Source organism: Mytilus galloprovincialis, chromosome 2 (genome assembly GCF_965363235.1).
Source record: "Mytilus galloprovincialis chromosome 2, xbMytGall1.hap1.1, whole genome shotgun sequence".
Classification (NCBI taxonomy): Eukaryota; Metazoa; Mollusca; class Bivalvia; order Mytilida; family Mytilidae; genus Mytilus; species Mytilus galloprovincialis.
In genome coordinates this window covers 55,953,530-56,097,708 of record NC_134839.1, presented here as the reverse complement: position 1 = coordinate 56,097,708, position 144,179 = coordinate 55,953,530, and the positions used below count along the sequence as shown (strand labels likewise).

The following is a 144,179-nucleotide window of genomic DNA, read 5'->3' as shown; positions in this document are numbered from 1 at the left end:
GTGAAAATCGTGAGTATACAACCTCGGATCTAAATAACATTTCAAGTTCAATTTACACGCATACCCCTTACAAAAAAAAAACAAAAAAACAACACACGACGAAAACAGTTCGCAGGAATGTCTTGAATATTTCAATGAATGAGAACTAAAAGGAAATAATGTAAAGGTTGTTTAAAGGAAAAAAACAATAGAAAACAAACGTTAAACAGTTAATTGATGATGAATGCTTAGGCCATTCCTTTGTGTAACCATACGATCGCATAGCCATGTTTCTTGTAGAATTAAAAAAACACATTGCCTTCACTATAGCTTTCAAGTTCTGGTATGTGTGTTTTCTTGTCGAGAGGTTTTCTTTCTTGTTTCGATTATTTTGTCCAGTAATAAGTAAACGTGTTTTGTATATATTTAATCCTTTTTCAGCTATTTTATCTAAACGCATCAAATTATGGTTGAAGCCAAGACCGTCAACAATGCACAACTTGCTGACTAATTATGAATGGTTATGGGATATTGTTAACAATATACCTTTCTTGAGAAATTTTATAATGAAGAATATTATCCTAAGTGAGTATTACTTTACAAAAATCTAGAAGGTATGTCTATCTTGCTATTCGCACTAAAACTGTTGGCGAATACGTATTTTTATAACCGTTTTTTTTTATAACAAGGGCGTGTGGCAGAGAGAGAAAAAATAGTTTCAATAATTTTAGCAGCACTAGTTTTTCCCTATGTTAGGATCGTAATGATGCCGGCTTATGAGTTTATTTATCGGTTTTGAAGGTCTAAATAGACCGCGCGTCATAAGCTTTTAATTTAAAATTAAAAAAATAAGTATTTTTTTCTATACAAACACTCGTTTAAATGTACATGTTTGTCAAAATATATTACCTACTTTTTTATAGTGAGAGCTGGCTTGATTGATAGTCCTCCACAATACGACAACGAACACACTTACATTACTCTTGATGCAAACTTCAATCATTCCTTCTACACGAGGACACTACCACCTGTTCCACTGGACTGTCCAACGCCAATGGGTGTTGCTGGAAGAAAAGATTTACCAGATTTAGATGTTTTGGCAAAAAAACTGCTTTTACGAGAAAAGTTCAAACCAGATCAAAGAGGAACCAGTCTTCTATTTCCTTTTATGGCGCAACACTTTACCCATATGTTTATAAAAACGGACATGAAGCGAGGACCACAGTTTCAATGGGGAGGACATGGAGTAAGTTGGTTAACATTTGTGATACCTCAATTGCAAAAATGAACTAGCATAGTTATTTGCCTTAAGCTCAATGTTTCATTCTTTCGACACCAATAACAAAACACACAGACGGGTATTAGGCCGTTAGTTTTCTCGTTTGAATTTGCATTGTCATTTCGGGCCTTTTATAGCTGACTATGCGGTATGGGCTTTGCTCATTGTTGAAGGCCGTACAGAGACCTATAGTTGTTAATTTCTGTGTCATTTTGGTCACTTGTGGAGAGTTGCTTCATTGGCAATCATACCACATCTTTCTTTTTTTTTTATATATGCATACAACACAAAATTTAAATCAAAATCACCTTTAAAAATTGACAACATGTATTTTTTAAATAATCATGAGGACTTTAGATTTGTTTGCACCAATGGCTGATTACAACTGATAAGAATGTACAATATTACCAAGAGCATGATCTGCTTACTCTTTCAAAGCACCTGATATCAATCAAACTTTAGATGTGGTTGGTGTTGCTGTACTGTTGTGTGTCAGTGTGTTTTCGACTTATGAGTTTGAATGCCCCTATTGTATCTCTCGCCTCTCTTTCGCTCTTAATAAAAAATGTATTTTGTAATTTTTACATACTTATGTTTTTTTTAAAAAAATATATTGTTTATTTGAATTTTGATTAATTTTCACTTGTTTTTTTAAGTTTTCATTATTTCGAATGTGAATGATTAAAGCGGTGTTTTTGCTTGAAAATTATAGTGATGAACTAGAAGAAAATATTTAAAAAAGAAGTAAAAATGTACATGCTAAATTTCAATACGTGAATTACCCCCCAAAAAGCATTTAAAAAACACCGACTCGGTATTCATATTTGCTTATTTTCACAGCTAGATGTGTCGCATATATATGGAAAGGACAAACATGATGAAGATTTGTTGAGATCGTTTGTAGATGGCAAGTTTAAACTTCAGGTTAGTTTATATAGAGTTATAGTCCAAATTTTGCGAACGACATGATGTGTAAAAACCAACGAATTTCCATAGACTGAAAAAAAGCTAAAAACATTTGTCTTCGTTCGTTTTTGAGTTTTTGAATTGTGTCTATAATCGGCCGACTCACTTAAATTACTACACAGAATCCAGAAGACTTAATGTAGATTCTTTGAGTGTATGTGCTTCTTTCGGCCGACTCACTCATGAACTAAATGTAGTCCAAAGTAATTAGTTTGTGACTGAGAGACCGAGCTTACACTAATATAATCTGTGAAAAGCCATTATAAGTAATTTTGATTTTCTTTCAGACTATCAACAATGAAGAGTGGCCTCTTTACAACACGGATGTAAATATGACGCTGAACTTCTTTGGATTTGTACCTGCTATGGAAAATAATAGTTTTGCCCTTGGTCACTCTTTCTTTAACAACTTTCCTGGGCTTTTTATGTTTTCTACTATATGGATGAGAGAACATAATCGTATCTGTGATATAATGAAAAAGGAACATCCAGAATGGATCGACGAACGTCTCTATCAGACAGGGAAACTTATTGTCTTAGGCAAGTATTCTGAAAATGCTAAATGCGAGAGATTACCCAAATGAAACTTTCGAATTCTATTCACTTTTCTTACTTGAAGCAACGAAAGATTTCGTTCAAGTTATTACTGGATTTATCAGATTTCTTCACACACCAATAAAAATTGAAACCCCCAATGTACTGCTATGAAATTTTTCAATTGAGTCAACAGAGATTTGTTTTAAGTACGAATGAAACAATAAATGAATTTAACTGTGAAACACATCTAAGGAGCAACATGGTATTACTTCAACAATACATACGTGTCTATACTAAACGTCATGTTATATGGCTTTCGTTTCCTATCATTTCTTGTTAGAATGTTGCTGCTTACGAGTAAGCTGTTGACAGAATGGTTAAACATGGTAAGGTAGAAGTCATTTGAATCTTTCCTTCTTTTCCTCCAAATCGTTGCGAGATCAAACAAAGGTGTATTAATTTGACGGCTTTGAATTCAAAAAATCATCAATTAACATCAATTCTTTTGAAATAAAAAACACTGACTTTGCCGGATATGAATAGAGGGAGCTGCATCGTACATCGTAACTACTGAGGTGAATTTTACACGGATTTAAATTGAAATTGATAACCAGAAATTTGTTGCGCTTACGTTTTAATATATTATAAATTGTCATTTCATTTTAGGAGAGACGATGAAAATTGTCACAGAGGAATATATCCAGCATTTGAGTAATTACCATTTTCAATTTTTATACAAGCCAGAACTTTTGTTTGATGTACCATTTCAATATCAGAATCGAATTGCTCTTGAATTCAATCACTTATATCACTGGCATCCATTAATACCTGATGATTTCAGTTTTGGAGGAACAAATTACACTTTAAACAATCTCCTTGGCAATCCAGCATTGGTTATAAAACATGGAATGTCCTCGTTTGTGGATTCACTGTCCAAGCAGATTGCCGGTAAAGTAAGTAAATTTTGAGAATGTCTTAGCAAGAAAGTCTTAGTTTTCTCGTTTGAATTGTTTTACGTTGTCATTTCGAGGCCTTTTATAGCTGACTATGCGGTATGGACTTCGCTCATTGTTGAAGGCCGTACGGTTACCTATAGTTGTTAAAATCTGTGTCATTTGGTTTCTTGTGGACAAAAATAATGGAGGGTTGTCTCATTGGCAATTATATCATATCTCCTCTTATATTTTATGTTCTGGGTACTGAATCTATGTTGTGTTCATTTAAGAATTGAATTCTTCTTTTTGTAACTTCATTGGGGTCTAAAAGCGTTGACCGAAGTACATTTTGTATGAAACGCTTTTACAACCCTATGAAGTTACAAAAAGAAGCATTCAATACTTATAATTACATATTTTTAGCAATGATCATGAAAACACGAATTTTATTATTGTTTTATTTAATTCACCTGTGCACTTTATTGTGGGACCCCACGTGTTATCATGAATGAAAAGTTTTATTGAACAATGCAATTGCTTACGGAATAACACGTGATGTGCAGTTAGCCAATCAGAATAAAGTATCATAATGAAACATACATCTTATGTTTTTATTAACAAATGTTATCTTGAATGTAAAATTTAGCGTGGCTTATCTTTGAGTATGTATCAGCAAAACACTATGTTTTTAAAGGTGGATACGCCACTTGAGATCCACATTAACACACAAATGTGATAGAAAAAGAAAAAATGAAAGTCAAAAATTGTATTTTTTTCAATATCAATTAAAAAAAAACTACAATCCCTCAATGTTTTATATGGTAGGTTTAAAATATGTTCTTTTTTCATCTTTTCTATTTGTTATTGTGGAGTTTTTAATCGAACTTTGTCATACGCGTGGTTATATATTTATGTAAAACAGGTTAGAAATGGTGACTGAATATGTCTTTTAAAATAATTCATTACGATATTTACATGTCATATTAAATATAAGAAGATATGATATGAGTTCCAATGAGACAACTTTCCAGGCAAGTCACATTTGTAAAAAGTGAAACATTATAGGTCCGAGTAGGGGCACCAACACGAAGCATTGGCTCTCACCGAACAGCAAGCTATAAAGGGCCCAACAATGACTAGTATACAACTATTTAAACAGGTAAACCAATGGTCATATATATAATCTATGTGTGACCAGGGAAAAAGCAACTTCGTTTATTATTTTGGACTTTGATATAAAATTTTCAATTTTGATATTTCAGACTTTAATTCTCTGTGATTTATAATTCATTTTATTTTATAATTTCGTTTCTATTTACATTTCATATCCAGGACTTAAAATGCAATTTATTCTTAGTTTGGACATTGAGTGACATGTTTCAATCTGTTAGCTAATTAGTGACATTTTACCTTATTCATAATGTATGTTCTTAATTGTCTTAATCAGATTATCATTTAATATTTATTCTTCAAGTTCTAAAAATAGTCTAATCTTTGTCAGTGAACAATATTACTCAAATTAACTGTTATTTGTTATATCTATACTTGTTAATTCAATTGTGTATAAATACTTGTTTATAATTTCTATAAGCAAGATTTGGACTCAGGACTTTACACTGAACACAGTCCATCTGTAATAAAAGTATTAGTATTCCATGCTGAATTATTGGTTTATTCATCTAGTTCCAGAGTCTCAGTAGTTAGTTTTCACCAGAATTTCAAAGTTCAGAGTTCCCATTGCTATTCACAGCAATCGTTCGTTGTGTGATCAGGTGCATCATACAGTTTCAGTAGCAAGAGGCCATTCAGTCAGGCTCTTGTTACACACCCGACAAGTCACCCTCGTTTCCCCGGTGACATATGTATAAAACGAGAAACGAGAAACACTTATGAACCACATCAACAAACGACAACAACTGAACAACATATTCCTTACTTAGGACAGTTGCAAATAAATTTAGCATAGTTAAAGAAGGTTGAACTGGGGTTTTTTTTTCTGATGAAAATAAATACTATTGGAATTATTAGATTACAATCACGTTTATAATTGTACATACTGTATTGGAATATCATATTTAATATATGATAGCTATTATAATCAGTAAACTTTCTTGTGTTATTCGCTCTTGTATACTTATAAGTTTTTGAAAAATATGGCTCCTGTTAACATAAAATTAAAATTGTATTTACAGTCATACAAAAGTTATTTCTTAATTATAAAACGGACATCAAATACATAGTACACATAACACCTCCGTAGAACAACTCGCCCTTTCAACTTCCAATGGTTTAACACGAACATGATATGCATACTCATAGTCATGACAAAAATCGTATCATCTTTTATTATATTTTGCAGTTTACAGTAAGGAACCATCCACATTTTGGTGTAAAAGTTGCGAAGAACGTTATAAAACATGGCCGCGAACTACGTCTGCAGTCCTATAATAATTACAGGAAAAGATTTAATTTACAACCGTTTCAATCATTTGAACAATTAACAGGTTAGTTTTTCAATATAATTGATGTTTTGGCAAGAAATTTTAATATGAATATTTAACTGTTTCGTAAAATGTATTTTCAAAAACTTAATGGTAAATATGTATAAAATTTAAAATTTTAAAATGAGTGCAGTGGTGTGTTACTTAATCACATGTAAGCAACAGTCGTGGGAATCAACAAATCTAAAATTCATATATTTGATTCCAATAGTAGTTAGGGTATCCAGGATTCTGGACAACAACAGCAAAAAAAATGGGAAAATAAAATTGTTATCGTTGCAGTCAAATGTAATAAAAACCTTTTAGGCAATAAGGGGTAACCCACCTTGAATCCGCCGCTGGACATTACTGTCAAACAAATCAAAGATATTGGCACTAGTATTGTATTGATTAGCTTATTATTGAGTCAGACAAACTTTTTGGCAAAAGTAATATTGGCACTAGTATTGTATTGATTAGCTTATTATTGAGTCAGACAAACTTTTTGGCAAAAGTAAAATTTATTTAAAAGATCTTGGAATACATATTTGAAGCTTAAAATTATTTTTATGAAAGACGTACAGTCATGTGAAAACATTGTTTGTTTTAGGCAATAAAAAGTTAGCCAAAGAGTTAGAGACCTTATATGGAGATATCGATGGAGTAGAGTTCTATGTCGGTCTACTCAGCGAGAAGCTTCGGCCCAAAGCATTGTTTAGTGAGACCATGATGGAACTTGGGTCTCCATTTTCTTTGAAGGGTCTCATGTCTAACCCTTTGAGCAGTCCAAAGTATTGGAAACCATCAACATTTGGCGGTGCTGTTGGGTTTGATTTAGTAAAGTCTGCAACTTTAAAGAAACTCTTTTGTCAAAATATAAATGGCGATTGTCCGGAAGTGACGTTTAGAGTTCCAGGATTTGTAGAAAGCCAAGGAGAAGCCGAGGACACAAGTTTAATAAATTGTCCAGAACATGGAGAACAATGAGACCTTCTATGTTAAGTCAAATAAATGTATAGAATAAATTCATTTTTGTTTAGTGGTATTTTTTACAACAAGACTAATGCTTCAAGATGGTCATATGGTTTTTTGTTTGAGTCAAAAAAATAAAATTCGAGAACAATTTTAGTTTTTCACCGCTATCAATCAAGTTTTTTTTCTTCAAAATTTGACACTATAAGGTATAGGAAAAATCTGGAGTCAGATTAATTTTTGTCCTTTGCATGAAAAGAGTATTTTTTTTTTTTATCAATGTGGGAACCAGAATAAATTTTTTTAGGGAAAAACATTTTAAAGATAAATGGTCGGAACGTTAAAAAAAAAGGCAATGAAAATGAACAACACTGACCAGTAAATATATCTTCTGACAAATTTTAAATGTGACTATCATGTATATACCGACTTAAAACATCGATTCTCAACATAAATTGACTGATGAAATTGATATTACATGACAATATTAAACACAGTCATAAAGTCATGTACACCAGAAGCAGTTGATTATTTGTGTATCACTTTCAAGTTGAGGGCGATACATAAAAAATAAAGAAGAGTCTTAATTTGTCTAGAAGGAACAATAATGTAAAGGGGGATACATAACTTACAAAAAACATCTGCAAATGAAGGTTAAATAACTACAACAACGATCAGCAAAAGCCTAGTGTTTTTGTTTATGTCTAAGAGTTTGAATGATATATCTTCATTTTAATTTTCATTTTCAAACTAGAATTATATAAATGAAGTTACAAATATAGAGCCAATGGCTAGATTTGTTTTGATTTGTTTTGATCTTTTTTTTAACCTTGTAATCCTATAGTTAAAGGCGCATAATACAACAAATTAAAAAAACAATTCCATTAAAAAGATCTGTTTTGTAAGATGATCCAATGTACACGTATTGACCTGTACATTCCTGTCAGTTTGTAGGTTAATTGCGACCAAATGAGTGTCAAATCTGGTATATATTGATATAAAAGAATTCAAAGAGAAAATAGAATATGTAAACAGTGTAATATAAATGCGGTTGAAGATGAAACCCACTTTTTCTTAAAATGTAAAATTAATAAATCTTTACGTAATCAGCTTGAAAAAGATATAAATAATATATGTCCAGAATACTTTACATTGTCTGAAACAGATAGATTACAATTAATTCTATCTTCATTTGATATTATGCAGCTTACTGTTCCGTTCATTAAAAAGTCATTTGCACTGAGGGGAGTGGACACAACACCTGCATAAATATTACTGTTTTATCATTTATATATGATTTTTAATATGTTCATTTTTCCATTGTGTATATTGTATTGTATTGTTTGTATATGCCTTCAACCCCCAGGGGTATAAATGTGCATTTCATGAATAAATAGATAATAGCTTGAAACTACATAATAGATATAAGAAGATGTGACATGAGTGACAATGAGACAACTCTGCGTCCAAGTCACAATTTGTTAAAGTAAACCATTATAGGTCAAAGTATAAGTATAAGCATACAAACATAAAAAAGTCATCTTGCGTTCAGTTGTACGATAAAGAGATGCGATAAGATTAATAATGAGACAGCTTATCAACAATAGATATAAGAAGATGTGGTATGAATGCCAATGAGACAACTCTCCATCCAAGCAACAAATTATAAAAGTAAACCATTATAGGTCAAGGTACGGCCTTCAACACGGAGCCTTGGCTCACACCGAACAGCAAGCTATAAAGGGCCCCAAAAATAATACTGTAAAACCATTCAAACGGGAAAACCAACCATCTATATAAAAACGAGAAACGAGAAACACGTATATGAACTACATAACCAGACGACAACTACTGTACATCCGATTCCTGACTTAGGACGGGTGCAAACCTTCTCCCTTTTCTGAAACAATAGTATAACACCACAACATAGGAAGACACACTATAAAATATCAATTAGAAGGCTTAACTCAATAAAAAAAACGCAAATTAACAATGTCAAAATGATGTGGATTTAAGCAATGATGGGTCATCATACAGCCTTCATCAATGAGCAAACCCCATTCCGTATAATTAGCTATAAAAAAAGCCTGGTCGCGAACAAAAGTGAAACAATTCAACAGAAACATGTCTATATAAAAAAGAAGAGGTGGGATGATTGCCAATGATATAACTCTTCACAAGAGACAAAATGACACAGAAATAAATAACTATAGGTCACCGTGCGGCCTTCAACAATGAGCAAAACCCTACCGCATAGTCAGCTCTAAAAGGCCCCGAAATCTATGAACGCTCAACCTCCTATAAAACTCGTGCTTTCAATATAGATAATGTTTTTTGTTTTTAATCTTTATTTTTGGCTTTGAAAAATTGTACCTGATGAACACACGGTACGGTACTACTTTTAACTTTTTTTAATCTTGTACTTGTATTAAAACATCGTAGAAATGGTAAAAATTGAACCACTATCGTTGTTATCATAACTATTTGGACCACGCCTCTATTGTGATCTTTCCAATACCATACTGAACTGAATTGAATTGAATAAACTAAAAATACTTTAATTAAAAAAAAAACACTTTAAGACCTTAATGTTGAAATCCGATTATGATTTTAATTATATTATTTCAAATCTGACGTTTCGTTTCTGTTTAATCTTTGGATTGATTGTTTATTTTAATTATGTTGATGTAACAATGTCACAGTTTGAATATACGGTTTAGAAATGACTTGCAGCTATTTCAAATTTTAAGAATACAGTTCAAAAAGTATACTGTTTGAAACGGGACACGTGTTCCCGTGGTCTGCTATTATTAAAGACAGTATCCTACAGAAATAAGAATTATGTTCAGCCGTAAAAACCTATTCGAAAATAGGAGCTACAATAAGGAGTTTGCTGGTTTTTTTTTTTTTGGCAACTTGAAATCAGCGTAACCAAAAAGTATTTTGAATAACCCTCGTTCACTCTGTGTTTTTGTTAAATGTATTTCTATTTTTATCCTTTTGGTGAGTTAACCTTTTTTTCAACACATAATTTATAGTTTGTTCTTTTGTTGTACTGATACACCACTGTCCCAGGTTATGAGGCAGGTTTGGCGCCAACAAATTAGTTAAACTTCACTACATTCTATATGTGTCTGTACCAAGTCAGGAGCCTCTAATCCAGTGGTTGTCGTGTGTTTCTGTGTGTCATATTTTTTTTTCGTTCATTACTCTACATAAATTAGGCCGTCAATTTTTTTGTTACAACTGTTAAATACATTTGTGATTTCGGGGCCTTTTATAGCTGACTATGCGGTATTGGTTTTGTCCATTGTTGACAGCCATACGGTGACCTATAGTTGTTAATTTCTGTGTATTTTGGTCTCCTGTAGATAGTTGTCTCATAGGCAATTATTCCACATCTTCTCATTTTTACAAATAAGACCAGCCAGAGATCGGCAGACATAAATCTATCAAGTATAATAATTTCTATATGCTTCATTAATTTCTCAGTTTAATATTTTTGTCTTATATATATATATATATATATATTAATTTTTTGCATGTATATGTAATGCAACTGCAACGAAAGACAAACAGGCTTTATCGTAGATATTGAGATAAGATTCTAGGAAATCTTAAAGGATATTTGGCTACAATATAGCTTATTCATAGAGGCTCAATTTGGACGGATAAAAATTTGGTAAAACCTTTGCTCATATCTTATTTGCAACAAAAGAAAATCATGGCAAAGTTTCCAGAACTGCTTTTCAGTGAAATGTGTAAAATACTAGCAACATTAATTCAAAACATGTTATTTTGTTTTTATTTGGATTTATATCATAATCTCTTTATTTCCCTTTGATGTTTTGAATTAGTTAACTATCCCAAGATGATTTGTTTATTTAACAATGTTGTAATCGAACAAAGTAGCGTTTTGAATTGATTAACTATTCGCCAACAGTACAAGTTGTATTTTGAAAGATCTCAAAGTATTAGCAGTAAAAAGACCCAACATTCAATACCTGGTGAGTACTCAACATGGTTTTTGTTCTTAATTTCTGGTAGTTTTAGCAAACAATTTACAATTTACAATTTAGAGAGCCGTGGTGTAGTGGTTAATGCATCGGACTACTAACACAAAAGTTCCTGGTTCGAACCCCGCTTCGGGGAAAAAATTTCAGGGACTGAATTTTCGGTCCCTTGACACCATTTGCGAGTAAGGTCTTGGGGAATCGATGAGAGTCCGTCGGAAAGGGATGATAAATGGATGACCTGTGTTAAGGGAGAGTCATATTTCTTGCAGGTAAAAGACACCCTTGTAGATCTTGAAAAGGAGCAGGCTAATGCTGCTACAAAGCAGCACTCGCACCCGCAAACCGGAAAGGGATTACATGTAATATAAGTTGCAATCATTTTTTCTAAATCCACTATAACTAGATATGTTTAAACTATTAAATTAAACAATTTACGGACCAATTTTAATTTCTTAACCTTGACAGCAAAAGAATCTACACAGAAATTATATTCTTCTTTCAAGATACATGTATTGAAAGTAAACTATCACAAAGATAAACAAAAAAGTGTATACGCATTAATTGAAATACATATTTTTTTATTGTATTTTATCTCCAGATTTGCATTTTCGGGTTTCTAAAATGTAGAGAGAAAAAACGAAATGTATTTTTTGTTTTTACAGGACAGCGGTTCATCAATTCATCTTAAAACATGAAGAAAATATTTGGACTCATTGTATTGTTTTTATTAGTGGATATTAATGCAGGTATGAACTTATATCTTTAAGTACACGAACGCACTATTTTTTTTGTAAAGAACAGGGCAATTGGAAAAAACTGTTTGATAACTATAACCAGTAAACATATTTGTTTTGGTTATCGATTAAGCTGAGTTTGCCTTAAAAGCAAATCATTGATTATGATTAAAATATAATACTAGCACCAATGTTTTTATACCAAAGAGATGGAAGATTTCAATAATTCAAAGACAATCTGACAACGCCATGGCCAAACACGAAAAACACACCTAAAGACAAACAACAGTCTACGATATACAAAATAGAAGACCAAACACTGAGCAACAAGAATCCCACAAAACTCCGAGGATGATCTTAGGTGCTTCGGAAGGGTAAGCAGACGGTGATCCACTGGTGACATAATGTGTATATAAGCGTGTTTCGTCACCCTCGAGGCAGACATTGGAAAATGAAAAATTGTCTTCGGTGATCACAATTACCAAAAAAGACCTTTTTTATTACCTTTTACCTGAATACATGCTACATTACAGGATGTTCATGAGGAGTTATATGACCAAAAAGGGTCCTCATTTCACGAAAGGTCAACGTTGCCTGATAGAGTTGTATCTTCAGTTTCTTAATATTTCGAAATTCACCAACGGACAATTAGATTATGAACTATGGAAAGCCAACGGTGTCAAACAATTTAATTCGTATATTGTCAATTTGTAAATTGCATTTTTTGTAATTTCAATTTACAAATTAAGAATTTTGAAATTATAAAGATTCACAAATTGACAATTTACGAATTCATGACCCCCGTTGGCTTTCCATAATAAACAAAATCATTATACTTTGTTTTATTCATTATTATTTCAGGAAATTTATGTTGTTCTTACCCATGTCAAAACAATGGAGTTTGTCTTACAAAGGGATTCAAAGATTATGAATGTGATTGTACAAGAACAGACTTTTATGGGAAAAATTGTGACACACGTAAGTATAAATGGATCAAACACACAATTTCTGCAGAAGAAAAAATGCTCAATTCAAGAGTAATGACTTGTAGACACGAAGAAGAAAAATCGCAAAGAATAATTAAGATGTTTTCCAGTTTCTTTATTGTAGTTTCCATGCACAGAAAATCACCCTTATATATTTGTAGATATCTTATTTTGTTTACATATATGAGTTAACTAACTTGACATGGTACATTGCGATTTTTAAATTTGACGCTCTTTGAAGCGGGAAGAAACGGTAAAAAAAAAAATGTACCAAGAAAAATTGGTTAAATTTAAAAAACCGAAACACTTCATGAATATTCGGCCAATATCGAGTTGCTTACTAGACCACGTCCTAAATATCGACACAGAGGCAGCAATCAATATAAAAATTTATTTAGTTTACACAGAAAGTAATTTACAATAAATGCAAGTTGACACAAAAAGTTATCAATCTATTTCAGCTAATCTGTTAAAAAGGTTAAAGTTATGGCTTAAGCCAAAACCATCTACAATTCATAACTTGATGATTGATTATCAATGGTACTGGGACATTGTCAATAGTCTGCCATTTTTGAGGAATTTTTTAATGAAGACATTTGTATTGAGTAAGTACTGCTTTAAACAATAAAAGAGTGAGAAAATACAAAAAGTGCAAAAGAAAAACAGACAATTCGATGGCAAAAAAGAGACTAAATACAAATATCAGCAAAATTGCGGCGGGGTTAAACATGTTTATGAGATCTCAACCCCCCCCCCCCCCCTAATACCTCTAGCCAATGTAGAAAAGTAAACACACAACAATACGCTCATTAAAATTCAGTTCAAGAGGAGTCCGAGTCCGATGTCAGAAGATGTAACTAAACAAAATAAATAAAATGACAATAATACATAAATAACAACAGACTACTAGCAGTTAACTGACATACCAGCTCCATACCTCAATTAAACTGATTGAAAGATTATGTCTTCATCATATGAATATCAGGCACAATCCCTCCCGTTAGGGGTTTAGTATCATACTATCATAAAATATATGAGAAGAACATAACCCATGTCATGCCAACAACTGTTTCTGAAAAAAATAAATGTGTTTAGTTCCGATGCAAAGACCCTATAAGTGAATCAATCAAAGCCTTCTTAAAATAAGAACATTCAGTTTAGAGATTATGTGGTCTCTTTCATCGATAGTATGGGCTTTGCTCATTGTTGAAGGTCGTAGGGTGACCTATTGTTGTTAATTTCTGTGTTAGTTTGGTCTCTTGTGGAGAGTTGTCTCATTGGCAATCATATCACATCTTCTTTTTTATATATAGTGTTTAAGGAGAATTAGCACAGACTTAAATTTCAGCATGTTTATATATTTTTTCAGTTCGATCCAATCTAATCGACATTCCACCTCCATATGACAACGATCATTCGTATATAACACTCGGTGCACATTTCAATCACTCATTCTACACAAGAGTCCTTCCGCCTGTTCCCGAGGAATGTCCAACTCCAATGGGTGTAGCAGGAAAGAAAGAGTTACCAGACGTAAATGCTTTGGTTAAAAAGTTGTTTGTGCGGGAAAAATTTAAACCAGATCCAATCGGAACCAGTGTTTTGTTCAGCTTTATGGCTCAGCACTTTTCGCACATGTTCCTGAAAACAGATTTTAAGCGCGGACCACAATATCAATGGGGAGGACATGGAGTAAGTAGTATTATGTTGGGATTCTTATTGAACTTTATCTATGTAAATAAGCACCTCCTTCGTAAATTAAAAATTTGCGTGATCTTTGAAAATTTTAAATTATAAAACCATGTTTCGGTTTTTTTGTTTTACGTTTAAGATTGGTTTTATTTATTATTTTTATGCCCCATTTTAGTATTTATGGACATTATGTTTTCTGGTTTGTGCGTCCGTCAGCCCGTACGTCCGTCTGTCCCACTTAGGATAAAGTTTTTGGTCAAGGTAGCTTTTGATGAAGTTGAAGTCCTATCAACTTGAAACTTAGTACGAATTTTCCTGATGATATGATCATTCTGTTTTAATACCAAATTAGTGTTTTGACCCCAAATTTCACGATCCACTGAAACATAGAAAATGATAGTGCGAGTGGGGCATACGTGTATTATGAACACATTCCTGTTTGTTTGTACATCCGATTGACAAGACTTATTCTAACATGACGTCCTTCAAACGCTTTGAGTACACACCCGTGGTAAAATATGAATATATTGGTTGGGCTGTTCTGATTGTACTCCCACGTCATATGATTGTTTATGGATGGAGTACACGACGTCATAGAATGATAACGTAATAGTTTAAGCATTTTTCGGGAAAATACACGCTTCTGATACCGAAAATCATCACCAGAATGAAACGTAAACAAACAATACTAAAATGTGGTATAAGCCCTTTTTTATATACATAGAAGATATATAAGTAAATTATCATTAAAATTCATCCAAATCTATCTAAATATATTATTGTAAATAGTTTGAGCATGTCACTAAATCTGTTTGCTCCGTTCTTTACCGCCAATCTTAAAGTGGGTTAATTTATGGGAACGGCAAATATTTGCCTCCATCTAGTGCGCTTTGAACCAAAACAATTGCTATATTTGTCTTATCAGAATCGAAATAATTCATGGGGGCTTGAATATATCTAAATTTTACCACGGGTTGTCCCTTTATGCCGATATTTTACCCCTCGCTATCGCTCAGGGTAAAATATTTGTCATAAAGGGCCAACCCGTGGTAAAATAACGATATATTCAAGCCCCCATGAATTATTTCTTAATTATACAACGAATGATATCAGATATCCGACATATCTAAATATTTAATGTCTCCGGGACGAGTGGTCGAAGTAGTAACTACTGTAATCACTAGCCATTCAACACTGAGGTTGTGAGTTCGAACCCCGCTCGTACAAGTGCACTCGACTGCAATCTTAATTGACTAGGATTGTCAGTTTTCCTATCGAAAGTCGGTGGTTTTCTCTGAGCACTCCGGCTTCCTCAACCAATAAAAACTGGCCGCCCACGTTATAGCCCAAAAGCGGTGTTTAAAAGTGCCGTTAAAATTCCCAAAATCAAATATAATGACTCCGTCGCCGCCGCTTCTGCGACGAGACAAAGACAAAAATACTTATTGTAATATATATTTTTATTCATAAGCATATATGGACAGTTTTCCTTTCGTCGTTAATGATGATATAAAACAGCTACAGGTGTTTTTTTTTCATCATGATTATCAAATATCATATGCTATTGTGTATAATAATGATGACTACTGACCAGATGAATTCGGTAAACATTTAACATACAAAAACACAGACAAACAGTATATTTAACATGTGTACTATTGATATCCTTTACAGATAGATGTGACAAATATATATGGAAAGAATAAACATGATGAAAATCTTCTGAGATCCTTTAAAGATGGCAAATTGAAACTTCAGGTTAGTATTTATCCAGGCATCACTTAACTCCCCATTTTCTCACCAAAAATACAATATTAAACAATTTCAGAAATAAGACAAAACCAAAAACAACCATACAAACAAAACAAGCATTGACATATTTCTGTGCATACAAGTGTTTTGGAATCGATAATCGTCTAAACAGCACATGATGCGTCATTGTGGTTTAATAGTGGTTTTCCCCCGCTTAATGTCAAGTTTGAAAATTACTTATGGAAATCTATTATAAGAAAGTATCTGACATGATATTTCAAAATATATTATATATTTTGAAATATCATGTCAGATACTTTCTTATACAGCATTAACAATTCAAAATTTTGTCATTTTTTTAAATTTTAAAATTTTGTTTCATGATTTTGGAGTATTGGTACACTTTTTATTAGATTTTGTTTGTCCACTATTTATTCCAATTTCCGTATTTCCATGTCTTGATTAAATTTGACCAGGTACGCTCAATGACGACAGAAGTTGACATATATATTTAGCCTCAGTGGAAGCAAATTACACAAGGAGGTCGTGTCTTCTTTAATTTTGCGAAGTGGCTGCCTATGCCATTACTGAAATGCTTCTATCTCATTAGAGTACATTTTATATCTGCAATTATAAATATAAAACCAAATTCTATATATAGCGAATTATGTTGACATGTTATAATTGTTCGTAAGTATTTCTTATTTTATAAAGTAAACTTTTGTAGACAATAAATAGTGAAGATTGGCCGGTTCTAACTAAAGATGCTAGTGTTGAAATGCATTACTTGGGACCTGTTCCCGCGGAAAGGAAATTTGCTCTTGGTCATTCTTTCTATGGTAACTTTCCCGGACTGTTCATGCTCTCTACGATCTGGATGAGAGAACACAACAGAGTCTGTGATGTCATGAAGAAAGTACACCCAGAATGGGACGATGAACGCATCTTTCAAACAGGAAAACTAATATTATTAGGCAAGTTATGATTTCTTTTCATTTTATTTATCTAAAGAAGATGAAGATTTATTGATAATTTTGTTTTTAATCTACTTTGCCACCATTGGTTGAAGAAATATGTTGCAGAATCAACTTATTGATTTACTTGTTAATTTGTTCTCGTCTTGAATATATGCATGAAATATTAGCCACTGGACGTCGGGCAAGCAACTATCAATCATTTCGACAAAAAATATGTCTGAGTAAATAGTTACAAAAAAATATGTCATGGTATATAAATACAGTTGACTCGTTTTCAAAGCATTTAAAATCCCTAAAAAAAATCTTGGATTGGACCCCCTTTCAAATGCCTGGATCCGCCCCTGTCACGTCATTTTCCAAATGAAATATCTTTTCTTAAGCTGCTGTCAAGAAAAATGCCCGGTGATTAGTTTGTTTTAGCTTCGTCAATTAATTCTAAAAAAAGTTGTTTAAACTGATATTTGTTGACAATTATTCTCTAATTTTTCAGGACAGACGATTAAAATTGTGATTGAAGAATATGTACAACATCTGAGCAACTATAATTTTAAACTTATGTTTGAGCCAGACTTGCTTTTTGGTGAAAATTTTCAGTATCAAGCACGAGCATCAGTGGAATTCAATCATTTATACTACTGGCATCCTTTAATGCCAGACGAATTCATAATTGGAGAAACTAATTACACCATGAGGGATATCTTGGTCAATCCGGGTCTTGTAATAAAACATGGAATGGCAACATTTGTCGACTCTCTGTCCAAGCAAAGCGCTGGTGCGGTAAGTGATATTAGAAAATGAATGATTAAACTTTTATTTAATTTTCAGACTTCCAGATTTAATTTAATTTGCGAGTGAAACTTCAAGGTAGAGCTTCCGTAAATTGGTTAACCAATGACGCGCTTCCGTAAATTAGTCAATGAATCACGCGCTTCCAAAAATTGGTCAACCAATACCGCGCTTCCATAAATTGGTCAACCAATGACGCGTTTCCGTAAATTGGTCAACCAATGACACATGGCTTCAATATGAATTATTTCAATGCTATAGGACTTAAGTCATATTTTATAATTTCACCTAAAAAAAAACTGGTGTAGTAATACGCAAATAAGGCAGATACACAACAACACAAAACATAAAAAAAAAGGTACAATTGTCAAGTTATGGTCGTTAATGATAGAAAAGTGTCAAGTTCATGCTTTTGATTTAAGGATACTACAGTCCATGTTAAGGTAGTTGTATAGTTATGTTTCTTGGAAAAGAAAATTAAAGCTTTTACATTAGAACACGAATACTTAATTGGACAATGCGTAAAAGTGTTTCTTCGGAAGCACATTTTGAATAAGTTTTAATCAGGAACTCAGCCAAACTGTAACAGTTTCTTTTTAGAATCTTTCAAAATTAAAAAATTACATTACATGTATGTTTCAGAAGAATCCGTTATTTTGATTGGATAATATCGATTGTTCGTCATACTATTACAAAAAAGTGAACAGTAAGGTTGTTCAAAGACAGAATTGTTAAAAATAGATTTTCCATTGTCATGACGAAAAAATGTAATAATAAGTATTGGATGCTTCTTTTAGTAATTTCATAGGGTTATAAAAGCGTTGACCGTGTGCACATTTTTAGAATTAAGCGCGGAACAAAATGTAATTCGGTCAACGATTTTACACCCCGATGAATTAACAAAAAGAAGCATTCAATTCTTAGTTAAAAGTAAAATTTACAACAGATACCCACAATAATCAAGCTAAAAAGGCCGATAAATGAAGATAATTAGGACTAACACTACTGTGTTCATGGTCGCTTTTGTCATGTCCTAATCACGTGGTCCTAATATGTTGTTTTATTCCGTTTTGGGGAAGTTAGTGTTGATGGCCGATCTTTGGTAGCCTCTTTTCAATTTATTCACTTAGAATTATTTTGAGATATTTACTAGACAAACAGCGAAACAAGCATTGTTGAAGATAACTGAAGTTCTTGAGATTGATTAGGATTCAGAGGAATGTTTAAAAATGAAAATTAAAAAAAAACAACTCAACTTTGAATTAGAATACCATTTTGTAAAATGTGAAAGAATTCTACCCTTCAATCTTTTACGAAAACGAAAAATGAAACAGAGAAGGCATTTTTTTTTTCTAGTTTTGCATCGAAACGTTATAAAACAGTTGTACTGGCTTCTGGAACAGCGAAATGCAAATTAACGAAAACTATCCATAAGATGTTGCCAGAATGCTTACAGATATTAATAGCTGATTGGCATTCCAATAGAAAACAAGTGGTACACTGCTTCTTGCAGAGTTCGCTTTTTTACTAGACAGTAGTATATGCATTCAAATTTTGCTAGCTGCTCTGTGTTTTAAGGCTAGCATTGTTAATCGATTGCCGGTTTTGATGAAAGTTCGTACTGCTAAAAGCTTTGGTTTATAGTTTCATGTTGCATTTTGTCAGTTGCTATTTTACATCAAGTCTATTTTAGATTTATATGTAAGGTTTCACTTGTTCACACTCTTTTGTCAGTTTACATTAATTTTGAATTATTAACTATATATTGCAGTTTACAGTAAACAATCATGGAGCGATAACACTCCCCGTTGTACAGAAACTGATTCAAAATGGCCGCACATTACGTCTGCAGTCTTACAATAATTACAGGAAACGTTTTAACCTACAACCATACAAATCGTTTGAAGATTTGACAGGTATATATACTTTGTCTTAAAAACATTTAAATTACCGATGAAAAAGCAAGTTTAGAAGTTTCAAAATATCGTACTGGATCAAAATTCCTAAGTTTTAAAAAACTGTACTTAATCAAAATTCCCATTTTCAAAATACCGTATAAGAACAAAATTCTTATGTTTTAATTTGTAAATATTTTTCATCGGAGAATAAATGTCTTTATATGGAAAACACAACATACGAAATAACAGTAAATTGGAATATTCGAAGATTTGAAAAGGTAAATATTTACAAATCTCTGGATATTCTAATTGATGTAAAATTAGATTTTTTGCCGACATGATCCTACCGGTAATTTCTAAAAGGCATTCGCTCGGGTCCAAAACCTACCCATGCATGCCTCACTTGCATTCACAAAAACTGAAATAAAGATGCCTTTGAAGCCGAGTTCTTAAGAGGAACAATTAAAAAATATATATGCTATTAGGCACAACTTTTTAGAATGTTCATTGTTAAACCTCTACAACTTCACATCTGATTTGGCCTTCTAACTTTAATTCGGTTGCCACTGATGATTCTTATGTTTAAAGACGAAACGCGCACCTGGCGTACACAACTTGTATCTTTGATTAGATTCTACATCTATATTTGTAGGTAATAAGAAGTTAGCAAAGGTCTTAGAAGACCTATATGGAGATATTGATACTGTCGAGTTTTATGTTGGTCTGATAGCTGAGAAACGACGACCACGGGGAATGTTTAGTGAGGGTTTATTAGAGATTGGCGCTCCAATGTCAATCAAAGGAGTAATGTCCAACCCGATATGCAGTCCGAAATATTGGAAACCGTCAACATTTGGAGGGGATGTTGGATTTGAAATAGTTAACACAGCAACATTAAAAAAACTTTTTTGTCAAAATATGAAAGGCGATTGCCCGGAAGTTTCATTTAAAGTTCCTGGTTTTGTAGAGCAGAAACGGACAGATGATGATTGCGCAGAACACGAGGAACTATAAAGCTGTGATTTTTATTGAAATCATATAGTTTCTCCTTTTCCTTTTTTTTTTTAACATATTTTAAAATTGATATATCTATCAAATTTTTGATTCCCTTTCAAATTTAAAATGTTGTTAAGCATTTTGCCGTTGGTGTTGAATAAAAAAAAATCAAGTAACCTGTGTTGCTTATTAGACCTAGTTGACGCCGTCTGAAACAAGAAAAATGGGATTAGTGCGTTATATTAGTTCATGTCGCTTATAAAAATGCAAATTTTACATTTTCGAAAATACACAGAAAAATAGTTCCAAATTTTCTGATGATATTCGGTACTGTGTATTGCAGCTAAGTATACTGTTGATACAATGCAACAACGTTTTAAAAATAAGGAGACGTGGAATGATTGGCAATGAGACAGCTATTCTACAGTTTAATTGGATGTAAACAATTATAGACAATCGTACTACCGTCAACAATAAGGCAAAACCATACAGTATATATAAAAAAGAAGATGTGATTGCCAATGAGACAACTCTCCACAAGAGACTAAAATGCACAGAAATTAACAGCTAGTCGGCTATAAAAGGCTTCTACATGAAAAACATGAAACAATTCAATTGAAAAAACTAAAGGCCAACTTTTTAACAATTAATAATTTACGAAAAAGTAATTGTTTCCAAGATAATAACACAAAAAAAATGTGGCTATTAAATGGCATTTCAGCCGCTGTTACTATAAACTGGGTTGTCAAATTTTACTGAAAATTTAATGACTGTTTGAACTTGAACTGCTGCTCCTTTAAATTTAGTCGGTTTTGCTCTAACTGCTTTATTTTTTTGAAAAATCAGCAAAAATAAAATCATTATTCACAAATTAACAATTTAGCAATAGAGGACATGTTTTATGGATACAATGTTTAATTTTGACTTTCCTAAGGAACATTCTGATTCAGACTGCTGACATTTCCACAAAGAAAAAAATAGCCATGTGAGCTATTGTAATCACTTGATATCGATTGTTGTTGTCTGTAGTTTTCACGGACCATTGTTGTAGTGTAAACAGGGGTGGGCTTGGGGGTGTATTGGCTACTGCTACCATAAATATTTTTAACTCATTATTTTTTTTATGTTATCACATGTTATGTTTTGTATACATGTTTTTAACTTCTATGTTACTTGAGTACTTGGATGGTTCATACCAGTCAACCTATGAAAATAATAATGAAAATGCAGGTGATGATGACCCGCATTGAAGGAAAAAATCTCGGGTGATAATTCGGACGAACTTTAAGTATTTAGGGGACATTTCTTTATATTTTTTAAATCCAAAAGATGTTTACATGGTGAATTACTAATTGAAAATAGGCTTTAATTTTATATTTATATTGCATAAGCCATTTTAATGTGTTTAATGTACTATATCATTTTAAAGACTTCGAACGGTACAGCGCAAAGTAGCACGTTTTGTATACAACAATAATACCGACACTTCCCCAGGCTGTGTCACTGGACTTTTAGACAAACTCCGGTGGGATACCCTACAGCAAAGACGAATGAACCAGCGACTTGTCCTTTGCAACAAGATCAAGAAACAACTATTGGAGATACAACCAGCTATATAATACACACATTGAGACAGTAGAACAAGGAGTGGCCATAGAATTAGACAGATCAGAGCAACACAAGATGTATACAACTTTTTTCCCGCGCTCTATAAGAGACTGGAACTCCTGTTAGACACAGCAGCTGCAGCAAACCTTGAAGAGTTCAGGGCAAACTTATCCAGTGTGACCTGGACCCAGATGCAGTTTAACTAGACACCAGTTTGCCAGTATAAAATTTTTTTAATTATTTAGTTGATTTTCAATTTTATTCAATGGAGAAGCCTCCTGCTTTACCGCGCAGAGTTATTAAAGTACTCATAGGTCAACTCCTAATCGGAAGAAGAAGAGAGCATATAAATCAACGTACATCACAAAGTTCATTAAATATCCACACAAACAACACATGCAATGTAACATAATAATGATTGATAATAATAAATTAAATACAATTTAGAACTAATATGGACACGATTTAGAACAAATGTGGACACGATTTAGAACAAATATGGACACGATTAAGAACAAATATGGAAGCATGATTATAAAAACATGTACAAAGAGGAATAACTCTATGTGTTTATCTTAACATTTAAAATTGAGAATGGAAATGTGGAATGTGTCAAAGCATGGAGGCAATATTATGTCCATGGTCAAAGAGACAACAACCCGACCAAAGAGTAGAAAAAACAGCCAAAGGCAGAGGCGGATTTAGGGGGGTGGCAGGGGGCCCGGCCCCCTTTTTGGGAAAAAAATTGGTTGCTTATATAGGGAATCACTGAAGCGTGACTAAAGTGGCCCCCTCTTATGCAGTCAGTGGGCCCCCACTTATGAACATTTCTAGATCCGCCACTGAAAGGTATGTACAAACTAATATCTGTATTAAAAACTAAATCTTTATTTGTCATTATCCAGATAAAGAATTTTCTAAATTTATGATTCTCAGATTTGGAAACTTTTGAAATAAATTTTGTAAGAATTTTAATCTTTGTGAGCTATATAGAGGGCACTATTAACAATTAATGCAGCTTGTTTTCTATCAAGTTAAGTAAAAAGTGTTTCACATCTGGAAAAAAATCAAGTTTAAAAAATTTAGTTTCCGTCCATGTCTCCCAGTTTCTATTATCAAACTGTGTAAGTTGTTACTCAGTCTAAATTTGGTTATAATTCTTCTGCTGTTTTCCAGGCGCGAGAACTATATGTGTTCCTCCGAAAGAGAGAGGCGGATAGGCATACCTATCAGAAGTTTGTGTTAACTTGCAATGATACGATATCAGTCCACATTGGAACAAACATTCTATAGCGTTTATTGGGTCAAGATTTGCTACTGTATTATTTCTTCCATTGGAAAAGCATGCCATAATATGTATTCCAGTTTGCACTCAAGGATGTATATCGAAAGGAATTTCTATTCAAACATGATAAACCCCATCATATTCTTTATGTGTCTGTCCCAAGGCAGGAGTGACTGTAAATTATTGATTCAGTGGTTGTCGTTTGTTGATGTCACGATGATTTCATATTTTGCTCATTGTTGAAGGCCTTACGGTTACCAATAGTTACTAGCCTACCTTACATTTGTCATTTGATTTCTGTCTCATTTTCAGTAATATCACATGTTCTTCTGTCCAATTCAATGACAACACAATTGGCCAAAAATTATCAGAGACCAGTAGCTATGATACTTATGCAGGTTGATTCAGAGATGCAATTCGGACATATTAGGTTTTTATAGAGTTGTTTATATTTTGTATACCCAAGGTTGAATGTCTTTAAATTTATTTTTTGGGTTTTTTTTTTGTCGGGTACATGTCATTATGCTTTATTATACTGATTGCATTATCAACTACGAAAACTTGTTTGATGGCGTGTTTTTTTATGTAATTTTGTATGCGTGCTTGAACGTTCTATTCAGTTGTGATGTATGTTTACACAGTTTATACTGATGGATCATGTTATCACCTTGTTAATACATTATATCTGTTGTGGTTGCTCTCTCTATTTGGCAATATGACGGAATTTTAAACAATTGTCATACAAGTGGGCGTTATAGCTAGCTATAGATGGCCAGGTTTAACCAACCATTTGCATGTGCTAAGTCAGGAATATGACAGTTGTTTTCCTGTGGATTTTTTCAAACAATGTGTCTCCAAAACACAATGAGGATCTTCGTTTTATAGATATGACTGCTGTGCATAAAAAATAAAGGAAACCAAATGGGATAAACTGAACTTTTCATACGACATAAAAACTTGTGCAGGACGGACAGACAGACTTATGTTGTTATAGGGAAATGTGTCGGTGTTGTACTGAATATCAAATAATCAGATACAATGGCATTGAATCACCATAGCCCTATTCAAAAACAAGACTAACGAGGAATAAGTCACGAAAATCCCATCTTTTATTTTCTGATTACAAGCATAAATATCATATGTTGAAAGAATGAACTGATCGTTTTCGTGGATTTTTGCACCAACAAATAAGCGGCAACAATTATTTGTTTTACGTTCCTAAATTTCAAAGGAGTAGATCCAGTAAGACCCCTTTTTGGTCCCAAACATATCAATTTTACAAAATTGTTAAAATGTAAACTTTAAGTTACTTATTAGAAAGAAGAATGCTTCTGCTACATAAATATGGGCTGTTTTTGACAATACAATGCACATATATTGGGCACTAGTATCATTAAATCATGCTAAATCACTGAAATCTTCACAATTTTAGCATTTTAACTAAATTTTAGACGGTTTCGGTCTTAAATGAAAGTGGCCGCATTTGTATGGATAATGCATCGGACTACTAACATAAAGGTTCCTGGTTCGATTCCCGTTTGGGATGAAAATTTAAGGAACTCAATTTTCGGCTCTCCCTTGACACCATCTGCGAGTATGGTCTTGAGAAAACGATGATAGTCCGTCGGAAGGGGACGATAAATGGCTGACCCGTGTTAAGAGAGAGCCATATTTCTTGCACGTTAAAGACACCCTTGTAGATTTCGAAAAAAAGTAGGCTAATGCCGCTACAAGGCAGCACTCGCAGCCGCAAAGTGGAAAGGGATTAATATAAGTTGCAAAACTTGTTTCCCAATCCACTATAAATAAATATGTTTAAACTATTCATTCTTAATATTGAAATGCAATTGTTTAGGGGCAATCTGAAGGACGCCTCCGGGTGTGGGAATTTCTCGCTACATTGAAGACCTGTTGGTGACCTTCTGCTGTTGTTTTTTTTATGGTAGGGTTGTTGTCTCTTTCACACATTCCCCCTTTCCATTCTCAATTTTAAATTGTATTTGATAAAAATACATAACATATATAAAGATTAAGGATGAACATGGATGCGGCCACTTTCATTTTTTACAAAAAAACATCTGAAAAGTGACATTTTTTGGCACATTTGATAGATTTTCCATATTTAAAGCTTGAATCGGAGCGTTTTTAATGAGTAAATCAGCTACAATCTTTCAAATAAACAAATTGAATCAACTGAAATGGACACCTAAGTGTTTGAAAAGTGTCCAAAATCTTTCGTCAGATGAACCTGAAATTTGAGGCCAAAATCGGCCCTTACCGGACCTACTCCTTTTTATCAGTATTTTCATGTTTGTCAACTTTTTGTTTAAAACTATTATAACAAAATTACTTTAAGTACCATTATAAACAGTATATGAAACGATTTTTGATGATATACCGAGTGACATCCGTGATAGAGACATCTTGTATATTGAATGTGAGGGAAGGCACAATAATAAAAAAAAATATTTAATAATTCCTTCATCGGGTGCATTGCATTTGCGTGGCAAATTTTACAAAATCCAATCTTTCATTTGCGACAAAAAAAAAAATGAAGATGTGGTATGATTGTCTTGTGGACAGTTGTCTCATTGACAAACATACCACATCTTCTTTTTATATACAAAATATTGAATTGAATGGTTTCATAGAATCTATTACATGTATTTTGTCACCATGTATGTAATTACTATACAAGTTCAGGCACCCAGTAGAAATAAACAATAAGTGCATAGAATGGTTGCTATATATTTAAAGTAGCCTCCAGGGATAAACAACAACATTTCTAACTAAAATTTAAAATACTACTGTATATTCTAATCTGATTAGACTACCGTATTATTGTTTTAATTGGATTTTTAAAAGAGCTGTAACACCGAAAGAATATATGTTTGTCTTGTGGTATAATAATTTTAATATGTTTATTTATGTTTAAATGAAATACAAACGGATCAAACGGTCATTTCGGACACATCTTAAAGGTAAGCTCGCATCAAATCTAATGTTATTGCATGTTTTACATAACCGAGTGCGGTTTAACCAGTGAACATACTGGTTTGTGAACGGTCAGAACTGAAACTCTCACTGAGACCACCAATGCAAGTTTTCGTTGGCACACATTCTGTTACGATGTCATAAATGAATATGATGTTAACTGTGTATATTATTGTCTTGTATTTCCCACTTTATGAAATTCACGACAGCCTCCACATGTGCTTGGAACCTATAATGTTTGTAATTTTCTAAGAATAGAGGGACAGAATTTATATAAATGATTGTTTTTGTAATATCGTTTGGAAAAGTTTAAGAACACATGAAGTGAAGAATATTTACCAAATAAATTGTCACATAAAATAGATAAATACAAAATAAAAAAAGGAGGAGACGGGAAACGTTCTCTGCATTATCATTATTCCAAATGATTCAGTAGGTGATACAGTCTGGATGTTTAGAGTTACTATAAGAACCGTTCTCATCATGAGCTGAAGATGATGCTAATGCATGTAGTTCCAGCTAACGAGAGACTGGAATCATGATCTGTTTATTTTTGGGCCATTCGTCAAATGATGTCAAATAAACTCTTGCCTCGAAGATCATAAACAGCTGTGTAACGCAAAATACCTTATAATTAGGGACATATGCAAGATATTTATTATATATGTCTGATATAATCTATCGCCGGTTATTCACAGTTTTGCAGTGCACGTCCACTCTGTGTGTTTGTAAGATGTATTTCTATTTGTATCCATCTGAAGAGTTGAGCCTTACTTTTTATAGCTCGTTCTTAAGTTGTACTGTTACACCGGCACCACTGTCCCACGTTAGAGGGTTGGGATCCCGCTAACATGTCTAACCTCGACACATTCTATATCATGTACAATATATGTGCCTGTCCCAAGTCAGGAGCTTGTCGTTTGTTGCTGTGATATATTTGTTTTTCGTTCATTATTTTGTACATGAATTAGGCCTTTAGATTTCTCGTTTGAATTGTTTTACATTTGTCATTTCGAGGCTTTCTATAGCTGACTATGATAGGTTTTGATCATTTATGAAGGCCGTACGGTGACCTATAGTTGTTAATTTCTGTGTCATTTGGTCTCTTGTGAAGAGTTTTCTCATTGGAAATCATACCACATCTTTTTTTTTTTATAATTTGCAATTGTTTTTTTTTTTCTTTCTCTCTTTCTTTAGATGAATTTGGTACTCCTCTTTAAACTGTTAAAAGATCGGAAACTGAGATATCATGGAAGAGATGTTGCCTTAAAGGCAGCATAATTTTATTTTGACTGCAGGTGGCATTACTATTAAAAAGGTTATTGAAAGATAAATATGATATTAAATCAAGGTATATTATGTTCAATCAAAGACAATACAAACCCTCTTGGTTCGATAAATTCATTGAATGCAATGTCTATTTAAAGAAATATAGAATTGCACTTCCTTGATTTACCATAAAGACAATAGAATATAGATCAATATAATTATTTTGATTATATATCAAGGATGTATATTATAATTATGCCTTGATCAAATTGATAACACACATAATATATATATATATATCTTTATAATCAAAAGGAACTATACTTTTATTTGACATGTGCTAAATTCAACAGGCACTTAGGAAAATGTATCCCCTTTTCTTTCAACTTTTTTTTGAAGTTTTGAAATTTTTTTTGTAGTAAAATATTCTTTAATATTTGGACTTATGCTCATTGTTGAAGACCGTACGGTGACCTATAGCTGTTAATTTCTGTGTCATTGGAGAGTTGACTAATTGGCAATCATACCACATCATCTTTTTTTTTAAATTTATCCACTATAAATTTAAATGTTGTTATGCTCTTTTCACACACATTTTTTTATAAGCGGGTCCATTTCAAAAGAGCATGGGTTTGGAATTACTTCTAAACGTAAACAGGATGGTGCCTAGCAGAATTTTTAACTTGTACTTTTAATAAAAGTTAATGTGACCGAAATTTTGAATATATGATCATAATTGCTGAGATCCTGTTCAAGTACAAAGCATGGCATTGTGGGTGTTGATGTGAGTAATGAAATGTTACTATCCCAACATCACAGATATTGAACTTTGACAGGAAGTGTTTGGGATGAAAATAAAAATATATTTCCAGTTAAATTGTTTCTTTGATTAATGTTCTCTTTTCAAGGTGAGACAAGTTATTCATTCATAAATTTAACAGTAGCAATACATTGAGGGTTATTTTAGTGTATTGTATTGAAAATTATCTGAGAAGAAAGAGAATAAGCTGTTTTAAAAAACAGGTAAAAATTTATTTGTTTCATTCTTTATGCAAACTTTTAAAAACCATTGAATTGCATGTTGAATATAACAAGTAGAGTATAATATTATGCTACCAACGCTTGTCTTGCAACAGTGACAGTTTTTAACAAATGATATAATATTGTTTAAATCCGGAAGATCTGTTACACAGTATATGCATGCAATAGAAAAAGTATTAAAGACATTTTGAAAAGTCCATGTAGTAGCATGTAGTATTTACCATGTAGTAAATTTTCCACCAACAATGTCAAGTATATTATTTATGCAAACACTGAGACATGCAGAATGTGGGGGTATGTGAGAGAGAAAAAAGAGGGGGAAAAGGGGGGGGGGGTGAGAGAAAAATAAATTTTCTTAATTGAAGTTATATGATATTTATGTGTAGTATCAAATATTTTTTAGTATCTCAAGTTCTCTGCAAATTAATAAGGTACAATTTCGAGGGTCAAGAAAATCAATGAAAACTGTTGAAAAAAATAAGAGAACAAGTTTACCTTTGAATACTGACTTGATTTGTAAAAACTTTCAAATCTGAGGTAAACATGATACAATTCATGCAGATACCTGTAAAGCTTGGTGATTTGTTTCTTAGGCACAATTTTCAAGTTAGAAACTCTGTATTTTGTCATTGTACATATTATCTAACCAGATTATGGAAACAATGATAATTTCGTAACAAACCAGGAAATTTATAAAGTTTACATAACAGTATCTTTATTCCTGGTTTCAACAATTGTGAAATGGGTCAAGGAGATCTGTAAACTAGACTGCTTTTGACTAACTACAAGCTAATTAAGTACAAGTAAACTTCTGAAATAAAATATAAAAAGTTAGACTGCTCAATCTATTTATTATATGTAATTTCAAGTATTTTCACTTCCTTTTTTTTCAAAATATTTTCACACATGAGCAATCAATTACTTTTTTTGCCTTAGTAATCATTCATCAAGTGCAAAAATCATGATAATGGATGATAAGAATAAAAGATATATTAACATTATTGTTGGTTCATGTCTGTCATGTCCTTATATTTGTATTTGGTAAATTCTTTTTTTATAAATAAGGCCATTATTTTTCTTGTTTCAATTGTTTCACATATTTAATATAGGGGCCTTACATAGCTGACTGAACAGTATGGCTTTTTCTCATTGTTGAAGGCTGTATGGTTGCCGATAATTGCTTACTTCCACTTCATTTGAAATCTGGTGGATGTTATCCTTTGGCAATCATGCCACATCCCCTCATTTTTATAAAGTGATTATTTTCAATTGATTGTAAGCAATAATTTAAGAATGACTGTTCTAAAATCAGGACAGATCAATTATTTTTAAAGAGTTATGCCCCTTGGAAACATTTATTTTATGGAAAATTGCATTGTTAGCATGCTCATTTGTAAAATTCTTGTCATATTTTTATGATACTTATATCATAGGTTTATATATCAGCAATGTCTGAGATGCCACATCAATTGATTTTTAAAGAGTTCTGCCCCTTAAAAACATTTATTATCTGGAAAATTGAAAATAATTTATTTGATTCTCATGTGTACAATTCTTGCCAGATTTTCATGAAAAATATATCACAGGTTTATATCAGCAGTGTTATACAAGTTTGAAAATCAGTGTTGATCATTTATTTTTAAAAGAGTAATGTCCCTTGGAAATATTCATTATCTGGAAAATTGAAAATGATTTATTTGATTAGGCTCAGCATATGTTAGCCCTAAAATCATTCATGGTTTATTTGCTGTATATTGATTTAAAAGCAATTATGCTGACAGTAATGCATTAAAAATTGAAGAAGATCTCAGTCAAAGATTTTATAGTACTATAAAATCCTTCATTGTGTAGTGTCAGTGATTGGGTTAGGTGAGAAATGATTGAATTGGTCTAAATAAATTGATTTGTTTATGAGGCTCCCGCAGGGTCAAAAACGACCTGCGACCTCTGGCCTTTTTAGAGGCGACTTCCGACCTGAGGGCGTTCTAAAAACGACCTGCAACCTGTAAAATTTGGAATAAAACGACCTCCGACCAACTTCCTTCCTCTGTGTTGGGAAAAACGACCTGCGACCTGTACATTTCCCTTAAAAACGACCTCTCGACGAATTTAAAAGCGACCTTGCGACCTGAGGGGGTACCCTGTTTTGAGCCTCGTTTATGTGTTTGATAAAATCCTTCACAATGTGGAAATTATCTTAATGCGAAAACAACCCAGCAAAAAATCCAAAGACATTCAGTGGGCAACATTTAGATTTCAACAATAGACTGCTGTCTCAACATTAAGCCAAGCTCTAAATTGTCCTGAGCTGGTGAAAGTTTTGAATAGAAAGAGTCAAAAATCGGGAATCAATTCCAAATTCTCCAATTAACAGTGTGAGAATGAAATGCCTCATTCACTGTATGAAAATATCTATTCATAATTTTTTGAGAATGATCTTATTATGTATAAATGTAATTACTACACAGGATAGATATACACCAGTCACTATCCCGAATACTGAGCCCTAATATATAGAGTAAAACAAAACAACATTGGTATTCAATTATTCAGTATTACTGAGTGTAAACTTGTTTGTATCATATGGATATACCATAAGATCAGGAATATCAGATAAGAAGAAAAATCAAATAGTCATAATCAATATAAAAATACCAAATTACCGATATTTAAAGTAGAAAGCAAAAAGTAAATTTTGTTTCATTCTTAACAATTGGCAATGATTGGTAATAACGATCAAATATGGTGTAATAATTGTGTAAATATTTGGGGAAAAAAATTTGAAGTCCTAAAAAGAAACATGATGGAAAAAGGGGGGGGGGGGTGGGGGGTGGAGTAAATACAGATACAACATAACTACAAGACTACAAGTTCTTACTAAAATTAAGTGTATATATGTACTTACAGAGTAAAAAAAAAACAACCAACAACTTACATGTAAAATTATAAGTATTTTTTTTTTTTGAACTACATTTTATTTTGATTTCCGGGGTTCTAAGTGAGACACACTTTCTTAGTGTAAACTAGCATTATATCATGATCCAATAAGATCAGGTATATCAGATAAGTCGAAAAAAATCTATTTAAAAAATAATACCAAAATAACAATGAATTAAAAGTACAATGCATATATCTGAGGCGTATATATATTAAATAGGTGATTTTGTTTCATTTTTGATTATGGTCAAGTACAATCAAATATCGTGGGTTAACGGATGTAAGTGACATTGATATACGAAGAATTTGAAATATTTTTGGCAATTACTAGTATATAGTGTTATTGAGCAGGGCCTTACAACTCTGAACTGTTATAGTTTATAATAATGATTACCTTATTGTCAGAATTATACTGTTTAAAATTAATAGGTATGTTTCAAATTTATCTAGAAATGTATTGTTAAAAAAGAGTTCCTGTATTCTGTCACGTCATGATATTTGAAAATTGTTATATTGTTTCCTGATTGGTATGAGTAAATATTTGTTGGAAGATAAAAAAAAAAAACAGTTCTCAGAAAAAAAATACTTGTATGGAATAAAAAGTTTGGAAATATTTCCATTTTTTTTTCACTCCTGTTGTCGCCCATAGATACGGTACATACAACATAAGTACAAGCACTTACAAAAAAGCAGTATATTGACTTATAGTAAGGTTAAATATGGAAGGGATAAAGCTATTTCCTTCTCCACTTGTAAAAACATTTTTACACAAGTAGATAGCTCCTTACGTGCCCCAAACCAATTTGAACTTGTTATTTATTTTTCATAAATACGACAACTGAATTGTTCAGTTGATAAAATAAGAATTTTATAGATTCATTACCATTTCTATATTTGGTTGCAAACTATTACTTCCAGGAATAAGTTTTATGAGAAAGCATATAAGTTTTTTGTGAACAGAGTGTTCTGAATCATATAGCAAATTACTTACAAGGTAGGTGGGTTAGAAAAGTATATATAGAAGATCGCACTGTACTCGCTAGATGTACACCATTTAAAAGAAATACTGCAATTCTTTTGTTTTCTGAACTTGTAATCTATCGCATGTGTTTTAATTATCTTGTTACATTTTGTTCATTGAAGTTAAGTTACTTTTACTCCACTTTTCCTCATAGTAATAAGATCAAATATTTCAATCTTTAGGAGATGTATGTATATTATGTACAAAGCTGTGGTGTAGTGATTAGAGCATGGAACTACTAACACAAAGGTTCCTGGTTCAATCCCAGTTAGGGGAGAAAATTTGAGGGACTTAATTTTCAGCTTGCCCTTGACACCTGTTGCTAGTATGGTCTTAAGAAACGATGATAGTCCGTAGAAAGGGGACAATAAATGGCTGACCTGTGTTAAGAGAGAGATATCTCTTGCATGTAAAAGACACCCTCGTAGATTTAAAAAAGAGCAGGCTAATGCCGCTACAAGGCAGTACTCGCACCCATAAAGTTGAAAGGAATTTAAAATATAAGTTGCAATAACTTGTTTCCCAATCCACTATAAATAAATATGTTTAAACTAATTAAACTAAAAAAGGAGCTGGTTGAGCTTGTATTTTATTTGAATGACCAATTTTCAAAAAGTTTAATAGCCTGTAGAATTGACATATTTCATTGAAATTATGTTTTCCAGGACTTTTTTTTATTACGCCTGTCCCTCCATATGTACTGCCAGGAATATGGCATGTTTAACAGTTTGATAGGAGTCTGGGTCATTCATTTCATTCTAGCACAATTAGTTTTTATTAGCCCTTAAATTTTATAGATTTGTGAATTTGATAACAGTAACTCCTTTTTTACTATCATTGAAGATAACATACATACTGGTATGAATGGAAATTGAAAAATAAATTGTTTTTATCTGTAAAAAACAGGAGAATTTGTTTCACTTTTTTCACAATTTAAATGTAAACATAAGAAGATGAGGTACCATTGCCAATATTAAAGACTTTATACTATCCTTAAAGACCAAAAGGACAAAGATTTGAACTTGACCTTGGGGATAGACTAAATACACAAAATTCAACTGGAAATATATGTTCTTTAATAATGACCGGAACAACAGACACTTAACATCAGATTGTCAATTGGTTGTCTTACGTAAGTGATGACATAAGTAATAACAGTAAACGGAAAAATAAAAAAAAAAAAATAAAAAAAAAGGATAGATTTTGAACTTTTGTGGTCACAATAAGCCACAAAAAAGAATATATGATGAAAAATAATACATTGCTGTCCAATATAAAAGTAACGAGATGTGGTATAATAAACCAGATTTTAATGGTTACATTTTAGAAGCATTTTGCTTACTTTTTAAGAGATAATTTAGACTTGTTTTAACAGCTTATATTTTATTTATTTTGCAGTACATGTATATGTAATATAAGTAATTTAAAGGAACTGTAAGAGAGAATAGAAGGCTAATAATAGTAAGGTAAGTCTAGTAGGAAGTTTAAAAAATTAAAACAATTAACTTTTATGCACTAACATGTTTGCATGAAAATATTTGGTAAAGGAGTAGGTTCAGTAAGACCCCTTTTTGGTCCCAAAATATAGCAGTTTTACAAAATTGGAAAAATGCAATCTTTAAGCTATTTATTGGAAAGAAAAATGCTTCAGCTTCATAAATATGGGCTGTTTGTGACAATACAATGCACATATATCGGGTACTAGCATCATTAAGTCATGCAAAATTACTGAAATCTTCACAATTTTAGCATTTTAGTTAAATTTTAGACGGTTTCCGTCTTAAATGAAAGTGACTGCATTCGTGTTCATTCATAATACTGAAATGTAAGTTGTATTTGATGATGATACATAATATATATAAAGGTTGAGGATGAACATGGATGCGGCCACTTTCATTTTTGACCAAAAAACATCTGCAAAGAGTTGTTTTTTGGCATATTTGATAGATTTTTCATATTCATGATATTTAAGCTTGAATGAGAGCGTTTTTAATGACTAAATCAGTTAAAATCTCTCACTTAAACTAATCGAATCAATTGAAATAGACACTTAAGTGTTTAAAAAGTGCCTAAAATCTTTCGGTAGGTGAACTTGAAATTTGAGGCCAAAATCGGCCCTTACCAGACCTACTCCTTTGACTCAATAAGCATAATTGATCAGGTTTTGATTCAGAAATAAGAAAAGAAATGCAATTAATAAATAAATGCACTATGAAGAAAAGTAAAGTCGGTTAATATAATGGATATAATTATATTCAAGTACTTATATCAGTAAGTTAATCAAGGACAAAAATACTTTTATTGTTTAAAGAAAGCCTGCAAGCACATTTTTAAATGAGATGGAATATGTCATTACACACCTAAGTTTGTACTATATGTATGAATATAGATAGTAAGTAAAATTGCATTTCTGCTATTTTATAGCACATAGAATTAAGTAGGAAGGTGAGTTTACTGGCAAGACACAAATACATGTAGAATATTTTTTTTATGTAAATGTTGACAATGATTGGAACCTTATGAAAAAGTTTGTCTTACTAATGCAGATTTTGGATTTTTTTTTAGAATTTTGAACAAACATTCAATTTGACTTCTTATTTCATAAATAACATAATATATTGTGAGTAAACTTTAAAAACACAATTTGTTAATGTCTACAAATAATAAGCAAAGTACAAAAAGTTCTGCTGGACTTAAGTATAGACATTCTAGAAGAAATGTATAATTAAAGTCTTATGTTAAGATCTCATACTAAAGTTCTCTTTCCTACACATATAACATGTATAATAATAACATTACATTGTTGTCAGTTATGTTTTGTATTTTAATCCTTCATCTATTCTAGAATAATCGTGAAAATTACTTTAGTCACGTTGTACCAAGGATTTGTACTATACAAATTCTTGGTTGTACTCAGAAGATGGACCTCTTGTTGATATCGTTTTAATTTGTGTATTTTTACGAGGTAATTTAATACATTCCACAAATTACGTCTATTATATTTACCTTTACAGACACCTGATTTTCACCTGTATTAAATTTACCTATAGGAAGGAATATGGAGCGAACCTTGGGATTTTTTATCCTGTTTTTAGTATCTGTTTCATATGCAGGTATGTAATTATAGATTTTAAAACTTCTCAAGATCAATGACATGTTTTAATTTTCTTTTCTACTTTCATTTTATATAATCTTACACAAGTATTTTTTTTAATTAGAGGTCAATCTTTCCAACACAAAGTACTTGACTTTAATAGTATCTTGTCATCTCAAAAATGTTTGACACAAACTCAAATACTGGTACATTTTCTTTTTTGTTATTGTATACATGTATATATAAAATAATAGACATCTGAGCTAAGAAAATGGTTTTAATCAAATCTACTATAAATACATGAAATATGGCATGCTTTAAGCAGGTAGAGTTAACCATTTAATCATATAGATCAACAGATTTTGACAATAATATAATTTTAGATTGCATAAATATGCCAAATAGAGGAAACATTTGATTGCATATCAATAGATGATCTATAATATTTTGAGTAAGGTTATATTTTCAAACTTACAATACAATGGTTATGAATAATTGATTGTTGGAATACAATATAAATTTGTATTGGGTGTTTAGTTTGATTTTTTGTGGTCTTGATTTCAAATAGATGTTATGTAGTAATCATTGGTCCAGAAATTATCCAGGGGCCTCTTTGACTAATTGGTCTTACTAGTTTTACCACTATATCACCAGCCCGCCAACACTGAGGTTGTAAGTTCAAACCCTTTACATGGCAGCTTATGTCAGTTTTTTCTGTTGACGGTCTGTGGTTCTCTCTGGTCACTCTGGTTTCCTCCACCAAGAAAATGACTGCCACGAAAAAGCACAACGTTCTAAAAGGGGTGTTTAATTAATCAATTAATCAGTCCAGAAATCCTTGTCTTTTTGTCTCCTGTAAATCACAGACCACTGGTATGTAATAAAGAATCTTAGATGTAGGTATAAAGTGATGTATATTTCTATTTACTTCAAGCTTTCTCTGATTTTGACATCCTTTTTAGGACTTACTTGGGTCCCACAACTCAAAAAGTCCCAAAGGGGCTGTCAGACGTCAGAGCAATCTTGGACTAAGGTCTAAAGGGTGTCAGGACTATTTTAAGGCACCAGAAGTGAGATCAAATATCTTTCAAATTTAAAAGCATTTGATTTCTTATTACAAATGTATAGATGATTAGTTTCTCAAAGTACAAATTTCAAATGCCAAACGTTTGTTTTCAATTTGAAAAAAAAGCCCTTGGGTGTGTTTTTAATCTTTTTTCTCAAGTTTTCAGAAAACTGAACATGATGATACAAGCAATATGTGTGCAAGTTATGTCATTTTAATGTAAATTTAAAGCACTATTGTAATTTTTTAGAAAGATGATTGATAGTTTAAAAAACAAACTTTAGAGGATCAAATTCACTTTATCATATAAAATGCAATCTTTTCAATTTAACTTTCTAGGTAACCTTTTGTTGGTATATCAGATTTCTTTTTTAAGATTTAAAAAGATAAATATATGTCACTTATGTTATGTATACATAATTATTTATGATAATAAATTTTTCAAGATTTATCTCTTTAATGGTAATCAGTTTTTAACCATTCATTGAATGAAATGTGAATAGGTCAAATGGACTAAACTGTTCTTTATTGACATATTACACACTCTTTCTTAAGGTGTATCTATATCAGAACTATGTGAATTGGTTAAATTCATTCTTATTAAAGTTAAATCTTAGATTGTTGAGGGTTTTGTATTTCAAATATTTTTGTATTTAATGTTGATCAGTAGCGAAAGCGTAGAATCAAAGAAAATTGTTCCAATAGAAAGTTTTGTTAACTATTTTAAAATATGCAAATCCCACACCTTCTATTATACGTATATAAAAGTTAGCTGTATGTAAAGAATTTGAGGAAAGGAATCTCTAGAGGTACTTTAATCTGTGTATTGTTTGGGTAAATGACAAACAGTTGCATGAATGTCATCTATCAGAGACATTCTACACAGCAGACAGTTGCACTCAGAACTATTATTTATTATTACCTCATGCTATTGAAAGAATTGATATATGAGGATATTTTCTTAGTTAAGTGCTAGGTGCAGCAAAGCAATGATGTTGGTACATTTTATGTCCCTCTTAGGGGCATTTTGTTTATCATTTTGTGCATATGTTTGTCTAGCTGTCTGTTCCTCTGCTGTTTGTCCTTCTGTCCAGCTTCAGATAAAAGTTTTGGTTAAAGTTTTTGGTCAATGTAGTTTTTGATGAAGTTAAATTTAAGTCCAATCAACCAAAAACTGAGTACACATGTTCCCAATGATATGATCTTTCTAATTTTAATTAAAGTTTTGAACTGAATATAGAAATAATAGTGTGAGTTGGGCATCCATGTGCTATGGACACATTCTTGTTTGGTCCTGCATGTGTAATCACAGTAATGCCATATTAAATCTTAATATTGTTTTACACTAGTGCTTCATCCTTGAAGTTGATTTTATTAATGTCATACCCATTTTTCTATCCAATGAGGGCTCATGGAAGATCTTATAACTGTTGAACTATTATAAATTTTGTTTCCATGGAGAAGTATATATAGATGTTTGATCAAGCATTTATTCAAATTTCAAAAGATGTCCCTAAATATGCACTATTAAGATAGTAAGAGCAAAGACTGGTCAGCTTAATGTCAGAATAATTGTTTGTAATTTTCATATACATTAACATGGTCTCGTGCTGAATATGATTTTAATTTGCCTTAGGACAATAAACTGCCGTCCATCACTTTTTTTTGCATTTTGTAGTGCAATATCAAAAAAAATATTTACATCAATTTTCTATGTACATACATGTATAACAATGATTAAAAACTATTAAACCATGTTATATTCAATCTAATTAGAATTTGTAATTGGCTATAGTAAAATTAAAGTTTTTTTAGTTATAATTTGGACAATGATGTCAGTTAAACCCTCAAGGTATATATAGGTATATTTTTTTAATGTTAAACACACACACTATCATTCTTCTGATTTGTAAAGATAAAAAAGACAATTGCCAGCCTGTCTGGGAATTTTCTTGTTTTTTTTTGTCACCTGAAAAATCTATAAGGAACACTTACTTTGTTAACAGTTATCCCAGGGGGTACTTTGTTAAAGTTTAAACAAGTTCTAGGAGTTGTGTCATATCATAAGGAAAAAACATGTTTAATTTAAAGATCTTTATTTAGTTTACTGTAGTTTCTGGTGTAAAAGCTTTTATGCTAAAATAATTTGATTAAAGCTATTTTATTGATAAAATGAACATAAATATTTGATGTAAATTTACTAAATTTGTTGATGAATGATGCATTAAGTGAGATAACATTTAAGTACATGTATTACCATTTTCATATGTAAATTTTGAATACTTGTATTATTTGACAATTTATACAGTGACAATTTAAAGTGAAAATTAAATGTAAATTTTGAAAACTTGTATTATTTGACAATTTATGCAGTGACAATTTAAAATGAAAATTAAATGTAAATTTTGAATACTTGTATTATTTGACAATTTATGCAGTGACAATTTAAAGTGAAAATTAAATGTATGTCATGCATGTTTGAATATAATTCTTTTAACGCCACAGAAATCTCATTTTAGGTGAATTATGTAATGCAATTCATCAACTTTTCAAATTTCTGACCAAATATCAAGGGCCTTAAGAAATCATCCATTACTGGAAAATATGACAATTTCCAGACTTTGTGCTTTTTCAACTTCAGAATTAGATAATCTTTGCTGACTACTTGCGAAAACTTTTATGAGTTTTGGGTCCTCAATGCTCTTCAACTTTATACTTTATTTGGGTGGTGTACAAAATTTTTTTCCTGGTATCTATAATCAGTTTATGTAAAGTATGATGAAGCTCAATTTGAAGTAGCGGAAGGAGTAATTTAGTGAAATAGTGTATAGTAACGGTAGTAAAAAGTCATTTTGTGGAAACTATACTTAGGGGTCATCTTAGTAGAGGAGTCAAATGACCAGGATGACCATAGTTTTGGACCTGGTACATGTACTTAATTCTTGCTGTCATAAATTATTTCATATAACAGAACAATTCTGGTCAACCAATAAAAGGTCCCATATAGCTTATAACCTAAAATATTAACTAACAATGTGTTTTTTGTACAAAAGACTGAAAAAAAACCCTCCAAAAACAAAACTTTAAAACTAGTTTGAATGCAACATATTCACTGATTTTTTTAAAAAATGCACACATGATTTTTTTACTTTAATTTAATTTGATTATACTTATTACTATATGTTTCAGCATGTTTCATTGATTTTTTTATTATGTTTTCTGTACAGCAAATTTCTAATGAGACTTTAGCTGCATTTATACATTGATAATATGCTGCAATCATCTGTTTTTATTCACCTAGAATATTTCATGCCCAGCCCTCCAGGAGTTAAAGATCATTTTAACAAAAAGCGAGATCCTTTAGAGTGGATGACTGTTTGACAAGTTTAAAAATACCTTAAGATGAATTGGTGAAAATGTTTCTATTCATATTTAATAAAACAAGACAGATTTATCCAAGTGTATAGTATATTAGTTACATCCATAACTAATGGGTGAGCACTCAAATGGTTCTACTTGGAAACACTTCATTGAGCTTCATTAGACATTTAGTTAAATATTTTGATTATCTGATGAAGTATATAAGAATTTAAAACTCTCCAGTTAAAAGGTATTGCTTCTGCAATGAAAATTTTATTTTTAGCCCCTAACTGCTTTATGACATGTCTGGCTGTCTTCAATTTTTGTCTTAATTATATAGGGTGGGAGTGAAATAAGATTAACATATATAATGATATAGGTTTGGAGTTTATGAAATAAATACCTTTTAATAAACACTCCAGCTATAAGGGGATCTGAAATAAGTTAAAGTATTAACCTAAACATGAATTATGACAGTTTGCAAATAGTAATTGAATCCCACTTCACCAATCAGATGGATCTTACCTAGGGGAGATAACTATTTACTTAATCATAACCTATGACAGTTTGCAAATAGAAACTGAATCCCAATTCACTGATCAGATGGATCTTATATGGGGGAGCTCAGCCTTAAACTCTTAACTTAATCATGAACTTTGGCCTTCTATTTGGTCACAGTACAGATATGGTAACTTTAAGGAAGTTGTCAAGTATAATCATTGTAAGGAAAATATATCTGTTTGACAAGTGCCACCTGACCTAGACTTCATTCTTTTGGCTTCCTGTTTAAATCAGTTTCTTTCAGTCACAATAAGCAACACGTTATCTATATGTTTTGTTAAATATATTTGTAAAGGGTAAATGTCTGTCTGACTGGTTACATCTTACTTTGACCTTATTTTTATGGCTCAATGATCATTGTCATGTTTTTACTCTAAGATTAGTTTTTCAAATTGTTACAGCCTGTACATGTCTGTCTTACAAGGTTCACCTTGCCTTTATCTTACATTCATGTTTCATTCATCAAAAGAGACACATGAAAAATGTTCTGATATAAAAAATTACAACATACTACATATGTTCAGTCATATTAAAGAAGCAAGACACTTATTACAATAAAGTTATCTTTTTCTGCTTGAAATTTTAGTGAGAACCAGTTAACTTGTAACACTAAAACTGACAAAACCCTTACAAGAAAATAACTTGTTGCAACCATCATATTAGAATTAGTTGAACATATAAGACCTCTTGACACAATTTTTTTCTCTTTAGAAATGTCTCATTATGTTCATAACTTATATTTCCAGGTTTTATAGTCTTGTAATTGACTGCCAGGTCCATAGGCTTACACCAACAGCTGATCTCTTAACCAATTTTAGAATTTTAGAATAAAATGTTACATAGAAAAATGATTCCATTTACATATCTGTATGTATGTACAGTGCAACCTGTCTAATCTGACTCTTGAGTATTCCAACATCCTGCTTTAACCAACACATTTTCATGGTCTCAGAATATGCCTATCCTTGCAGAAAAAACCTGAGTATTCCGACACCCTGCTTAATCCAACATTTTTTTTTAGTCCCCAGTGTGTAGAATAACACAGATTACACTGTACCTAATACTACAAAGAAATAAAAACTATATTTTTGTACTTTCTAATTGGTGTTTTTACACCACTTCCAGTAAACATGATATCCTAGTACCACTTTCCTTGTTTAATGTCTCAAAAAAGATGGAACATTCTCTTTATATCCAGATAGATGTTCCAAATCAGCATAAACTTGTAATCAAACAGATATAAACATTGAGTCCAGAGAAAAGTCTCAAAAAAAGGACCATTTTATTTCCATCCATGTTTGACATGCACAGGAAACTGGAGTTTTAATACGAGACTGGTACCTCTTGGTAGTTGTTTCTGTTGGTATGGTATCTACATGTCTTAAGGCATACAGTTAACTTAAGACTACTCAAGACACTAATAATAATTTGCTTTGTCTTTACAATATCCTGTAGGACGTGGTTGTTTAAGTATTTCTCTATCATTAATTAAAGTTACATGCAATATTTTTTTTTTTTCAGAAAATTTATGTTGTTCCTACCCCTGTCAAAATGGAGGAGTTTGTCTTACAAAAGGATTCAAAGATTATGAGTGTGATTGTACTAGCACAGACTTCTATGGAAGAAATTGTGAAACTCGTAAGTATTCGCTTTAAAAAAAGGTTTTTCATGTGATGTCCAGTAAAGTATGACATATCCTATATTTTGGACATCTGCTCAAATGAAAAAAGGGGGGGGGGGTGTTACACAGCCTACTTCTCTAGGAATTTGTGTATTGTACTTAACTTCCAGGAGAGGCATTTTTTTTAAAACCTATTCAAATAACTCAACATTTCATTATGAAATAAGGAGATGGCTATGATTTTCAATGAACCACTTTGTACTAAAAGACAAAATAATGTGGATGTAAGCAAATATAGATCAACAGATTACAGTACATAAACTATTAACTAATTTGGAAACATTAAAAGCCTTCACTTGGTATGGAATAGCAGGGCTTGACATTTACTTGACAAATGCTATTTTCTCCTGGTGTTTTACTCACTATTAAAATTAAACATAATATGATAAATTATTTTTCAATGGTTATATCAAAACCAGTTTCTATTATAAGTATTATAATTCAAGGAATTTAGATAAATTTATAAGATTGAATGCTCCTGATTGTGCTTTCCAACTCCTCTGCAAATATGTGTCAATAAGAATTTAACTGATTCATAATTCTCCATAGGATTGACTTCTTCATTATTTATCAGTGCTTTGTCAACATCTAATTCTATTGGTAAACAAATGTTATAGAATTTAAAGACACCTTTATCAGAGATGGACAAAGTCAATATTTATGATAAGAGCAGTTAGACTGTTTCAGTTCTAATAGTACTTGACTTAAACAGCTATGGGCAGTTCAGTAAATAATTAATATTTATATACTTAAGTTATAAGTATTCCCCCTTTGTAAGCCTTAGTACTTTGTTATAAAATGACCGTTTAAAGTAGCCACGAATATAAATGTATGTAGGCTTAGGAGTTAGGAATATAGTAAAAACAGAAATGTTGGGAGACAGCGAGTGCATAAAGAGTTTGTTGGCATGAAATTAAAATGGCCTATATTTTGCCTTATGGTTTAAAAACTATTAACTTTTCGTAAAAAAAGACAGAGGTACATGTACTCGTACAGTTGTGAGGAGAGCTAACAGTAAAAAAATCTATTTCACCCTTTTAGAAGATTTGAAAAAGATATAATACTAAAATAAGGATACCTGTGTGCTATATGATAAAAAATGAGACAATTAGAGAACAAAGGATAAGAATCGAACAATAGTGCACTGTATGGCCTTCAACGATGAGCAAAACCCAAATTTTATAGTTGGAAGAATGTATAAAAAAATGTGAAACAAATTCAAAAGAGAACTAATATCCTGATTTATACTAAAAAAAAAAATTAAAAAAAAATATAGCAGATAGTAGAGATAAAATTGGATAACAAATGTATGATTTAAGTTGTAAAAGAGCAAAATTCCTTATTAGTTTGTCCTCATTTCAGCTGATGATTTTGTTGAAAAAATCCAAACTTATTTATAAAATTCACTGAAAGAGAATAAGTCAGTTGAACAAACATCTAACTATGCAGCATGGACTTTGCTCATTGTTGAAAGCTGTACAGTGACCTACTGTTGTTAATTTCTGTGTAATTTGGTCTCTTGTGGAGAGTTGTCTTTTTAGCAATCATACCACATCTTCTTATTTTTATATCTAGTAATACATGTACTAAAATTACAACAGAATCCATAGACATGTCAACCCATGGGATACGTCCAGTCTAATGTAAAAGTTGCCTGATCATAGCCTGGAGCCCCCCTTTTGTAGGAAAAATTTGGTTGATTATATAGGGAATCACTGAAGCATGACTGAGTGGCCTCCCCTATCCCCCCCTTAGGTCAGTAAGCTGGCACCCCTTATGAAAATTTCTGGATCCGCCACTGCTGATGGTATCTGATAAACCTAAATGATACATGTATCAATATTTCCTAAATGTGAAATATCTTGAGGCAAAATCCAAATTTAACTTTCAAGTGGTTAAAATGTGAATGGATTTAATTGTTGAAAAATATAGGGCTACTTTTGTTTTAATAATTAAGGCTTAAAAACTGCTAATCCTGGTACACCCTGCAAGAACAATGTAGTGTAAAAGATCTGTCGTTTCCTTGTCCGTTCATTTTATGAATCAAATTCCCCCGATTTTTGCTTCCTGATTTGTAAGTGTCAAGCTGATTTTTCTCTGCTGCACAAAAATTCCGATTGTGATTATTCTTAACAAATTTTAAACACAAACAAATATTGTTAAAAACTATAATTGAACAATAGGGTACTGATAATTAGTACTTGACATTAAACAAACGCATAACGGAAACTCTTATAAAAATACTAGGAAGTCCGGTGTTTTATTTTTATCTATGAAAGTTGTATTGTTTGCAGTTTTTTTACAATGATTTATTATAATCTTGTTTTACATGTAAGATTTTACAATACAACTTGAGCAACATGTCTAACAGCAGAAATTAAGATAAATAATTTTCTTGGTGAAATGTTTCTGAAATACTGCACATTTGAAAAGGTGATTTAAATGCATAAATCAAAAGAAGCAATCCCTCATTTATGAATCCACATAAAACGCTGTAAAACATGTAATTTGTTAAAATATGTATGTTTTATTTTAAATATGGCCTTTTAAAATAGTGTGAAAGGAGTATAAAAAACACATTCTATTGTCTAAACTATGTATTAGAGTAATATCTATCATAATTGCCACACATTTCTATCTACTATCCACATTTTTAGCTCATCTGGCCAGAATGTATGGTAGGGGTTTTTCTCATTGTAGACATGCCTTAGGGCTGTCTACAATAGCTTTCATCCACTTCATTTGAGCTTAGGTGGATGATGTCTCACTGACAATCATACCATACATCTCCTTATTTTGTATTGATAGTATTTAGCACTATTTGATATCAATGTTTCTGTCTAGCCTGAGATGAAAGTTGTAGAATATGATACATGGAAAAAAAGAAAAATCACAAAAATACTGAACACGGACGAAAATTTAAAATGGGATGTCCCTAATCAAATGGCAAAATCAAAAGCTCAAACACATCATTAGTAAATGGACTTACTGGAATTACAATATTTGTATAAATCTTTACAATTCAGAGGGTACAAGACCTAGACGCTTCATATTGAGTATACAGATGCTTTACATCTGTTCCATGTCTACTGTCCTTGACCTAATTTAATAGTTGAGTGACTACTGCATAGTATTGGTTTTGCTCATTTTTGAAGGTCATATAGTGCCCCATTGTTGTTAACATGGTAAAGATCCTTGTCTTTAAGCTTCTTGTGGATGGTTGTCTCATTGACAATCATATATACCACATCTCCTTATTCTTTATATAAGCAGTTCAGTTTTAATTTGGTTATACAAGATTTCTGTTGGTGGCCTTGTGGCATAGTTTCAAGAAAAGTAATCTATTCCACTTTATTGTTAATTCAGTAGCTAACATTGACAGTAAACTTAATATGTTAAAATCAACATAGAACTATATACACTTCCTGTAATCCATTCAGATCTATACACTTCACATTAGTGACACGTAAATAAGGTTATCTACTATGATCTATAAAAATACTTGAAGTTAGTGAATGAGATATCTCAATGAAGATACATTCTGACTTATGGACTTAATTTAAGGAGACAATTGAAAAAAAAGATAAACTGGATGGGTGTTAGATAAAAGAAATGATTAATACAATTTAATAGGCTATTTGCCAATTCCTGTAATTGACCCTGTAAATAGAGATCCCTTTTTACTCACCTGGCCCGAAGGGCCAAGTGAGCTTTTCTTGTCACTTTTCGTCCGGCGTTAGCTTTTACAAAAATCTTCTCCTCTGAAACTACTGGGCCAAATTAAACCAAACTTCGCCACAATCATCATTGGGGTATCTAGTTCAAAAAATTTGTGGCGTGACCCAGCCAACCAACCAAGATGGCTGCCATGACTAAAAATAGAACATAGAGGGAAAATGTAGATTTTGGCTTATAACTCTGAAACTAAAGCATTTAGAGCAAATCTGACATGGGGTTAAATTGTCAATTAGGTCAAGATCTATCTGCCCTGAAATTTTCAGATAAATCAGACAACCTGTTGTTGGGTTGCTGCCCCTAAATTAGTAATTTTAAGGAAATTTTGCAGTTTTGGGTTATTATCTTGAATATTATTATAGACAGAGATAAACTGTAAATAGCAATAATGTTCAGCAAAGTAAGATCTACAAATAAGTCAAATGACCAAAATTGTCAGTTGACCCCTTAAGGAGTTATAGCCCTTTATAGTAATTTTTTAACAATTTTCATAAATTTTTGTAAATTTTTGTAAATTTTGAGAAAATATTTTCCACTGTAATTACTGGGCCAAGTTCATTATAGATAGAGATAATTGTAGCAACAAGAATGTTTAGTAAAGTAAGATCTACAAACACATCACAATCAGCAAAACACAATTTTGTCATGAATTTATCTGTGTCCATTGTTTAATATGCACCAAGGTGAGCGACACAGGCTCTTGAGAGCCTCTAGTTTAGTTGTCTCCCTTATGAGGGACATTAATTTTTATTGACAATGGAGAGCTAGTAGAAATAGCAAACTTACCTGTGCATAATGTGAGTAATTTTTAAGGGTTTCAAATCTTTTAATTACATTAATTTGTTGTTAAGCTAAATACTTTTGACATCAGAAATTATAGGTCATGAATAATTCATTAAACCGCCGATACATCACTTTCAATTCATCATACTTTGCATTGGCAAAAGCCTATTTTGTCCGGTATGGAACCAGTCTACGTTTGACAAAGGGAAGTTATTTGTTTAAAAAGTGTTTAATAACAGAATCAAATCGGTAATTGACAAATAGACTATTGATTGATTGAATGATTTTTGTTAAATGATGCATCAGCAATACACCTTATCACTATTTGTTCGCCATTACTGGACATCACAAAAAAATCCTGTAAAATAGAAAATATCTGAGGCCACATTAGAAAAGCAATTGTTCACTACAGTATGAGATTGTTCACTACAGTATGACGTCATAAGTTCAAGTAGAGCAGATTCTCAGGTCAAGTGGAACCGATTTCCAAATAGGGATAAGGTGTATAAACTTTTGAGAATATTTTATTACATGTGTAACATGAAAACTCAGTTTACCTTCATCTTATAAGTTCCTAGAAAAATAATTTAAAAACAATCATATTGAAATAAAATGAAAAATAGGAAAAAATGAAGAAAAAAAATGATGAAGCCTTAGTGTTGACATGACGATTATTTAATACTATGTTTACTACCAAAACACTAACATGACAAATTTTTCGGCATTATTGTTTTTCTATAGAAGAGGGCCAATATGTTTCTGGTCTGTGTGTCTGTCTATCCTTCTGTTTGTCCATATTTCCATTCATTAGTTATTTCATCCAATATCAGGTGAAATTTTTGGATAAAGTAGTAATAACCATGAATGACGTGTGGTCACATCAAATTGTTACTAAGTACAAATGGTAATTAAATGTGAACTTTTAAAAATTGTATGCCAAATTACATTTTTGACCCCTGAGTTATACAGTCCACTGAACATAGATATAATGATATTCTCAAGTTACATAGTTTTCTATGAATTTATGGTAACGTCAACTTGAAACTGAGTATAAATGTTGAACCTTTTAAATTATATGACAAATTCAGGTTTTGTTCCTGATTTAACAATTCACAAAAAATGGAACATAGTATAGTGTGAGCAAAGTAATGTAGTTGTATTAACAAATATTCTTGCTTAATTTAGTAGTCCGTTATAATAACAAAATAACTGATGAAATATTTATAAAGCAGATTAAATATTCAAGACTCACCATGTTTGGTCAAATAATTAATCTTTGTCTGCCTATCACTTTTATTAGCATGAAGTGGAAGTTTAATGAGAAAGATTTGTGTTGATCGCTTTATTATTTTTGTGTGTTACAGTTTTGAGATGGAATGGCTTAAGTTTATCTTTTTTCTTTTGGCCATGACATTGTCTGTCTTTTTAGCTTGCACAAATTTTTTATTCCCCTACTGTAGCAAAGGGGGCAATAAGAGTTACCTTTTTCCAACCTGTCCCATCTTTTTGTCTGTACATCCTCAAAATTGGATTCTGCTCTCTTACTTTAGTTTGCTTTGACCAAATGTTATAACTTATACTCAATGCTTATTACCACAAAAAACAGATCAAGTTGGAAATTGGATGGTGTTACTTTTACTGTTCATGAGTTATGCCCCTTTGTAATCATAATATTTCTGAAATTTATTTTCCATTCTCTAACCTTAGTTTGCCTCAATCAAACTTAATGAAATTTATACACAATACTTAAAATCACAAAATTTGGCTTAACTACCAGAAACTTGCATCTGTATATGGAAGTTGACTCTTGCATATTGACAAGCAGGGCATCTTTGGCCCTTAGGCACATTCTCCATTTTTAGCTCACCTGGCCCAAAGGGCCAAGTGAACTTTTCTCATCACTTGGCGTCCGGCGTCCGGCGTCCGGCGTTAACTTTTACAAAAATCTTCTCCTCTGAAACTACTGGGCCAAATTAACTAAACTTGGCCACAATCATCATTGGGGTATCTAGTTTAAAAAATGTGTGGCGTGTCCTGGCTAACCAACCAAGATGGCCGCCATGGCTAAAAATAGACCATAGGGGTAAAATGCAGTTTTTGGCTTATAACTCAAAAACCAAAGCATTTAGAGCAAATCTGACAGGGGTAAAATTGTTTATCAGGTCAAGATCTATCTGCCCTGAAATATTCAGATGAATCGGACAACCCGTTGTTGGGTTGCTGCCCCTAAATTGGTAATTTTAAGGAAATTTTACTGTTTTTGGTTATTATCTTGAATATTATTATAGATAGAGATAAACTGTTTACAGCAATAATGTTCAGCAAAGTTAGATTTACAAATAAGTCAACATGACCGAAATGGTCAGTTGACCCCTTTAGGAGTTATTGTCCTTTATAGTCAATTTTTAACTATTTTTCGTAAATCTTGGTAATCTTTTACAAAAATCTTCTCCTCTGAAACTACTGGGCCAAATTAATCCAAACTTGGCCACAATCATCTTTGGGGTATCTAGTTTAAAAAATGTGTCGGGTGACCCGGCCATCCAACCAAGATGGCTGCCATGGCTAAAAATAGAACATAGGGGTAAAATGCAGTTTTTGGCTTATAACTCAAAAACCAAAGCATTTAGAGCAAATCTGACGTGGGTAAAATTGTTTATCAGGTCAAAATCTATCTGCCCTGAAATTTTCAGATGAATCTGACAACCTGTTGTTGGGTTGCTGCCCCTAAATTAGTAATTTTAAGGAAATTTTACTGTTTTGGGTTATTATCTTGAATATTATTATAGATAGAGATAAACTTCAAACAGCAATAATGTACAGCAAAGTAAGATTTACAAATAAGTCAACATGACTGAAATGGTCAATTGACCCCCTAAGGAGTTATTGTCCTTTATAGTCAATTTTTAACAATTTTTATAAAATTTGTAAATTTTTACTAACATTTCCACTGAAACTACTGGGCAAAGTTCATTATAGATAGAGATAACTGTAAGCAGCAAGAATGTTCAGTAAAGTAAGACGTACAAACACATCACCATCACCAAAACACAATTTTGTCATGAATCCATCTGCTTCCTTTGTTTAATATTCACATAGACCAAGGTGAGCGACACAGGCTCTTTAGAGCCTCTAGTTTTTGTTATTTTCAATCTTACTGATTATATGTCTGTAAAGCATATTGATTATCTATATATATCTTAAAATGTTCAATAAAAGCATGTGATTTATAAGTAACACTTTAGTCTTTTTGAATAACCAAGATTCACCAGAAGTTATATAAAAGTCACATGTCATTTATGATCATGTGATTACCATAACCTATATATGGGATCACAATGAGTTTATGATTATCAGGTACTAATGTTTATCCCATTGGTGGCCTCTGGAATGACAGTCTTATATTCCTATTATTTTTACATTTATTTATTTCAGCAACTTTTTCAAAAAGAATTAAGTTATGGTTGAAGCCTTCTCCGCTGACATTACACAACTTGATGATAGGGAATAATTGGTTGTGGAACATGGTCAATAATATACCTTTCCTGAGAGGCTTTATCATGAAAAAAGTTTATACCAGTAAGTTTATAATAAGGTTTAATATTTTATTGCATGATTAGAAAGAACTTGGGTTACTTTTAAGGGTAAGAATAAATTTCATTACTACTACTTACAGTGAATTCATTATTTTTGTGGGGTACACATTTTCATGGATTTTGTTGGTACAGTCGAACCACAAATTTAAATGTTCATCAAGTTTCAAATTTTCTATAAGGTTGTATGCAGACATTGGCAAAACCATAATTTCAATTATCCACGAGCATGCAAGTCTGTCTCGATCCATGAAAATTGAAACCCCAAAAATATATGAATCCACAGTATTTGTCAGACAAAAGGTACGTTTCTTTAAGGTATTTTTTTTAATTGTCAAGTACTGTTCAGAAACAAGCAACTGTAGATATTATAAAAAAGAAGAGGTGGTATGATTGCCAATGAGACAACTATCCACAAAATGAAACAGACATTAACAACTATAGGTCACCGTACGGCCTTCAACAATGAGCAAAGTCCATACCGCATAGTCAGCTATAAAAGGCCCCGATAAGACAATGTAAAACAATTCAAACGAGAAAACTAACGGCCTTATTTATGTAAAGAAATGAACGAAAAACAAATATGTAACACATAAACAAACGACAACCACTGAATTACAGGCTCCCGACTTGGGACAGGCACATACATAAATAATGTGGCGGGGTTAAACATGTTAGCGGGATGTGATCTAGTTATTCTAGATGTGTTCAAAATTCATTTAATTTTGGCTTTTCAATATGCACCATGAAAAATATTCCAAAATGTTTTGAAACATTTCTGCATTTCAAAATATTTTGTAATTTAGATTAATTTTCTTTTCTTAAATTGATTTTGTCCAGTCTACCTGATTTAATTGACCATTTTAAGCCTTATTTGGTCCATCTATGTCCAAAAATCTTGGAAGGTGCTCATTGATTGCACCATCAAGACCTAAAATCCAAGGTCAATATGGACGATAATAACATATGACCTACCTACAGAACTTTAAATCACAAATTTGTACATTTTACATGTATATTTGTTTTTGAAATTGTGGTCCAGTATTTAAAAAAAAAAAATTAAATATTAGATTATCAATATTTCTCAGAAAGGCTATATATATTTTAAATTTTGTATTTTAAGAAATTTAAACTCATCATTGTATAATGTTATCGTATTTTGTATGAATGGCCTGGCATTTGAATGGCAGCTTTAAAATATACAATACATGTTTTTAAAAATAAGCTTTAAAGATAATAAAATGTTTTTTAATATGCGTATACCTCAATATATCAATAATCTTTTGTAATCAAACAAATTTTGCATAAGATAAGAAGTACAAATGTATATTGCTGAATTTACATTACAAGTATTCTTTACATTGTGCATTATTTAGTTTTGAAATAAATTGTTAGCATTCTTAGATGAATAAATCTAAAACTCTTACACAAATTTGCCATATGTATGAATAAATGTTGGACACATTTGTGACAATATATCGGTAATGATTCATACATTAAATTAGTTATACCAGTGATGAATTTTGTTTTGGTTGCTACCAGAACTTTTTATGCCCCACCTACGATAGTAGAGGGGCATTATGTTTTCTGGTCTGTGGCTCCGTTCGTCCGTCCAGGTTAAAGTTTTTGGTCAAGGTAGTTTTTAATGAAGCTGAAGTCCAATCAACTTGAAACTTAGTACACTTGTTGCTTATGAGATGATCTTTCTAATTTTTAAGCCAAATTAGACTTTTGACCCCAATTTCACGGTCCACTGAACATAGAAAATGAAAGTGGGAGTTTCAGGTTAAAGTTTTTGGTCAAGGTAGTTTTTGATGAAGCTGAAGTCCAATCAACTTGAAACTTAGTACACTTGTTGCTTATGAGATGATCTTTCTAATTCTTAAGCCAAATTAGACTTTTGACCCCAATTTCACGGTCCACTGAACATAGAAAATGAAAGTGGGAGTTTCAGGTTAAAGTTTTTGGTCAAGGTAGTTTTTGATGAAGCTGAAGTCCAATCAACTTGAAACTTAGTACACTTGTTGCTTATGATATGATCTTTCTAATTTTAATGCCAAATTAGATAGTTACCCAATTTCACAGTCCATGGAACATGGAAAAGGATAGTGCGAGTGGGGCATCCGTGTACTTTGGACACATTCTTGTTATTATAAATTTTGATAATGGACTAATGAAAACAAAGTTACAAATGTTAGAAATATCTACAGTTGAGTTACTTGCAAAGTAGCAACACATCTTTATAATGCTGCATGCTCTTAAACTTAAATACAACTGGATTGTAAGCAAAGGCACAACACATCTTTGTTGCTGCATTGCCTAGATTATAAACTAAAATTCAACACATCTTCATTGCTGCATTGCCTAGATTATAAACTAAAATTCAATACATCTTCATTTATTGTTAGCAAAGATACATTCATCAGGTACATTTTATGGTAAGAATGTTTGTAAAATAGTCACAGTATATTTAGCTTTTAAAAATTTACCTGTATTTCACAAAAGTTATCAAATCTTTCACAAAAAAGACAGTTGACATCATGATTAAAAGCAAAACATGGTGGTTATTTATACTTATAAACAAAAACATATGTATAAATTATGGAGAAAATAAAATGAGATTTCATTAAATAAATATTATTATATTATATTTTTAGTGAGATCTGACATGATTGACAGTCCTCCAACATATGAAAATGAACATCCATACATCACCCTTGATGCAAATTACAATGTTTCATTTTACACAAGGACGTTGCCACCTGTCCCTGTGGAGTGTCCCACCCCCATGGGTGTGGCAGGAAAGAAGATACTCCCAGATGTAGATGTCCTGGTTAATAAATTATTCATACGAGAGAAATTCAAGCCAGAGCCAATTGGAACAAGTGCTTTGTTTAGCTTCTTTGCTCAACATTTTACACATCAGTTTTTTAAAACGGACATCAAACGTGGACCACAGTACCAGTGGGGAGGACATGGGGTAAATATAGTTAATATTCATAATAATGCTAGTACAGAATTGAATTTTACAAAATCAAAACTACATAGAAAATAAATATTTTTTTCAAAAATTTGTTTAACAAGAAAATGTCCATAGTACATAGATGCTCCACTCGCACTATCATTTTCTATGTTCAGTCTGAGTGGACCGTGAAATTGGAGTAAAATTTTAACTTTAAGATTACACACATTATGCACAGATGAATTTGCTCTTTCATCTACTTCTCAATTGTCTATGAAAATTTATGTCCCTCCTAAGGACAACTTGGGATACAAGTGGATCTCTAATTACAGAGTCAAATGTGGAATCCTCAAATAGACTATTTGAACTATTTATGTTTAATGACATAGTTATGACCACAGGTGTTCTGTGAAAGAAAGTTAAAAATTCATCAGTGCTGTTGGCATTTTTTTTCATCTTTTAATGGCTAAGAAATATTATTTTGTGCTTGAAATATATATTAGGAAATACACAATTCATTCATTTTTAGGTTATTTAGTACAAATGTAATTAGAAAGTTTTTTATTCTAAAGAGGAAAAAAAATGTTTTAAAAAATATATCTTGATTAAAATTAAATTTTGGTACTTTCTAGATCTCTAAGGTTTGTAAAAACATGTGTTCAGAATTCATATTATTTATAGGTTGATATGACACATGTATATGGAAAAAAAATGTGTTCAGAATTCATATTATTTATAGGTTGATATGACACATGTATATGGAAAAAACAAGCATGATGAAAATCTATTAAGATCTTTTAAAGATGGCAAATTAAAAGTTCAAGTAAGTATATTTCATTATTATTAATATATAGAATTGAAAATTATGACATAAATTCATTTGGTAAAATAAAGTTATAACTGACTATTTACTGATTTTTTTCTTAGAATTTATCATATGCTAATATTTACAAAATAAGTGCATTCATTCTAATACAATAAATGTAGCTGTAATGACAATGTCAGTGGATTTTTTTAGAAAAAAAATATGTTTATCTCCCTTTGATTGATTTGAATCAAAATTAATAGGAAAAGTTGCATATAAAAAGATGTCAAATGTAATCAGTTAAAAAAAAATTATCATCATTCAACTTTTGTTTATGGTGATTTTATGTATAGAAATTTCAGAAAATAACACTCAAGCCTAAATAAGTTAAAAAACACTAAAAATGAAAAGATAATGATATTAAAATACAGCAAAATCCTGAAATCACCAAACAAAATACATATTTTTTTCTAGGGGTTTTCAGTTTTATTCTTTTCATGTACATGTACTACTATATATTAAATGAAAAAGTTATTATCATAACTTAGAATTTATATACTATACATGAAAGATTAACAAAAAGTTTCTTACTTTTAGACTGTAAATGGTGAAGAATGGCCACCTTTAAGTAAGGATGCCCAGGTAGAAATGAAGTACATTATGCCAGTACAAGAGGACAGCAAGTATGCCCTTGGTCACTCATTTTTTGGAAACCTCCCTGGACTATTCATGTATGCCTCCATCTGGATGAGGGAACATAATCGCGTATGTGATGTTATGAAAAAGGAACATCCAGAATGGGATGATGAAAGACTCTATCAAACAGGAAAATTGATATTATTAGGTTAGTTTCAAGGTTACACCTCTTATTCCCACTCTGTCAAGAACATGCTAGTGTAAGATAGAAGTAAATATTTCAAACAATATAGTTCCTATGTATAACTGTGACTTTAAAACTATGGAAACAAATTTGGAATGAAATGAAAGCAAAATGGATTGCTGTTGAATCCTCATTGAATATTTCCTTGTTATTATAAAAAAAATGCATGAATAAAAAAAAAAAAAAAAGGGCGCATGTTGCCTTCTCCATTTACCTGTAGTTAACATTTAATTAACAAGCAATAGAAGTGTGAAATATGAAAAAGTGTTACTGATTGTATTTAAAAATTAAAAGTTGTCAAAAAAAAAACCCAATGATTTCAAAAAAGTAGAATACAAATTAAATAAATAATTCTTGTTACTGAAGTATCCATTGCTGATGAGTAAAATTCAATATTTGTTTTCAGGGGAGACAATCAAGATAGTGATTGAAGATTATGTACAGCATTTGAGTAACTACAACTTTAAACTTCTGTTTGATCCTTCGTTGTTATTTGGTGAACCATTTCAATACCAGAACCGTATCGCTTTGGAATTTAATCACCTATATCATTGGCATCCTTTGATGCCAGATGATTTCACGATCGGAGGAGTAAATTATACTATGAAGGATTTTTTGGTGAATCCAAAGCTTGTTATAAAACATGGAATGGCCACTTTTGTAGATTCATTATCAAAACAGAATGCTGGTGCAGTAAGTAAAGTCATATTTTGAATTTAATAAGGGTCAACATTCTGTGTAGCTGTTTACAGATAAGATATATTGGGAGCTTAAAATGTTTGTAGTTATGGCTCAATCCAAGTAGTCCAGTCTATCTAGAATAAATTCAACCATAACTTATGAATAATTTCAACAGAAGATTTTTAAGTTTAAATCTGTAGCATTATACTCTAAATAAACACAAAAAAAATCCCATAATTTCTAACTTGAGGAAAACTAAAAAAAATCATGATTTTAAAATTCCTATGGAGATTTGCATTGATATGGGAGATAACTCTGCAAAAAAGGCAGAAATATCAATAGAAATTTATATAAAATATAGATGTACCGCTTCTATTCAACAGAATGTTTTGACTCTTTGATATTCAACCCTGTCTTTAGAGTATAACAAACAACTCTAAAGGTGTTTTCATATCTTTTATCAAGCTACAACCTAGATTTCATAATTCATTAGTTCACTATTTATTAGATTTGGGCGTATGACATTTGCGCCGATTTTGAAAATTTCCATTCTTTCATTTGCGCCAATTTTATATTTGCTCCTAATTGGATTTACAGGTAAGTTAACACAGACACTTGTCTCAGAATTTTTTTCCTATATAGTAACCTTAATACCACATATTAAGGTATATAGGAGGGAAAAAATTGAGACAAGTGCCTGTGTAAGCTAATACTTGCACAGGTACCATAGCTTGAAGGTATATTACGACAAATATAGGAGAGACGAAATCACAAGAAAAGAATATATTAGCCTATAAATACTCGGCAAAAACAGATTTATGATTTTAATGTATTCCGTTCTTATGGATTTGAATGCTGTAAAAAGATTTTTAATTCATCATATTAGTATAAACAGAGTGCTTTTATCTTAGGTTTAACTTCTTGATTTTAAAGTATGTGAATATAATGTTTTAAATTACCTTATCTTGCTTAAAATCCCACTTCCACCTCCCGTGGTGAACAGGGGACAACATTTATGACAATTCATAACGTTTGTACAACTAGCAAACGGAAGAGGTCTCATGATAAATGAAAAATGACATAACTTGAATGTTGAACTTCCATAAGAAATTAACAATGCAAAATTTGAGTCTTCCTCAAGTTAGATTTTATGGGACTTTTTTCTGTGTATATTTGCGGCTTTATGCTATAGATTAGAACTAAAACATTTTCTGTTTCAATTAGTTTGATTGGACTAATGTGATTTCAGTATTACAGCTTAGATAAATTTTCTATACGAGTATAGACCATTTTTTAGTTTCATATATGCATATATAATGGCTGATGCCAATAATTTTTATATGTGGATGAAAGGTGATGTGGGTATGCATCAATGGTACTGCAATCCAACCTGTCAACATTAAATTTCCCAAAAGACTAGATGTTCTATCTGAAATTACTCAAGGGGCTGTATTATCACCTCTCCTGTTTGAACTTACCAATATATGATTGATTTGCCAGATTGTATGTCTTCAGATGCTAGATTGTTTGCAGATGAAGGCCTGGGCTGCAGAAAGATCAGAAATAAGGCTGATAGAGTACTGTCGGGTATTTTCGACCAGAGGCAGTTTTCGACCACCGAACATTTCGCGAGCGATTTCATGCACGCGAGGCTTTGTTTCCGCATCCTTTCCGCGTGCAGATCTGCAGAACTAAATATTTGTCATGGAAGGTTAGGTTAGCTGCAGTTCACGGAAAGAAGTAGTAAGTTACATAATTTGTAGCGGTTGTCGTGGAAAATCTCGCCATGATAAAAACAAGTATTACGTCATGTGTTAAAAAATATCTGTCTTTCAACAAATGATTTCAGTAAAAAACACCTACTTTTCAAGCATGAAAACCTAATGACACTGTTCGCTATATTCCTGGGAATAAAAATGAACACATAAATGAATAAATCAGACGCATTTTAAAAAATATTTTGCCGATAATCAACTTATATCCCTTTCACACGTATTTCGCCTATTTTCGACCAGTCTTGTATATTTTGTGTTACTATGGACGATTTGTTTACGTTTTTCAAGGCTACAATGACGTCACAATATGAATGACGTAACGAAATCGGGCACCTTGTATAGACAATGTCATAGTCAGAAGGACAATGTTATCGCAATTGGAATGTCGAATACACTGTGATTGTAATTTTTTTTACTAGCTGAAAATAAGAAAATCAAAACTTTATCTGAGCAACAAGATCAAAATGCAGTCTGCTTTTGAAGGATATTTTTTAGTCCAAACTTTTTTTTTTTCCTCCGCGAAATCAAAGCAATTCGTCTACGTGTCAATAGAAAACCCGAAGACGTTTATAAAATACTCCCTAAAAGAGGGTGGACGGGAGGGGTTTGACAAGGGGTAGCAATCACCACTTCCCTTCTTTTAATATCAACTTGAGCTAACAATCCCTCCCCTTTATTCCCTGTTCTCATTCCCCTTAACCCGACCCCCTTATTTTACTCCCAGTTACTCCCGATTATCGCCTCCCTTATCCCAGGGACCCCATGTCCACCAACTCCTACCTGTTTTCTCTGTTGTGTTTGTTTTTCTCGTGGTGCACTTGGGTCACCTTCCAGGTTGTTAAAATTTAAATGTTTTTGTTCACTTTTTTTACTCTAAAAATGTACATGTATTAATATAATTAAGAAGGTGTGGTATGAGTGCCAATGAGACAACTCTCCACATTGTTTGTGTATATTATATTAGTATTTTCGAAAGTGTGTAATCATATTTGTATTTAATTTAATACCTCAGTTGCTACAGGTTGGGTTTTTTTCGGTCTGTTTTATTTGCTTCATCTTTGTCCCGTAACATTCCAAATATACTGTATATGATCATTTCCTTCATTTAACTTGTCTGGGAAATGCAAAATGACCGGGTCTACTAAATTTGTATGTACATGTGCAAAATAAAATCGTATTGATACATGAAATAGATACATTTAAAAAGAGATAAAAACAGGATATCTTCAAGTATTAGTGATTTCCATTTAACCCCATTTCGTATCGTTTAACATCCTTAACGCCTGGATTAAGTTTCAATGAAGTCATAAAATACATGTATCATCGCGTCGGCACAATTTCTTGTTTAAGCAGATTTTTACCTCATCTTTTTCTGCTTTCAGATTTTCAAATACAATGGGGAAACGAAACAAGTACAGAAATTATGCTCTAGAGGATATCAAAAATGCAGTACAAATGGTTGAAAGTAAAGCAATGTCAATTCGATCCGCATCACGACAATACAATGTTCCAAAAACGACTATTATAGACAAACTTAATGGCATATCTAGTCTTCAAGCAAGATCAGGACCTAGTCCGGTATTATTTGACAGTGAGGAAGAAATGCTAGTCCACTGGGACCAGACTCAAGCTAGCGACCAATCCTAGCGACCAATCAAGCTAGCGACCAATTCTAGCGACCACTAAAGAACACAATGAGAATCAACTTGTCAAAGAATCATAATGTGGTATATGAGAAAACCACAAAACGACATATTGAAACAACGTTCTGTTAAAAATAGAATATGGCTACCATTACGGTTTATATTGTTTTTTACCTTTAAATAACTAGAGATATCCATCATATCAAGTCAGAAGGGACACTACAACATCAATGTCGTCTGTAGCCTAATGTACTGACTAGTTTGCTTGCTAAATGTCTGCATCAATATAAATCAGTAAAGGGAGAACGTCCCAGAAAATCGTAAAAAGTCAAAATATCGTAATTCTATAGAAAAACAAAGGAGATACCCGGCGGGGTATCTTTAATCAGCAAATGCACAGCGAAAAATACACAAAAAGCAAAGGAACAATCTTTTTAGCGAACTATTTTTATTCCCCTACATAAACACATACTTTATGTTATTATATATGTATTTATAGAATGGAAAGTGCGCTCCTCTACGTATTTTACTCTATAGAGAAGGACATATACTATATTTTGAGGTCTTCTTTAAGTTTTCTCGGTTTTCCAAACTCTTAACCGAGATGGTAAACAAAAATCATGGATTGCAAATAAACTATTAAAAACGGATCGTATATCCCCCAATCACATAATCGTTATATACGAGTAATTTACGGATACGAAATGAGAATAAAAAGTAAACGAATTAAATTAGAAAAAAACAACAGTGTTTGTCTACGATGATTTGCTCGCATAATTATTTTCCATGTTCAGAGAACCGTAAATAATTTTAAAAAGAACATATTTTAATAAACATGTGTACCTAGTTTCAACTTGATCTGACTACAATGTCGTCTTAGATTCAATCTAAATCAATGAATACACGGAAAAACGAACGAACGAACAAACCTACACATCAGATAACATTAGGCAGCAACAATTTGATTTTCTGTGGGGGGGGGGGGGGGGGGGGTGGCTATGGATTTTTTTGGGAAAAAAAGTTTGTTTCCAGTTTTGGGAGAAAAAAATAATTTGTTTCTGATCCTGAGAAAAAAAAATTGTTTGTTTCACCCTCAGCTGCCACTATATGTAATGCTATAATTGAAAGAAAAAAATTGTTTTCGACTTCTCGCCAAAAAAAATAATTTGTCCAGAAAAAAAATCCCCCCCCCCCCCCCCAGAAAATCAAATGGTTGCTGCCTTACGGTCTTTACTGTTGTATGCGTAGCATAGAATAACTATTTAATGTGAGTTGACTTAAACTCGTTCCTGTGTAAAATGTATAAGCTTTCAAATAAACGAAATAAGAAATATCTTATCTTCGAAAGAATTATTATATACTGGCTTTCTATACAATCGGCATCCTCAAATGGTCCGAGTACACAGTTATCGTCCTTTGATTTTTCGTTGTCCACGAATATAGTCCTTAGTGTGGACAGTGTGTTAGTTGTCATTTTTTTTTATACCCCTTCCAAATGTATTTCTTCATGTTTTATGCCTCAAATAGCAAGTAAGGGGGATTAAAGCACATTGTAAAAAAAAAATTGGGTCATGAATTTTAAAGTAAAGTAGTGATTTGGTCCGGTTAATTAGAAAAGGTTAAAAGATAGCACATCGGAAGCTTTCGAAAGATTTCAGGACCCCCTTAACATAAAATTGTCCGTATTTGGAGTTAGAGCCAAGGAATTTTTCTTTGATATTTGGGTGCTATTGATAAAGTGTAGGTGGGATTCAATTCCCAGAAGGTTTTAACCCCAAAAACATCATTTCAGTGGTCCCTGCTCTGATTTATTACCTTCCAGTTGAGCCATGTCCGGTGGCGAACTTTACCGTATGAAGCTTGCGAGGCCTTCCGAAAGAATGTACGTTGGACACGAAAAAAAAAAACATCACCACGTGTGGGAAAAAACTTTGCCGTAGGGAACTGTACAGAAAGACTGAAAAATGAGCCCATACCCATAACTGTATAGGTACCTCAGACTTTGGATGGCCAGTGAAGTCTTCAGGTGCACTTTCCCACCCAGGGATTGATACGAGTTGAAGATATGGATAATAGCTTTCAATCTAACTACCTGCGGTAAAGAACTTTGCCGTAGGGGGATGGGAGTAAAGCGACTGCTGCCACCACCCATAATGGACCAAAATGAGAAATTGAGTATGTTGTTGTCAGCTTCCGGTGCACTTTCCCACCTGGGGATTTTCATGAATAAAAGGGTCTGGGACAAGCTTTTAATCCCACTAGGTGTGGGAAAAAACTTTGCCGTAGGGAACTGTACAGAAAGACTGAAAAATGAGCCCATACCCATAACTGTATAGGTACCTCAGACTTTGGATGGCCAGTGAAGTCTTCAGGTGCACTTTCCCACCCAGGGATTGATACGAGTTGAAGATATGGATAATAGCTTTCAATCTAACTACCTGCGGTAAAGAACTTTGCCGTAGGGGGATGGGAGTAAAGCGACTGCTGCCACCACCCATAATGGACCAAAATGAGAAATTGAGTATGTTGTTGTCAGCTTCCGGTGCACTTTCCCACCTGGGGATTTTCATGAATAAAAGGGTCTGGGACAAGCTTTTAATCCCACTAGGTGTGGGAAAAAACTTTGCCGTAGGGAACTGTACAGAAAGACTGAAAAATGAGCCCATACCCATAACTGTATAGGTACCTCAGACTTTGGATGGCCAGTGAAGTCTTCAGGTGCACTTTCCCACCCAGGGATTGATACGAGTTGAAGATATGGATAATAGCTTTCAATCTAACTACCTGCGGTAAAGAACTTTGCCGTAGGGGGGGGGGGGTAGCAGTAAAGCCACAGTCATTCTGTACAGTTCCCTACGGCAAAGTTTTTACCCACACCTAGTGGGATTGAAAGCTTGTCCCAGACCCTTTTATTCATGAAAATGCCCGGGTGGGAAAGTGCACCAGAAGCTGACAACCCCATACCCAATTTCTCATTTTTGTCCATTACGGGTGGTGGCAGCAGTGGCTTTACTGCCACCCCCCTACGGCAAAGTTTTTGACCGCAGGTGGTTAGATCGATAGATTTTATCCATATCTTCAACTCGTATCAATTCCAGGGTGGGAAAGTGCACCTGAAGACTTCACTGTCCATCCAAAGTCTGAGGTACCTATACAGTAATGGGTATGGGCTCATGTTTTCACTCTTTCTGTACAGTTCCCTACGGCAAAGTTTTTACCCACACCTAGTGGGATTGAAAGCTTGTCCCAGACCCTTTTATTCATGAAAATGCCCGGGTGGGAAAGTGCACCAGAAGCTGACAACCCCATACCCAATTTCTCATTTTTGTCCATTACGGGTGGTGACAGCAGTGGCTTTACTGCCACCCCCCTACGGCAAAGTTTTTGACCGCAGGTGGTTAGATCGATAGATTTTATCCATATCTTCAACTCGTATCAATTCCAGGGTGGGAAAGTGCACCTGAAGACTTCACTGTCCATCCAAAGTCTGAGGTACCTATACAGTAATGGGTATGGGCTCATGTTTTCACTCTTTCTGTACAGTTCCCTACGGCAAAGTTTTTACCCACACCTAGTGGGATTGAAAGCTTGTCCCAGACCCTTTTATTCATGAAAATGCCCGGGTGGGAAAGTGCACCAGAAATATTACATTAATTTCTGGACCTATGGCTGGTATAGCTATGAAAATACGGAAAGTCAAACAGAAAATAGCCTATTAAACATGTAAAAAGAACATTGATGTTTTTATAAACTATCTTTGAAGGCTAAATTAGTAGTCAGCTGTCTGAAAATGAATTTTATTGCACAACAAGTTTCATATATAAAAAATCCAAACTCCTAACTGTGTATTGATGTCTTCTGGTTACCCAGAAATTCCAGAATAAAAACAGGTACTAAGCCAACTATACAACGGGGGGAATATGCCCTGTTTTTTATTAATTTTTTTCTGATTATTATTCAACACGGGTCTTTAGTGATCCTAAGTGAATACGCTTTCATTTGATACCAAAATGAACTACTGGTAAATATTATACTTAAATATGCATAGTAACTATTTTGTTTCATATACTACTTTGATTGGGGCGATATCGTAATTTATTATAAAAATTAATGTAATAGGACTAGATTGTTTCCCTTTTCAGTTATCAATTATTTTCGACTGTTTTTTATTTGCTTATATCATATTATATTTTCATTTTATTCATTCTAATTGATATTCAATAATTGAACATGACTGACATTCCAGATCCTTTTTTATTTGACGTTTGTTATAATTTTGTAATGTTATTTACTTTTGCTTACCATTTTTTTCAATACTTGAAATAATAATATTAGAAATGTATCTTCATGTGTAATATAAACTGACCGTGCAAGGGCTGTATAGCCAGTCAAGGTCGTTAAAAACTTCCATTTGTTGTAATATATAATAATTGAATTATAAATGTATATATGTTGAATGATTGAATAAAGGTAACATAAAAACAAGTTGATACCCAAATTCAACGAGCTATATTTAAAACTTAATCTGATTACATTTGAGAAGATAAGAAAGAATATTCACACAACATTAGTTTTTGTCATTAAATCAAAAATTTTTCTTGACATTGCATTGTGTAATTGATAAAAAAAATACGAATAATTTATCTAAAAAGAATGTATTGAATAAGGAATAATGTATAAATGTTATCTGTTAGACAACTTATTACTATTTTGTCTTTTTCGGACACTTTATTGATAACATGCTACATAATGTCTGAATAAAGGTTGAAACTTGGAAAAAAAAAGTTGTATCTTCACAGAAGGAATTTACTTAAGAGGTTAAACAGTAAAGTTGACCTTATACAGTATAAAACATTATATAACTATTCTGTATGAATACTTGTGTGATGCAAGATGTATGAGAAATATTTTTGAGCAACACTTTTTAAAGAACAACCGAAGGATTCATAACATTTATTTTCTAATTTTCGTGTTGATTATATATGTCATTATATTTAAAACATTCTTGTGATATTTTTGAGTAATATGTAATAAATCTGTTGTATATAAATATTAAAGATTTAAAAAAAATGCATCTGGCTGAACGTAGTTTAAATGTTTTGACTTGATGATGAATGTTGCATTGAATAAATTTTCTTTTTTCTTTCTTATTATATTTTTATTTGTTTTACTGCTTTCAGTATTATCTGAAGTGCCTTGGACTATACCCATTATACTGTTTCGAGAACCACTCCCCTCAAACCTAAATGGTTTTCAGGAAATACTCGATATTTTTCTAGTTCCTTGTTCACTTAAACATTTTATTTATCTCACCGTAAGTTGACATTTGAACGGCTGTACTTATTTTTTTTTATTCTGTTTTACAATACTTACGAATATGTTCCGAACCATATCAATATTTGGACCATATGCGTGCGGTCATGACCATATGCGTATACTCATATGGTCTGACCGTACGCGTATGATAGGACCATATTAGTATTATATTCGTTTTATTATCAACGGGCTGGACCATATGAGGTATTTGGACCATAAAGGTTTTTCTTTTTAAATATCTAATCTGGAAACAGTATATCTAGTTAAAACAAAAATCTCGATTTGAAATAAATGTATAATACCATGTAATATAAAGTCTTCAAAAACTGAATAACTGATTTAGAATATTAGCCTCCAGCAAGCAAGCACGCTACTCATGTTTTTTTGTTGGAATCCAAAATAAAATTGAAACAAAATTAATAGGTGTTTCCTAAAGTTTGCAATGTTTCCTTTTCAAAGTATATTTAGTATGTATTTTTTCTATCAATAGCGATACCTCATGTATTAATTATTAGTAGAACGTTGTAGTATAATGCCATTTTGTGATTTTCAGACATATCTCGAAATGGTTCTGTTATGTATTTATGCTCAGTGTTAACTTAAGTGGTCGATAGAATTGGTCGCTAGCTTGATTGGTCGCTAGAATTGGTCGCTAGCTTGAGTCTGCTTCCACTGGGTCATAGATATGGCAAAAATCGGCTATGGCCAAACAAGACAGCAACTTCTGTATACGGTGAAGACAATTTTGGATCATGACGGTAGGAAAACCCCATTTAAAGATAATTTGCCGGGTAAGGATTGGTTATATGCTTTCATGAAACGCCATCCTGAGATTTCTACTCGCACTCCGCAGAAACTTGGTAAGGAACGCGCAGTTATATCTTGGCAAAAAATAAAATGGTGGTTTGAAGATTTTGCAAAGTACCTAACGGAAAATTATGAAGAGGGAATACATATATTGAAAGATGCTTCCCGCATATATAACGCAGATGAAAGTGGTTTTCCGCAAGATCCAAAATCTGGTAAAATTTTGGCTGCTAAAGGCAGTAAGAATGTGTATTCAACATGTTCAGCTGACAAATCACAGATAACAGTTCTTGCATGTATGAGTGCAACAGCACACTACTTACCACCTATGCTTGTATTTCCAGGGGAGCGTTTCCGGTTTAATCCACTAGAAGGTTTTACTGAAGCAGTACTTGGTCGGACAAAGACTGGTTGGATGGATTCCGAACTATTTTACACCTGGGTGCGTGATCATTTTATTACTGCCATAAAGGACCGAAAAGTAAAGCTACCGGTTATTTTGCTGGTGGATGGACATACTAGCCATATTAGCCTGGAAACAGCTCAGCTTTGTAAGTCTGAGAATGTTATATTGTACTGTTTGCTCGAACATGCAAGTCATATATTACAGCCTTGTGATGTTACTCTGTTTGGGCCTTTGAAGAAGCACTGGAGAGATTCAGTGAGAGATTACCAGTTCAAAAATCCGGGTGAATTTGTCACAAAAGGTACCTTTGCTTCTGTATTTAAGTCGGCGTGGGCAAAAGGAACAACAGTTGATGTAGCAATTAAAGGTTTCCGTCATACGGGGCTTTATCCATTTTCAGTTGAAAGTGTAGATAAATCTAAAGTCGAGCCATCTGAAGTATTTGCCAGGGCAAAACCAGACCAGGATCTCGGTAATGACGACGATATGAATTGTAAAGATGCCCAGGTTGATAGTCGTCCAGTTACCAATAGTTCTGGGACCTACAATCTAGATCAAGAACCCGTACAAATTGCTGATGAGGCGGATACAGAAATTGCTTTAATGCCATCTGAAATTTTTGACTCTGTCTCATGTGAAACATCACATACAATAGTTGAAGAATTGCATGATCAGCCTCCTTGTCTTTATCCAGAAATCATCATACAAGTTAATCCATGCAATGTCAATGTAACACCACACAAAGACGAAAACAAACAATCGTGTGAAAAAGCACCTTCATCATCTTTTGAACTCCTACTTGTCACTCCAAGTGAACAAAAGACTCTCAAGAAAAAGAAAACTCGCACTGTACTACCAAAAGCCGTATCGGGATCGGAAATGATAAAAATTGTAGAGAATAGAAAACAGCAGAAAGAAGATGAACAGGAAATGAAAGAAAAGCGTAAGATTGATAGAGAATTAAAACGCAAACTAAAGGAAGAGGCAAATGCTAAAAAGGAAGAGAAAAAAATGAGAAAAAGAAAAGAATGGAAGAAAATAAGAAACGTAAATTATCCAAAAAACAAAAGAAATCGGAGAAATCGACTACTTCCAGGCTTTGTTCCAAGTGTTTACTTGAAACAGACGATATTTATATATGTTGCGAGATTTGCTCCTCCTTTTATCATGCAAAATGCTCTGGTGTTGACTTTTCTTGTGTGCATATTGACGACATCGTTAGCTTTCCATATGAGTGTGATGATTGCCTCTAAAACCGTCAGATATATTATGTGACAAAATTTTCAAAATGAATGACATTGTATGACTTGCAGTTACAAATTCTATATATATATATTACTACAGTGCAATGATTTAAAAGAAATAATATTGCTACATGTATACTGTGATGCATTATCTGTTGTTATTTTCGATAGTTGAAACACATTTTTTGGGGGAGTCATTAGTCTTTGGTACGGGTGTGTGTTGCACAGTCTTTAGTTTTTTGTGTGGTTATTGTTGCAGTCTAGTTTTTTGTGCGGCTCGTGTTGATCAATCTTTAGTTTTTTGTTGGATTCGTGTTGCAGTCTTATGTTTTTGTGGGGTTCGTGTTGCACAGTCTAGTTTTTTGTGGGTTTCGTGTTGCACAATCGTTAGTTTTTGTAGGGTTAGTGAAGCCCAGTCTTTAGTTTTTTGTGGGGTTTGTGTTGCTCACTCTTAGTTTTCTGTGTTGGGTATGTGTGGACTGTCCATTTTTTAGTTTAATTGTCCCTTTGGTATCTGACCCCCCCCCCCCCCCCCCCCCCCCCCCGTATTTTATTTTAGAATACAGAACATTTTGAAAAATAATAAATTCAGCGTGGCTTCGGCAATTTGTTATAATCGTTTTTCTGATAAATACATTTTTGTCATAAATAATTACTTGCCGTAACTTTAGGGAGAAACTATTTTATTTTTATTTGTTTGAGGGGGATATCATAATGTTAGTCCTATAATATAAGCCTTCTTGTGTTCAATGCATATTCAAGCGCGTGTTCTTTATCAATCAATTATATGGAACGTAAAAGGGCACACTGAATGAACAATATCACGTGCACCACTATACTTATTTACACAAAGAAACACTTACTTTATTCATCTGACAATGTGATCTTATCAATACAGGTCACGGCAATTAATTTAAATTCGCACAAGTATTCACAAGCCCCGTGCAAGCAGTTGTAGAGGTTCATTTTTTCTTGTGAAATCCGCTTAAAACAGGTAATTCGAAATTTTCAGAAACACAACATTGATTTTTTTTAAAGCTTGCATGCCTGAATAATATCAGTTGCTGATCAAAACTTGTAACGTTCGTGTGAATACCGAAACGGTATCACTTTGAGAAGTTAAATGGTCGTTTATCTCCACTTACGATGGCAAAATAATTATCAATTAAACACTTCATGAACAATTGATTCTGGGGTCGAACCATAATATAATGTTATCAGTGATATGACAGAAGGAAATTAGAAAGTGGTCGAAAATGTCCGACCGTGGTCGAAAATACCCGAACATGGTCGAAAATACCCGAATATTTAACAACGTCAAAATAGTCATTACTAATGCAATTATCAAAAATTAAGTATTGTTTCTTCGACGAAAATAATGTCCAATATGTAAAGATATTCACTTGTAACGTGAAGATGACCATTGTTTTTTCTCTGACGTCACAATCGAATTTACCGTTAAGTGGTCGAAAACTGCCGACGTTGCCCTACTGGGACACTCCATGCAGAGAGACAAAAGGACTGATGATCACAAAAATATTTTTTTTAATTGATAAATTTAACAATAGTTATTTGAGACATCTTCTTTTAATATTGTACATCTTCTTTTCATTTCAGTTCACAGTAAGGAATCATGGGAAATACACACTTAATGTTGTGAAGGAATTGATAAAACATGGCCGTACATTACGTCTGCAGCCTTTAAATAATTACAGAAAACGTTTTAATTTAAAACCATTTAAATCATTTGAAGAATTAACAGGTCAGTTTATCAATTTACTTAACTTTATATTGTCAATAATAACTCTATAAATTCTTAACTTTTTAGTAATTAAAAAGTTTTTCAAGAAATTTATGTGAAAAAAAGTTTTTTTTTCCCAAATATATATAGTTTGAATGTCAAAGAAACAATGCAATATAATCAACTACTACGAGTGTACAGTGGTCAACAAAGGGGCCAGAACTCTTTTATCAGCATGCAGCTGTCAACACCATATCTATCATATATAGTGAAAGGAATATTTATGGCATTTCCATCAAATACCGGTAGATTATAACTAAAATGAAGTAAGGGACTTCACTATATGTTTGTATCCAGTGTACAAACAGGTCACTATGCAGTATGAGTTCTTAACGTTATTTAGTTATAAATGTTTGTCTTGATTTAAAATTTTATCCTTTCTTGAACATACCATAGGCTTGCATACTTAATTTTAAAAAAAATCACGTGAGGATTTCATTAATGCAAAAAATGCAACCACATGATCATTGCAATACATGCAACTACAACTTGCTTAATTTTGTTTTGCATAAAATAAATTTGTATTAATAAATACTCTACTTAATTCTTAAATATTTTCTTCAGATGATAAATGTATGATATCTTTTTGTAGGTAATAAATGGTTAGCAAAAGAATTAGAGAACTTTTATGGAGATATTGAAGCTGTAGAATTTTATGTTGGTTTAATAACTGAAAAACGCCGTCCTAAAGCTGTGTTTGGTGAAGCAATAGTTGAAATGGGTGGACCATATTCTGTTAAAGGACTAATGGCTAACCCCATATGTAGTCCTAAATATTGGAAACCTTCCACTTTTGGGGGGAGTGTAGGATTTGATATAGTAAATACAGCAACTATAGAAAAACTTTTTTGTCAAAATATAAAAGAAGACTGTCCTGTGGTATCATTTAAAGTTCCTGGTTTTGTAGAGGAACCAGAAAAACCAGAAGACCAACATGGAGAATTATAATGCTCAGATCTTTGTTAATGTATTATTGTGTTGACTGGAAGTAGATGAACGAATTACCAAAATGTGTTTTGTTTTGAGATTTAAACTGAATTCCAAATAACTTAGTATAAACTATAACATATCAGAATTGTGTTGCTCAGATTTTTGTGTATACTATGATATCATTCAATTTCATATCTAGGGATCTTTTTTTTTGTAAAAACTATTAAAATTATTAATTACTCTTTCACTTTGGGTTCAATTTACATACTTGGAATTGCCTTTCAAAACAAACTAAATTTAAATATCTGTATGGGAAAGAAATTTCTGAATAGACTAACAAACCAACCATTTATTAATTATATACCTATACAATTTATGCAAATTACGAGACTATTACAATTACTTATGTATTTTTGAAATAATCAGCAAACAACAACCTTTGGGGTTTTAAATTGAAGTTTGTCAATAACATCTAATCAATTTTTGTGGATATTTATATAATGTAATTACTGCAGGAATTTTGGAGAAAATATAAAATATAAGAATTTATATATTTTTTTTAATAGTATACAGCTCATTCCTTCTTTTGAGCTTTTCACACACTTTGTCTTAAGGATCAGGATAGATAACTTTTTCCCCTTTTCATTTTTTTCAAATCCGTGATGTTTATTCTATATGTCTGCCTCCTAAACAAGAAACTGTCTAAAATAATACATGAACTTTAATTTACTCTTTCAAAAATGACCACTTGTTATTTTAATGGAAAACATAAAGAGTTTAAAATTGCATAATAATTTGTTATAGAAAAAAAGGTTTTAACAATGATGCTTATTTTTTTTTATATACCTAACAGGTCACCTTTTACAGAAAATAATGTCTGCCATTCTGTCATTTTGAAATCCAACAGTTGTCCAGACTATTTTTTATTGTGCCAGTAGAAATTCAGCAGATTTTTGCCTCATACGTGTTGTTGTGTTTTTTTGTGTATATTTGTTTGCATTATTAGTGTATTTTGTATGCATCAGTGTAAAATTATGAGCTGAGTATAGATTGAGCTTGCCTTTAGATGCTGATAACCTACTTTTCACTGTTCTACTGCTTATTGATTTAGCAGCAGACTGGGGCATTTTATGTCATCCTTGCAAATCTGGATTTTCTGTGAACATTAATTTTGTTTACTATTAAAAACTTTTCTTTGGATATTTCAAAAACGTTTTTTGTATATTACTTTTTATTTAAATACATTTCATAACAAATTATCATGTTCATAATATAAATATTATTCAGACACATTTGATTTGACTGTAATAACAGATTACTGTTAATTCAAAAATTGTGTGCATTTCTTATGATTTCTATAAAAGGTAAAATATGGAAGATTAATGATTGTGATTTAATGGAAATCTACGTGCAGTTGTGTGTTGGATATAGATATTCAAGTTCATATTATCACAATACTCAACCAGTCACATTATTAACATAAATAAAAGCTTCACAATAATTTCTGAATTTACTGTATTGGATGTAAACTAATAAATTAATAAGTTTTTCTTCATTGGTTTCACATAAATGTTGTTACAATCTTGCCTGCCTCAAAATTTCCCTGCATTTTAATCATTTTCATAGCATCACACTGACTTTGCTCACTGATTAAGAATTAGGGCATTTTATAGTTTATTTCATCTTGTCATGATATATACATAAAGGCAAGTGAATAATCTCATATAACATGTATTACTATGAAGTGTATTCTTAACAAGAGGCTCTCAAGAGCCTGAATCGCTCACCTGGTAAACAATGCCTTATTGAACATATTGAACCATGCCAGGCAAACATGTACAGCTAACAATTCTTCAATATTACAAATATATATGACTTACTGTTTATAAATAAAGAAAATGAGACCAAAACACAAACACTTCCAAATCCATTCAGTAGTTTCAGAGGAGAAGATTTTTTAAAGTTAGCAAATATGATGAACAAATTGTGAAAAATTGTCATTAAAGGACATTTACCCCTTAAGGGGTCAATTGACAATTTTGGTCATATTAACCTATTTGTAGATCTTACTTTGCTGATCATTTTTGCTGTTTACAGTTTATCTTTATCTATAATGATATTCAAGATAATGACCAAAAACTGCAAAATTTCCTTAAAATTACCAATTAAGTGGCAGCAACCCAACAATGGTTTGTTTGATTCATCTGAAAATTTCAGGGCTGATAGATCTTGACCTAATGAACATTTTTACCCCCATGTCAGATTTGCTCTAAATGCTTTCGTTTTTGAGATATAAGCCAAAAACTGCATTTGACCCCTATGTTCTATTTAAAGTAAGGGCGGCCATGTTTTTTGACGGATCAAAAATCGAAGCACACACTTTGTGCAGGATAATCTAAGGAACTATCATGCTAAGTTTCATCCAAATCCACTCAGTAGTTTCAGAGGAGAAGATTTTTTAAAGTTAGCAAATATGATGAACAAATTGTGAAAAATTGTCATTAAAGGACATTTACCCCCTAAGGGGTCAATTGACAATTTTGGTCATATTAACCTATTTGTAGATCTTACTTTGCTGATCATTTTTGCTGTTTACAGTTTATCTTCATCTATAATAATATTCAAGATAATGACCAAAAACTGCAAAATTTCCTTAAAATTACCAATTAAGTGGCAGCAACCCAACAATGGTTTGTTTGATTCATCTGAAAATTTCTGGGCTGATAGATCTTGACCTAATGAACATTTTTACCCCATGTCAGATTTGCTCTAAATGCTTCCGTTTTTGAGATATAAGCCAAAAACTGCATTTGACCCCTATGTTCTATTTTAAGTAACGGCGGCCATGTTTTTTGACGGATCAAAAATCGAAGCACACACTTTGTGCAGGATAATCTAAGGAACAATCATTTTAAGTTTCATTCAAATACATTCAGTAGTTTCAGAGGAGAAGATGTTTGAAAAATTGTTAACGACGACGACGTCGACGACGACGACGACGGACGCCAAGTGATGAGAAAAGCTCACATGGCCTTTTAGGCCAGGTGAGCTAAAAATGATTAAAAATAAAAGTGAAAACTTTAAAAAAACAAAAACAAAAAAACAAAAAAAAAACAAAAGAAAACAAAAATTTTTTAAATTAAATTCTTTATATTTCTTTTAAAAAAGAAATGCAAGTTTCAAATTCTCAATGCTTTCAATGCTTGGGTTGAGAATTAATTGCAAAAAAAATAAAATAACTTATCAATTCTCAATCAGCTAGACACAAATGAAATGTATATGTATTAATAAGTATCCAGTATGTTGTTTAATGTTAGGTTTTTATTTTTGCTGTGTTCAGGCAGGATGGTAATTATATGGATACATGTTTTTAATTTATTTATATGAATATTGAACATCTATTAATTTAGGTTGTTTTAGAAGTGTTTTCACATTATTATATACTTAAAACATTATTATGATGTTCATATTTTCATTTCTGTATGTATCAGGGTAATTGCAGACAATAGTAAATGGACATGTTAATCTTTTTTCTTAATTTAGAAAAGATTTTTACTTTTGAATTGACATTTCATAGAAATGCATTGAAATTATGATTTACAATGGCCCAGTAAACTAACGGACAACTATTTTGATGTCGAGCATAAATCTGTAGGCGCTTTTCATTTTTGTTTGAATACTTTTACTAACAAGCTGGCTTGAATTTTTTTCTAGGGTATTTAATTTTGTTTGATTATTGCTTAAACTGGCATCTGTAGATAACAGCTTTATAGCCTAGAGATAACATGAAGCTCATCTCGTGTGATAAATTTAATCATTGTTTTGTTGATGAAATTTTGAATCAGTCAAACCAAGTCAAAGCATCTCTGCAAAACTTTTATATGTTTATAATGGCTTTGCCCCTTGACATGTATTGTATCCTTATACAATTTCTTGGCAGACAACAGGATTTTCACTGTTAAAATTTATATAAATAACTTGTCAAACTGTGGTATGAATATATTTTATAGTTAGTAAATTGTACCAGAAAGTTCTGCTCTTTCTTGAAAACCCATTTTTATTTTAAAATTCAGTATCATGAAGGATTGATTATATGAGAGTAAAAATGTGAAAACAGCACAAGTTGCTCTAAAGATTCTGCTTTCTTGTGAATCTCCTCATTAAAGTGTCTACACCTTCATATGCCTTCATAAACAGGTTCCATAGTATGTAAATCCAGCATAATGGTAAAAAAACATGTGACCTCAATTTCTGCTGATCTTATGATTTGTGATTTAATGATAAATGTAGTTTATGAACAAGTATAAATTTGTCTTTTTATGAATATAATGGTGTGTTATTAATATATGCATTTATAGTTATATTTTTTGAATTTTTACAACATGAATTGTTCAATATGTATTTAATTATACCTACGCACAAAATTAAAATATTAAGACATTTATACATATTGTTTTATTTATCTTGATGCATTTCATCATGACAAGTTACAGATCAAGTTTGAATTTTGTTCGGAGTTTTGTGCAGAGTTATGGTCCTTTGATTTAGAAAATACACTATAACGTAATCAGTTTTCTGCACTTTTTTTTGTCATCCTTTCAGACATTGATTTGATAATTGGTATATGGTTTCATTATGACAAGTTACAGTTCAAGATGGAATTTGTTCCAGTTTGATGATTTTGTGCAGAGTTATGGTTCTTATTCATTCAAATAATCAGTTTTCAACACTTTTTTTCGTCATGCTTGAAGAAATTTACTTGATATTTGTTGTATAGTTTACACCATGAAAAGTTATAGATCAAATTAGTTTTTTGTTCCATTACATAGAATTTTTAACTGGTAAGGGACTATGTATTGCCATTCAATACTCACAGAATGCTTGTTTATAATGGAATATGGTAAAATAAAAGAAGGCCTCACTTCTAAAAATAAGGCAAATTCAGAAATATTTCCATTTTAAAGGAACATAACTCATAACATTTGGTTGAGGCTAAGTGAAGTTAAAATGGAATCAGTAAATTCTGCAAATTCTCCATTTATAGGAATTCATAACTTGAGAAAAGTATCCCTTCTTTATTCTAGGGTAAGCATTCTCTGTATGGAGATATCCTATGTCATGATGAAACATAGTTATTAAGTCTTGTCACCTGACCATGACCTCATTTTTGTGCTGTAATGACAAGGTTTTAACCTTAAGACCATGAAGATGACATGTAGTTCTCATCTATGTATTGATGTAAGAACCATATTTCCATTGACCTGATCACATGGCATTACCACCAATTGTATGCTCTTGTGGTAAGGTTGTGGTTTTTATTATGTCATCAACAACTGAATAACATGGCAACAATGTTTTGATTCTTGGTAAAAAAGGAAATGTTTTATGAATTTTCATATGAAATAGATATGCAGAGTAGCCTCCCATACACCACTGACTGAACTTTTATGACACCATATTCACTTAGGAAAAAATGGGTTGTCTCCCTTTCAAGACAGTTTGAGTTCTGATTCTAATTATTTGTGAGCTAATTTTTCATCAGATTATAGTAAAATAAAACTTAAGGTAAACCAAGTTAATTCCAGGTTAAAGTGTTTGGTCGAGGTAGTTTTTGAGGAAGTTAAAGTCCAATCTACTACTACTTCATTTACAATAATCACTGGTCTGTTAACACTGAAGACCTGTTTTGAACGGTTGAACCCCCTTTGGAGTATTGTGCATTAGACTACTAGGACTAGCAGTTTTCCTGCAGAAGGTCAGCAGATACTTCAATTTCCTCCACCAATAAATACTAGCTACCATGAAATAGCCAGCAATGCAAGAAAGTGGCAGTAAACATAACCAATCAAAACACATACATGTATCTTACTATATATTACTTTGAAATAGCAATTAACACATATTAATTTCCTGAATTCCTACATGTTACTTTCTTGATGTACAATGTATTTCTTAAGATGGAGATGAATGCATTATTCAGCTAGATTGACATTTAATTACATAATTTTCATTATAATGCTGTATGTCACATCACAATGAAATGAATCATTCAAGGCATCAAGAGATATTTTATATTGCACTTTTTTGTTCATAACACAATAAATAAAATTAAACTGCTATAAAGTTTTATGTTCAAGTCCTGATCTGGAATTTTCCAGCTTTGGTAATATATTTCACTCCTTTGAATGGTTTGTATTTCTGAAAAATAAAAATAAATATTAACATCAAAAACTTATTTAACCAATTGAACTTTAGTAGTATATATATTTTCCTCATGCTACTGAGTTTTAAGCAAGCAATAACTAATTTATTAAACAAAATTTTCAAATATATGTAAGCAAAAATCACTAAGATCAAAATTGATAAAGAGGGCATAATATACCCTCTTCACTTTTTCAAAGAATAAAGGTCCATAACTCCTCAATGTCATATCAGAAATTAATAAAAAAAAAAAGAAAAAAAGAGGTTATTTAAATAGATATAAGCCAGTCACCAAAGTTTCATGGAAATTGCTAAAAGCACTTTTAAGTATATTTCCAAAAACTAGAAAGTCACCCCTTTTTTTATGAGTACATTTTGTAAAATCCAATAACTCAAAATCATAAATTCTTAATTTTTAAAATTCCTAAGGGAGCATATGTCAATATAGTGAACAATGTACAAAAGTTTCTTGCAAATTGGTTTAAGTGTTTTTGAGTAATTTTTGACATGTTGAAGACGGACAGACAACTGTATTCCATATACTTACTTTTAAACAGGCCTATAAAAATAGTAGGTGAAAAATGTCATGTGATGTCGAGCAATCTGAGCAAGTTTGGTGGAATTCTGTTCAGTCTTTTTCTTTTTAAATCAAACACCTTTTTTTTCAAATTTGGGTCTATTAGTCCACGTAGTTTCAAACGATTTTTGTAATGTCTTCATGTTATTTGTGTTGTTGGGGTGCTATCCCAGTGATGAATACCCCACATCTCTTTTTGTTAATATTACAAAAAAAACTATTTATGATATGTGAAGGGTAGAAATTGGCGGAAGAGCTCTGACAAAATTAGCTTCAATAAATACATAGTAAACATACAAGATTAGTCTGTTACCTACCTCACCATACATATCTAACCTGTTGACCTTGACCCCAGAAATAGCCATCTGACTTATTGTAAAATGTAACTGAAATGAAAACACAAAAATATAGTAGAATTGATTTTAAAAATTAAATAATTATAAATTACCAAATTTTGGACACCCCCCTCTACATTTTATGCAATCATACATATATTGAAAAAACAATTCATAAGGATCCAAATACATGCAAAAATGAGTCATGTAGGAATTTTGCCTACTGAAGCAAGGCTTCCAAAAGTTTAGGCAATCTTTTTAACTTGACATATTCCTTTGCACCAGCAATCTTTTTTCTGGTCATAAATAAAGGCAACAGTAGTATACTGCTGGTCAAAATTCATAAATCGATTGAGAAAAAAAACAAATCTGGGTTACAAACTAAAACTGAGGGAAACACATCAAATATAAGAGGGGAACTACGACACAACAGAAACACAACATTAAAATGTAACACACACAGAAGCATTCTATAATATAACAATAGCCATTTTCCTGACTTGGTACAGGACATTTTAAGAAAAAAATGGTGGGTTGAACCTGGTTTTGTGGCATGCCAAACCTCCCGCTTTTATGGCAATGTTAAATATAACATTAAAATGATAACATTACATGACAGGGACTATAATACAAATAAATGGGAGAACACATAGGACAGAGAAATAAACGAATAAAAGCAACAGAAGGTACCAGGTTTAAAATACAAGTGACATCTGTAGTAATTACTCTTTAAAACAACCCCTTCTGTTTCATCCCCTTTTTGAAATGGAGGGTAATTAGTTGTCAGACAGATGACATTTTACTTGTTCACCTGATAGATAAACTTTTTTGTACCAGACATCAACCAATTTTTATGAAATTATTTCTCATGTTTTATTGGTTTGCATCTAAATAGTTTAGCAAGTAGGATTTTAATATGATACGATAATAAAATTAAAAAGGTTTTCAAGTTAACATCAACAGATAACATTGTTAATAGAAGTAGAAGTGTGAGGATGCACACAGGTGTGAAATTGAATATTTATCTGAAATCTTTTAAATTGATAAAAATATTACTTATACCTTTATCTAAATTGATCTCAAGTATTTACTCAAATAAAAAATGTGGAATGAACTATTTAAATGTAGCAATGTTTGACAAAAGTACACAGATTATATGTATGGTATTCAGTCTATGTTCATAGATTTATCACTATCAAGTCAATAGTGGTATTATAAAAATGTGTTTTTAAGAAAAAACTAGATGTGTCAAAGCGACACGAATGGCCCCGTCCCAAAAAGTTGAAAAATTTGCAATTTAAATATAAACACATGTAGACACAAACATGATGGTAGTCTCGCATATCAAAAATCAGCTTAAAATCTGGAGGTGTATAGGAAAAAAATCTGTATAACTGTGATTTTCAACAATTTCTCAAAGTCCAAAGCCCATAATTTCCGCAAAAAATTAGCGGAGCAGAACGAAACTTAAACTTGACCTGTAACTCATCATGGTTAACTCACATACCAAAAATCATCCCAATATCTGAAGGCGTTTAGAAAAAAAAGGGTGTATAACTGTGATTTTCAACAATTTCTCAAAGTCCAAAGCCCATAATTTCGTCAAAAATTAGCGGAGCAGAATGAACTTTCAACTTGATCTGTAACTCATCATGTAAACTCACATACCAAAATTCAGCCCAATATCTGAAGGCGTTTAGAAAAAAACTCCGTATAATGGTTTGTTGCAGAATGATGGAATGATGGAAAGACGGAATGACGGACAAGGGTAAAACTATATGGCACCGTCAACTTCTTTGCAGGGCCATTGTTGCGGAATGACGGACAAGGGTAAAACTAAATGGCACCGCATCTTCGTTGCGGGGCCATAAAAAAGTTTCTTATCAAATTTTTATCGCTTTAAAAAAGTGTTAAGCACTAACGTTATCCGCTGATGTTGAACACTCCAAAAGATGTACTGTCTATTACCACAACAAATTATGTGCAAGTTCATGTCAGTTCACAGAAATCGTATCAAAAACACCCCAATTTATCATTTTGATGACAGTCCTGTTCTTGATTCCTTAATCATAAACCTTTATTGAATGTGACCTTAGTTTTTTTATCATGATATCAATGTATGACTTTTTTATCTTGTACGCCACACACTTTCTAGTAGTAATGAATAATAATGTCAAGTTTAGCAACTGAGCTCAGTAAAAGTTAAGAGGGCAAATATTTTGCAACAGAAGGAAAAGTAGATTATCATAGGCCTTTAGCCAACCAATCAGTGAGGTTCTAAGAAATTAAAACAAAACATTCTTACATAACAAATTTTAATTAAATTCAGTATTGCCTTCATTGGTATTTGATAAGCAGGGACCACTGCCCTTTACTATTTTTAGGACAAAAGTAATTAGTAAAGTTCTATATTTATTTGACACACTTACATTTAATGTAGGATTACTCTCTGGAATGGTAGATCCTGTCTGTAAACTTATCTAAAATGCAAAAAAATTAACACATGTAAAGCAAAATACCATTGACATTGAAGAATCTTTTTTTTGTTGACATTTGATGCAAAATCTTTCTTTTCAAACTGGGTGACATTTTAACTATTGAAAAGCTTGAAAAGTCAGAACAAAAGAGTAATTTTCTTAATTTAAATATTCATTGTGATATTAATATCTGGGTTTTTTTTTGGTCCACTAATGGTTTATTTGATCAAAAAATGGAAGTACAATGTGTTATAACATGTTATTTAGCATAGCAATAACTTATTGTTATAGATAAAATTTCATCAAATTTAAAAGACAAGATGGTATGAATTTAATTTTCTTACAAAATTTGAGAGAAACATTTACCAGCACTCAGCTACAAATATTTCACTTTACCCCATTGAGAAAAAAGACCAACAAAATGTGTCATATTAAGAGTAACTGTAATTCAACACAGTTCTTCATTCTATATATTGTCTTGAATTTGAATGAAATATTTGCAACTGGAAGTTAAGCAACCAACAATCAATCAATATATTGTGTAAATATAAGTATATTAGTTTATAAACACCATATCTATCCTTATCTTTGAAAATTTTATTCCTTCTGTCAAGGGTTGAAAATTACATTGAAAAAGTACTCATTGTAAAAGTTCAGACAAGGTGTTATTACTTATATTTACTAATAAAAATATAGTAAATTCATAATATACATACATTTCCTTTGATATTTGGTAGTTTGGTAGTATCAATTCTTCCCACATCCCAAGTCATAATCTTTGACACAGGGTCAAATGTATATTTTCCTTGAGATGGTGTTAATGTCACATTTAATACTGCTTTAGGAAATGGTACTTCCATTGTAACATTTTCAATCTGAAAAAAAAAAAAAGTTTAAAAATTAATTTAACCTACATAAAATTAGAGTTGCTTTCTGTTTTGTTTATAATCAGTCCATGCCATACACTAATATTCATGTGAAAAATGACTTGTGAAACGGACCTACACAAACTTTAACATTGGTAGCCATCATATTTGTCAATATTAAACACATGGCTTACGCTCGGTAGAAAGTTATTGACAAATATAATGCCTAGTAGCTACCTATGTTAAAATGAGCATAAAGCATGGAAGGAAAGACTTATTTCCTAAGTCTACCAATGAGTTGGAGCTAGACATATTATATAGAAACCTGTATATTGTTGAAGACTGAAAGTTGCCCACTAAATGTCTTTTAGTTATTTGCGTTTTTCTGTTGCTGAATCAGTAACACATACTCAAAATCTTCATTTATCCATACACATAATAACAAATCCAATAATTTTCCCATGCCATGAAACTGGAATTTCTGACAGGTATAAAAGGATTTTTCACAGTATTAATGTGAATGCTGTATTATTCAAGGAATACATCTGGTGCAGGAAAATTGGTACCGTTAATGTTATTATTTCATGGATTTGGTGGGTACAGGCCAGGTGAGCCAGCAATTTAAATGTTTAACTAACTATAAATTTTACAGACTTTTGTAAAACCACAAAATCAAATATCCATGAAATAACCGTTTTTCATGAATCCAGGAAAATTTCCCATGAATCAACAGTATCTTACTTACAGTTTTGCCCATGTTTTGCTTTGGTCCTATTGTAACTTCAAATCTGCCTCCACTACCCTCTCTATACATAATGTTCTGTTTGACATATACTGGAATGGCTACCATACTACAATAATTATATTAGATGTATGTTTCATTATAATACTTTATTCTGATTGGCTAACTGTACATCACATGTTATTCCTTAAGTAATTACATTACTCATTCATGATAACACATGGTCCCACAATAAAGTGCACAGGTGAATTAAATAAAAAAAAAATATAAAATTCGTGTTTTCATGATCATAGCTAAATCAAAGTGCTGGAAAGCACCTCTGGAAAGTTTGCAAGTGTATATGTTATAGACGTGTATTATTTCAAATATGTATTTAATCAGTTTTGATTTTTCAAAACAAACCATTGTCTCCCAGCAATTTCCAAAAATCACTTTTTATGCCCCATTTATGAGCATTATGTTTTCTGGTTTGTGCGTCTGTTTGTCCGTCCGTCCTTTTGTCTGCCTGTCCCATTCAGGTAAAAGTTTTTGATAAAATTGAAGTCCAATCAACTTGAAACTTAGTACACATGTTTCCTATGATATGATCTTTATAATTTAAATGCCAAATTAGAGTTTTTACTCCATTACACTGAACATAGAAAATGATAGTGCAGATAGGGCATCCATGTACTGTGGACACATTCTTATTTTATATACATTGTATCTATACTTCTAAATCTAAAGACCGTTTTTTTATGTTCACCTGATCAATGTATAACGGAAGAAAGCTACAAGTCAAACTTATATATAAGGGTATATACATACTTGATAGGGTATACTGAAAATTTCACCCCTTTACATCTAGAATGGTAAAAGGGACGCCAACAAAATTCAAACTTAACTTGTGTTTTGTGGTTATAAGCATTGCGTATAAGTTTCATAAAATTTGGTTCAGGCAAACTTAAGTAAGAGAACAGAAATCAAGTTTGGGATGTATGGACAAGTAAGGGACGTACATACTTACAGAAAAAAAACAAAGGATAAAACTCAATATGGTGGGGGCATAACAAAAGTAGTATGACCTCAGGAATAAAAAGTTTATATGCACTAGATTCATACATGTTGACCTGAGGTGTTTATAACCCTGTAACACATTTAAGTTGCTGCTGTGTAATTTACCATTGAGGCAATGACATTTGACATTTTTGTTTTAAAATAGTTATCACAGGTACCAGGATTATAATTTAGTACGCCAGACGCGCGTTTCGTCTACATAAGACTCATCAGTGACTCTCATATCAAAACAGTTAAAAAGTCAAACAAGTACAAAGTTGAAGAGCATTGAGGACCCAAAATTCCAAAAAGTTGTACCAAATACGACTAAGGTAATCTACTCCTGGAATAAGAAAATCCTTAGGTTTTCGAAAAAATTCAAAGTTTTGTAAACAGGAAATGTATAAAAATGACCATATAATTTAAGTCATTTATTTTATATACGAGTAATCATTGCCTCTGTGTTAGGACTACACATTGTTAATTATAGGTCAATCTTAAAGAATCATACTGTCCCAGGAATAAGGTGTGAGGATAAAAAGTTCTGGACCCGCCACTGCATTGTTAAGAAAGTCATTTTGCTAGTACATGGACAAATGTTATTATATCATTTTAATCATTTCTACAGCACTTGTCTTTAGCTTGATCTCGGTCTTGATACACTGAACTAAAATATTCTAACTGTTAATTTTTTATTCTTTTTTGAATGTTTGGACAAACTGTTTCTTGTTCTATTCTTATGTGTTTCTTTTTCTATTTCTATTATTTTTTGTTTCTTTTTCTATTCTTATTTTTCTTATATGTCAGTGTTCTCCCAGGGCGTTTTAGCGTTGTGATACCGCGACGCTATATTTTCTTCTTGTGAGGCTATAATAATTACTGCGACGCTATAATTATTTTTAGGATGTTATTTTTCTTGTTTAGCCATGTCCTAAATTTTGAACTTTCATCTAATTATTGCTTATGATCATAAAAAATATATCACCTTTAATTGTAATCCCTTCAAGTCGGACAATAGAGGCAATTTAGAGTGATTAAATAGGTGATAATTGCCCTTTGGGTGATAACTGTTTGGATACGAATACCCCAAACTGTCACTTGTGACATGATTATACCATGTGGTCAGCAATCGCAAATTTCGACAAGAGAAAATCATAAAAAAAAAATCAAAATATATGTTTGAATAAATTAAAATTCAAAGAAACAAACAATTTTTTTAGTTTATGTTTCATCCATTTAATGTATTAAAAATGCCATATTCATTCCCAATCTCTTGTCAAACATTGTTTATTTTCGTATTTTTCATTGCTTTCAGTGGCCATTTAATATTTTAGTGTAAACTACTGATCGGAACCAGACCAGATATGAAAAAAATCTGTATTTTACGATAATAACTACATATGCACAATGCCACAGTAGACAGAAAACAATGATACATAAAGAGAAAACTAAGCATTAACACTATTTGTTAGATAACTTTGTTAAAAATAGTTAACATTTTGATAAAAAGAAACAAGTGGGACTAGTTCACTGAGTACCATGAACCAATATATTTCATAGACATGAGAAAGAAAAAGTTTTAAACTTTTTTAATTTAAATTTAATTGATATATGCTACTTTCTCTTCCTTTTTTTTTTTATAAGAACAAGTGTTTTTTCCTACATATTTAGTGCAATCGAATCTATACAGGTTGCACTATAATAAAAAAACTCATAGACAAACCATTCATTCATTTAGCTGGGTAGGTAGGGTAACTGGAACCCAGATATATATTTTTATTAGGCCCAAGAGAAAAAAAATAATTCTGGAACTATAAATGAATATAGAAAACATAAACTGAAAATATTGTTATCATGGTTACAGTTTAATTGTATTCTCAGTTATGTATTCAATAATATAGACACAAAGAATAGGGTGGAATAGAATATTTTATTCACCAAATAAGGGCCTATAGCATACAAACAGTATGATACATTTTGTAATAAACAATAATGTATATAACATAAAGGAAACGGAGCATTGCCATGACGCGACAAATTACATTGAAAAAAAAAATACAATTTATTTTTTTTACGCCAAATGTGATGCTATCCAAAATTTCTGGGGAGAACACTGTATGTTTCCTTTTCTATTCTTATTTGAATGTTTGGACAAACTGTTTTACATATTTACACCAAACTCAATCACAAGAACACACAAAATCTTGTTGTTAAGACATACAATAATCACGAGTTAGACTGTAGCTTAAATCATTTATATATTATGCGATTTACAATTCAGCACATTTTAAAAGAGCTTTTCATAAAATTTGTTTTAATTTAGATTTAAATTTCACTTGCAAAAAGAGTGTTGGCTGACTTATTTATATTATCATATATATATATAATATGCTATCTAAAGTTTATGAAAAGCTTTTTCATCATATGCTGAAAATAACTGGTTCAGGAGAACTCTGAATCTATTGTAAAATCTCATAAAGTAAATTGTATAAGAAGGCAATATTGATTTGCATACATCATAAATAATTCAATAACCTAGATAAAATTCAGCACAAACTGACCCTTTCAAAAAAAAAAAATTAATACTATAATAGGGTGGGAATTGGAAAACCCCACTTGACAATTAACAGTTATAAATCACTTTTTAGAAAAATGTGTTAACTTACTTATTAGCACCTATATGATATGATATTAATCTAAAGTTGCCATCAGGGGGTACAAATGATAGTACTTTATCACTCTGAAAATAGAAATACAATGTCATAAGTTCAACTGTTAAATATAAGATTTGACATCTGATTTAATTAATAAGAAAGTCAAATATATAACATGACCAATACAGAGTCTGGACAACTTATTGAGGTCACATGTATACTGGTGCATAATTGATCATTCCTAGGCCAAAATTTAGGTCTTTCACTTCAAAAGGAGCCAAGAAAGGTATGAAAAACTAGATGTGTCAAAGCGACACGAATGGCCCGGTCCCAAAAACTTGAAAAATCTGCAATTTCAATTATCACATGTGGACACAAACATGATGGTAGTCTCACATATCAAAAATCAGCTCAAAATCTGAAGGGGTATAGAAAAAAAATCCGTATAACTATGATTTTCAATAATTTATCAAAGTACAAAGCCTGTAATTTCAGCAAAAATTAGCAAAGTGGAACAAAACTTATACTTGATCTGTAACTCATCATGGTTAACTCACATACCAAAAATCAGCCCAATATCTGAAGGCGTTTAGAAAAATCCGTATAACTATGATTTTCAATAATTTATCAAAGTCCAAAGCCTGTAATTTCAGCAAAAATTAGCAAAGTGGAACAAAACTTATACTTGATCTGTAACTCATCATGGTTAACTCACATATCAAAAATCAGCCCAATATCTGAAGGCATTTAGAAAAAAATTCCATATAATGGTTTTCGGAATATCGGAATTACCGAATTTCGGACAAGGGTAAAACTATATGGTAGATAACTTTGTTGCGGGCCATAAAAATCCTTGTACAATGAGTGTTGTCAAATTTCAAACTACAAAAATGTATTGGCAAACAGTTATTGGCTATATAGCAGATGTAATAATTGCTTACTCACAACATCTCAACATTAACAAGCTGCAGACCAAAAATGTTTTTCATTCTCTTTGTTAGAAGCCAAGGAAACTTTCGGAAAAGTTCTCTTTTGGAATGACAGAATTGTTCAGTTACTAGACCTTTTTCAACCTTAGGTTACACAGGTTAAAATAAAAGAAGTGGTATGATTGACCAAAATACAAGCCTCCACCAGAGACCAAATAATAGAGGTTCATGCCTTTCCTAAAGTCAACCCTGTTTCCTGCACTCTAGTATTTATTCATACATGACTTTCAAAATTTGGGTTTGTGTGTTTCTGATGATGGTATATCCAGAAAAGCTCTTCATATGAACCAAACTTATTAAATGTTATTTCTATTTTGAAGCAATCTTTTTTTTACCTTCAAATTTTTGGAGTTTTCATAAACTCAAGGAAAATATATAAATCAGTGTATATGTGAGATAACTTGCAAATTCATTTGTGTACAGATAATCCTTTTTTTTAATCATTGTTTTATTCTGAACTATGCATTTTTAATTGAACCAAGAAATCTTTTGAAAATAACATACTTCCCATCTTTTGTACCGTACACATGGATGAAAACTGACATCATCTAATAATCGTGGGTTGATGAATGAGAGGGTCAAATCTGGCATACCACTCAATTTGATCATGCAGTCAATCTGAAAATATATACAATAAGATTGCTACACTGTAGACTTATGTTCCTTGTCACATTAAATGTCTGTTATAGTATTGATAACTGGCTTTAATCTTTTGTTTGTTCGTTTCCACAAAATCTGCAAAAAACTACACATTTTCTGCAAGTATGAACAAGACTTACATAATTTCTATTAGTTTGTGCTTGGGATATATTATATTGACAATTTCTAATTATTTTGAGAAAAAAAAAACAAGAAAAATTTATAAAAAAAAATTTGGAGGGGGGGGAGGCAATAATATTTTTAGTGTCAGCAATTAATCAAAGGGTTGGGACAGTCTGGAAGCAAACAAATCATTCTGCCATAAGTCATTAAGAGAAAATGACTGAAGCTTTATAATTAAAAACTCTTCAATCAATAGCTTCTATATCATGAAAATATTTTAAAGTACACTATATAATAAACTGATCAAGTGATACTTACATAGCCTTGTATTTCAGCGATTACTGTTGATCCCGATTTGTCTAAAATACAATCTATCTCTTCAATCACATCAAAGTAAGCTTCATTATTTGCATATTTGACTCCTGTTCTTCTCCATGGAACATTAGATAACTGACCTGTTGGTAGTATTCCACTGACCCTGTCAAAAGTCAATCATATCTTTCAAATATGACTCTGACTTATATTCATACTAGCAATTTTAGAATTTAATTTATTTTCACTTTAAACCTCAAGTATAAACAAATGCCATTCCTTGTCACTTTTTGAATGACAGTCAGGATGACACTTTTAAGCATACTTTTTTCATCCTGTAAATTTTAATCTACCTTAAACCTGAACCGCAAACTAATTAGTGACTGCTTCTGTATATTTTGTGAAACTTGTATATTTGTTGATGGCATGCTAAAGTACATGTATTTGCATGAAAGAACAAAACCTTTTAAAAACATTTACTTGGTTCTTACATGCACTTTATATTTCCAATTCCATAATTGTCAAATTTTGAACCTATAAAAATGTATGCCATTTTTGTTCTTCAAATCTCAGTTAATACAATTTTAAAAGAACCCTACAGCTCCTATTTCACACATATAAATCATTCTAATGCAATATTTACACACGTTTGTCATACTTGAGACATCTTATGAAAAAGATATGCTCTTTGCACATCTCAACTTATGTTGTAAAAATTGATTCTGTCATTGAATTTTAAGCATTTTTACTTAAAAATAAAGGATAATTTGAAACATCTTGAAGTTTCTTCGAAAATATAATGTCTTGTCACGCTTCATGTTGTTGGAGGCTCCTCAATATTTCCCTAATTTCAAAAATACTGCATAATTTTTGTAGACAAAAGACTGATCTTATACCTGTGACTATCATACAATGGAAGTCCAGAAATAATGTTGTCTTACCCTGTATTTTTACCAGTAACTGTATCAGCAATTGTACGTAACAAATTCGGAGGTTTTATAAGTTCTTTCAGTATATTTGATTCTACAGCCAGAGGGAAACCATTATCTAACATCTCATCCAGTAACTGTAAAAATGTATCATATAGAAGCTATCAGTCATTGTCACTACAAGCACAACAGTCAGTCCTTGTCACTACATGTATAAGCACAACAGTCAGTCCTTGTCACTACAAGCACAACAGTCAGTCCTTGTCACTATAAGCACAACAGTCAGTCCTTGTCACTACAAGCACAACAGTCAGTCCTTGTCAATACAAGCACAACAGTCAGTCCTTGTCAATACAAGCACAACAGTCAGTCCTTGTCACTACAAACACAACAGTCAGTCCTTGTCACTACAAGGACTAACAGTTCATAACTATGGATTCATATTTATTAAATTTTATGTATTGCATCCTAGTATTCATGAAGTATTCAACAAGAAGCAAATTTCCATTGGCTTGTATGCAGGATTTGTTTAAACCAGGGATCTCCATGGATGAAAATTGAACGATGGAGGAACTTTCACCATTACAAACTGTGTCTACGCTGTACAGTGTAGCGCGATCGGAAGTATTTTATCCCTCCATACAAGGAATGGGGAACATGCTAATTCATTGCTTATCTATAATACTAAAATTACGAGGTCCAATTTGTCAGCCGTCATCGGGTAAAAACGACAAATCAAAGAATTCAACTCTATATAGAACTAATATAGGACAATGGTGTAGATTAAAAATTACACCACCCCAGACCCTTTTGTTTTCCACATAATTAATATTGCCAATAATTAACAAGTTCCGGGTCGAATCCGATACCGATACCAATAGTATATTCACCTGTTAGCTATTACCTTATCTGTACGTTCCGCATTTGACAGGCGCACCACCAAACGGTGTATTTAGGATTTGTTATATACACGGGTCATAATCAAAGGGCTGACACTACTAAATTCAATCATTGTCAAATTGTTCCCTATTGTAGTTTTATTCAGCAATCAGCAAGACTTTCTAAGATAACTAATATAGGACAATGCTGTTGATTAAAAAATACTCCAATCCTGGATAGCCAAGACCTTTTGTTTTCCAAATAATTAACATTAATTTACCAATAATTGATAAGTTCCAGATCGACGGGTTCAAACAGCAAAATTTAAAAGCAGAGAAAACTCTGTATCTTATAATCGACATGACTTTATCAGATGATAATACCAATTACTAAAATAAGGCTTAGGCATAGTTATAAACTTTAATTCAGTCACGGACCCGCGATATCACGGGTGTGTACTTGTATAAATTATATTTATTTGAATTTTCATTATAGAATTAGAAGTATCAATATTTTCATTTATTGCCGTTTTTAACCATTCAAATGCCAAGTCTTCATGGTCCCCCCTTAGTCGAGAATGACCAAAAGCTGTCATGAAGGTCCCCATGTAGATTTCTTGTATTTTTGGTAATTGTTATGGGGGTTAAAAATCATATGATGTGGAGCTTATTTTTCATGGACACTGTCAAATTCAGAACCCATTACCGGTATGGCTGATTTGCAGCAACAACAAAACGATTCGTACGGGTTATGTAAAAGGTTAAAGAGATTTGTAAAGCAAACGTTGACAAATGAAAAGGTTTTTAATGACTTTATCTGGCAAATTGATGCTGTGCAAAATGCATCTTTCGAGTCTGAATAGAAACCGGAAACACGGATGTATCAATTTGATTATAATATACGAAAGGAATTCGGAATTACGATACGATATTTCTTTACAGGAAATATTTAAGTTTTTACTTTTAAACTTTTAAAGTAATTCTAAATTATCGTTACAGCACTACTCGAGTTATTTGCGATGAAATAATATTTACTGTTTTGCGTCTTATTTTGTACTTCTTAAAAAAGGGGGATGCTGATTGCGTAAGTCAAAATAAAGCATGTGTTCGACTTGTTAAACTGTTTTCTTTGTAACTGGATTATCAATTTATTTATTTAATCTAAATTATCATAATCATTTGCTGAAACTTAGTTGATTAATTCGACAAATGGATCGTCTATCCTCAGATAGAATTCTCCTGTCTGGTTTGTTGATCTACCTGTACAAACCAGAGGTACAAGTGATTAGCGATCTTAATCCGGATATCCCTCAGGCGTTAGAACTGTATTGGACTATAACATAAAAAGCCTAAGGGTTATGCAATTACATTGTACATGCATTTGATTATAATTGATAAAAAAATGGCGTCGGGCTACAAAAAAACGATGAAGTTTTGAACGATTGCGGAAGACAATTTAACGATGGCGCAAGACAATTTGACGATGGCGCGAGTCATTTGATGATGGCGCAAGACATTTGAACGATGGCGGAACGCCATCGTTAAACAGGCCATGGAGATCCCTGTAAACCCTAAAATCAAGTATCCAAGAAAAAACTTTCCTCAATCAGCCAAATTATATACAACACGAGGTTTTTAATCATTTATATTTATAGAGTTCCATATACATTGATATAGTGAAGCATTAAACTTTCCTCAATCAGCCAAATTATATACAACACGAGGTTTTTAATCATTTATATTTATAGAGTTCCATATACATTGATATAGTAAAGCATTAAACTTTCCTCAATCAGCCAAATTATATACAACACGAGGTTTTTAATCATTTATATTTATAGAGTTCCATATACATTGATATAGTAAAGCATTAAACTTTCCTCAATCAGCCAAATTATATACAACACGAGGTTTCTAATCATTTATATTTATAGAGTTCCATATACATTGATATAGTGAAGCATTAAACTTTCCCTATTTTTTATATACAATTGTGCTTAATTTCATTGGTCTCAAACTGATACTTTTGGAGTTTTTGTGTTTACAAAAATTGTTGACAGACAAACAGACAAAGACATTTGGCATGGATGCGAGGTTCTAATAATTACTGCCAAGAATTATAAACAAGAGGCTCTCAAGAGCCTGAATCGCTCACCTGGTAAACAATGCCTTATTGAACATATTGAACCATGCCAGGCAAACATGTACAGCTAACAATTCTTCAATATTACAAATATATATGACTTACTGTTTATAAATAAAGAAAATGAGACCAAAACACAAACACTTAAAACTTAGCAATGTACTGTGAAAATGAGGTCAAGTTCAAATAAAACCTGCGTAACCGACATATAGATCATAAAATATTTTCATACACCAAATATAGTTGACCTAATGCATAAAGTATTAAAAAAATTGTGAAAAAATTGTCATTAAAGGACAATAACCCCTTAAGGGGTCAATTGACAATTTTGGTCATATTTAACTTATTTGTAGATCTTACTTTGCTGATCATTTTTGCTGTTTACAGTTTATCTTTATCTATAATGATATTCAAGATAATGACCAAAAACTGCAAAATTTCCTTAAAATTACCAATTAAGTGGCAGCAACCCAACAATGGTTTGTTTGATTCATCTGAAAATTTCTGGGCTGATAGATCTTGACCTAATGAACATTTTTACCCCATGTCAGATTTGCTCTAAATGCTTCCGTTTTTGAGATATAAGCCAAAAACTGCATTTGACCCCTATGTTCTATTTTAAGTAACGGCGGCCATGTTTTTTGACGGATCAAAAATCGAAGCACACACTTTGTGCAGGATAATCTAAGGAACAATCATTTTAAGTTTCATTCAAATCCATTCAGTAGTTTCAGAGGAGAAGATGTTTGAAAAATTGTTAACGACGACGACGACGACGACGGACGCCAAGTGATGAGAAAAGCTCACATGGCCTTTTAGGCCAGGTGAGCTAAAAAACTGAATCCTGTTTTGTGATTTATTAGAAAAAACAGGTTGTGGTATATATCAATGTATATGAGTGCCAATGAGACAACAGTCCATCAAAGTCACAATGCAAAAAAAGTAAACAATTATAGGTCAAAGTATGACCTTCAACACAGAGCCTTGGCTCATACCAAACAGCAAGCCATAACAGGCCTATAATGACCAGTGTAAAACAATTCAAACAGGAAAACCATTGGTAAAATGTTAATAATATGGTAACTGTTAATACTGTCGAGCAGGAATGAACATAAGAAGAAAGACTCAAAAAGAAAACAGATCTCTTACCTCATATACTATTACATAATGTTCTTTCAATGTAGATTCTGAACAGTCATTGAAATAGTCTTCTAACGTATCACAAATCCTGTGTAAAAACTCAACAACAAATGTTGGTGGTACTAAAAAAGAAAATAAACATATGCAGCTATCTTTTTTTTAAGTTGAAATATGGACAAATAAAAGTCCTCTTCATTTGCTAAAACGTTTTGTTTTTTGCTGTGCATATATACAATGTACAGATTATGTGTCATGGATGGATACTCTTTTCTATAAGATATCTCTGAATTTACTTTCAACTTTATACAGAATTAATTGTTATGATATCTTATTTTGTTGTTATTCTGAATAGCAGGTAGCTGGGTCTTTGTCTTCTTTAATAATTATCTGAACAGACTTATCAAGGGTCCAGTGAATTATAATATTCAATACTTAATAGTATTATTACCTGTAAACCATTCTGTCAAGATTTAGTAAGGGACGACATCAAAAGATCGATGTAGGATAAAAAACTTAAATCAAATAGTTTGGGGGTGGGGGGGTTAAAATTCTGCAAGTTTTGTTCAGTGAAAAAACTACGTGAATTAAGTTTTTTATCCTACATTGAACTTTTGATGTCGTCCCTAACTACTCACTAAAATATTTCATTGTATAACTTTCTGATCAAAAAGGTTTGGAATAATCTTGCATTTTTGGTAAAGTAAAAACTATTAATAGATCTGACAGGGAAAAACAAGTCTTCATATTAAATACAACAAGAATGTGTCCATAGTACACGGATGCCCCACTCGTACTATAATTTTCTATGTTCAGTGGACCGTGAAATTGGGGTCAAATCTTTAATTTGGAATTAAAATTAGAAAGATCGTATCATAGGGAACATGTGTACTAAGTTCCAAGTTGATGTAACTTTAACTTCATCAAAAACAAACTTGACCAAAAACTTTAACCTGAACTTCGCACTATCATTTTCTATGTTCAGTGGACCATGAAATAGGGGTCAAAACTATAATTTTGCATTAAAATTAGAAAGATCATATCATGGGGAACATGTGTACTAAGTTTCAAGTTGATTAGACTTCAACTTCATCAAAAACTACCTTGACCAAAAACTTTAACCTGAAGCGAACGGACGAAGGGAGGCACAGACCAAAAAAACATAATGCCCCTCTTCTATCGTAGGTGGGGCATAAAAAGAAACTGTGGTATGATTGCAAATGCCAAATTAACAAGTATCATACGGTACTCAATGTCAAGTAAAGAAAACCTAAAAAAAAACATTTTTAATCTTGAATTGTATCTAAAAGTTAATTGTCAAAAAAATCCAATAATCAGTAAAAGATATAAAAATGAAAATGAATGTTTTTTTTTTAATTTTGATCTTTTGGTCATAAAAAACTTCTGCAAGAATTTCATAAATGTCTGACAAATCAATTGATGTCTGAATAACAACCTGAATGTTAATAGCAACAGAATTTATAATCACTATGTTTTGCTTTCATGAAATAAATGCAGCAAGCTAAAAAAAACAACTTTAAATTACATGTACCTTCTGTGGTTACCACAGCAACAAAGTACAATTGGTTCCTGTAGATGTTTATCAGATAATGGTGAGGTGTAGGAATAACTGGAGGAACATCATCTGCAGATACAGCCTATAACCAAAAATTATAGACATGCAAACAAAAACAAAAACCACGAAAACCAGCACATGTCATGTATGAGGAAAATCTTTTCAACCACAATCATTTTTATTTCACCTGACAACCTCAGCCTCAGAACAGGTAAATGTGTATACATACATGATTTCTGTCTTGCACAAGCATGACAAGTATGTTGAGAACTCCAAACTTTGAATTTTATTATTCTATTATTTTGTTAAATTACTTGTTATTTGCAAGTTACATGCATGTAACTTGGCATTGCACAAGGTCATGTTTTGCTCTGGCGGTTTATGACGTCTTTACACTAAATCCATTGGATGTTGGATGTGTACGGATTGATAGTTTAGTCTTAGTTGCATGATTTTTTTATTAGTTGTTAGTGGCTTTGAACTAGCTGTCAGATAACTGCGAGTACTCTCAGATCTATTCATTGTGTCTTTTTGTGTCGGGATGTATAAGTACCGTACCGGGCCACGTCCACTTGTATTTTTGTCCATCTGATGAGTTAAGCCTTTTTCAACTGATTTTTATAGTTCGTTCTTATGTTGTACTGTTATACCACTGTCCCAGGTTAGGGGGAGGGTTGGGATCCCACTAACATGTTTAACCCCGCCACATTATTTATGTATGTGCCTGTCCCAAGTCAGGAGCCTGTAATTCAGTGGTTGTCGTTTGTTTATGTGTTACATATTTGTTTTTCGTTCATTTTTTTTACATAAATAAGGCCGTTAGTTTTCTCGTTTGAATTGTTTTACATTGTCTTATCGGGGCCTTTTATAGCTGACTATGCGGTATGGGCTTTGCTCATTGTTGAAGGCTGTACGGTGACCTATAGTTGTTAATGTCTGTGTCATTTTGGTCTTTTGTGGATAGTTGTCTCATTGGCAATCATACCACATCTTCTTTTTTATATGACATGTAAGTCTAGAAACCAGATAAAATATGCTATTACAATCCTATAAGAAAAATAATTTGTATTTGTTTGAGAAAAAAAGAAAACAACAGTTTGCAGACAATTTTTCCATCAAGCATGTCAAGTAGCCATACTTTTTTTTTTTTAATTTCTTACCTTGCTTTGGACTTCAAAAAAGTAATCACATATAGATTTATGTATTACACTTTTCCAATGTTTTTCCATAAATACATCACTGAAAATAAATCAAAACGAGAATCATTGAAAATATCACTCAAAGTTAGCATCATATCTGTTTCTATTGAGACTTTCTTCAAAAGTTTAATAAAACATATAAAATTGTAAAAAAATATTCATTATTTTCATCAGGCATGTCAGGAGTACCCAAATTACCAAGTTGAATTTGAACACACCAGTGCAACTCGCATATACATTGTAAGTACTTGATTTCACATCATTTCGGTCATGAAACAGTTCGACCTTATGTAGTTTCAGTTAGACACCCACACCAGTCTGGCATTGGTCATTTGGGTCCATTATTTCCTTTTTTCTAATGTTCTGTTAATGTTTTGATAAAAAAAACACTATAGGTAATTTTTTCTGTATATGTGATATAGAATTTTTTGTTTAATAAAGGTAAGTATGAACAGAAACATATATTTGATATACTGTTCCCAGGTACATGTATGAAGCAGAAGAATGAAAATGTTACAGTCAGCATTTCAAGGCCTTTTATATCTGACTATGCGGTATGGGTTTTGCTCATTGTTGAAGGGCGTACCGTGACCTTAATTGTATAGTTAACTTCTATGTCATTTTTATCTCCTGTGGAGAGTTTTTTCATTTGCAATCAAACCACATCTTCTCATTTGTATAAGCTTGTGCTCAGCTTGGGACTGTTCAGCACTCTTTATAACCATTAGTTTGTTTTGAAACGTGAACAATTGCAACTTTAAAGGTTTACATAGTGTACTTATTATCATACTGACCATAGGCACTCGTCTCAGAATTTTTTCTTTTTCTTATATACATTTGTACCTTTATATAACACAAGGTACTTCACTCGCGATTTAGAAAAATGTAAGCCAGGGGCGAAATTCTGTTATATGCCGATTTCTTGGCTGTCAACCCCACTAAAACTTGTTATGTCGTAAATCAAAATTGATTTATCTTCACAATGGTGTATATCATGTCAGAATCATCCGTAGGAATCCTACCCAAGTATGTCAATCATAATTATTTTGTCTACCAACGCCAAATTGGAAACACAGAACTCGCAGTAAATGATTATTAAATCATAAAAATTGTTTCAGAAAACTGTTAGTTTTTGTCTGAAAAGAACTTATCACCCAGTTAGTAAAATTTTATCAGATACCATGAAAAAATATCTAACAAATGTTATTTGAGGTATGTCTCCAAGTTTAATAAGTTACAAATTTCCTTTTTTTAGACACAAATTTTCTCATGATGTCAATGTCATTCAGACTCTCTCTTGACTTTACGTATAAAATGAAACAAGATCTGACAGATAACTCTGAGAATCATTTAGACTTTCCCATAAAATTGACCAATGATTACGAAAACCGAGATACATAAAGAGACCTGACATGTTTATTTCAAATCTATCGTCTGGAGACTAAATAATTATGATTGACATACTTGGGTAGGATTGCTACAGATGATTCTAACACCAAAAGTAGATGTGTTATACACCATTGTGAAGATAAATCAATTTAGATTTACGACTACCAAGTTTAAATTGGGTTGACAGCCGAGAAGTCAGCATTTAACAGAATTTCGCCACCGGCTGACATTTTTCTAAATCGCAAGTTAAGTATCTTGTGTTATATAAAGGTATATAAGAGAGAAAAAATATTCTGAGACAGGTGCCTGTGATACTGACTATAAAAATATATCAAAGACAAAATTTAATTATTGGCATGTTGGCACTCTGATGAACTTTGACAACCTGTCTGTTCTGAATTCTGTTTATGAATACAATAAGAAAATAGGTTTCGTTTTGCTATCTGAGAAAAAAATACCCGCTGTTGTTGATGATAAAAAGGCTGTGTATCATTTTGTTTGTCAGGTGATGAAGAAGAAAAAAGGGGTTGACAGCAAAACAGGAAGTTGATTCGTTAAAACACCAAGATAAATGTCGTATCGACAGTGATTAATTTCCGTGATTAAATTTACCACACTCATAGAACAGAAACCAAAAAAATAAATTCTACATAATTTTCAATACATTTAGGCTTATTATTATTTGATATATTTATCAATTATTTTGTTTAAGGATAAGCTAGTTTAAAAATTAGCTATAAGATCGGTTTTCGTATGCATAATTTGATTACACCAAATGACTAAGAACCATAACTCGTCATCGGTAAAGAAAGATCAACAAACATCGGAAGGTTCGGTAAAGAAGGACTAGGCCCTGTGTAAATGGCTGAGGCGTCAGCCCAAGCACCCAGTCCTTCGGTTGTTTTAACAACTGAAACTCAAGAGGTAAATGAAACTATGACTTGTCTTTCAATCTGAGGAGACGTTATAAAAATTTGTTCATTTAAGTCTAAGCAAGGATTCACTATACAAATCCTTGGTCTTAAAAAACAGGTTGAGCCAGAGCTTTCGAACTGTTTTGGCTACATCAGTCACTACCAGTTCGTCCACATGTCGTTTCGGCCTCACTACCAGTTCGGCCACTGTCCATTCGGCTAGGGACTATAATATGTGTATTGAAGGCCGTATTTTGACCTGTAATTGTTTACTTTTAGTTTTAATTCTAATTCAATTGTGACGTGGATCGAAAAGATATCCGTTAGTTCTGACCCCAAACTGATCGGATCTGGCCTTAAATCGATCCGCCATAAGTTGATCTGTCCCAGGTCTATTCGTCCCATGTCACTCTGGTCCCTAGTCCATCCTACCCCATAATAAAATCAAAGTAGATCTGTCCCAGGTCTATTCGTCCCATGTCACTCTGGTCCCTAGTCGATCCTACCCCATAATAAAATAATGAATATAAATCTAATATTGACTTCAAATGTGACCTATAGTTGTTAATTTATGTGTCATTTGGTCTCTTGTGGAGAGGTGACTCATTGGTAATCACAGCACATCTTTTTTTATATTCAAAGGATTTGGTGGCATATGGATTTGAATCAGGATAATATTAATGGAATTTGTATAAAGTATGAATGATTAATAACAGCAGGTAGGTGAAGAAGGCCTATTCTCAGACAGTGTTATATTTATCTTTTTAATACAGGTTAAAATGAAATTATAATACAGTGTGTAACTCACTACTGGCTGGTTGTTTATCATCGGGTTTGATTCTATTTTGACATGCCTACATGGCTGATAATTATTCATAATTTGACAGATAAGAACCTCATGTGTTGACAAAAACTGGGAGTTGTGAATTTGTAGCATAACTGTTTACCGTATTTTGCGGACTAAAAAACGCACCCCTGTTTTGTAACTCACACCGTAATATGTTTCATTTCTATTTTCAGATTGGTGAGAAAGTTGAGAGTATTTTTGTATATATTTATTTGTGTCATAAAAAGACATTTTAAAATAAAAAATCTTAATAAAATCATTATACTTTTCTCATTGTTTTAATTATGCCAGTTTCGTTTGTTGTTGTTTTTTTGTCAACAATGGCCATGTGTTGACAGCTTGGGTGTCCATTGAACCTTGTTGTTTTGATTAAAATTAGTATGGTGCTGATTATGTATACATGTATGTAGTTTTGAGAATATGGAATAATTACCGATCAAGTGATAGTATTAAATTTCTTTTGTCTGGAGGAAATTATCTGTAAAATTTGAAGATATTCAAAATTTTTTCTATTATCTCTATACATCTTGATTATCCATGAACTATTTGTCACTTGACATAAAGCCAACAACTATCAATCAACTGAAATTTCTTTGTAGATTTACATTTATACATCATGTACATGTAATTTGGTAATTTTTTCACCCAAATAATTATGAAGGAAAAGAATTGTCAATCTCATATACATATATATGAACATTTGTAGTTAACATGGTTAACCATGATCATGACAATACAGATATATCAAATATAATTTCATTATCATTGATTACAGAATCAGCCCAGTCCAAGACTACACCTGAAGCTAAGAAAGCCTAAAAATGATAAGAAAGTCAAGTGGAGTACAGAAACTGTAGATAATGAACATCTGAATAAGAAAAAGTCCAAATGTAAGTCAATTAATAGTAGAGCATTTAGCAATGTTTAGTTGAGAAAGTTGTCTTTGTAATATAATACATGTATCTGTAAAATGTAAATTAATTAAAGTCAACAGTACTTAGTATACCGCTGCGCAATAGTAATAAATCGCAAAAACAAATCCAGGTTATGAATAAAAAAACCAAAGGAAACACATCAACTTTAAGTGGAAAATAACGGAACAACAGAAACACTGCACTGTAAGTCAATTGCAAGTGAGTCAGGTTTGTATCAATGTCTCATATGAAAAAGGAGCTTTATTCTCAGTAAGTTTGTTTTATCATGTTTATAATCGTGTCTATGAAATGTAGGTCAAATGAAAGAAGAACAATTATTTGATTATAAAAATAAGGAGATGTGGTATGAAAACCAATGAGACAACTATCCACCAAAGTTAAAATTAAATGGATGTGTCACCAAGGTCCAGTCCAGTGCACTGTTAGATAATGTGTAGCTGACTTATATGTGCTGGAACCAAGGGACAGGGGGTCAGTCTATTACTAGACATAGTGTTCTCATAGGCATACATGTACATGTAGCTAAAAGGTTTTCATAATTTAATCAACGATAACAATTTAGATGAATGATGATAACAATCAATTACTATATAATGCCAAATAATAATAATTTAATTCAAGTACAAGAATATCAAATGAGTCAAATTGGAGAATTGCTTTTAGTTAAGTTTAAGTTGGATATCACCTAGTATTTGTATTTTAAATTGAAAATTTTGTATGTGTTCTTACCAGTAGTTTACTTTTTAAGGTATATTTACCTGATGATTACAGCCAAGATATGTGTTTTGTTCAATTTACTAGACTGTTCCTCTTTTATATATTTTCTCTTCCAAACTTTTATTTTAATTCAGGTTGTTGCGTCTATGAGAAACCAAAAATGTTTGGAGAGTCATCAGATGAAGATGACGATGATTTTACATGTAATTGTCGTGGACATAAAGACAAATGCTTCAAACATGATCATGATCATGACCACAATCATGGATCAGGTAAACATATTACTAGTTAGGCTAAATAAAATTTAAAAGTAACCTCTGTTCCAAGCCAGTCATTCTTTTATTTCTGATTTTACTCCCACTTGGCACAGACTGTATATCTAGCTCTACATACATGTAAGTAAACATATCTCTTCAATATCAGAATACAACTGTGAGGTATTAATTTATCTCTCACGTGACTTCTATATCGAAGTCCACTGTGCAGTATCAATTTTGATCCCAAATGACACAGAGGTCCACTGTGAGGTATTAATTTTATTATTGTACATACAATTTTCACCTTTTGAATGTTAAGTTAGTTTTTTTTTTTATTAAATCCTTACAATAAGTGACTTAAAAACCCACAAAGATTTGAATAATTGACAATTTCTTTTTGTACAGTGATGTTATTTTGTCCAAGGAGGCTCACCATGTTCCCTTTCTCTTTTTCTACTCTGTCCTAGTGTAGTGAATTGTAATTATATTGAATAATAAATTAAAAAAGAAAAGGTCAGAGGTCTTTAACTTTTAATTTTCTTGTTCATGGCCGATTTAAAACAAGTACTTGTAAATTAACCTTTCATTTTATGGCTTTAATGTATATATTATATACATTAAAGCCGTGAAATATAAACATACATTTCTCAGCAATTCTTGCTTTGTTGAAGACTCATTGGTAGCCTTGGGCTGTTTTGTGCTCTTTGATTCGGTTGTTGTCTTTTTGACACATTCCCCATTTCCTTTCTCAATTTTATCTATTTCCATTCTCCCCATAAAAGAATTATGTTATCAGACTGAAAACTTATATTGCAAACATATGATAAATACATATGATGGGAAAAATTATACAAACTGGTAAGCACAACTAAACAGGAAAGATTTTTTCTTGCGCTAGGAAGGTCTTGGACCTTGGGGTAATACTGTCATTTTCAGCCCCTTGGCAGGTATTTAAACTGACTTTGGGTTAGCAAGGTTAAATTTACCCAAATACTTTGTTTTGTTTTCAAAGATCTTGAAAACCTGCACTGGCTACTGTATAAGGACAATATTTTGTAGATTTTAAATTAATTTTTTACAATTTATGCAGATTTATGATACATTTATATTTAATGCATAGAGTCATTAGTTTGAAATTATTTGATGAGATCAAATTTGAAGATTTTTATTAACTTATTTTGAATGTTGCTGTTTATAAAATCAATTTAAAAATGTAATCTCTTGAATCATTGTCAAAGACTGTGCATGCATTTAATAAGCTTGTGAATTTGAGAAGCGTATAAAAATATGATGTGAATAATTATAGAATAACTAATCGAAGAATTCAAATAGAGAAAAATATTTAAAGAGTGACCGAACAAAACATTAATTCACAAATGCGTGTAGCGCATGAGTTAATTATCAGTGTTGTTCAGTCACGAGTTGAATATTTTTTGATATTTGAATTCTTTAAATTTAATTAGTTATTCTTTTTATTACATTGTCAAATGGCTTTTTTAAAGAAATTAATGTTAAACATGTAAGTAATATATCTTTTTTCTACTCATTCACAATTTGTTTTGATCCGCCGTTATAGACGTCTTGACAACGCCTATTGATGTATGACGTCAGAGAGTGAAATAACCACGTTTATTTCACATGTGAAATTATTGGTTTTTATTTAACTGGGAAATCAATGTAATTCATTGCAACCAATGAAATAATTTAATTTCACCTCATTATGCACGCAGGTAATTGTTTGGGAATCTGCATTCTTATTTTGTTTTCTATTGTATATTATTGGTTATTCATAAAAATGTCTGTTAATAATAAAAATACATTTTCTTTTCAGGACAAAATGAACAACCTGGACCAAGCAGTTAATGTCAATTCAAACTGTAAAATTGTTGCTTGTTTTTATTGTTAAGTCAGATTTTTAATGTACAGCTTGTTGGGCTATATTGATATATTGCATTATATGTAATTTCTAAACAAAATTTCTCATTTTGTGTCTTATGTTTCTAGTTTTTTGTTTTTCATGAAATAGTTGTTATAACACAATGTGATAAAAAATTTGATCTTTGACTATGATTCATTAGATTTATTTTTTGCTCTCTGTAAGATCTGAAAACATCCTGTAAGGGAAAATGGTCAGTAAGCTTTTAGCATCCCATGAAATATTTTCCCACAAAAGTTTCAATATTTTGCTTAATTCATTTTATTTTCAAACAATATATTGTAATTTGATAAACATTTGATCACTTTAACTCTCAATTTTTTTTTTAATTCAACACTTTGGTTTATATGAAAAAAATTGAAATCAAAATACTTCACTCAAATTTATTGGTTGATTAAAAATATTGCATAAAACTACAGAAAAGTCATCTAAATGTGTCTTTTGGGATGTTTTCAAATCTCAATTGCACTACAATATATTTTACAGAGCACATTGAAAGATCTGATATTAATTAGATTGTATGTTACATCCATAAAAAATATTTTTTGATTTGAAACTGTTATTGTTATTGCCTATCGGACAAATATTGACTGATTGTGTTAGGCCAAAATAAAATAGTTATTTTTCCAGTAACCAAACTGACCCCAACTAGTATTGTTTTATTGCCAATCAAAATAAAACACTTCAGTCCAGTTCTACTCTTCCCAAATAGTCTTGTCTCACTTAAACTTCTGAAAGTCCCAACCAAGCTTGTTCAAACCAAAGACTTTAAATTGTCATCTTACTGATGGAAAAACAACAAGGTACAAAGATGTGTAGATTTTTCAGTTAGAATTATGTGTCGAGGTAAGGTGATAACTTTTGATCATGCATGATCTGATCCTAAAAATGCATACTTCTGGTTAATATAACCACCACAGGCATTTATCCACCCTTGTTCTGTGTAGTTTAGTTTATTTATAAGACAAAAACTCAACTAAGCAAATCTTTTACTGTTGAAATAGGTTTAGATGTTTATACACATTGATGCCTTTGGTGTTGACCTTTATATTTATACAAATACAATGATTAAGTTCAAGTAAAATTAGAATTTTGTCTCTGGAAATAGTTCTTTGAAATGAGACTTTGGCATGCTGTCTAGACATTGCAGCATAAACCAGGATAGTCATGTCAACAATTGTTTACATTTTTGATAACATAATGTTTAAAGGAACCACTGATGCTAGGACAATGTAATTCTGTAGGCAGTTTTAATTGCATGTACCAAAGGCACATATCATTATTTGGACCTGTCCCTCTCAGTCATTGTCCATTGACTTTGAAACTTGTCTATATTTGATGAGTTAAAATATATGAATAGGTCAGTTTAATTTGACAACTAATTGTATGTCAATTTTATTAAGAGGCTAATTAAATCATATCACCCTTGGCACCTCTCTTGGGGAACATTTAGCCCTGCACCCAAAGTCATGATCTAAGCAATTTGAAATATTTTGTATGTTCTACATGTGAAAAAGTGTATAAACTTCAACATTTTCATTAAACTAGCACTGTTTCAACAGTTTATTACTTATATCATGTAAATTTAACCATTTGACATTCCAATATCTTACTTATCTTAGTTAAGATGTGTTAATTTTCTAATCATTGGATGTAAGACATCCAACGAAAATTAAAAAAATCTTTCCTGAAGCAAGTAGACTAACTGATACCAAATTTTGCCATAATTATATGAAGTGTGTTGAGTTTTACAAAAAATCAAATTATTAGGTTGGAATAAGGTCTAGTTCATGGTGAACCACTAGTGGTATGTCAACGATATTTGGTATGCATTTGATTAGCAATGGCACATCTTATTTTAATGGAGAATATTTGTTTCTTACCCCCTCAGTCATGATCTATTGACTTTGAGACTTTTGCTTATTTTACATGTATTAGTTTGTGACTTTGTCAGTTTAAGTCATTAATATTTAATATTGACATTTGCATTTTCATTTCCATGGAGATTATTTTACACCACCCCCTCATTATGGTTCATTGACTTTAAAGCTTTTACATATTTTGCAAGTTTATGTTTGTGTTTTGGTTTGTTTACCATCTGATTTAAACCAGTTCAAGGAATACGTCATTGTCGATCAAAAGGTCATCCCATATTTGAAATTAAATTATTGACACAAACTAGGTGCTATAAACGTATGTAGAATTACCTGGTATATAGGCAAATTAAAGATGAATGACATTCCAGAGACCAGTTCCGAGATCTATTTAAAATCAACTGGCTGAAATAATAGGCGGTAGTCTGTTAGAATCACCGGATATCAACCACATGCCGGAGGTGTTTCATTCTCGACAATGATCACGCAAAATTTATATGACAGTTTTTGTTTTCTTCATGACCACTTTAACACTACCACTGCTGGTGTTCTAGCTATGCGTCCTGACAATGCCATCTGTCCAGGGTTCAGTATTCGGTTTTGGCATGCTTTAGATGATGATATTCTTTTTTATTGCCACTAGGTTGCTACGGCTGCTGTCCAGAGCTAGCTGGGAATAATAAAACCAGGATACATATATTATTGTTGGTTTAAACTGGAAACAAAAACATCGAACAATATATAAAGGATATGATCGATACATTTCAGACAGCTTGATTTCTCAAATTAATCTACAATTGACAATTACAGTTGATTGAAAGTTTATTTTAAAACAAAAACAGATGATTTCATTATGTTTTATTCCAGTTTTATATAGCTATGTTACAGAACCACAGGTACATAGAGTATATACTTTAACAACTCTAACAAGTTAATACGATTTCTTAGGCTACCTCTTAAAAGACCAATATAGAACCAAGGTTCTTACTGGTATAGTTTGGGTCTTCTTTTCGTTGATGTAAGGGACGCCATCATGATTTACATGATCATTATGAAATATATGTCTCAATGATATACTTGAGATGTGAGCCGTTCGTCTCACGGATACTTGGGATGTGAATCCTCTTTCCTCCGTTTATTGCTTGTTTTGATATTGTATCACAGTGATGACTGCTGTGCCCATATTTTGACCATTTTATTTATTATGTCTGTTTTGTTCACGCATTGTTGTAAATATCAAGGAATTTGATGAGACTGTCGTACACATTAGAGGTTTAGCGCTATAGAACCAGGTTCAATCCACTATTTTCTACAGAAGAAAATGCCTGTACCAAGTCAGGAATATGACAGTTGTTATCCATTCGTTTGATGTGTTTGAGCTTTTGATTTTGCTATGTGATAAGGGACTTTCCGATAAATTTTTCCTCGGAGTTCAGTATTTTTGTGATTTTACGTTTTATGACAATCATCGTGTGCCACTAATCGTCGATCTTTACTTGACATGAAGAACACGACGGTTGCCACGATTGTAGTAGACACTGCTAATCCTTCCCATGCGCACGTATTCATTCCCTCCTCCCCTTAACCTATCGCTTCCTATTTTTTTAAGAAAGAGGTTGTTTGACCTTATTTTAAGTTTTATGGGTGATCTTTTGTAGAATCATTGTCTATTTTTCTTTAGTGTTTTTGATTTAAGAGTATGTTCATTATTATTTAAAGGGATAGTGGTTGTAAAATTCATGTTCACCGATTTGACCGAAATGCCATATGCAAACAACTATGGAAATAATGGTCCTATATGTTTTTGAAAGTTTTTGTGGGCTGGGTCAGTCTTAAAATTGAATATTCCTGGTTTCTTCCTTGTTTTACTTTTCTGCTGTTTTCAATGAATAAACAAGATGACAACCACTTGCTGTACGCCTCAACCTCCACTATAGATCTTTTAAAGGGAGAATTCATACAGAATGAGTTGAATTATTGGCTTGCAAGCAAATAATACATTTATTACTTTTTTTTTTTACTTGTTTTGACGAAATATATATATATATATATATATGTCAAATGTAATGCTTCAGCATTGCTATTTAAAACTGGAAAGTTTACAATATAAAAAGATGAAATCATCTCTATTTTCATTATGTAAGTTCTCAATCAACAATCATTGTTGAATTACTATTTTGTTTATTCCCCAAGGGTATCACAAGAACAGTAGTCAGCACTGCGGTGTTGACATGAATATCAATTATATGGTAATTTTCATAAATTTTCTTCTTACACAACTATGCATTTTTCGAAATACTTAGGATTTCCTATCCCAGGAATAGATAACCTTAGCCGTATTTGGCACAAATTTTTGGAATTTTGTGTCCTTAATGCTCTTCTACTGTGTACTTCTTTGACTTTAGAACTATTTGGATCTGACCGTCACTGACGAGTCTTATGTAGACACAACGCGCGTCGGGCGTAATAAATTATAAATCCTGGTACCTTTGATAACTATTCGAAAGTCATAAATCGATTGAGAGAAAACAAATCCGGGTTACAAACTAAAACTGAGGTAAACACGCCAACTAAAAGAGGAAGCAACAAAACAACAGAAACACTGCAACAAGAAAAAACCCAAAACGACAACGCGACACACACACATAAACAAACTATAAGATAATAACTGCCATTTTCCCGATTTGCTACAGGACATTTTCTTGTTGGGGAAAATGGTTGGTTGAACCTGGTTTTGCGGCTAGCCAAAACTCGCGCTTTTATGGCAATGTTAAATATAACAGTCAAATGACAACATTACATGACAGGATTACGGTACAAATAAATGCAAGAACATTCAGGACAGAGAAATACACAAATAAACTTTACAATAGGAGATTTTGACATGTTAATAGTTATCAAAGGTACCAGGTTTATAACTTAATACACCATACGTGCGCTTTGTCTACGTCAGACTCACCAGTGACGCTCAGGTGAAAATAGTAAAGAAAGCCACACAAGTACAATGTTGAAGAGCATTGATGACCCAAAATTCTTAAACGTTGTACCAACTACGGCTAAGGTTATCTATGCCTGGGATAAGAACATCCTTAGTATTAAGAACAACTCTTACTCTCGCAATAAGTAAATTTTTAAAAATAACCATATAATTGATGTTCATGTCAACACCACTAACCACATAATAAAAACGAACACGTAAAACAAAAAAGAAAGCACATTAAACAGCACAAAATAACCATGCATTGTCACCGACTGGATAATGCTACAAAATGACGTCCTAGGTAAATTTCTAAAAATCGGGGTAACAAACTAAAACTGAGGGAAACGCATTAAATATGAGAGGAGAACAACGACACAACATTAAAATGTAAAACACAGCAACGGACTAAGCATTAGACAAATTCCGATGAGAATAACCAATATAACATCAAAACCAATTAAATGAATTTGGGATAGAAAATTATGAGTGGCCGTTCATGTCATTTGCGCGATTATATACGCGTATATTACCTACATATACGCGTATATTGTAGTTTTCAACGCGTATATTCTCGTTTTATACTCGTTTATTGTTAAAATATACGCGTATATATACATGTTACTGCTGAAAATGATTTTCTTTTTGTAAACGCGTATAATAAATGTAAATTCTTTGTACTATACGCGTATATAAGCGCGTTACTTCTGGGAAGGTGTTAATATTTCAAATCCAATCAAAACTGTCCATGTTACTGTGTTCGGTTTCACCAAGCTTAAGGGAACATAACTCACTTCGTTGGTCAGATCAGATACACATAGCTATAAATTGTAGACATACAGAGGTGTTTTTAAAGGAAAAACGCCTCAAACAATGAACAATCTTGTTAGATATAGAGCTACAGAAAACATTTCGGACTAAATATTGTATACAGACAGAGTTGTTTTAAAAGAAAAAAACTCCTCAAACAATCAATTAACTATCAAAATATATAGCTATTTATATAAATCTTACAAAGCAATATTTTAAGGAAAATATTGAAGAAAAGAATACGTGAGTTTAGGAATACACCTTCCTTTAACTTTTAACTCAGGTACATATATACTGAATATACAGATAGATTAATTTTATATATATACTTATAATAAACGGGATTGAAAAGCAAAAGACTTTTGAGCATCTGTGCTACATTACATAATATGCCTAATAATAAAAGAAGACGCATGGGAAACCAGGATAAAAAAGGAAACTTTTGAAAACCAAACAAAAGAAAAACAAAAACAACAAACATAGGAAATCTTACAAAAGAAAACTGCTAAAAGCATAAATACTTTAAAGTATATTGATATGTATACCAAACAAAATTAAACGAGAACGAAATATCAATTATTGCTAAAGGGTTAATTAAATTAACGGTACCAATTTTCTTGCACCAGATGCGCATTTCGACAATACATGTCTCTTCAATGATGCTCGTGGCCAAAATATTTGAAATCCAAAGCTTATATAAAAGATGAAGAGCTGTAAACAAAAGGTCCAAAAACTATAGCCAAATCCGTGAAAGGAATCAGAGCTTTGCACGAGGGAGATACATTCCTTAATTTATATTAATTTCTATCATTTTGTAACAGCAAATTCTAATAACACAAAAAATCCGTATTTTCATGCCAATACTGAAGTACTAGCTAATGGGATGGTGATACCCTCGGGGACTTATAGTCCACCAGCAGAGGCATCGACCCAGTGGTAGTAATAAAATTAACAGTACCAATTTTCTTGCACCAGATGCGCATTTCGACAATACATGTCTCTTCAGTGATGCTCGTGGCCAAAATATTAAAATTCGTTCATAGCCCAAACATAAAAAAATGCAAAGGCTAATCTTCTCATTGATTTTGAAGAACTAGCCCGAAAAATGAGAAGCAAATATCAGTTTGACGACGAATCAAATGAATTTATCCCTCACCCATTTCAACAGAAAACCGGATATAATCCTTCTCTTGCTTATGTTGCAATCGAAGACTACATCTTTGCTACTAAGATTGAAATTGGAAAATTAAATATTAAAAAATCAAATCAAACATGTCCATTAAAGAAAAAATAACACTATCGACTTTGAGAAATAACAAGAATATCATAATTAAAAAAGCAGACAAGAATTCATCGACAGTGATACTTGACAAAGATAAATATGAAAAATTAGCCATGGATCATTTGAATGACCCAATTCACTATGAACAGGTGGATAAATCCGACTTTGAAGAACTTATAAAGATTCTCAGTGAAAAAAAAAACAATCTGTAACGGAAATCTTACATTGACTATACTACTTTAAAATATCTATCAATTCCTAAAAATACAAGACTGGGAAGACTTTATTTCCTACCTAAAATTCACCTAAAGTGAATGACCAAGACAGAAATAAACTAAAAGTTAACAAAGAGTGGCTAGACAATATTAATATTACGGAAAGACCTATTGTATCATTATGCAATAGCCCGAATATGCGTCATGAAGAAATTGTTGAGGCTGTGGATTGTGCTTGACCAAAACTAAATAAATGTGTATATGAAATCCTACTTCCACCTAAAACAGAAATTTTAGAACTACTAAAATAGTTCTTCAAAATAATATTTTTGAATTTCACGGAAATATTTTTCGGCAGAGAGTGGGTGTCCAAATGAGTCTAGCAGCCGCACCATGGCTTACAGATTTAGAATGTTTGAAATAATATCAGACATACTAAATCGATTCCAATATTCAAAGGACATCCTAATGATTTCAATTTACAGGGACGATGCGTTTATTATTTTTAATAAATCTGAAAGACGTTTTATGGAATTTATAAAAATTGCTAATAGCATTCATCCACTCATTAAGTTCACACATACCATTTCAAATACTGAAATACAATTCCTAGACGTAACAATATATAAGGGGAAGAGATTCTTAGAAGACAACATTTTGGATGTTAAACTACACCGGAAACCTACAGATAACTTCCAATACCTAGACAAAACCTCCTCTCATCCTAATGCTGTCTTCAAAGGATTCATTATTGGGGAAACAATAAGAATAATAAGATCAATAAGAATAATAAGATCGCCAAACAATGAAATCGACAGACAACAGGAAAAAGATCTTTTCAAAAATAAATTAATACAAAGAGGATCTGAAGAAAGCGAAATTGAACCGATTATAAAGGAAACATTAAAAAGATCTAAACATGGTACATTGATTTATAAAAAGAAGAAAAAACGTATAGCACCACCTCTAGTTTTGACAACTAGAGTCATATATATACAAACCAGTTTAAGAACGCAGTCTTCATTGGTTAAAACAATAAGACAAACGAATGTTTATTAACGCGTACATAATGATTTCATACGTGTATATATATTTACGCAAATAACGCGTAGATTAACGCGTATATTTATGCAAATAACGCGTATATAAACGCGTATATGATAAATAAATTGGATTTAAGTATAAACGTGTTTATTTTAACAATATACGCGTATAAAACCACAATATACGTGTATTATACGCGTAAAAAATCATATACGCGTATATAATCACGCAAATGACATGAACGGCCACTCATAGAAAAGTACCGTGACACGTCTTATAGTAATGTGAATTCACACTCAAATATAGGAGAAAACAAACGTCACAACGGAAACACAACGTAAAAATGTAACACACAAAAACGAACTATGATATAACATAAATCACGACATGGGGTTGATTTCATTTGAGTATAACAGTCTACCACCTTTGATTTCAGCCAGTTGGTAGTTAATAAATCTAACACCAGTTCTTCGTCTTTCAATTAAGTATTTGCAAAACACCACGCAATTCTATATACGTGTATAGCCCTTTAAGTTAGTGTCAATAGTTTTATATCGACTGTGATATGGCCTTTGCTATCGATAATGCCATTTTACTGACATTGGTTCAAATCAGATGTTAATCAGTTTTATATTTGATTTTAATAATAACTTTTCAGTAAAGTACGTTAATAACTTTTTCACAGTTTTTGATAAGACATATACTATCAAACCCCTCCAGAAGAAACCGAAATATTGGTGGTAATTGTTTTAGTTGATGTGATACAAAATGTTAAAATTGGTAGCTTACAAAGTATATTTATGGAACATCATAAAAACCAGATTTATCAAAAAATAAGATGTGGTATGATTGCCAATGAGACAACTCTGCACACGAGACCAAATGAAACAGAAAAAAAACAACTATATATGTTTATATTATAGAAAATAAAGATCTGTGGTAAAATTCGCATCTTTAAGTTTTAAAGGTAATAAGCTATGAGATATACACAAAAGAAAATATATGATTAATTTGTTCAATCATAAATGAAAGTGAAATAGTGAAATATTAATTCACTTTTATCAGCCATTTTGTTTCAGTTTTGTCAACATAATATAATAAATATCGCGAATGAATTATTCACTTGCAATTGAGTAATTCTACCGCATTGAATTCGAATTTCTAACATTATATTTACACTTCTGCTGTGGATGAAAACTACTCCTCGGTATCAGTGCTTTGGCATAATTTAAAAAAAGGTTACTAAATCAATGCATACTGACATATATAGTCCCAATTGTTCTTATGTCTGTGTACATCATTTTTACATATACACAAATGAACGGTAGTACCATCTGTTTAATTGTTATTAAAAACTTTGTATCTTAAAAAATGATAGTTATTATTTTTTTCCAATTTACTGGCTAGTTTTTTGTTTGTCTAAGTAATAGTATTGATACAATATTAGTATGATTGGGTAATGCCATTGTCATAGAACAATTTGACACAGAGAGTGGGACAATACTTGGGATTGAATATACACTCTTCCTCTTTAGTCCAATCATTATCATGATAAATTATTAAATCCGGACCTAAAACATTGCTCTTTTAGTGAAAATGTTTGGAGGGAGGGGAATACATTTCATATGTGAAAAAATTCTCTTGAATTTGACAGTAACTATTATAGGAAGTTTAATTGCAGAAACTTAAAAGAGTGATAAACATATACATTGGGGGATTCAAAGAACTATTTTTTTATATGTTGTTTCTATAAAATATAATAGAAACTTGCTATGGTTACTAATGCTTGTAAACAGGACCAAAAAAGGGTGAGTCTTTTGTAGACGAAACGCGCGTCTTGCGTATATATAAAATTTAGTCCTGGTATCTATGATGAGTTTATTTACAACCACTGAGTCGATGTCCCTGCTGATGGAGATTTATTTCCACGAGGGTATCACGAGCCCAGTGGTCAGCACTTTTTGTGCTGACATGAAATATCATTGATATTGTTAATTTATTTTATAATTTATAAATAAATATTTATAAATTAACTGTTTACAGAATTTTGAATTTTTTGAAATACTAAGGCTTTTCTACCTCAGGCATATATTACCGTAGCTGTATTTGGCAACACTTTTAGGAATGTTAGATCTCAATGCTCTTCAACTTCGTACTTTATTTGGCTTAAAGCCTTTTTTAAAACTTTTTTGGATTCGAGCGTCACTGATGAGTCTTTTATATAAAATTTAGTCCCGGTATCTATGATGAGTTAATTCAGACTGGTTAACTTTTAATGATAGTTATTATCCTGTATGCACGAACTGTTATGTGAACGTTTGACTGTAGCGCTGGACATAATAAAACTTAACTCATGCCAAGTATTACCCCTTTACAAAATCTGAATAGTTCAAAATGAATATATCATAAAAAAATTCTGGTATTGTTCTAAAAGTCACGAGGTTTTCAATCAAAATACCAGTATTGATTTTTTTTTTTGCGGCAGGCGATTTTTGTCTACAAAAGACTCATCAGTGACGCTCGATTGAAAAAAGGAAAAAAAGGTCAAATAAAGTACGAAGTTGAATAGCATTGAGGACCCAAAACTTCTGCAAATTTTTCCAAATACAGCAAAGGTAATCTATTCCCGAAGTAGAAAAATCTTAGTATTTAAGTGTCTACAAACATACATTTAGATTTTTTCGTGTAATATTAAGAGGATGTTTATCAGAGCTTATATTTATAATCAAATATATTATATATAAAACTATGCTAATATTTTAGCAACTTTTTTGCTTAGATTAAAATTGTGTGTCAGACTTGTATATGTACAATGTTATTCAAGTCACTACTTTGTAGAAGAACATTTAAGTAAAATGTCTTAAAATTATTTATTTAGGACTCGTATTTGTTTCTTTTCTTAACCAGTTATCTCCGTTTCAACATTTTTTTAGTGGTAAAGACAATTTGTCAAAACTATAGTGTATTCATAAGTACATTAGGAAATAACGATACGTAAAGAATAGGTAAACACAAATTATGGAATATAATTATCCTTATTCATACGATATTCAAGAGCTTGCCTTTCGAAATTATTAAAAGAGGGACGAAAGATATCAGAGGGACAGTCAAACTCTTAGATCGGAAATAAACTAACAATGATTAAAAAAGAAAAAGACAAACAGATATGTGGTTTCTGATTAAAAGGAAGCTTTTAAAGCAAAAGATACAGTGGTGGAATTCAAATTCAAATCATCCCTTCAAACATTATAAAGATACCAACATAAGCAGAAGACGAGAATGTGCCAATAGTCGCAACCACAATCTCTTTTCCTATTATGTAAAATACAAAATTAATCTTATAACCTGGTCTGGACTTGAATGAGCAACACAACGGATGTCATATGTGCACCAGGATCTGCTTAATCTTCCGGAACATATTGGATCATCCAGCTTTTTGTTTGGATTCGTGATGTCACGGCATTGTTATCGACTCATGATTTGTGATAATTTCTTTAGTACCATTCGCCTCTCTTCTAATCAGTACAAAAAGGAAATTGATATGTTAGTGTGTTAGCCGTACATCCATCAACCAGCTTAGGTTACTCTGCTGGTGGACTGATAGTCTCCGGGTGTATCACCAGCCAAGTAACCAGTACTTTGATAAAGTCATGCAAATATGAATTTTGCGTTTTAGAAATTTTCAGCTACAAAGTTTTCGAAATTATTTAAAATTGAGAATTAAACCTCCTCATACTCTTTTTGTCTTTGTTTTTTGTTAATAGTATTGTTTTCAACAGTGAATCGGTTAACCGTCATAAGGACCGAATATCGATACCAAAAACGCTAATTATAGAAAATCCAAATGTTTCGGATCTCGTTCAAATAGATGAATGAATTTCAAGATTACGTCATGTGTTTTGTGCAGTGCTGTTAAAGGAAGAATTCCATTGTTATCCTGCGCTTTAAATGTACTTATTCATTTTTATTCATGCGTTTCTCTGTGCTGAATGTTCTTGTGTTTGTTTGTACTGTTTCCTATCGCGTAGTGTTGTCATCTGGGCGACATTCTTAGCATTGCCATATAAGGGGAGGTTTGGCTAGCCATTAACCAGGTTCAACGCACTAAGCTTTCTTAAAATGTCCTTTACCAAGTCGAGAATATAGCAGTTGTTATCATATAGTATGTTCTATGAATGTTGGCGTTTGTTTTTGTTGCACTTCAGTGTTCCTGGTGTTCAGTTGTTTCCCTCTTATAGTTGATGTGTATCCCTTGGAGTTTGTTTGTAGCCATGATTTGTTTTCTTTCAATCGAATTATGACTTTTGAAAACCGGTAACATGCTGTTTTCTTTATTCATGAAAAACGTTGAAACATCTCAATTGGTGATTTCATATTCAAAGTACTAGGACCCTGTAGTGGTCAGGGCAACTGGAACATATCCATGGTCATCTGTGACGTAGATACTCCATTTTAGTCAATCAACTCAGTAAAATACATAATACTCCAATTAAAACGGTCAGAAGCCGCTGGTCTTTGCTAGTCTTGTATATCTCTTTTAATTTCATTTATTTTATATGTTTTGGAGTTTAGTATGACGTCCATTTTTACTGAATTAGTACACATTTTTTTGGGCCAGATGAAATCTGCCTTTGGGTGCGAGATTTTATCGTTGTGTCGAAGATCCGTTGGTAACCTTTGGCTGTTTCTGCTCTTAGGTCGGGTTGTTGTATCTGCCATTTTCCTCATTTCCATTAAGTTGGGAGATCGTTTTATTCAATTGTTTAATTGCGTTTTGGAATAAACTTTCAATCAGTGGGCTACCAGAGGAACACATAGTACTGATATTGTTAGCTTTATTACTATTAGCCTTACCTTGTCTCAAATCAGAACAATAGATAACAAATATAAACAAGAAATTTGTTTTTCATGTGTTTATCACGGTTTACTTTTTGAAGGATGATTTTATCTACAATAACATTCTATTATTGGAACATTTGGTTTTTGTTCAGGTTATAAATGTTTATAGAGTCATAATTACAGATGATTTATTTCCGTTTTCTTTTATAATTCGGTTAAGTCAAGTGTTAATACTGTTATTTCTAATCGCTTTGGTTAGTTTTGCCTGACAACTAGATGGTTTTAAGAAAAGCTTAGCAAGAACAAATTATGAACACCTTTAGGTAAATGACTAAATTCAAAATCAATATTGTATTCCTATCATGTAGCGTTGCCTTTTAAGCGATATAAATTAATGTTGCCATATTAACGGGAGGTTTGTCTAGCCATAAACGAGGTTTGACCCACCATTTTTTTTTTCTTAAAATGTCCTGTAGTAAGTCAGGAATATGTCACTTGTTATCAAATTGTTCATTTGATGTTGTTGCACTGCAATGTTTCTGTTATACCGTTGTTTTCTTCTGATATTTGATGTGTTTCTCGGTTTGAGTTTGTTTTCTCTCAATCGAATTATGACTTTTGAACAACGGAATACTACTTTTGCCCTTTTCTATTAAATAAGTTGAAACATTTCATTCGATGATGTCACATTCACAGTAAATAGGATGATATAGTGGTTTCGACAGTTAGAATATAGACATATCTGTGACATAGATTTTCAATATCAGTGAATCAACTCAGTAAAATATGTTATACTCCAAATAGAATAGTCAGGAACCTCTGACCTTTGGTAGTATTTGTATTTGTTTTTTTTAATTTTATATCTTCAATATAATTTGGAGTTTAGTATGACGTTCATTTTTACTGAATTAGTACTCATTTTTATTAAAGAGGCCAGCTAAAGTCCGCCTTTGGGTGCGGGATGTTCTCGCTGTGTTGAATAGCAATTGGCGGCCTTCGGCTGTTATCTGCTCTTTGATAGGGTTGTGGTATCTTTGCCATATTCTCCATTTTCATTCTCAATATGACGTTTCGTCCCCGAGGGTATCACCAGCCCAGTAGTCAGCAATTTGGTGTTGACATAAATATCAATTATGTGGTAATTTTATAAATTTCCTGTTTACAAAACTTTGAATTTATCGAAAAACTAAGGACTTTCTTATCCCAGGAAAAGATTACCTTTGCCGTATTCGGCACAACTTTTTTGAAATTTTGAACCCTCAATGCTCTTCAACTTTGTACTTGTTTGGCTTTATAAATATTTTGATATGAGCGTCACTAAAGAGTGTTATGTAGACGAAACGCACGTCTGGCTTACTAAATTATAATCCTGGTACTTTTGATAACTATTATAATAAAAACAGTACTGTCCCGTTGCAAAAAAAAAAACAAACAAAAAAACAGTAATGATTCAATGCAGAAAACAAGATTAAGAGGATATTTATCAGTGCTTATATTTATCGTTAATTATATTATATATAAAACTATGCTCATGTTTCAGCAACGATTTTTTTTAGATTAAAATTGTGTTTCAGACTTATATATGTACAATGTTATGCAAGTCACTACTTTGTAGAAGAACAGTTAAGCAAAATGTCTGAAAACCGTTTTTTTAGTACTCTGATTTGTTTCTTTTCTTAACCAGTTATCTCCGTTTCAACATTTGTTTTTTATTGGGTAAAAAATATTCGTCAAAACTTAAGAGTATTCATAACAACATTTGGAAAGAGTAAAAGGTAAAGAATAGCTGAGCAAATATTTTTCTTCGTTTTTTTAATTATCATTAGTATTTCTTTTTTAATCAAAATACAAAATCTGTGTTCCAAGACTTTCTTTCAAAATTGAACGTACTAAAAGTCAGTACCACACAAAACGCAGATCATGGTGGCTCATAGTCTTAAGGTCTAATTATTTACAACCATGGATTTTAACTACTTGGTAGTAAATAAACCTCACACTTGGTCATTGAAATGTCATTTTTCTTTTATTTGCTAAATATAGTAATTCTTCCTTCTACCTGCATAGCAGTTGAATAAGTGTCAACAGTTTCATGTAAAAAAGTGGTAATCAGTTACCAATGACGTACACAGTAGACTTGTATAAATTGGATTTTATTGAAATTAAAATTACTATTGCAATCAACATCTGACAAGAAGTGCATTGATTACTTTTATATTTTTTTAGTAAAATCTTCCAAAATGGGAAGCGGATTCAGTTCAGACAATGAAAATGAGAGGATTGGAGCAATTTTCGACGCTATTAGACACGAAAGGTTTTCGCTGGCTGCAGATCTCATAACAAAAGGTAGAGGGGTAAACTGCATTAATTTTGTTGGTAGCACGCCTCTTATAGAAACATGTAAGCACCGGAGGAATTCAATTACGAAGAGGAGTGTAGTGGAATGTGCCAGAGAGTCTTTTGTTAGATTTCTTATCGACAATACTTGTGACAGCAGCAAATATGATATATATGGATGGACAGCCCTCATGTATGCAGAAAAGAATGGTCATAGTAACATAGCTAATATTTTGGAGAAAACAGAGGATGATATGAATTCGAGAGTTTTGATAAAAAGAGCTATGAGACAGAAAACGAATAACAAAAAGAACAAACATCTTGTTATTAAATAAGAACTAAGACCAACAATGTGAAAGTTTTTTTTGCCAATTCATTTACAATATTGTCCGTGTCAAATTTGCTGTTTTCATCTCAAAATAGTGCTGGTAGGTATTTCAAATCTGCTACTATTCATTGTTGAGCATGTCTCGTAAAACGTTGTTATAGTTATACAAATTGAAAGTTAATTTTATAACATAGATATTGGAAAAAAATATATATTTGTATAAAAGAAACATTTGTTACTAAAACTAAATATATGAGCTTAACAGAAGTAGTCATTGGTGTGGTTCTCGTTTTTTTATATAGATTAAACCGTTGGTTTTCATGTTTAAATGGTTTTACACTAGTCATTTTTAGGGTCCTTTTTAGACTGCTGTTTGATGTGAGCCAAAGCTCCGTGTTGAATATCGTGCTTTAACCTACAATGGTTTTTCTTTTACAAAGTTTAACTTGGATGGAGAGATGTCTCATTGGCACTCATACCAAATCTTCTTATATCTATTAACAACAAATAGACCTTTCTTGTCCTGTAATAAGAAAATACAAATTATAATAAAGATTTCTTTACTGCCTAGCAATATCATGTTTATTATTTTAACAGTTTGAATCTTGATATTATGTCTCATAACTTGATGAACATCTAGAAACTACTAATGTTACAACAAAGGAGATGCTTTTATCTTCAAATTGTGATCAAGAGTAACAGTGGTGAAATTCAAATCATTCCTCAAAAAAATCTTAAAGACACCAATACAAGCTGGTTGATCTTTAATCGAATATTTGTTTCACAGAAGACGAATGCGCCAATAGGTACCACACGCCGTTCTCTTTTGTTCAAATGTAAAATACCGAACTATTCTTATCACCTGGTATGTACTTGAATAAGCAACACGATGGATGCCACATTAGTACAAATCTTAATTAAAGGGGCCAGCTGAAGTCCGCCTTTGGGTGATGGATTTTCTCGCTGTGTTGAAAAGCCATTGGTGGCCTTCGGCTGTTATCTGCTCTTTAATCGGGTTGTGGTATCTTTGCCACATTCCCTATTTCCATTCTCACTATTATGATAAAAACAGTACTATCACTAGGTCTGTACTTGAATAAGCAACACGGTGGATGCCATATGTGGATCAGGATCTGTTTAACCTTCCGGAACGCTTGGGATCATTCCCAATTTTTGTTGAGGTTCGTGTTGCTCAGTTTTGATATTGTATGTTGTATTCTATATATTTTTTTAAAGCAGATATGGTATGATTGCCAATGAGACAACTCTCCACAAGAGACCAACATAACACAGAAATTAATAATTATAGGTCACCGTACGGCCTTGAGCAAAGCCCATACCGCATAATCAGCTATAAAAGGCCCCGAAATGACAATGTAAAGCAATTCAAACGAGAAAACTAACGGCCTAATTTGTGTAAGAATTGAACAAAAAAACAAATATGTTTAATTGTCTATTGGTCGTTTTTGTTTTTGTCATGGCATTGTCAGCTTGTTATCGCGTTATGAGTAATAATAATTTCATTGGTATTTTTCAAATCAGAACCGAAAGGAAGTTGATAGTTAGCGTATTAGCCCTGCATCGTCAACCAGCTTAGATGCCTCTATGTGAAATCATAGTCCCCGAAGAGTGTATCACCAGCCCTGTAGCCAGAACCAAACTGGCCTGAAAATACGGATATTTTGTGTCATGAAATTAAAAAAAATTGCGGAATGTATCTCTCTCATGCTAAGCTATGATTCCTTGCTCGGCTTTTGACTATACTTTTGTGTTTGGTCTTTTTTGGTTGATAGCTCTTCATCTTTTTAATAAGCTTTAGATTTTCAATTATTTGGCCTTGGTCATCACTGAAGAGACACGTTTGTAGAAATGCGCTTCAGAAAAAATGGTACCGTTTATGAAATTAGAACTTTTGTCGTAGGCTGTATGTCTACCGATTTATCACATTCGAATTGTTATTAATGGTGTAGTTTTTATTTCGTTTCGCCTCTATTCCAATTAAAGTTAACCAAGCGTCGTCAAGGTCGTCATTATGCAAGATGAACAAAAAATAATATTTGTTCCGTATGAACTAGTTCAACTTTTTATTTAAGGGCCAGCTGACGCCCGCATTTCGGTGCGGGATTTTCTCACTGTGTTGAAAACACATTGGTGGCATTCGACTGTTATCTGCTCTTTGGTCGGGTTGTTGCATCTTTGCCATATTCCTCCTTTCCATTCTCAGGTTGGGAGATGGTTTTGTATAATTGTTTTATTGCTTTTTGGAATAAACTATCAATCAGTGCGGTATCTGAAGAACACACAGTACTGATATTGTCAGCTTTATTACTATTTACGTTACCTTACCTCAAATCAGAACAATGAATAACAAAAATAAACAATACAAGGGTTTTTTTCATGTGTTTATCACGGTTTACATTTTGAAGGATGCTTTCATCTACAATAACATACTATTATAAGAAAATTTTTGTTTTTGTTCTGGTTTAAAATATTGTTATACTTATTATTACAGATGATTTATTGCCAAATAAAGGCAACAGTAGTATACCGCTGTTCAAAACTCATAAATCCATGGACAAAAAACAAAATCGGGGTAACAAACCAAAACCGAGCGAAACGCATTAAATATAAGAGGAGAACAACGACACAACATCGAAACGCAACACACACAGAAACGGACCAATCATCAGCCAAGCTTTTTAAATAATCGGTTAAGTCAAATGTTAATTCTGTTATTTCTTATCCCTCTGGTTAGTTTTGTTTTACCCTTTTAACCCCGGCGCATTTCTGAAACATTTTCATAGACTGGAAATGAACATGGCGATTATGTTTTCATAGGGACATTGACAGCTAGACGGTTCTAAAAAAAAAGCTTACCAAGAACAAATTATGTAACACCTTTAGTTAAATGAATAAATTCAAAATCAGTATTGTATTCCTATCACGTAGCGTTGCCTTTTAAGCGATATATTTTAATATTGCCATATTAACGGGAGGTTAAACCATAAACCAGGTTCGACCCACCATTTTTTTTTAAATGTCCTGTAGCAAGTCAGGAATATGTCAGTTGTTATCAAATTGTCCGTTTGATTTTGTTGCACTTCAGTGTTTCTGATATTTGATGTGTTTTCCTCGGTTTTTTTTTGTAAGCATGATTTGTTTTCTCTCAATAGAATTATGACTTTTGAACAGCGGTATACTACTTTTGCCTTTTTCTATTAAATAAGTTGAAACATTTCATTCGATGATGTCACATTCACAGTAAATAGGATGAGAAAGTGGTTTCGACAGTTAGAATATATCCGTGGTCTTCTGTGACATAGATATTCAATATCATTCAATCAACTCAGTAAAATATGTTATACCCCAAATAGAACAATCAGGAACCTCTGACTTTTGTTAGTATTTGTATTTGTTTTTTATTTTATTTTTTTTAATATGTTTTGGAGTTTAGTATGACGTTCATTTTTACTGAATTAGTACAAATTTTAATTAAAGGGCCAGCTGAAGTCCGCCTTTCGGTGATGGATTTTCTCGCTGTGTCGAAAAGCCATCGGTGGCCTTCGGCTGTTATCTGCTATTTGATCGGGTTGTGGTATCTTTGCCATATTCCCTATTTCCATTCTCAATATTATGATAAAAACAGTACTGTCCCGTTACTAAAAAAAAAAACAACAACAGTAATGATTCAATGCAGTAACAATATGTACTGAATATAACAAAAAAAATCACTGCACAACTTTAACTGTAAGTTTCAGCAGTACTGAATAAAACAAAAGTACATCATTACATTTTTATCATGTTGCCGGTCAGTACAGTTTTACAAGATGGTAGAAATGTACCATAAAAGAGTGATATAATTATTTGTAGTGTAGTTTAAGAGATGGTTTTGCATAATTGTTTAATTGCGTTTTGGAATAAACTATCAATCAGAGCGGTTTCTGAAGAACACATAGTTCTGATATTGTCAGCTTTATTGATGTTAGCGTTACCTTGTCTCAAATTAGATTAGAACAATAAATAACAAATATAAACAATACTAGTTTATTTTCATGTGTTTATCACGGTTTACATTTTCAAGGATGATCTTATCTACAATAACATACTAACATACTAATGTAACATCTTTGTTTTTGTTGTTATAGTCATTTATACAGATGATTTATTTCCAAGCTTAAAATTCGGTTAAGTCAAATGTTTGTACTGTTATTTCTAACCACTTTTGTTAGTTTTGTTTCGCCCTATTAACCCCGGCATATTTCTGAAACATCTGCATAAACTGGTGATGAGCATGGCGATTTTGTATTCATAAGGATATTGAAAACTAGATGGTTCTAAAAAAAAAAAAAGAGCAAAAAAACAAGTTATTTAACACCGTTTTTTTTTTTGTTTTTACATGATTTAAAATTAGCTATTTTAACTTTTTTATGGTCATTATAAAACAAACCTCCACATACAGGATATTTTTATCCTGGTATTTATCAGTTGGTTCTAAATATACCTTACACTTGGTCTCTGAAATGTCATTCTTATTTTATTTGCTAAATATAATGTTACTTCATTTATTGGAGTTTCTTTGGTGTCAATAGTTTTATATTAACTTCATTATTATCGGCAATGTCATCACTGACGTATCTTGCAAAATTGTGTGAATGAGATTTGATTAAGTTTCAAATTTACCATTGTAATTTTTGCAAAACATAGAAAAAAGTTCATTGATATATTTTATACATGTATTGTCCTGCAATAAGAAAATACGAAAGTTAATAAAGATTTAAAGATAAAGAATTTTTTATAGCTTTTACAACTATTATATTGATATTATGCGTCATATGTTGACTCTCTCTAAAAATGCAAAGAGGGAAGATTTAGAAATAAAGCATTACGAAGGAAGATTATTTCAGTTTCCCAACTGTGTTAAATATTTTTACAACTACTATCTTGATATTATACCTCATATCAAGACATACCCTCTAGAAATGAACAATGACAGACGATTTAGAAATGAAACTTACGACACAACAGATGGTTTCAGCTTCCCATTTGTGTACTTTCTATTTTATGTAGCAACATTCAAGCTGCGCCTGAATACGGAGTATATATCTTCCAGGTGACACGGTTTTCTTGGCTTGCATTTCCTATCATAATTTCCTAAAGAAAGTACTTAGTGAGGTTTAGGAATTTTTGTTCCATGTTCGGACTCCGCGCTGTTTTTCTTCTGATACAGGGTAAAATAATTTGTCCTATAACACCCATTTTTCTTTTTATAGAAGACTTCAAAAAGGTCATTTGTTAACATTTCAGCAGATTCTAGATTTCTTGTCTTTTTATTTTGACAAAATGATATCAATGCAAATATACAGCCCGTAACAGAGTAGTGATCGAATTCGCGTTTCTTTACCGTCAGAATAAGTTACGTTATCGAAAAACTTATTTCAGAAGTGACATAATTTTATTTTCTTCATCGACAAAATATTTCATGTCCAACGTGTAAGTTTTCATTGTTTAAGTCGAAGTTTTTTTAACACAGTAAAACATTTTTTATAACCAACCTCTGTCATTGCGGGCATTTTCATTTTAACGGTAAAGGATCAAATACGGGATCTCCGAAATTTCTATCATTTGTTACGAGGAAATCATTATTCAATCGAACATATGTTTTTGTTCATGACACATATTATGAAATACAAAGGAGGCCCAAGACCACAATTAATGATCCCGCTTTTCGTTATAGTTCCCTTTAATTACAGTGTATTTTTTCTTTATTTTTTTTCTTTCCCTTTCTCATATATTTTTTAGTTTTTCTGGGTTGGAAATGAAAGAAGAGAGCTGAAATAAACTTTTGGATGTTTTATTTTAACTGATTTTAATATGGAAAGAGTGATTAGACAAGGTGCAAAAAGGTGATATTTACAGTTTTCGGAACATCTCTTGACTTGTCCATAGGGGTATGGATGTGTATTGGCTAAATTTGTAAAATACAGCAGAGCAATCTTTCTGAATGTTGGATATATTTTTGGACTAGAACTGTACTTTACACGCACACAAAAATTGACAAAAATATTAGGTGCATTTTTTTTAATTCAACAAAACGTTATAAAGAACTAATAGAGAATTTAATTGTGGTCTGTGGCCAGGAGTTGAAATGATGAAATACTTTCGAACTGACGGAAACAAAAATGCATAATCTAGAATGTGTGTTCTGTCATAGACAATGGCTGTGTCGTGCGAATCGACGAGATCATGTTACATGTAACTGATCTTAGCTGTAGAAACAGTTGGTGCGACCTCGATAAAATCTTTATCAATTTAATATAAGCGATAAATATTTATGACTACAATGGTAATGAATTTATTGGAGTCACATCCACTGTTTCTACTGTAAACATGAACTCGTCGGTTAGTGCAATGAAGACACTTTTAAAGATTGAGATTGTTGGTTTATTCTTTACACCTTCGAGATATTAAAATTATTTCAGTGTTTAAAGTTAAATTTATTTTCAAATCTCTTCTGTTTAAAATTGTCAAAACTTCCGTTTAAGATTTCTGTGGTAAACTATCTATTCTATAGTAAGGACCATTTTATAAAAAATACCCTTTGTACAAGAATACTTTCTTTATAGAGGTATAGATCTGCTGGTTATCGATTTTGTTTTATAACTTTCATTATTGTGACGACGCGCTATGAAATTCAGATTAATTTATAAATGAAGTTGTGTATAAATTTTTGGTCATAAACACAAATCTTTTAAACAGTTCGACGAGTGCGTCAATGTTACAGTAGTCTGTTTACTGTAAGTTACTAAGCTTGGCCCGATTCATCTGTCATTTATGGAAACTAGTTCACCACTTTCTGAGACATTCATTTTTATTTCACCATCAGACATGGAGCTACATTTGTAACTAAAGGAAAACTCTCAAATTAAAGAAATTTGACATGATATACTGAAACTTTCTTATAATCAATTAAACGACTGTTTTTCTTAGATATGTGATTTTTCATGGTCAAACTTTTTCATTTTTAACGGATATTTTGAGATTTTTTATTGTAAAAAAAAATGGTGTTTTTAAAGAAATCAACATTCAAAATTTAAAACTTCATGAACATGTACAGGAAGCTGAATTATTGCACATTTATGTACTACTTAAAATTGTACTTCGATCTGTTGCGTCCTTAAAATGTTCTGACCGTCCTAAGATTTAATGTACGGAAATGTTCTCTGTGTTTGCCATTGAAAGAAATAGTTTTGCTCGTTATTTTGTCATATTAAAACAAATTCTCAACAAAATTTTCCCGTTTAAACTGTACTAAAAAAAAAATTGGCATTTGAAACGGACGACGACATATTCTAACAGAAGTACAAATACCAGTCCTCCCTTTTGTGTATACATATGAGAAAACATTTCGAAGTTATTGATTGAATTCAAATCCATCACACATACGGTACACATTGTAGTCCGAAAAAATAAAGGACTTCATTCCTATCAAACACCTTTTTAATTGTTTACCAGTATATTTCTTTTAGTTTTGGGTAAAATTGTAAAGGAAATAATACTATCAAGACGTCCTTCCATAAATCTTTTTTTTTCTGTTCTGACTTTAAAGAAATGACTACTTTTCGCCCAATTGAAATGGTGCATGGACATATTTTGTTTCATATTATTAGAATTATTTTCAATATTATCGGTATTAAACTTGATTATAGACTCATGAAAGTTTGTCAGCATTGTCAATCTTTTTAACGTTAAAGTACCAATAGTTCGGTCACTACTCAATTAAGTTTGTCGATAACGTAGCTAATTTTGACGGTAAAGAAACATCAATTCGATCACTTCTCTGTTACGGGCTGTAAGATAGAAGTCCGAGTCACCATTTTACTGCCATTTAAAACAAAATGAATTTCTCGAGATGGAGCTATCTAACCTATCAGTAGTTTTAGCTTAACATTAACTAATGCTTCTCTAGCTTATAGTAACAGTTTTGATTATTCTAGATTAGTTTTAATTTCACCTAAAATCTTTAAAAGAGGATTGGCTTGCAATGAAGCTAATGAACCAAGAGTTCTGAACAGTGAAGTTGAAATCACCATTTGAAAATTTTAAGGACGCCATCTAGAGTTGGATGAACGTAATGGATTACTGTTTCAAAGATATACAGATACGATCTAATTGTTGAAACCTTAATCCCGTCCTATTTTCTTGAGTGTTACCTTCCGAATTATCACCAGATTTGTACTGATTTGAGCAACATGACGGGTGCCTTTAGTGGGGCAGAATCGTTCTTCAATTGTGTGACAATCTTAAACACAAAACTAGTTTTGTAAACCTTTCAAATTTTGCGTAATAATAGTAAATATTAAAGACATCGAAAACATGGAGGCTGATATTCTTAAAGTGTCAACAGTTAACAACCATAGGTATTTATCAGTATGAATACAGGGAGACTGATAAATTGAAGTGTAAACAGTTTACCACCATAGGTATTTACCAGTATTAAGTAAATAAACTTCACATTGGTATCTAAAATGTCAACATTTTTTATTTGCTAAATATAGTGTAACTCCCTTCTACGATTATAGCAGTTTCGAAAAGTGTTAATTTTTATTATACAAACTTCGAGGTTGTCCGTATTGTCATCAATGACGTGAATAACAGACTAGTATAAATTAGATTCATAATAATATTAGAACTACTATTACTTTATCAGTGAATCAAGAAGAACGTTAATACATTTGAAAAATGGGAACCGGAATCAGCAAAGATAAAGAAACTGAGAGGATATGTGCAATATTCGAGGCTATACGACATGAAAGGTTTCTGCTAGCTACTAATCTCATTTCAAAAGGCAAAGGGGTTAACTGCATCAACTACTTTGGTAGCACGCCATTAATAGAAACATGTAAGTACCGCAGAAATTCAATCAGAAAAAGGAGTGTAGTAGAATGTGAACGAGAGTCCTTTGTTAGATTTCTTATCGAGAATACTTGTGATAGCACGAAATATGATATATATGGATGGACAGCTCTTATGTATGCAGAAAGGAATGGTCATAGTAATATTGCTCATATTTTGGAGAAAAAAGAAGAAAATACTTAATCGTTTAGAAAACGTGATGTAATGCAGAAAACAGTCAACTCATGAAAGCTGAACGTATATCTGATTCCTGAATAAGCACTTTAATTACGGCTTACAGTCCTTGTTGCCATGTTCTAGCCGTCACATGAAAAACGATCACGAAGGTATTTCGAAAGGACACGCATGGTGAATGAAAATAAAAGGAGATGTTACATAGCCCAATCACAACAAAAACAGAAAAGACAATATATTCCTTTGGAAATTTGCGATGTTCTTCAAATAATTGTACTGCTAGGTCATTCAGAGCCACAACTGATTGTCATATATTTATTGTCAAATGTCGTAAAAAGTACATAAATAAAATATATGTTTTTAACATATATGTATGGAAAGAGGAACTAAACATGTCAGCATTAAAGCAAATATACATTGTATTGTAAAGTAATAAAAATTAATAGAGATTTTTGTATAGCTTTACGAATAAAATTTTTGTTTTATTCACAATTTATATCTTGGGAACGAAGCTTAACAAGAAAAGAGATGCTTTCTATTTTGCAACATCAAAGCAGCACCTGTATATTGAGAATGTATCTCCCAGTTGATATGATATTGAAGACCTTATATTTCCTATAATGATTCATGATAGAGGGTTGCTATTTACTAGGAAGTATGAAATCAAAAGTTCAAAGATGAAATCTTCCCTTCGAAAATTTTAAAGACGCAATCCAAGTTGGTCGACACACCTGTTTCAATTGTCATAACAAAATCCCATCCTTTTTTCTTCATATATGACCTACCGATAAAGGCTGAGCTACGGGTTTGTATTCAGAAGAGAATCATGACTGGTGACGTTATTTGACCAACATCTTTCTACAATTATGTAACCCTCGTACTTTTTTTTTCAAAAGCAACATCTGTTTTTCTCAAGCTTTAATTTTATATTAGTTATTCGGTATCAAAAACATCGAATACAGGGAGGCTGTTATCATTAATTTGTTAAAGTTTACAACCATGGATGTTTACCCATATAAATTAATTATATCGCACTTTGGTCTCTGAAAAGTTATTATTTTAGATTTTCTTATTATAGAGTAACTTCCGTCTACGTTTACTAGAAAAAAAGTTTGTTCAGATTGAAATTACTATTACAATTAGAATATTGCAAGGAGTTCAGTGATACCTTTAAAATTTATTTGATGGTAAATATGATGTATATGGATGGACAGCTCTTATGAATACAGAAAAGAATGTGAAAGTAATATTGATAATATTTATAGATATTAGAGAAATATTAATAGAAAGTGTAAATAAAAGGAGATGTGAGGTAGCAAATAGTCAACACTTGACAAAAATAACATACATATTGCTGGTAAATGAGAACCTAAAATACAGCTTGAAAGATTTTGTTGCAGATTGTTTACTATACAGTGAAATTTGCCTACTCCGACACACTTGGGGGGTGTCGGAAAATTCAGTTTTTTTTTCTGCAAGGATTGGCATATTTGGCACCATGAAAATGTGTCGGTTAAAGCAGGATGTTGGAATAGTCAGGTGTCTGATTAGGCAGGTTACGCTGAATATTTCAGTACAAACTTACGGTGTCCATCTCAAAATGCAACGATTAGGTCTTTCAAAACAACAATTATCTGATTGTCAAAAATGTCTTATTAAATGTTGTATTATTTATAGGATGAATACATAATCTTTCAATCAGTTTAATTGAGGTCTAGAGCTGGCATGTCGGTATCTGCTAGTAGTCCTTTATTAATTAATGTATCATAGTCATTTTCTTTATTTTATTATGTTTCCTTAACTATGACATCTGTTTTCTTTTAAGCTGAGTTTTACTCTGCGTATTGTTGTGTATTTGTTTTTCCTACATTGGCTAGATGTATATGGAAAGGGTTGAGATCTACAAAAACATGTTTTATCCCGCCGCATGTATGCGCCTGTCCTAAGCCAGGAGCCTCTGGCATTTGTTAGATTTGTATGATTTTTAATTTTAGTTTCTTTTATATATATCGAAGTTTAGTATAACGTCAAGTACCCGTGAAATAGTACATATTTTTGTTTAGGGGCCATCTGAAGCCCGCCTCCCTTTGCGGGATTTTCTCGCTGAATTAAGGACCAATTGGTGGCCTGCGACTGTTTTCTGTTCTTTGGTCAGGTTGTTGTCTCTTTGACACATTCCCCATTTCCATTCTCAATTTTATGAATATGTGATGGTGGTTCATTTCATAGATATTTGATATAAAAATATAGATATTCGTATAAAATAATATTTGTTTACTGTTTAAAAACTTATCATGAAAAAAAAAACGAATAAACATGTGTTGTACTATTATAACACAACATAAATAATAATAAAGCTGTATAAATAAAGATTTCGTCAAAGCTTGAGCGATGTGATGTTAGTTATTTTCACATAAAAATAATGAAAATAACACGTTAACCATTGTATTTGTCCGAACCGCTTTTCTGGATTGACCTTCAAACATTTGAAAGCAAATAATGAATAAGAATCGAAACAGTTGAAGATCTACATGATTAAAAGGACATGAACAATCTGAAAATCCGTTATTGGTCAACCTGGTCTGATGGAGACGAAACCTTATATCTTGCTAAGTATTTCTTTATTTGAAACAAAGATAAAATCTGCAGAATTTTTTGAAAAGCGCAAATTTAACACAGACTAATAGCCTAGGGGGAAAATCAATGGTGGTATTACACCTATAAGTATATCTGAATCAGTGACAACTTTACGACAGATTTTATCCATCGGATCATTACTGATGGTGATACAATACTGAAAACACATTCTGTATATATGATTCGTTTAAATTTCAGCTCAAACAATGTTAGATCTGTTGATTTGCGGAAGCAAATGTTTTGTGCTTCCCTGGCCGGGATTCGAACTCAGGTGACTGAGATATCCTGGCACCATATCGCCTTGCACTATGCCCGATGCGCTAGACTACTCGAACACCTAAGCTCTACAATAATAAAGCTTTGGGTGACCGGGTGTTACCTTTCCTCGTCAGTTTTTATCTAGCGTATAACGTCTAACACAGTACATGCTATATAGGGCATGAAGATGGCATTTTTACAAATCAGCTGAATCATCTATCGTAGACGATCTTACAAATTAATGTATGACGCAGTCACAGAAGTAATTATATAATAAGAACGTCTGAACCAGTGACAACTTATATATAAATATATATTCCTATTGATTCAATATTCAAGAGCTTGCATTCCCTATCGTGATTTCCTTTTTACCTTTGTAGTTGCTTTAAAGAAAGCCTTTAGCCTCGAGTTCCAAATGATGCATTCGGCAATCTAATAGATATCATCACGAGTTGTTGGTCGTTATTGAATATATGTTTCACAAAGGACAGATGTTGGCATTATTGTAACATTAAACCCCCCGTCTTCTCCTCGAATGTGACCTACGTAGCTGGACTTATCACTAGGTGTGTAAATACATGAGCTTCCCGAAGGATGTTACATGTAAAGCAAAATCTGCATCTGAAATTATCCCCTGTTTTGGTGGGGTTTGCGTTGTTAACTAAAGGCTTAACTTTATGTTTTGATTATAGTTTACTGGCGTTGTCAGTTTATTTCAAATCTATGAGTTTGACTGTCCCTCTTGTATCTTTCGTCCCTCTTTTTTTAACGTTACCGAATGCCGAATATGACTGTTATGCTAAATATGAGTTCGCATTTCTATGTGACTCGTCTTGGTATTTATATATCCAACATTTATGAATTTAGTTATGAATTTCTTTTGCATTTCTAGTTGGATATTTTGAGACGACGTGGTTCAGTATTTATTTATCCCGCCTTCGGAAACTTTGTCACTTTCTTATACGTTTGGCTCCAGTGGGTCATATTTGCTAAGTCGTTGTCTGTATATTTCGTTTGTGATTTGATTTCTGTTTTTTTTTCGGTAAAATTCACATATGTTTTATTTGTCAGTATAGTGGAGATACTCGTAGTTCGTTTGTAGGGGTTTTGCTTTATGTTGTTCATGTGTGTTTACTGTTCGGTCTTACATGATCTTCACTGTTTTACAGTTTTCTTTTTTTTCTGTATGTATATCAAAGTTGAAATAAAAAGTCAGCTACTCCATTTCTGAAGAAAAACAAGGTATTGATATTGTCATATTTATTGATATTAGCGTCACCTTTTCTCAACCCAAAAATAAATTACAAATATCAACAATAAAAAAAAAATCACATGTGATTATCACTGTTTACATTTTCTACATGTGTTTGTCACGGTTTACATTTTCAAGGATGATCTTATCTACAATAACATTCTAGTATAATATCTTTGTTATTGTTCGGGTTAGAATTGTTGTTGAAGTTATTATTACAGATGATTTATCTCCAAGCTTTTTAAAATCCATTTTTTTTCAAATGTTTATACGGTTATTTCTAACCAATTTAGTTAGTTTTGGTTTGCCCTGTTAAACCCATGCATTTCTGAAACATCTTCATAAATCGTAATAAACAGGGCAGTTTTGTATTCATAGGTACATGTACAACTAGATGGGTCTAAAACAAGCTCAGCAAAATTAAATTATGTAAATATAAAAAAGAAGATGTGGTATGATTGTCAATGAGACAACTCATCAAAAGAGACCAAAATAACGCAGAAATTAACAACTTTAGGTCACCGCACGGCCTGCAACAATGAGCAAAGCCCATACCGCAAAGTCAGCTTCAAAAGGCCCCGAAATGACAATGTAAAACAATTCAAACGAGAAAACTAACGGCCTTATTTATATAAAAAAAATGAACGAAAAACAAATATGTAACAAATAAACAATCGACAGCCACTGAATTACAGGCTCCTGACTTGGGACAGACACAAACATACATAATGTGGCGGGGTTAAACATGTTAGTGGGATTCCAACCATCCCCCTAACTTGGGACAGGTATAACAGCACAACATAAGAACGAACTATAAAAATCAGATGAAAAAGGCTTGACTCATCAGATGGACAAAAATACAAGTGGACGTGGCCGGGTATTAGTACATCCCAACAACAAAAAGACACTAGGAACAGATCTGAGAGTAACATCCTTTAAGTTAGATTTTGACTAAATTAAAAATCAGTCATACTAATCGTTTTATGGTCAGTATAGAAAAAAAAACACTACAGATAAGGCGGCTGATATTTTTATACAGGTATTTGCCAGTTGGAACTAAATATACTTCACACTTGTTCTCTTAAATGTCATTCTTATTTTAAATTCTAGATATAATATAAATCCATTCTACGTTTAAATGAGTTTCTTTGGTGTCAAATCGTTCTATTTATACTACTACATTAGTATCAGTAATGTCGTCAATAACGTATGAAGCAGAATTGTGAATGATATTTGATTAAGTTTTAAATTTACTGTTGCAATTTACGAAAAATATAACACATATATTTCACTGATATATTCTATAGATGTAGTGTCCTTCATAAGGAAAATATAATGATTATTAAGATTTATAGATTAAGATTTTAAAAAGCTTTATTAATGTCGTGTTTGCTATTTTTACAAATAATATATTGATATCAAGCCTCATATCTTGACCTACCCTCTAGAAATTAACGATGATGGACGAATAAGAAATAAATCTTCACGACACATGAGATAATTTTAGCTTACCTATTGTGTACTTCCCATTTTATGTAGCAATATTCCAGCTGCGCCCGAATACTGAGTATATATATCCCAGGTGACAAGATATTCAAAAGCTTGCATTTCCAATCATGATTTTCATAGGGATGTACTTAGATGAGGGTTAAGATTTTTTGTTAAATGTTTGGACTCCTTGGTGTTTGTCCTAAGATACAGGGTCAAATATTTCGTCCCATAACACCCATTTTTCTTTGCATTTATTACTTCAACAGCTGATTAAAGTTCGTTTGCCATAATTTCAGCAGATTTTTTATTTCTTGACTTTTGATTTGAGACCCAAATGATATCAATGCAAAGATAAGGTAAAAGTCCAAGTAAGCCTCTTCCTGCCATTTAAAAAAAGTATTAGATATCTAGAGAATATTTATCAATAACCAATAAATATTTGTAGCTCATTTTGATCATAAAGAAGACTTTTTTGTTGAATAAACTGATTGTGACTTTTCCCCTTTGTAATACTGGTTATTGCAAGCATTCCTGTTAAGTTTTGTCATAATCAATTCAATGAAGGAGAAAAATCGAGTATAACGTAAGGCGACATCTACAACGGTTCGAGCAAATTGTTTTCGAAAAATCCAAACCAAGCCGCATCATGATAGAATAAAGTGTGAACCAATAAATTATCAAATATTTATCTCATCTGCCTACAAACAGTTGAAAATGTTACAAGAGATGAATTAAGGATAAATACCACTAATAGACCTCTTTGTCTTCGTTTTAAAGTCTATTTTGGTCCATTTATACCTCTTATTTCCTCAAATATTCACCTTTTTAGGCCAATAAATAAACATTTTGGGTAAACTTTTACTTATTTATGATAGAAATGTTATAATAAATTCTACTGACTTATGACCAGGTTTCGATTTATTTCAGCAACATGACGGGTGCAACACGTGAAGGAATAGTAGTAAGTATCGAAGACATCTAATACAGAGAGGCTAATATCCTTGAAGTATAACAGTTTACCACCATATGTATTTATTAGTATTAAGTAAATATACTTTACATTGGTCTCTAAAATGTCAATATATTTTCTTTGCTAAATATAGTGTACCTCCCTTACGTTTATATCCGGTAGAACTGCGTTAACTTTTATTATCTAATACAGAGAGGCTAATATCCTTGAAGTATAAACGGTTTACCACCATATGTATTTATTAGTATTAAGTAAATATACTTCACATTGGTCTCTAAAATGTCAATATATTTGCTTTGCTAAATATAGTGTACCTCCCTTACGTTTATATCCGGTAGAACTGTGTTAACTTTTATTAGGTAATTTTGCGTAGTGTCATCAATGACGTAGATAGCAAACTTGTATAAATAAGATTGATAATAATATTGGAAATACTATTGCTTTATCATTGAACAAGGAAGGACATTATTACTTTTGAAAAATGGGAACCGGAATCAGTCAAGACAAAAAAAATGAGAGAATTGGAGCAATCTTCGAGGCTATACGACACGAAAGGTTTCCGCTGGCTACAGATCTAATTTCAAAAGACAAAGGGGTTAACTGCATCAACTATTTTGGTAGCACGCCATTAATAGAAACATGTAAGTACCGCAGAAATTCAATCAGAAAAAGGAGTAAAGTAGAATGTGACCGAGAGTCTTTTGTTAGATTTCTCATCGAAAATACTTGTGATAGCAGCAAATATGATATATATGGATGGACAGCTCTTATGTATGCAGAACGGAATGGTCATAGTAATATTGCTAATATTTTGGAGAAAAAAAAAGAAGAAAATACTTAATCGTTTATTAGAGGAGATGTAATGCAGAATGCAGTCAACTCATTAAAACAGAACATACATCTCGTTATTGAATGGGAACATGAACTACAGCTTGAATGATCTTGTTGTCATATTCTAGCCATCACTTGAAAGTTGAACACGAAGGTATTCCGAAAGGACATGCATTATGAATGAGAATAAAAGGAGATGAAACACAGCCCAAACACATCAAAAACAGAAAAAAAAAACCCCAATATATTCCTTTGGAAATTAGTGATATTCTTCACCAAAATTGTTCTGCTATGTCATTCAGAGACACAACTAACTGATCGTCATATATGTATTGTCAAATGTTGTAATAAATATGAAAATAACATTTCTTTATCACATATTTGTTACGAATACGTTGGGTTTTGCATATGCAATAACCACATAATTGCCCGGGGCAAAAAAGAGGTTATTGGTTATTGTGCCCTGATTCCAAATGACGTGACGTCATTGCGTACTTAAAGGAAAATTCGCGATTTTTTACTTATGGTTTAAATATGTTCATTATGACATAATATATATATTCACAAAGTTTTATCGCTATAATTGCAGTAATAAAGGAGAAATTCAATAATCAATGAAAAAATATTAACAACTTCCTGTAGGTCGTGACGTTTTCTCCTGGTTTTTGCATGCCGGGATTTAAAATACAATCATTAAAAGTCTTGTTTTTTAATCATATTTTAACGTAATCGTAAGAACGTCGATGACTTCTGCTTTATCTAATAACCATCCGATAATAAGAAGATAAAACGCACAGACGTGCAATTGTACATATTCATGAGATAAATTTTCTATGTTAAACGTATATATTCAAATTAATTTTTTAGACAACACAAAATGTTATAAATTTATTTTTAATTAATGCATTTTCGGACTGATAAGGTGAACAAATTAAAGTACAATAATCTGTAAAGACAATATGTTGGTGTACTCTTATTGACCTTTTACTGTCTCTGCTATGACTAGGTTTATACGATGTGTGTATTCACGGTTCTGTGGCAAAACTCGTAGATGGCTTGTTGAAAGGTAAATTGTTATTTGCACTTCGGTATCATGTTAACCACGCCTCTAGGGCACACCTTGCCAGGTGTGACTGTCTATTCGGATCAGTGGATTATAAAACAAGGGAGCATTTAATACACACATTTAAAATACATATTCAAGTTGGTGATAAATGTAAATAGATCGCCGTGGAATTATTTAATTATATTTGGTGCTATTATTTATTTGAATTCAAATAAATTAATTTACTAAGAAATAAACAATTTTCGGTTAAAGACGGGAAACTTAATTCATGTGTTAGAATGAAATGATATACACCTCTTGTCCTTGATTTATGTCTCATAAAAAAGGGGAACTTAGAAATTAGAAATAGCTTTACCAAAGCATTTTGATTGTCTTTATTAGGCAAAAAAATATACGAGAATACTTACATTTAGACTTTTGAAACCCATGTATTAATTAATATCTGAAACTATTTGAAGATAACTCTACCGAAGCGGAATATAATACGTACAAATAAAGAAAAACTACTGTTGTTTTTTAATCTTTGCACATTAATGATTAATTATTGTTATCAATAATATTGTTCATTTAATTACTAGTCTTAATCATGTAGTACCTAAAATATGTCTACCGCTTGGCATTAAATCTCGGTGTGGTAGGAAACGATTATTACATATAGATTATATTATTTGGATGAGGATTTGAGCTAGTCTATAAAAACACATTAATTAGTTAACATACATTCGAGACCAAATACAGTTGTTGTAATAAAACTTATATTTTAGTCATGCATAACTGATATTGACGAAATTAGAATAGTTCGTCCCTACATCGTTGTTCTTGAAACAACCATTATTAGTATACATGTAAGTTTCCTGACGTATAAGCGCCATTGAGGATGAGCTCCAGAGAAAGCAGACTAGTAGCGTTTCGTTAGTTTGTTTGTTGGGAAAGGAGAGGAAATGCAACCAGTTGTACAGATAAATTGAACGACAGAATAACCATACAAGCATATATAGTCAACACAACCAGAAAGAGTTCCAATCGTTGGACGGGGAATATGAAGGCTTCCAAGAATGAACAAGTGACATGTCTAACTCTGAACAGTTAGAAAACGGACTATCGATCGACCGCTTGTTCTTGCTATTTGAAACTGCATGCATATATACGTATACGTTTATGATAGTGATGAGTTCTTGCGTCTGACAAAAACTAAATTCCTTCAATCATGGTTATATCTTGCCATACGTTTATATTGGTCGTTAGGGGATTACTCAAAATCGTTATTTAAACATCCTGTTTGTGAGATGTAGATTCATTTCATTACCGAAATTTCGTCTATATATTAAGATTCACAAGTTATAACACGAAGAAGCTCTGAAGGTACATCACTCCCGTTTTGTTTGGGTGTGAACCATCGATGTTACCAGCAATATTAAAGAATAAGATGATGATGGTAGAAAGAACTATGGGCGTCATGTGGCAAATATTACATGCATATCGGACCATGAGTTGTCAATCTGTATGAAAAGATTTCCAATACAACCATATTATTGAGAAGGAATGTTTACATGCTATACTCTCGTACTAGTATTACAGGGTTCTTGTGGCGTTCAACTTAGACACACATCTTTTTAACGATGTTTAAAAAAAAAGACAGAACCAATTTCATGTCATATTTCCCTATTATTCTAATATAACTAAAAGTCTTTTATCTGACAAGAATACCCCTATTTAGCGGACAAGCAATTTATTCTTATAATTAGTGTCCGTCCAGTGGCATATATAACAATTGTGATGACGAATTCCTTCCTTTGTTCGAGAACAATCTTATTGAAATATAAATCTGTGATTTTACTATGTCCACAACTTCGATGAACCAAAGCAAGTTATACATCGACCTGTATTTAAATCAAATTGGTTCTCTTCTTCTTCTTCTTTTGGTATACAATAGTCTATCGACATTCGATGATTACATACTGTTGGCATACGTGGACTAGTCTATTTACCCCAATTTATTCAAAATATATTTTTTTTCTTATGTTCAATGTATACATGTATATATTTTAAATTGCGCTATAGTTACGTAACTTTCTACCCAGTCGTATAAACGAATCGTCGACAATTGCGTTCATTTTTTAAATCAATATTTCTGGTATGTTCCACTCTGTCCTTCACTATTGACAACGAGTATATATTACATTTTCCCAAATTCACCCTTGGAAAAAATATTTAAATAGATTTTCATCAAATCTTATTTTTTGGGGTATTATTTATATTTTTATGAATAATATTCTTTACACCAGAAATGTTATTTATAAACATGCGTATGAGTTTAGTAATGACAAGTAATGACTTGTATATTATACATCTGATAGTTCAAAATGGAAAGTTATAAGTTATCGGCCGTGTACACTGATCAATACCTGCAGAAGTGAAACGATGCATAAACTTGCAAGCCCGACAGGAAATCGCTTGAATACCTGGACGTGTCACCTCACACCCCTCACAATACCTTTGGAAGTAATACCTTTAGCCATGCTGGTGATCAGATGAGGGAAGATCAGAATTTATTTGAAAAAAGTTTATTACTTTAAAGAATTATGAACAAATTAGATTTTCGAAAACAATTTTCACGGAACACTTATTTATGATTTCAACTTTGACTTTTTACCTAATTCCAATATTAACAGTTCAAAAACAACAGACCATGGTAATTAAAAAAAAATAAGAATATTTTCCGTATCAAGTTAGTTAGTCGGATAAAACAACCGTACGAGTGACAACATATCGACACGCAATTACGACTACATCGGTTACTGTCGTTTTGTTCCTTTGTGGTTTATAGACATATCGTTGTTATTAATCGAGAAAGAAGACAAAATGGCCGAACGCAGAGAATTGATACTCTAAATTTAAAATCGATGGTGATCGCTTATCTAGCGGAATAAAACTTTAATATCTATGAATTTGAGCATTTTTTATACAGAATGAACATAATATCAATTTTTGATTTTTTTGCGAAGTTTCCCTTTAACGATAATTTTTAACACTGTGATAAGAAATTTAAGATTTTACCAGTTATGTTTCATTAAATTGTCATAATTGATTTGTTTTGCTCTCAATTCTGCAGAACTTAAATATGTGATAAATAGATTCTAACATATCTTTTCCATATTGGCCCTTCTATCATCCCTCGACCCATATCGGCACTCGGCTAAAGCCAGGGATAATATGGAACAGGGCATGTTATAATATATACGTATCGAAACAAATGATAATAGAAGTTGATAAAAAGAGATTTTTCTATAGACTTACCAATGTTGTGTTTGTCAATTCTAAATTTATATCATGGTATAATGCTTCATATATTGACTAATATCTAAAAAATGACAATGAGGGTCAGTTGGGAACGAAACTTTGCGTAAAACAATGCTTTCTAGTATGCATCATCACAACAGCGCTTGTATATGGAGCATTAATCTCCAAGTTGATACGATATTCAAGAGCTTGTATTTCCTGTTAGAATTATTGATAGAGGGTTCCTGCTTACAAGGAGGCAATTGAACCAAGAGTTTAAAATGACGGAGTTAAAACCATCCTCCGATAATTTTAAAGACGCAATCTCTTGTTGGTTGACCGTAATGGATTTCTGTTTCGTTTCACAGATGTTAACATATATGTTCCAAATATCGTAACCAAAGTCCTGTCCTCTATTCGTCGAATGTGACTTACTGATGATCACCGGTTTTGTCTTTACATGAGCAACAAGACTGGTAACACTAGTGAATCAAAAATCTTTCTACAATTGTGTAACCCGCCTACTTTTTGTCATAAATCTGCTTTTCTCAACCTTTTATCTAAATTCTTCGTTAAAAAAAATCGGTATTAAAAACATCGAATACATTGAGGCTACCTTAAGGTGTTCGAGTTTACAACCATGGATATTTAACAGTATATAGTAAATATACCTCACCTTGTTCTCTGAAAGGTTATTATTCTTTATTTTCTCATAGAGTCACTGCCTTCTATGCTTATATTTGTTAGTTTAGATTGAAAAATTATTGCAACTAAAATATTGCAAGAAGTTCATTGATACATTTAAAAGAGGTATGGCCAATTTCCCGTGAATTCTTTTCATTCGATAAGATAGGTAAATCATGTTTTAAATAGCCCGATAGATGCTAATTATAGTACATTAAAATACGTCACATCATCTATTTTCATACCTTGAAAGGTATTCCTACAAAAAAAAACAAGGCTAAGACAATTGATTTTTTTATATTGATTTTATCTAATTGTTAACACCCTTTATGCGCATAAGGTAACATAACACGTAACTTGTTAGGAAGCCAAATAATATCGAACAAATTCAAATGGGATGTTGTTTTTCTTATTCTGAATATATGTATATCTGTATTTGTCCTGGTCTTTAAGGTTTTATCGTCTATAAGATAAGATAAGATCATACATATTTTAACCGGACGACAAAATCTGACTCAGTTGGTCATAAAACACCTTTTGTTACAATCACACAACACATGTAATATAGCCTTTCTTGGCATTTTAACAAATACAACAGCTTCTGCATGATTTATATATAATTACGATTTGTAGTGTATATAATTGATTTGTTCTGACTGTGGTGTTTTCTGATGACTTAGGTACCGGTACAGGGACAGTGGTAAACATTTCAGTAGTTGTATCTACACAGTTGGTGGATTGGCGACAAAATTGCTGTTGACTGCATTTGTTACATATAATAAATACCATGTTCAATAAAGGTTTCCAAAAATTGTTTGTGTTGTTTTGAAACTTTATTGTATACAATGGCCTTATTTTAAATTATGTGTATATTACACATGCCACATTTGAGCTTCATTGCTATATACTCAATTCTCGTATTATTGGTTATGTACAGGCATCTACTTCAGTTTGACGGCAGCTGTTCCTTGCAAATATGAAATAAATGTAAATGTAAACACGTGAATAGAAAGTTAGTCAAGAGTATGTACAGTCATAGGAATGCACACAATAAGCGATACATTATTTTTTTTTCTTTAATAAAATGGTATATAGTCAAAATGATTCAGAATGACTCTATGAATTAAGCAAACATCCGAAAAAAATATGATAAAAACACTAATATCTAATATTTCAACGCAAAATAATAAAAAAATCCATGTGAGATTCGAACCCTTTCTTGATAATAATATTTCCTATCAAGTTCTAGGCTGTACCGATTGAGCCACGGCGGTGCATATAATTATTCCTGGTACTAATCAACTATATAGTTACAATTTAGCGATGTTCCACTTTTTCATTGAAAAGTTGTTTTTATGTATTAAGGACACACTAAACCAATTTCATTTTTGAGGGGAAAAGTTGTATAAATTACAACAATAACAAACTAGAGGCTCTAAAGAGCCTGTGTTGCTCACCTGGGTGTTTGTCCATATTAAACAAAAGACACAGATGGATTCATGACAAAATTGTGTTTTGGTGTCAGATGGTGATGTGTTTGAAGTTCTTACTTTACTGAACGTTCTTGCTACTTACAATTATCTCTATCTACAATGAACTTGGCCCATTAGTAACAGAGGAAAATATTTTGTAAATTGACTATAAAGGGCAATAACTCCTTAAGGAGTCAACTGACAATTTTGGTCATGTTGACCTATTTGTAGATCTGACTTTGCTGAACTTTATTGATGTTTACAGTTTATCTCTATCTATAAAAATATTCAAGATAATAACCAAAAATGTTAACATTTCATTAAAAATTACCAATTCAGGGGCAGCAATCCAACAACCAGTTGTCTGATTCGTCTGAAAATTTCAGGGCAGATAGATCTTGACTTGCTTAACAATTTAACCCAGTCAGATTTGCTCTAAATGCTTTGGTTTCAGAATTATAAGCCAAAATCTACATTTTACCCCTATGTTCTATTTTCAGTCATAGCCACCATCTTGGTTGGTTGGCCCGGTTACCCCACACATTTTTTAAACTAGATACTCCAATGATAATTGTGGCCAAGTTTGGTTTAACTTGGTCCAGTAGTTTCAGAGGAGAAGATTTTTGTAAAAGATTACAAAAGATTACGAAAAAGTGGTAAAAAATGACTATAAAGGGCAATAACTCCTTAAGGGGTCAACTGACCATTTCGGTCATGTTGACTTATTTGTAAATCTTACTTTGCTGAACATTATCGCTGTTTACAGTTTATCTCTATCTATAATAATATTCAAGATAATAAGCAAAAACTGCAAAATTTCCTTAAAATTACTAATTCAGGGGCAGCAACCAAACAACGGGTTGTCCGATTTGTCTGAAAATTTCAGGGCAGATAGATCTTGACCTGATTAACAATTTTACCCCGTCAGATTTGCTCTAAATGCTTTGGTTTTAGAGTTATAAGCCAAATCTACATTTTACCCCTCTGTTCTATTTTTAGCCATGGCGGCCATCGTGGTTGATTGGCAGGGTCACGCCACACATTTTTTAAACTAGATACCCTAATGATGATTGTGGCCAAATTTGGATTAATTTGCCCAAGTAGTTTCAGAGGAGAAGATTTTTGTAAAAGATTACTAAGATTTACGAAAAATGGTTAAAAATTGACTATAAAGGGCAATAACTCCTAAAGGGGTCAACTGACCATTTCGGTCATGTTGACTTATTTGTAAATCTTACTTTGCTGAACATTATTACTGTTTACAGTTTATCTCTATCTATAATAATATTCAAGATAATAACCAAAAACAGTAAAATTTCCTTAAAATTACCAATTTAGGGGCAGCAACCCAACAACGGGTTGTCTGATTCATCTGAAAATTTCAGGGCAGATAGTTCTCTACCTGATTAACAATTTTACTCCGTCAGATTTGCTCTAAATGCTTTGGTTTTGGAGTTATAAGCCAAAAACTGCATTTTACCCCTATGTTCTATTTTTAGCCATGGCGGCCATCTTGGTTGGTTGGCCGGGTCACCAGACACATTTTTTAAACTAGATACCCCAATGATGATTGTGGCCAAGTTTGGTTTAATTTGGCCCAGTAGTTTCAGAGGAGAAGATTTTTGTAAAAGATTACTAAGATTTACGAAAAAGTGGTAAAAAATGACTATAAAGGGCAATAACTCCTTAAGGGGTCAACTGACCATTTTGGTCATGTCGACTTATTTGTAGATCTTACTTTGCTGAACATTATCGCTGTTTACAGTTTGTCTCTATCTATAATAATATTCAAGATAATAAGCAAAAACTGCAAAATTTCCTTAAAATTACTAATTCAGGGGCAGCAACCAAACAACGGGTTGTCCGATTTGTCTGAAAATTTCAGGGCAGATAGATCTTGACCTAATAGATTATTTTATCCTGTTAGATTCCGCATATTTGACTTTCATCCTTAATAATATAATAATCGAGAAATTGATCAAAAAGCATTTTAATTTTTTGTTTTTAAAGGAAATTTTATTCTTTCAGCACTTTTTGAAATTGACCCTTCTGTGAAAAAAATTTATGGGGAAATTGGCCCTAGCTCTTTATTTGGTAAGACTTGGATGGTAAATATAATATACATGGATAGACAGCTCTTTTGTATGCAGAAAAGAATGGTCATAGTAACATTGCTAACATTTAGAAAAAAAATATTAGAGAACTGTTAATGGAAAGTATTAATAAAAGGAGATGTGAGGCAGGAAATTGTCAACGCTTGACGGACAGAATAAAAATATTGCTGTTGAAAGAGAATTAAAAAAAAAAACGACTTGATAGATTTGGTTACAGATTTAATTACTATATATTTCATTACAAACTTGCCGTATTTATCTCAAAATGCATCGGTTAGGTCTTTCAAAACCATAAATATCTGATTGTCTAACATCTCTTGTTTAATGTTGTAATAGTTATAAATAAAACAAAAGGGATGTTTATAACACAGATAATAAAAAAATACATTTGTATAAAAGAACTGTGATTAAAAACTAAGCATGAACATAAAAACAAAAATACATCATGTACCTCTAATGTTCAATAATAAGTAAGTTCTTGAAATTAAGTTCTTTTCACAGCTTGAGCATTGTGATGATTGTTATTTTCACAATTCATATGGGAACAAATGAACAGCTTGAACATTGTGATGTTAGTTTTTTTCATAATTCATATGGAAAAATGAAAACAGCATGTTGTACATTTTATGTGTTCAAAGCGCTTTTCAGGATTAACCTTTAGCAGGGAATCTATAAGCCATATATAAGAGATCCAAGGATGAATAAGAACCGAAACAGTTCAAGAGCTACATGGTTCAAAAGGATATGTAAAAATGGCAAAATCCATCTAAGATTATCTTTGGTTGATGGATTTCAAATCTATCAACCAAAGATAATCTTAGATGGATTTGAAACCTTAATTCTTGATAATATGTCTCTATTCTTGACAAACATCTACAAATTGTCAATGAGGGTCGGTTGAGAAAATATTATACAAAGTAGGTGATTTGAGAATTTTCCATTTCTATGTAGCAACACCCCAGGATATGGAGTACATATATCCAAGTTGATTCAATATGCAAGAACTTGCATCTCCTATCGTTTCTAATTGATAAAGAGTTGCTGCTTAAAAGGGTGCTTTTAAACCACGAGTTCCAAATGGTGAAGTTTATATCATCCCTTCGAAAATTTTACAGACAGCATCATGATTTGGTTAAAAAAATTAAATCTTTGAAATGTAAGCGAAACAAGTTTTAAAAGCAATTTCCTAGATGAATAATGAACTTAAGAAAATAGCATGTGTTCACATCATGTATTTTAACATGAAAAATTGTTCATACATTTAA

At 32.0% G+C, this 144,179-nt stretch overlaps 6 protein-coding genes across 8 annotated transcripts in view; 5 read left to right on the top strand and 1 right to left on the bottom strand.

The window, feature by feature from the left end:
* Positions 1 to 7,205, top strand: part of LOC143063900 (prostaglandin G/H synthase 2-like) — an 8,244-nt gene extending 1,039 nt beyond the window's left edge. For all 3 annotated transcript variants that reach the window (XM_076236340.1, XM_076236341.1, XM_076236339.1), the window contains 8 exons: positions 1 to 9; positions 421 to 564; positions 903 to 1,225; positions 2,099 to 2,182; positions 2,512 to 2,764; positions 3,428 to 3,714; positions 6,056 to 6,200; positions 6,787 to 7,205. The exon at positions 1 to 9 is cut by the window's left edge and continues 111 nt beyond it. In XM_076236340.1, coding sequence (XP_076092455.1) covers positions 1 to 9; positions 421 to 564; positions 903 to 1,225; positions 2,099 to 2,182; positions 2,512 to 2,764; positions 3,428 to 3,714; positions 6,056 to 6,200; positions 6,787 to 7,163 — 1,622 coding nt within the window. In that variant the 3' untranslated portion in view covers positions 7,164 to 7,205. The remainder of the gene's footprint in view (positions 10 to 420; positions 565 to 902; positions 1,226 to 2,098; positions 2,183 to 2,511; positions 2,765 to 3,427; positions 3,715 to 6,055; positions 6,201 to 6,786) is intronic.
* A 3,845-nt stretch (positions 7,206 to 11,050) lies between these two features.
* Positions 11,051 to 21,161, top strand: LOC143063899 (prostaglandin G/H synthase 2-like). The gene is made up of 10 exons (XM_076236338.1): positions 11,051 to 11,155; positions 11,827 to 11,910; positions 12,760 to 12,876; positions 13,346 to 13,489; positions 14,254 to 14,576; positions 16,251 to 16,334; positions 17,056 to 17,302; positions 17,796 to 18,082; positions 19,863 to 20,007; positions 20,642 to 21,161. Exons 2-10 carry the CDS (start codon positions 11,856 to 11,858, stop codon positions 21,001 to 21,003), a joined length of 1,764 nt encoding a protein of 587 aa, XP_076092453.1. The 5' UTR covers positions 11,051 to 11,155; positions 11,827 to 11,855; the 3' UTR covers positions 21,004 to 21,161.
* A 13,324-nt stretch (positions 21,162 to 34,485) lies between these two features.
* LOC143063896 (prostaglandin G/H synthase 2-like) lies at positions 34,486 to 74,707 on the top strand. Its single transcript, XM_076236334.1, has 10 exons — positions 34,486 to 34,606; positions 36,155 to 36,253; positions 42,743 to 42,859; positions 50,856 to 50,999; positions 53,671 to 53,993; positions 54,715 to 54,798; positions 55,378 to 55,624; positions 56,067 to 56,353; positions 69,150 to 69,294; positions 69,926 to 74,707. The coding sequence occupies exons 2-10, from the start codon at positions 36,199 to 36,201 to the stop codon at positions 70,279 to 70,281; spliced, it is 1,758 nt and encodes a 585-aa protein (XP_076092449.1). The 5' UTR covers positions 34,486 to 34,606; positions 36,155 to 36,198; the 3' UTR covers positions 70,282 to 74,707.
* LOC143061944 (uncharacterized) lies at positions 59,414 to 68,003 on the top strand. The gene is made up of 2 exons (XM_076233805.1): positions 59,414 to 59,707; positions 65,738 to 68,003. Exons 1-2 carry the CDS (start codon positions 59,512 to 59,514, stop codon positions 67,561 to 67,563), a joined length of 2,022 nt encoding a protein of 673 aa, XP_076089920.1. The 5' UTR covers positions 59,414 to 59,511; the 3' UTR covers positions 67,564 to 68,003.
* A 1,415-nt stretch (positions 74,708 to 76,122) lies between the features above and the next one.
* Positions 76,123 to 97,054, bottom strand: LOC143063897 (AP-3 complex subunit mu-2-like). The gene is made up of 13 exons (XM_076236335.1): positions 96,923 to 97,054; positions 95,037 to 95,115; positions 93,853 to 93,958; positions 92,313 to 92,425; positions 88,155 to 88,279; positions 87,220 to 87,379; positions 86,644 to 86,757; positions 85,163 to 85,236; positions 81,465 to 81,570; positions 80,570 to 80,728; positions 79,806 to 79,856; positions 77,359 to 77,427; positions 76,123 to 76,461 (listed from the first exon to the last, which is right to left on the bottom strand). The coding sequence occupies exons 1-13, from the start codon at positions 96,955 to 96,957 to the stop codon at positions 76,396 to 76,398; spliced, it is 1,257 nt and encodes a 418-aa protein (XP_076092450.1). The 5' UTR covers positions 96,958 to 97,054; the 3' UTR covers positions 76,123 to 76,395.
* A 174-nt stretch (positions 97,055 to 97,228) lies between these two features.
* Positions 97,229 to 102,718, top strand: LOC143063898 (uncharacterized). The gene is made up of 4 exons (XM_076236336.1): positions 97,229 to 97,388; positions 99,001 to 99,115; positions 100,012 to 100,149; positions 101,966 to 102,718. The coding sequence occupies exons 1-4, from the start codon at positions 97,326 to 97,328 to the stop codon at positions 101,995 to 101,997; spliced, it is 348 nt and encodes a 115-aa protein (XP_076092451.1). The 5' UTR covers positions 97,229 to 97,325; the 3' UTR covers positions 101,998 to 102,718.
* The last annotated feature ends 41,461 nt before the right edge of the window (positions 102,719 to 144,179 follow it).

Excerpts from the sequence above, each read along its gene's own strand:
- LOC143063899 (XM_076236338.1), top strand. The coding sequence starts at position 11,856 with ATGAAGAAAATATTTGGACTCATTGTATTGTTTTTATTAGTGGATATT. Across the intron at positions 11,911-12,759 it reads ATTAGTGGATATTAATGCAG|GAAATTTATGTTGTTCTTAC; the intron begins GTATGAACTTAT and ends TTATTATTTCAG. Across the intron at positions 12,877-13,345 it reads TGGGAAAAATTGTGACACAC|CTAATCTGTTAAAAAGGTTA; the intron begins GTAAGTATAAAT and ends AATCTATTTCAG.
- LOC143063896 (XM_076236334.1), top strand. The coding sequence starts at position 36,199 with ATGGAGCGAACCTTGGGATTTTTTATCCTGTTTTTAGTATCTGTTTCA. Across the intron at positions 55,625-56,066 it reads AGGAAAATTGATATTATTAG|GGGAGACAATCAAGATAGTG; the intron begins GTTAGTTTCAAG and ends ATTTGTTTTCAG. Across the intron at positions 69,295-69,925 it reads ATCATTTGAAGAATTAACAG|GTAATAAATGGTTAGCAAAA; the intron begins GTCAGTTTATCA and ends ATCTTTTTGTAG.
- LOC143061944 (XM_076233805.1), top strand. The coding sequence starts at position 59,512 with ATGGGGAAACGAAACAAGTACAGAAATTATGCTCTAGAGGATATCAAA. Across the intron at positions 59,708-65,737 it reads TAGTCCGGTATTATTTGACA|TCTGCTTCCACTGGGTCATA; the intron begins GTGAGGAAGAAA and ends CGCTAGCTTGAG.
- LOC143063897 (XM_076236335.1), bottom strand. The coding sequence starts at position 96,957 with ATGATACACAGCCTTTTTATCATCAACAACAGCGG. Across the intron at positions 85,237-86,643 it reads TACGGTACAAAAGATGGGAA|AGTGATAAAGTACTATCATT; the intron begins GTATGTTATTTT and ends TTCTATTTTCAG. Across the intron at positions 76,462-77,358 it reads GGTTAGATATGTATGGTGAG|AAATACAAACCATTCAAAGG; the intron begins GTAGGTAACAGA and ends TTTATTTTTCAG.
- LOC143063898 (XM_076236336.1), top strand. The coding sequence starts at position 97,326 with ATGGCTGAGGCGTCAGCCCAAGCACCCAGTCCTTCGGTTGTTTTAACA. Across the intron at positions 97,389-99,000 it reads TAACAACTGAAACTCAAGAG|AATCAGCCCAGTCCAAGACT; the intron begins GTAAATGAAACT and ends CATTGATTACAG. Across the intron at positions 100,150-101,965 it reads TGACCACAATCATGGATCAG|GACAAAATGAACAACCTGGA; the intron begins GTAAACATATTA and ends TTTTCTTTTCAG.